Raw genomic sequence first — 132,854 nt, 5'->3', positions numbered from 1 at the left:
ACTCACTGGAAACCAAGCTGGCCTCGAACTCAACAGAGATCCGCCTGCCTCTTCCTCCCAAGAACTGGGAAGTGATTTTTTTTTTTTTTCCTGAGCTCTTACATTCCTTTATACTTATTCAGACTTACAGTGATCCAGAGTTCTTAGCGCAAAGTGTCAATTTGTCCTTTTATTGATTGAGTTCAAGTCGATCGATCACTCTGTTAAGGTGGAGCCTGCTTTCTCCACAGTGAATTGTTATTTTCCTTGGTAATTAGTATTGAGACTGCTGAGATTCTGTGTCATGCCTCAAAACTCAAACTCCCACCTCCACCTCTATCATTCATTTATTTATTTATTTATTTATTTATTTATTTATTTATTTTTGAGGTTGTAGCCATAGGCTGACCTCGAACTCTTATATAGCTGAGGCTGGTTTTAAATTAGTGACCTTCCTGCCTCATCCTCCAAGATGCAGGGCTCATAGGCACACATGCATCTTGTTTGTTTGCTTTTAGTATCTTTTTTTTACTCTTTGACTATTTCATGCATGCAAGTAATGCACCTCCTGACCATTTGCGCCCCTCCTCATGTGACTCACTCCTCCCGGGGATCAACAATATACCTCCCTCCCCTTTTACATTCTCTCCTTTTTGTTCATAACCCACTGAGTTCAGCTAATGCTGCCTGGTGGAAAGTTAATTGATCTGGTTGATCTTGGGCAGGTAATCTGCAGTGAGCTCATGGTTGCTGTCAGCATTTCACAGCATCCATCCATCTTTCTACCCCTCTTCTGCGATGCTCCCTGGCCTTGGTGGGTGGTGTTGATGCAGATGGCCCACACAGGGCTGGGCGTTCAACAGTCGCTTATGCGTTTGTGTGTAGGTGTGGGCAGAGGCCACAGGTGTAAGATCCAGACGCGTAAGAGCTGGAGTCACAGGAGATGTGGGTGCTAAGAACTGAACTCAGGTCTCCTGCAAGAGCAGCATATGCTCTTAGCTACCATCTCTCCAGCCCCACTGGGGACATCTTCTTGTTGTAGCATGAAAAATGACTACAGGGATACTGCTGATGTCTTTTCCACCCCAGAAGCCTAAGCAGCACCTTGTAGCACATGAAAGCTCTATGCCACTAGTGTGACTACCAGCTCAATGAAGAAATGGCGCGTGCCACCACCCAAAAGGTTTCTTGTGTCCTTTCTCAGTCAGCTTCAGTCTACCTCAGCCCATTTCCAGGACACTAGTGACCTGCTTTCTGTTGCTAGAGATGCTTTTTTTGTTGTTTTTGTTTGTTTGTTTTTCAAGCCCTATCAGTCCTGAAATTCACTCTGTAAACCAGGTTGGCCTCAAACTCACAGAGATCCACCTGCCCCTGCCTCCCAAGTTCTAGGATTAAAGGCACATGTTACCACCATCCGGCTAAACAACTCTTTAAAAAATAAAAATAGCACAGATGAATTGATTAAGAAAGCATCCCTAGAGCTGGAGAGATGGCTCAGGGGTTAAGATCATTGGCTGCTCTTCCAGAGATCCTGAGTTCAATTCCCAGCAACCACATTGTGGCTCACAACCATCTATAATGAGATCTCCCTCTTCTGACCTGCAGGCATACATGAAGACAGAATACTGTATGCATAATAAGTAAATTTTAAAAAAGCATCTCTAAGGAGGGCCGTAGTGGTGTATGCCTTTAATCCCAACACTCGGGAAGCAGAGCAGAACAGAGTGAGTTCCAGGAAAGCAGAGTTACATAGAGAAACCCTGCCTTAAAAAAAGAAAGAGTTGTTTATTTGGGCTGAAGGGATGGCTCAGAGGTTGGGAGCATTCATTGCTTTCTCAGATGACCCAGGATCAACCCACATCAGGTGGCTCACAACTGCCTGTAAATAGTTTCAGGAGATCCAATGCCCTTTGTCTCCACAGGCATTGCATGCACATGGTACACATACAGACAAGCACACACATGTAAATAAATGAAAAGAGTTTTTAAAGGTTCATTATTTTTTAAAATGTATTTGTCTGCATGTATGTGTCTGGTCCTCTGGAAGAGCAGTCAGTGCTCTTAACTATTGAGCCATCTCTCCACCTCTTATGTATACAGTGTTCTGCCCGCATGTGTGCCTGACGGCCAGAAGAGGGCACCAGATCTCATTATAGATGGTTGTGAGCCCCCATCCATGTATTGCTAGGAATTGAACTCAGGACCTCTGGAAGAGCAGCCAGTGCTCTTAACCTCTGAGCCATCTCTCCAGCCCCTAAATAAAAATTTTAAAAAGCATTAGTTACCCAGGCACTAGGGTGGTGCACAGATTTAATTCCAGCACTCAGGTGGATCTCTGTGAGTTTGAGGCCAGCCTGGTCTACAGAGTTCCAGGCTCCAAGGCTACACAGAGAAACTGTCTTGAAAACACAGGAGTGGGGGGGGGCATTATTTATTTATCTCTGTGTGTGTGTGTGTGTGTGTGTGTGTACATGCATTTTCACATGTGTATGAAAACAGCAGAAGAGGCCAGTGTCCTCTGTCACCCTCTGTCTATTCCTTTGATGCAGGGTCACTCACTCACCCGAGGTTTCCCTCAGCAATGGCTTCTGGTTGTCACTGCACAAGTCCTCACCTCTCTCTTGATCACTTTTTGCCACTGTGACAAAATATTCAGAAGACAACTTAAAAAGGCCAGAGATTGCTTTGGACTCAGGGTTTCAGCCGACGACTGCATTGCTTGGGGGCCTCTTCCTAGTGAGATAGGACATCAGCGTCCTGGCAGAGGATGTGTGGTGAAGATCACTTCATGGTGGGCAGGAGACAGAGGGACAGAAAGGAACAGTCAAGTCAGGACAAGACGCCGATCCCCATCACCAGCTTTTCTATCCTAGCCTGGTGCTCACCTCACCGTGAGATCCCGTCTACCCTGAGCTCATGGCGGTCTTGCTCCAGGCTCTGAGTGCTGGTCGAGCCAGTGTGCCCCACTCTGCTGACTTCTTGATTGATTTTTATGTGTTAGGCCATCCTTGAATTCCAGGAATAAACCCCACCTGTTTCTGGTGTATAATCCTTTTTTTTTTTTTTTTTTTTTTTTTTTTTTTTTTTGAGACAGGGTTTCTCTGTGCATCCCTGGCTGTCCTGGACTGGAACCCTCTCTGTAGATCAGACTCGAACTCACAGAGATCTGCCTGCCTCTGCCTCCTAAGTGCTGGGATTAAAGGTATGTGCCACCACTGCCTGGCTGATGTATAATCCTTTTGTTGTAGTGTTAAATTTGGTTAGTTGGTATTTTGTGGAGGATTTTTCATGTTGATTTTATTTATTTTTCTGTTTTGGGACAAGATCTCACTATATAGTCTTGGTTGGCCTGGAACTTGCTGTATAGACCAAGCTGGCCTTGAACTCATAAAGATCTGCCTACCTCTGCTTATTCAAGGCCCTGAATTTGATTCCCAGTATCACCAAAGTAATAACGAATATAATGGAATAATGATACAGTAGCTTTGTGTGTAGCTTCTTTCACTTACCATAATGTTTTCCAAGTTCAACTATGTTGAAGCGTATGTCACAGTTTTTATGACCGAATTGTATTGTAGTATGTGATGGGATCACAGTTTTCAGCCGTTAATCAGTTAATACACATTTGGATTATTTTCATATTTGGATTACTTTGTTGTGTTTTGTTTTCTTCTTCCCTGAGACAAGGTCTTTACTGTTATAACAAGCTATCTTCAAGCTCCCGATCCTGCTTCTCAGACCCCCTGTGCTGGCTGGGTAGGTGCCTGTCGCCATGCTTTGCTCACTGTAGACTGTCAGCAATAGCCCTGCTGTGGATATTTAACTTTTTTCTGAATAGTTGTTTTGGTTGTTGTGCATATATACCCAGGATTGAAGTTGCTGGGTCATCTGGTACTTCTATTTTTAACTTTTTGAAGAAACACCAGCTACATTTTTACATTCTACAGTCTGTAGTGGATCCAAGTTTTTGGTGCCCTTGTTAACACTTTTCCCTTTACAAAATAGTATGTGCTATTGAAAAAGTGTGAAGTGGTGTCTAATTGAGGCTTTGATTTGCATTTCTGTAATGACTAATGATGCTGGGTTTCTCCTCATGTGATTGCTGGCCTTCTGTACATTTTCTTTGTTTTGTTTTAAAGACAAGGTCGCACCATGTAGTCCAGGCTGCTCTTCAATTTGGCCTCAGGTCTTTGTTCCTGGTGCTGGGATCATAGCTATATATTTCTATGTCCACTGCATTTGTATGTATCTTTTGGGAGAAAAAGTGGTAGGCAAATTCAAGAGACAAAGTGTAGGTTAATGTTTCCTAGTGTCAGATGGCTCAGAGGTTAAGAGCCCTGGCTACTCTTCCAGAGGTCTTGAGTTCAATTCCCAGTGACCACATGATGGCTCACAACCATCTGTGATGAGATCTGGTGCCCTCTTCTGGCCTACACTATGCAGCACGAAATGATGAGTAACTCTGTAGGTAAAAGGTTAGCATAGACAGTAGGGTTCCTGTTTGCTTGCTGTTGCTGTGACAACTTGGAGGAGGAAAGGGTTTGTTTCGGCCCACAGGTGACAAGCCATGATTCAGGGAAATCGGGGTAGGTACTCAAGAGAGAAGTTGAAGGAGCAGGGCTGTTGCTGGCTGGCTTTCTTGTACAGCTCAGGACCACCCACAGTGCTCGGGGCCCTCATTCATCAGTTACTGCAGAGTCAGTTTCCCCACAGGCCAATCCGATCTCTAGGCAGTGTCAAGTTGACAACTGAAACCAAGTAGGTCAGTAGAGACAGTGGTTATCAGTTTGCTAATGTCACCAAATAGTAAAGGATACAACAGGCAAAAGGGCCTGAAGCTTGAGGCTGTCTTCTCACATCAAACAGTGCGGACTGCCTGGGAGCAACCGACACTATCAAGGGGCCAGAAAAGTTGGAGATTATTCTCACAGCCCAAACTTAGACAATGGCTGTGGATTACAGACGTCCAAATAAGGTAGCGTCATGTGTAGTCCCCCTCTTCCCCATGCTACCCACCCACCCAACATTGCTCATTTGACACAAACAATTCCTGTGACAGGGTCTTTCTAAGCTGGAGTAGGCCTCCCTGGTGCATTTTTAAATTATTACTATTATTATTTTGGTGTTTTTTGAGACAGGGTTTCTCTGTGTAGCTCTGGCTGTTCTGGAACTAGCTCTGTAGATCAGGCTCAAACTCAGAGATCCACCTGCCTCTGCTTCCTGGGTGCTGGGATTAAAGGCATGTGCCACCACTGTCTGGGCTTTTTTTTTTTTTTTATAGATTTTATTTATTTATTTATTTTTGAATTTCCAAGACAGGATTTTTCTGTGTAACAGTCTTGGCTGTCCTGGAACTCACTTTGTAGACCAGACTGGCCCCAAACTCAGAGATCCCTTTGCCTCTACCTCTCAAGTCCAGCTATTTATTAGTTTTTTTTTTTTGTTTGTTTTTTTTTTTTTTTTACTTTTCAGATATATGAACATTTGCCTGCAAGTATATGTGTGTACCACATGTGTGTCTGGTGCCCACAGGGATCAGAAGAAGGTGTTGAATCCCCTGCAAAAGTCAGGCTCTCTGCAAGTGCAGTATGTGCCTTTAGCCACTGAACCTTAGTGTTTGCTTAGCTTAGCCACTGACCCCAGGGCCAGTTTGCATTCATTAGGGACCTAAGGGCTCCTCTAAGATTACCTTCACAGTCCCTCCGTCTGTCGTGGATGGTGGCTCAAGACCATGTTTTCCTACCCTGTTCGCTTCTATAAAGAGATTTCATTATGTAGGTGACAATGTGAACATCTGTTTCACAGGTTTAGAAATGCTTCTAGAAGGCATTGGTGCACCTCAAGGAATGTGGAAAGAGGCAAGAACAGCTGTACAATTCTTGGGAGTACTGTGGTCTGTGAAAAGTGCATGGCACCCAACAATGTTGGTATCATAATTGAAAACATTTGACAAGTCTGTGTCTGTCAGTGTAAAGGAGCTACAGGTATTCTTGGAGATCCCTTGGATAGAGGACGTTTATACTCCACCTAGCCCAAGTTGCCCATCCTCCGCAGAACTTGTAAAGACTATCATATGGAATTGAGACAGAAAGGCTCAGGGCTTTTCTTTCTTGTAGATAAGGCAAAACAACAGGTGTCCTGTGGCCCCAATGTTCCCTTTATGTTAGAAGTTACCCAGATGGGCAGTGGTGGTGCACACCTTTAATCCCAGCACTCAGGAGGCAGGAGCAGGCGGAGCTCTGTGAGTTGGAGGCCAAACTGGTCTACAGAGTGAATTTCAGGACAGCCTACAAAAGATACACAGAAAAAACCCTGTCTGGAAAAACAAAACAAACAAACAAACAAAAATTATCTGAAGCTCAAAAGGCTATAGCTGGCAGCTGTAGCAGAAATAACCTGAGCAAAAGATTCCGGTAGGATTTTGTACTCAGGCATGGAGGGGCCAAACACTAGCAGTTTCTTCCTGTAAGTGAAGCATTACTAAGGTGAACCCCATCGTCTGCCCCACATTAGTAACTATGAAAACCAGCTTATGCACCACCCTCCCTGTGGAGTGGGGGTGGGGTGGGATGGGAGTGGGGCATAGGAGGGAGAGAGAGAAGAAGGGAGGGAGGGAGGAAGAGGGAACTGGGATCGATATGTAAAATAAGAAAATAAATAAATAAAAATATAAAAAAGAAAAAGCTTATGCAATTGAGGTTGGAACGAAGGGCTTTTGACAAAGACTCTTCATGATGCAGCATGGGATCTGCCCTTACAAAGGTGGCATCTGCCAGCCCACTCCCTAGAGCCATTTCAGGTGCCTCGTCACAGTCCTGTGTGGCAGGGTTAATATCAATATATTTACAGGTGAAGGTGAGCAAACAGGTTTAGAGGAATTGCTTAATTGGTTGTAGTCACACAATCAATCAATGATGTCAGCGCTCTCTCTCTCTGTGTGTATGTGATTTTTTTGAGACAAAGTATCTGTCTCAGAATATCTCTATATAGCCCTTTCTCTTCTGGAACTCACTGTATAGACCAGGCTGGCTTCAGACTCACAGAGATCCTCCTGCCTTTGCCTCCCGAGGCTTGGGATTAAAGGCATGTGTCACCATACCTTGCAGACATCATTTGTACTCAGACCTCCTTGAAGAGCATGAGATATATTTTGTGTCTTACTGTTCTATCAGTCCTGATAGCCTTCTCAAAAGCCTAAGGATCTTCAGCATTATTGCCAATAGAAGCTATTGCTAACTTGGTGTCTTAGTGAGGGCTCCTATTGCTGTGAAGAGACACCATGACCACAGCAACTCTTAACAGCAGAAAGCGTTTAATTGTGGGTGGCTTACAGTTCAGTGGTTTAGTCCATTATCATCACAGCGGGAAGCATGGCGGTGTACAGGCAGACATGGTGCTGGAGAAGGAGCTGAGAGCTCTACATCTGGACCCACAGGAAGCAGAGAAAGGACTGATCTGAGTTTCAGACCTCAAAGCCTGCCCCCACAGTGACACACTTCCTCCAGCCACACCAATCACAATAGTGCCATTCTCTAAGCCTCTGGTGACCACTGCTATTGAAACCACCACACATCTCACCACGCATTTCACCACGTGCTGTACCCAGCAATCCAAGTGCTGTGTTCTCAACTGATAGAAAATATCACATGCTCTGTCTGCTCAAAACATGAGGACCAGGCCTACAATTTCCATGTCTTATGGGACGGAATTTGTACTTCATCAGGACAGTAGAGGTTGGAGAGGTGGCTCAGCAGGCAGTGGCAGGCGGATCACAGTGAATTCAAAGCCAACCTAGGGTACAAAGCAAGTTCCAGGACTGTTCCACAGAGAAACCCTGTCTTGAAAAAACAAAACAAAGCAAACAAACAAACAAGGAAAACATGCATTGCCCCTGCAGAGGATCCAGCTTCAATTCTCAGCACTCACATGGTGGCTTACAACATCTAGAACTCCAGTTCCATCCAGAGGATCCAATGTCCTCTCCTGACCTTCAAGAGCACCAGGAACGAATATGGTGCATGTACATTTGTGCAGGCAAAACACCCATACAGATGAAATAAATAAGTAAAAAATTGATAGGAAAAATTTAAGAAATAAAAAAAAAAAAAAAAGGGAGGCAGAGAGATGGCTCAGTGGTTAAGAGAACCGGCTGGTCTTCCAGAGGACCTAGGCTTGATTCCCAGCACCCATGTATGGGCACACAACCTTCTGCAACTCAATTCCAGAGTATCTGATACCTTTTTCTGGCCTCTGAGGGGACCAGACATGAAAGTGATACACCCACATACATGCAGGCAAAACACCCATACACATAAAATAAATTTAGGAAAAGAAACAAGATTGCAAGGCATTGGCAAACCTATTACTAGAGAAACAAATACAAATTAAATTCTCTGAGATAATTGTTCAGTCACAAGTCTTGGTATGGTATAGGCATAAGACTTGGACCCAGTAAATAATAACACCCCCTCACACACACACACACACACACACACACACACATACACACACACGTGCACACACACACACACACACACACATACACACACACACACGCACACACACACACACATACACACACATACACACACACACACACACTCCTCATACTCACACGCTCACAATACTTCCAGAGAGTTGATGAAATCCATTTAATTTTCTATTTATTTGTGTGATTTTAGAGGATAATAGCTATGCATCATTTACCTTTGATGACATCTGCCCTCCAAACAAACATTGAATAAGTATTTCTTGGTTGAATTCCTAATGCCTATAGAAGAAGATAATTAAGAAACTTTCTCCTGTTGTAATAAAACACCGTGTCCAAGACAACTTATAGAAGGAAGAGTGTATTTTGACTTATGGTTCTGGAACAATAAGAATCTATCAAGGCAGGGAGGTGTAGCCCCTGGCAGTAGACCAGAGGACATCAGAGTTTACCAGTTGTGTGATGTGGGTGCTGGGAGCCAAACACAGGTCCTCTGCAAGAGTAAAAGTGCTCCTAACTACTGAGCCATCTCTCCAGCCCTTCTGCCTTACTTTTTAAGGACAGGCTAGCTGGGCTCTGTCTCAAATTTGGGACAATTTGGCTAGGCTGGATGAACAATGAGTTCCAGAGATCTGCCTGTGTCTGTCCTTCAGCACTGGTATTACAGATCAACATTGCAGATTTTGGCTTTTATGAGAATGCTAGGAATCTGAACTCAGGTCCTGGTGCTGGCCTGGCAGACACTTAATCAATTAAGCCATCTGCTTACCCCTTCCCTTGGGGTTTTTATTAGTATCGCATAAATTACACAAAGGAAAGAATATTTCCAAATATATATGTAAGTATACTTTGATCATCTCCTTTCTTTGTTTTTTGTGGCTTTTTTTTTCTTTTTTGGTTTTTTGAAACAGGGGTTCTCTGTATTGATTTGAAGGCTGTCCTGGAATTTGCTCTATAGACCAGACTGGCCTGGAACTCAGAGATCCACCTGCCTTTGCCTCGTGAGTGTTGGGAGTAAAGGCGTGTGCCAGCAAGGCCGGTCAATCATCTCATTCTTTCTTAACCAACTCCCACCACATTTCCCCCTTCATCCCTCCCTGCTAATCCCCCTCTTCCTTTCAGCTTCTCATTCTACATATGTCAGAAAACATGTGATACTTTGTGAAAATGGCTTACTTTACTTAACACGATGGTCTCTAGTCCCATCCACCTCCCTGCAAACAACATAAGAGCATTCAACAAAAATTCCATTGTACACATATACAGAATTTTTAAAATTTGTTTCTATATTTTTGTATGAGTGCTCTGCATGTATACTTGCGTGCCAGAGGAGGGCATCAGAGCCTATTATAGATGGTTGTGAGCCACCATGTGGGTGCTGGGAATTGAACTCAAGGCCTCCGGAAGAGCAGCCAGTGCTCTCAACCACTGAGCCATCTCTCCAGTCCCTTGTTTTTTGTGTGTTTTTATTCTTTTCTTTTAGACAGGGTTTCTCTGTATAGCCTTGGCTGTTTTGAAACTTTCCCTGTAGACCAGGTTGGCCTGGAACTCAGGTTTCCACCTGCCTCTACCAACTAGGATTAAAGGTGTGTGCCACCATGCCCACTTATATACAGAATTGTCTTTATCCGTTCATTTATTGGTAGACACTTAAGTTGATTCTATAATTTATTGTGCATGGTAAATATGTGAATCTGTGTATTTCTATAGTAAACTAATTTGATTTTTGCAGGTATATACCAGAACTGGTATGGCTGGATTATGTAGTAGTTCTAATTTTAATTTTGAGGAGAATCTTTATATAGACTTCCAAAGTGAATGGAATTCCCATCAGCAGAATTTCACTTGTCCGTAGTGTGACTACTATTTTAAATTGTATGTGTGGTCCACACATTTTCATTAGACAATATTGATCTAGAAGGTTCTAAAGGTTAGAAAAAATGGGAGCAGAGAGGGGTGTTGTTCTTGGTTGTTTTGATATAGGGGCTGATTATGTAGCCCAGGTTGGCCTTGAATTCAAGATCCTCCTGCCTTAGCCTTTCAAGTGCTGGAGGTTCAGCAGTGTGCCTCTTTGGCCCTGGAAAAGGCAGGGGAGACAGGGGCGCTGTAAATTAACTGCATTCAACAAAAAGTAACAGTCCAGGTGGTCTGTCACTTGCAAGGTGTCAAATATACTTAAAATCAAGTCTCTGGACCTAATCCAGTTATCTATCCTTGGTCTGTCACAGGGATGAAGGGCGAGTGGTGTAGGCCCTGGCCTTGACCACCCGGGGACATGGTCCCGAGGGTCTGGGAGCACTGTTAACCGGATTGCAAGCATTCCTAGCAAGTGGCCGCAAAGCCTCTGCACAGTCTCCCCTTCCAAGGCAGCCAGCTTTAGAAAAGGATTAAGAATCAAACTGGCGCTATTTCGTTAAAGCAATAGTTTCCTGGGAAATCTTCAAGCATATCGGAAACGGTTGGAAAAGCTTAAGGAGCAGCCAGACTGCGGGACTTTTCGGAGCTGCTCGAGGCGCGCTGAGGGCCCCTCGGCCTCCGACATCTTTTGAGCAATCTTAGATCTTTGATTGCTAGATTCACTACTTCGGCACTTTCCGGAATTGTTCGGCATAGAATCCAGAATGTCGCCCTCTGGAGGTCGGATTCGGACGGGGCGTGTGAGCTAGCTAGCGCGCGCAGACGCAGTTGAGCACCGGCGGCGGTTCGGACCGGAAGTGGTTGCACCTGAGATCACTTCCGGCGGGTGACGGTGCGGACGGGTCAGGAGCGTAGAGGCGGCGGCAAAATGGCGGCGCCTGAGGAGCAGGATCTAACTCAGGAGCAGACCGAGAAGCTGCTGCAGTTTCAGGTAGCAGCGAGTTCTCGGTGCAGCAGAGGCCGCCGCGGGATGGGGAGCGGGGCCCTAGAGGAGCGCAAAGCCATCCTCAGGTTGGGGTTGGGCCCATTTCCAGACCGGCAGGCGGCCCCCTCCCCCCCGACGCCAACTGCCCGCATTTCCCCGGCCCCCAAGCTCTGTCGGTACCCAGCCTCCCAGCCTCCGCTGCCAGCCAGGCTCGGCCACAGTGGGTCCGCTGCCTTGCTTTCCCTTAGCGGCGCGGGTCCGCATCCTTGCCAGCCCGGTTAACCCGCCAGACCCTCTCCGCCCACCGACTGTCGATGTGCTAGAGATCCTAAGTCCCCATCGCAGAGTTGGCGTCAGCTCGCGGGTCTGGACCGCCGACCACCACCCCGCGCTGTGCACAGACGTTGCTGAGGGTCTCTTAGTTACGAGGTCTTGTGTCGAGGGCTGTAGTAGGGAAGGAAGCACCTACACACAGACCTGGCACCTGCCCTAGAAATATGTGGGAGGGCGCCACATGCGGAAATAATGCAACATTAAGCATCACCGATGGCTTCTGACTGGATGTTGTTACCTTCGGCTTTCTCCTGAACTGCTGACTATGCTTGAGGAGGGTGGAAACGTGCAGGACTCGGCCTCCTATTAGTGGATGTTAACGTTAAAAAAAAAAAAAAAAAAAAAAAAAAGGCACTAAACACTTAACCAAGGTGGAGGGTCTGCTTGGAGGAGACCACCGTGGTGGTAACCGTGGCATTATTAGCCAATTACCTTAGTTCTTAAATGCATGAGTTCAAAGTGTCTATTCCCTTGAGGGTGTTTTGGAGGTAAACTGGAGTTTATGGATGTTGTAAGGTATTAAAAGGACTTTGTAAACAGTAATATGTGCCTAAACAGTTGCTGCCATCAATCAACATTTAACTTCAGATAGAACTAAGTTACTAGAACTCGTTTTCTAACAGGAAATGTGCTCAATATTCATTTTGAGCAGTTTTTTTTTTTTTTCCAAATGAACAGTCTTAGTGCCAGACGATGCCAGTTAGGATACCGCCCACTAAACATTTATGATGTTGTGAGACTGTCACTGACATTTAGCATGGTGCCTTGTTTAACACACAGCCCTATGGCATTCTGCTGTGACAGCCCCTGTCTCATACATTGGTATGGATTGTAAGAAGTGTCACCAGTGGGTGTGGCCCAAGACTAATCTCCTCCAGGGACAGGAGCATTCCTATTTTGTGGCCAGCCTTTTCCAAGCAAAAGGAAGCAATCATGCTTAGGTCACACAGCTAGTAAGTGTTGGTGTCACTTAAGCACAGCCTTCTCTGGTCCCTTTTGGGCTTTTGATGTTTCTGCTGCACAGTCTTTGTAAGAGTGTGTATGTAGTTAAGAGTGGGCTGTAATTGCCCTGGTGTGTGTGTGCACACTGTGTGTGTGTGTGTGTTGTTTAAGCAATGTATTGGGTGTGTGTAAATGGTAAAATACTATTATAGTCATAGCTGACATTTGTGTGCAGTTTATAATAGAGAAGTTGATGACACCAGATTAGAATTCCACTTTCAGGGTTTTATTTAACTTGGGTATAAGCCGTGTGTAAAAGTGAGGTGTGAGTTATAAATTGTGGCGCACTTAGAAGTGCATGAGTGTGAATATATGGCAATGTTTGTGAGGTAAAGAGCATAAGGAAATCATCAGAAAAGGGGTGGCTGGAAGGTTAATACTGTAATAAGATTAAGTTCATGTCAAGATTTATGAAGTTGAATTTGTTAAGAAAATGCATTTTGTATTGTTGTGTTCTATAAGAAAGCCTGGATTAGATTTATTATCAGAGTGCTGTTAAATATTGTTTGACATATAGAAACATCAAACATTATAACCTTAAGCTTCTTGAGAAGACTGTAGTGTTAACTGCCATCCTTTTATTACTGAAGAGAGGCCAGATAATTCGCACAAGTCGTGCTTTGCGTATATTTAGAAATCCACATTCACGAGTGTTGTGTTTATATCCTCATGTCGAAGCCGAGGTACATAACATGAATAGGAGCACCCAGAAAGTTCTCTGGGCTGTGTGTCTGTATGTCTCTGTGTCTTTGCTTTTGGAGGTTAGGGAAGAGTCAGCCTACTGATGTTGAAGGGGAAAGGCAGGAAGGATGGCTTAGACATCAGTATTTGTTGCCTCCTGTGCCTTAAGAAGATGATGTATCATGCTGAATCACACAGGTACCTCTTAGACTACAAAGGGTGTTATGCCTGCTATCACATCTAGTAAAGAAACAGATTTGTTGATTTAGTTGTTCAAGGAACTGTAGCTGTTAGTGGAAATCTAGTGGTCTGGCTCAGGACTGAAAAGCTGAACTTTTAGCATAATACTTGCAGTTTTGAAGGGGGTAGAATTTCAGTGGGCAGGAGAATGTTCAAAGCTTAGAAAACGGGCCTGTCAGTTGGAGATAGGAAAGTGTGGATATGTCTGCTGTATTAAGTAGACCAGGAGTAAAAAGGTAACTTATAGCCAGATTTTGGAGACTGACCAATACTGTGCTCAGTTCTGTAGGCAGAGACCCTCATGAGAGCTTTTCTTAACCGCCAGGTTTGGGGTTTGCTTCTCCAGCAATATGGGTCAAGTGCTTGGGATTCCATGGGTGTGAGAATAGAACAGGGTGGCACCTCTGACAGGTCGTTCTCAGTGTCCACATTTCACGTGTTACAGTTGAGCCAGGCATGTTGGTTCACACCTGTAATCCCAGTGCTAGCACTTGAGAGGTTAAGAGGGTTGCTGTAGACTGGGCAGTGGTGGTGCACACTTTTAGTCCTAGCACTGGGGAGGCAGAGGCAGGCGGATCTCTGAATCTGAGGCCAACCTGTTCTACAGAGTGAGTTCCAGGACAGCCAGAGTATACAAAGAAACCCTATCTCGAAAAACCAAAAAAAGGGGGGGGGGGGAGAGTTGCTATAAGGTCAGGCCTAGCCTGGGCTACATACTGAGTTTCAGGTTATCCTACAAGGTGAGGTCTCTAAAAGCCTAAATAAATGAATTAGTAAAAAGAAAACGTTTCAGGAAATGTTGGATCTTATGTTTCTTTTTGTGACATATGATTGGGTTAGAATTTTCTAAGGCATATTTACCATGTTTCTCAGTCCATTTGATATTTCTAAGTTTGTATTTGTTTTATGTGTGTATAATTTTCATGGTTCTGGTTTATTTTACAGCCAGCTGAGTAGAATAATGTAAACATTATATTTTGAGCTATTTTCTTTGCACTGGAAACTAATAGGTATATAAATTTAAAGAAGAGCTAATGTAGGTGTGTGGGAAGTTACTTTTATTGGGGTCAGTATCCCCAAGTTTCCAAACACAGACTTGTCCAGTGCTTTAGCTTTAGCCTCTGGGCTGGTGTTTCAGCACCAGGTGAGGGATGGCCAGAAAGAGAGGAGTAAATGTACCGACCCCACCCCTAGGAGGAAGTGACCCCTGCTGGTTGCACAGGGATATGGTATTTTGTTTGTTTAAAGAACTTGTTACATTTATTTAAATTGTGTGGGTGTGGGGTCACACGTGCCACAAAGCATGTGGAAATCAAAAGACAATTTGTGAGAGGCAGTTTGATCCTTCTGCCCTTGGGTTGCAGGGATGGACCTCAGGTCATCAGACTTGTCAGAAAGTGCCTTCACTCACTGAGCCATCCTGTCAGTTTGTGAAGAAAGGGTTTCACTGGGTAGCCTATGTTGCCCAGTCTCACTTTGGCTATCACTTGGGGATAGAGATGCAGGTGTGTACCACCATACCTGGCTGAAAAAAAATTGTAATTGGGTAGCTGGGCATGACTCATACTCTCTTTACGTTATTTAAAACAGAACTGGAGAGATGGCTCAGTGCTTAAGAGCACTGGCTGTTCTTCCAGAGGCCCCAGGTTCAAGTCCTAGCCCTCACATGGCAGCTCACACCTGTCTATAACTCCAGTTCCAGGGGATCTGATACCTTTATGTACATAAGATAAAGTTAATCTTTTTTTAAGTTACTTAAAGTAAAGCCTAGATTCTAGGCTGTAGAAGCAAATTTATAAGTAATTTTTGGGAATTTCCATTTGGAAATTGGAGTTGTGTTGAGTACATGATAATTTTCGTTCATCCATTAAAAAAAATCACAATGATGTATTTGAGTTTTGATTTCTCCCATCATCTGATCCTGGCCAAGGAAGCTACTAGTGAGTTTTATAGTCTTGGGTGAGTTATTACATTGAGTTTTTGTGATGGACAGTATCCGTTTTCTTTTTTCTAAAATATCCTGGCTGAGTGTGGTGGAGTACATCTTTAATCCCAGCACTCAGAGGCAGAGGCAGGTGGATCTCTGTGAACTCAAGGCCTGCCTGGTCTATAGAGTGAATTCCAGAACAATTCAGAGAAAACCCTGTCTCAAAAAACAAAATCTTTGATAGTTTCACACATGTATACAATGTATCTTTTTGTGTTGTTTTTGTTTTTGAGACAAGTTCTTTATGTAGCCCTGACTGTCCTGGTACTATGAAGACCAGGCTGGCCTCAAACTCAGAGATCCCAGTGCCTCTGCCTCCTGCTTGCTGGTATTAAAGGTGTGGGCCACCTTGCCTAGGCTATGTATCTTGATTATATTCATCCCCAGGTCTTTCTTCTCCTCAGTCAGACATCTCTCAACACATTCCCTTCCCACCTTGATGTTTTTTTTTTTTTTTTCTCGAGTAATCTACTAAATTTCATTATTGTTATCTGTTGTAATATTGACATAATCTGGGCTTGATTTTGTGCAGGTAATCTTAACTGTTGAGAGTACATTTAGAATAACAGTAGTAGGCTTCCTGCCCAAGATAACGCTCATTTATTTCTCTTTTTTAGACATTGTGTATGCTGTAATACATGTGGCAATCACAGGTTAACTTTCTCTCCCACTTTTACATGAGTTTCAGGGTTGAACATCAGGCTTATGTAGCAGGAACCTTAGCCACGGAACCAGCTCATGTCCTTGAGTATTTTTGCCCTCACCATTTATCTTGTATTCGGGCAGAGGTGATAGTGAGGACAGAACACAGACTGAGCCTCATGCAGTTCCCTTTCGCTAACTGTAGCCCCGTCTGGCCTTGCACTCACAGAGATCGCCTGCCTCTGCCTCTCTAGTGCTGGGATTAAAGGCGTGCGCCGCCGCCCGTCTTTGTCATTTACATTTAATTAATTATTATATGAACAAATAAAATTCCTACAAAAATTGTTTTGCTTATATGAACTTAAATGGTTTGGAAAGGCTCTATGGGGGAAATTGGTATTCAGCTAATTGTAGACAAGATAAATGGTTTGAGGAAAGTGACTGAGGTAAGGGATTGTACACTTGTTGTTTGGCAGGTGGTTAAGGTTGCATTCTCCTTAAAATAAATAAGTGTGCTTTGCTAGGAAAGCCCACGAATGCCAGTGCTCGGTGCTCTGTGCATCTGCAGGCTGCTGTCTGGGTGTGTTTGCTTGTTAAGGTGAAGTGCAGTGATGTCTGCTGCATTGATTCCTTCAGTGGGCGGGTGCTCAGCTAGCTGCTGCTTATAGTGCCTGTCCTCATTGGGTAAGAGGATGTCTCTCTTACAAGGACACGTATGTACTGTGAGAATCAGCAGTGTGTGAATGCTTGTTTGTGAAGGCTCAGGAATGAGGCTGCCTGGAATCAAATTCTGCCTTCTCCAGCTACTAACTTTCAGCTCTGGACAAGTTATTCAGTTTGTCTCTGTAGTATAGTTTCTTTGTGGACTAATAATACTATCTACCTCATAAGTTTGCTTTAATGTTTAAATGTTAATATAAGCTGAAGTATTGGCAAATATTAAGTACCCAAATGTTAAGCATTATTTTTAATTAATTGATCAATTTGAGACAAGGTCTCCTATGTTATAGAGTAACTGGCTGACCTGGAATTGCGTAAATCAGGCTGGCCTGAACTTATGGAGAGACACCTACCACTACCTCCCGGTGCTGTGTGTACCACCATGACATTTATGGGCAATCATGTTTTTCCTTCCTCCCCTTTTCTCCCTCCCTCCCCTCCCTCCACCTGTTTGTTTGTTTTTGTTACCACAGATAATGCTGCAGTGTATGTCCTTGTGCATAGGTAGTTGTGGGCAATGGATACAACAGCACATTCAGCACAGCCTGATGCAACTCCCATGCTGGTGGGACAGACAGTCCAGAGTCAGCAAGTGGACCATGACGAATATTAGGTGTTCAGCATTATGGAGAAATTTGGGGATTTAGAGGAAGGGCTTTCATTTAAGGGAATTTCTCACTTGGGTAAAAATGTCGAGATTGAAGGGCTTTGTGGTTATTGTGTGATGAGAACTGTGATTTAACCCTAGAAGTGAATAGCTGATCTCTCTCCAAAGGGCAATGGGGGAGTTATAATCAGGTGTCCATTAGTATCTGAGGTGGATTGGTTTCAAGAGTTCTCACCGATAACAAATTCTGAAGATGCTCAAGTTAAAATGATAAGACTGTTTGTAATCTAAACATCCTTCTATGTACTTTATAACAATAAATAGAGTGTATGTAATCTAAACATATCTTCCTATGTACTTTATAATATAATAAATGTTACAGGAATAGTTGTTTTGTTTAAGAAATAATGAGCCAAAAGTGTTTACATGTACATGTTTGGTATATTTTTTTCCTTTTTTGGGGGGGTGCAATGTTGGGGGTCATCCCAGTGCCTCACATCCCCAGCCCCTCATTGTAGTTGGAATTTTCTTTTGGCTGCCAGTCAGCTCCCAGATAAAGACACGGAGACTTATTATTAATTATGAATGCTGGGCTTTAGCTTCAGTAGCTCTTATAACTTAACCTGTTTCTGTTCATCTGTGTTTTACCCCAGGACTTTTTAACCTCTCTCATTCTACATGCCCTACTTTTCTGCTTCCTCCATGCCTGCTGGCCCTGCCGTCTTTCCTCCTATTTACTCTCTCTACCCAGAAGTCTCACCTATACCCTCCCTCGATATTGACCATTCTTCCTCATTAGACCATTCAGTGCCTCAGGCAGGCAAGGTAAAATAGCAACACATCTTTACATAATTAAACAAGTGCCACAGACCTTTACTTGGTTACAACAAATGCTCTGAAACATCTCACCCCTTGAAACAAGGTCTTGCTCTATAGTCCAGGCTGGCTTCTAGCTGGCAAACCTCCTGCTTCTGCTTCCCAGGCGCTAGATTGCTGGGATTACAGATAGGGGCCACTATACTTGGCTACTAAATGTTTTGATCTAATTGAACTTATGGATACAGAATACAGACTGTATTAGAACAGTTAGGCAAATAGTAAAATCCTATAACAGCAATAGCATTGGAGATAGTGATAGGGATCTGTGAGCTATAATTTTAGAGAATTACGGACAGTGATTTGGAGTAATTAATAATTTCTTTATGGAAGGGAATTGACTAATGTATTCTAATTACACCTTGAGATTTAAAAGTGTAATATGCTGCTTGAACATTATTGCATTAACTTTGACCAAGGTTCCAAGTAAACAAATGAGGTAAGTTCTGCTGTTGATCAGTTGACTAGGATCGATAGGTAACTTACCCAACTGTAACTGAGGTTTGACCTGGAAGTCTGGCTATGTGCCTGTACTCTCCAGTCGCTGGCACAACCTTTCTGGCTCCTGTTAATTTGCTTTAAACTGCAGACACAGAGAGCTGTTAGAAATAGCTATGTGACAGGTTTGGAATTTAGTCTTTGGGTGGTGTTTTTCCCTCTGATGATCAGTGTACTGGGGAGGCAAAGGCAGGCTGATATCTGAGTTCAAGACCAGCCTGGTCTACAGAGTGAGTTCCAGGACAGCCAGTGCTGTTACACAGAGAAGCCCTTGAAAAACCAAAGAAAACAAATCAAAGCATTTAAAAAATATTTTATTTCTAAGGCAAAGGTGGGCCAGTCTCTGAGTTTGAGGCCAGCCAGGTTTACAAAGGGAGAGCCAGCTCCTGGGCAGCCAAAGGCACCTGGTGAGAGACGACGCTGTGAGCTTGCAGCATTTTCTTTATAACTTTTAAACCTGTTTTTTGTGTATGAATGTTTGGGTGCACCATATGTGTGCCTTGTGCATATATGGTTTAGAAGAAGCCACTTAATTCCCTGGAACTGGAGTTTGGGTTGTAAGTCACCTTGTGGGTGCTGGGAACTGACCCTGGTCTTCTGCTAGACCACACCCCGCCCCCCAGGGTTTCTCTTTGTAGGCTCAGCTGTCCTGAAATTTGCTCTGTATACCAGGAGCTGTTCCTGAACTCAGGTGTCTTCCTTATCTCCACCCAGTGCTGGGATTAAAGGTATGCACCACCACTGCCCAGCAAGGACAAGTGTTCTCAACTGCTGAGCCAACTGTCCAGCCTCACATTTTCTAGTTTTAGTTGATTGCAAACCATTTGGTAATTAAGCAAAATTATATAAACATATTTGTTAATTCTGGGCAAAAAGAAAAAAAAGTGTGTATTTTCTTTTTCCTTTAACCCTGACTGCCCTGGAACTTGCCCTGTAGAACAGGCCGACCTTGATCTCAGAGATCCACCTGCCTCTGCCTGTGCTGAAATTAAAGGCTTGCACCACCATCCAGCAGCCAAATTATCATTTTTTTTTCCCGATAAACATTTAAATTGTCTGAATTAAGAATTGGGAGCTAGTCTATCAAATAATAGGAGGCATTGTTGCTTAAGAGAACCTGGATATTGAAAGTTGTTATAGCTTTCACTGTTGCCAAGTTTATTTTTGGTTTTTTGAGACAAGGTTTCTTTGTGTGCAGCCCTGGCTGTCTTAGAATTTTCTCTGTAGACCAACCAGGCTGGCCTTGAACTCACAGAGATCCACCTGTCTCTGCCTCCCAAGTGCTGGGATTAAAGGTACTCACCACCACTGCACAGCTTATTGTTATCAAGTATTATTGGGCAGACAATGTAATCTTTGCATACTTGGCTTTCTCATTGTTAAAAATGAGAAAGTGCTTATTACCTCGTGTAGGTGTTTAGAAAGTGGAAATTGTAGCTGTTTAATCTGGGAGATGAGAATTAAATGTAAACAACGAAGATCTCTAAGAGCTTTAGTTACAGCTCAAAGCCTAGTGGTCCTCACTTTCTGAATGGACTTTAAATTCCATTTTTCTCCTGAGTAAGCAAACCTGTCCTGTCTGGAGGGAAGGAGAAAACAAAGGTTACCTGTTTTGTTGTTGTGTGTTTGTTCTTTTCTGTTTGCCAAGTTTTACTCCGGGAATGACTTAAAATATAAGCCTGAGCAAGCCAATTAGAATATAGAGCACTTAGATGTGGAAAGTGAGACACTTAGGAAAGTCAGGTGAGTATACCCTGCTTTCGCAATGGTATGCAAATAGTTCATTAAGACACCTGGTTAAATTGTTACTCACCCATCTCTATAATGTATAACATGGGTTATACAGTGTAAATTACTGTATCTGAATGCAACTCCTAAATCATAGGGCGGTTGATTCATGGAAGGGGAGTGTGTCTGAGAAGTAGGGAGTAAAACATACTCAGATGGGTGGGCCTGCCTGAGGCTGTGTGTGTGTGTGTGTGTGTGTGTGTGTGTGTGTGTGTGTGTGTGTGTGTGTGGCAACAGTTGCTGACATTTGCCTTGAAGCAAGAGATCAGTGGGAGAGGGAGCCACAGTGATGAAGTTAGCCTTTGTTCCAGTTGCAACTCTTTCTTCAGTGTTGTCTCAAGTGACATCAAATGCCAGTGGATCTGAATGTAAGCCAAGGTTACTCTGAGGGGCAAACCAGTTAGGAGCTTGCAGATTTGCTTCTGTTGTTCACTGACTTCCTCTGTAGATCTTTTAAACTCATGGTGGCCATGGCATGATGATAATATTTTCCTCATAGAATTGTTCAACACAGTGAAGGTAGCCAAAATAGTTTGTCACAGTAGAAACGAAACTCGCAAGAGTGATGCTTAAGAGATGAGGGAGAACCCTGCCAGTGTTGACACATTGCACCCTGTTTCAAAAAACCAAAACCAGATAAATTATGTGGTGAAGTCGGGGTTTAAGTGAGTTCACCAGACCCAAGGTAAATGATAAGTAGGTGTTTCCTAGGGAAGCACTTACACAGATGAGAGGAAATAACCAACAAGGTCTCCTGCTCCAGAAGATGCAGTGTCTGCCCTTCCCATGCTCTCTGCAACCCAAGAGAGCACAGCCAGCCCCTCCTCTACCTTAATAGGTCACATCTGCACCCGAAACCACGCCCAAAGGGTGTGGCCACTGCTACAAGTTCATGGCAAGGCAAGATGTCACTATAGAGTGGCTCCTGAGAAAAATACCCAAGGTCATTCTCTGGCCCCCACAGCCATGCACACGAACATGCATATACGCACACACATGAGAATATGGCAATAAATAAATAAAAGCTGTCAGGGTAGAATCTTTAAATTTGTTTTCTTTTTTTTTTGATCTTTTTTTGTTTTGTTTTGTATTTTGAAACAGGGTTTCTCTTTGTAATTCTGGCTGTCCTTGAACTCACAGATATCCACCTGCTTCTAACTCTCCAGCGGGATTAAAGGCGTGCACCACCATTGCCTGGCTGTTTTTTGTTAATTGTTTTTGTTCTTTGAGACAGGGTTTCTCTATGTAGCCCTGGCTGTCCTGAAACTCATTCTGTAAACTACACTGGGCTTGACCTCAGAGGTCTACCTACCTACCTTTACCTTCTGAATATTAGGATTAAAGTCATGAGCTGCCATTGCCTCGAATGCACCAGCACCAGCATTGGACTATCATTCATCTTCTGTGTATGATAAGGCACTACACTGGTGAGCAGGGCTGGGGGGAGGGCCTGGTGACCCTGTGTGAGGCTCTGGGTTCAACCCCCCAACACACTAAGAAAAAAATGCTTTTAAAAAACAAAAATGATAGGCTGGTTTTGAGAAACGATTCGGGTGACTAAGGGCACTTCTCTTTAGAGAGCATGAGTTTGGTTCCTAGCTGTCATGTGGGGAAGCCCGAAGCCTTTGTAACCCCTTTCCAGGGCAATTTTCCGTATGTTACACAAATGGCCTATGTAGACACATACACATAAGCACAAATAAATCTTTTATTAAAGGAAGATTTATAACCTGTTGATTTTTAAGTTTATTTTGGAAGGAACTAGAAATCCCTAAGGTTATTAAGTCTAACATTACTTATTTGTTTTACTTTGGTGATGGTTTATCTTGACTGTCAACTTGATGGGATTTAGAATCACCATGGGCACTGATGTCTGGGTGTGTCTGAGCGTTTGTCTAGATTAGGTTAACTGAGGTGGGAAGACCGGAAGGAAAGGTGAGTGTGAGCCTTCATCCGCTCTGCTTCCTGGTGGTGCATGCCACGACAACTGCATCGTGAACTGTGAGCCACAGTATAGCTCTCCTTCCTTAGGTTGCACGATAGCTAAACACGTTGGTGGCCTCCAAGCCAGTGGGGTCTGTTCTAGGAAAACTCCTCCCCTCCCCTCTGGCATTGGGAAATATGTTGGCACTAAATGGAAATAAGGTAATTTTTGACTTGCCCTGGAAACCAGCTTTAGACAATGTAAACTGAAATAATCTTTATGAAGTCTTTATACTGGCTTGGGCAGTGTCTATCAAGGTTTTAAAATGTGCACATTCCTAAAGTGGGGGAAAAAAAGGAAAAGTCCGTTAAGGACTGTGATTCTCAACCTTCCTAATGCAGTTCTTCCTGTTGTGGTGACCCCATCCATACAATCATTTTTGTTGATACTTCATCATTGTAATTTTGCTACTGTTACAAATTGTAATTTGTTGTCTGATGGTCTTAGGTAACTCTGAAAGGATCATTGGGACCCCAAAGGGGGTCCTCAACCTGATGATCAAGGAGTTTGTCTCACAGTGTAGCTAATGTTGCCTGGAATTCACCCAGCAGTCTAGACTGGTCCTGAATTTGCAATCTAGCAGGGCTGTGCCCAGACAAAGTACTGGTTTTGGGTTTGGTTTGGATCCCCCACCTCCCCAAACAACAACAACAACAAAACCAGATTTCTCAGTGTGTAGCCTGTCCTGTCCTGGAACTTGATGTGTCCACCAGGCTGGCCTTGAACTAAGAGATTCCCCCTGCCTCCAGCTTTTCAGTGCTGGGATTAAAGGTGCTCGCCACCATGTCCAGCTGTGCCGCCTAGTTTTTATGTGGTTGCATACTAGGCAGCCACTCTACTAAAACTGAGCTGCATCCCAGAGTCACCTCAGATGGTGTGCATATGCACACCCAATCCTCATTTCCACAGCACTTAGGTTTCTTTGGGTTTGGGGGGAGGTTTGTTTTGTTTCTTCGAAACAGGGTTTTACTATGTCACCCTGGCTGTGCTGGAACTTGCTCTGTAGACCAGGCTGGCCTCAAACTCACAAAGATCCATCTGCCTGCCTCTGTTCCTGAGTGCAGGGATAAAGGCATGCTCCATATGCTCAGTTTAGCATTTAGAATTTAAAGCTTTGGAGTTAGTGATTCTCAGTAGTAGTTATGCAGTAGAAGCTACTACAAACTCCTTACCTATACAGAAAAACAAAAACCAGAGGATCTCTGTGAGTTTAAGACCATCTTGGTCTACATGGCAAGCTTCAGGTCAGACAGAACTACAAAGACTGTCTCCCCCAAAACAAACAAATAAATAGTCCTAGGACAGCTGGATCTGCACAGGGGAACCCTGTCTCAAAAAAAACATAAATAAGTAAATAAATAAATAAAGCCTTTTCCTGTGCCTCACTCAGAGAACCTGATTAAACTGCTTAGAGTGGGAAATCTAGGCACCTGTAGATTATTTTAAGTCTTGAGTGTTGGGAGTGTGGTTCAGTGGCACAGCTTTGTCTCTTGAGTTCAGTCCCCAGCATAACACAAAAAGTTCACAGACTGAGAAACTCTGCCCTTAGATGACCCTGCTCTGCCTGCTTCTGTTTGCAGGCTTGAAAGCTCATCCTAGGGTAATCCTAGGTTCTTGTGTGTGCTAAGCTAGTGTTCTTCCACTGACCTAAATTGCCAGCCCTTTTACTTTTAATAACTTTTCATTTTAGAATACATTTAGATTTATATAAAAATATACTGATAATACATAAAATTCTCATGTTCCCTTTGTTCAGTGTTAACTGTTTAACAGTCCTTTTTTTTGCAGGGGGGAGTTGAGACAGGGTTTTTCTGTTGTGGAACTAGCTCTGTAGACCAGGCTGACCTTGAACTCACAGAGATCCATCAGCCTCTGCCTCCCAAGTGCTGGGATTAAAGGAATGTGTCACTAACACCTGGCCTGTTTAACAGCTGTAATGTAGTATATTTATCACAGTTAACTATAGTGACAATTAAAAAATTTTTTTTATTTGAGCCTAGCATGGTGGTGCAGACCTTTAATGCCAACACTTGGACGGCAGAGGCAGGCGGATCTCTGTGAGTTCAATGTCTACAGAGTGAGTTCCAGGACAGGCTCCAAAGCAATACAGAGAAACCCTGTCTCAAAAGACCAAAAAAAGAAAGGAGGGAGGGAGGGAGAGAGGGAGAAGAAAAAAACATGTTTCACTTTGTAGACCAGGCTGGCCTTGAACTTAGAGAGATCCACTTGCCTTTGCCTCCAGAGTGCCGGTACTATAGGTGTGAACTACTATGCCTGGCATGTGTATATCCTCTGTAAAGATTATTTTTGTTTTTAGTTATGCGTAGATGCACATGAGTGTAGGTGGCCATGGAGGGCAGAGGCATTGGATCTCCCTGAAGCTGGGGTTACGAGTGATTGCCACCTTTGTGGTGCTGGGAACTGGACTAAGGTCTTCTGCAAGAGCAGTAATACTCCTTAACTATTGAGCCATTGCTTCTGCCCAAGGGAAAAATAAGTATATTTTAAGATTTATTTCATTTGTGTGGAGGGGAGGACTCTTGTTAGATAGCCCAGGGTGTCCTCAGATACAACCCCTAGGCCAGTGAAGCTAGCTGTTTGGAGAGTATCTCTGACGCTTGGTTATGGTGCCTGCTGCATAAGCATGAGGGCCATCAGACCCCAGAAGTTCCAGCAAGCTTCTGTAACTAGCACGCTAGTGGGGCCTTGAAGTCTGTGCTTCAGCTTCATTGAGACTTGTCTTAAAAAGTAAAGGTGACAAAAAAGTCTACAAAGGATATCTAGTTCAGATTAAACATTGTAATAAAGGAAACTAAATTCTAGAATTAACTGTCTTGTCCTTGGGTACAGAGTACATAATCAAGACAAGAAACTTTGTTTTGACTTACCAGTCTGATTGAGATAGATCACTTTGCCTCTGTGGTTGCCAGTGGTTAGGAATTTCTTGACAGTAAAGACTACTTTAACTCGTCTTTGTATAATGCCCTTAAGTAAGCATTTGTTGATTGAAAGGCCTGTACTGTGTTGAAGGGCCTAGCATGTGATGGGCACATGAGCTGTTAGGTTTGCTGTGTATTGGACACCTGAAGGAAAACAGTGAGAAAGGGCCCTAGAAAGCCACTTGAGCACACTGTGAAGAGGCACCCTCTGGTCCTCCGTGGTTCACGTTTGCTTAGGTTCTAGGGATTAACCTCACTCAGGTCCTACCTAGTATGTGCAAGGCAAGCACATTACTAAATGAGCCATCTCTGCATCGTCTCCATTGGCCAACAGTAACCCTTTTTCCTATACCTGGTTGCTAATGCATGCATGTGCTGCCATACCTGGTGTAGGCAGTGTGGGAGATGGAACCCAGGACTGTGTGTATGCTAAACTAGACACGTAACCCACCTCAGTCCCAGCCCCATAGTAACCTTGTGCTTCACCTTCCTTTCAGGATCTGACTGGCATAGAATCTATGGAGCAGTGTCGCCTTGCTTTGGAGCAGCATAACTGGAACATGGAGGTAGGGATACCCACAGTTCTGCTGATACAGCCGTTCTCCCCATAAGGGTCTGTTGTTGTTTATTTTGATATCAGAATTAAAGCTTTTTGTGTGTAAAACACGTGTAGAAGTATAGAAACTATGGAAATGAAGAATTCCATTCATGGACTGCCTCTCTCCTTCTTAGCAAAGCAACAAGTGTTCGCACCACCATGCCCATGGTGTTCATTACACTTGCAATGTTAGTTGCTTTGGGCTAGTTCTACTAGAATGTAACTAGAATGGAAATCCCATGAAAACAGAGTTTTCAGTTTAGTTTTGTTAATTGCTCTAAGCATAAAACTTAGACATTTGGATATTTTACATTTTTGTTTCGTTGTTGTTTTGTAGCCACCTTTGTATATAGAGTCTTGATGCTGGTTAGGTTGTGTTGGTGCACACCTTTTATCCCAGCACTTGGGAGGCAGAGCCAGGTGGATGTCTGAGTTTGAGGCCAGCCTGGTCTACAGAACAATGAACGCATGGTTTAAATGAGTCCACCAGACCCAAGGTAAATGATAAGTAGGTGTTTCCTGGGGAAGCACTTACACAGATGAGAGGAAATAACCGCCAAGGTCTCCTGCTCCAGAAGATACAGTGTCTGCCCTTCCCATGCTCTCTGCAACCCAAGAGAGCACAGCCAGCCCCTCCTCTACCTTAATGGTCACATCTGCACCCGAAACCACGCCTACTTGTGGCCACTGCTACAAGTTCATGGCAAGGCAAGATGCCACTACAAAATAAATTCCAGGATGGTCAGGACTACACAGAAACCCCCCTGTCTCCAAAAAAAAAAAAAAAGTAGATTCTTAATGCATATCTGCTGATCACTTCTAGCATAATAGCAGTTTATGTGTGCTGGCTAGAAGCGATCCTCTCAAACAGTGGAAGGCATGCATGGGATGACACACAGGTCATCTATCACCTGACCTCCAGCACACACACATACACTTAAAGTGTGACATAATTCACTTTGGCATAATTCACTTTATCCTTTTTACATTAGTCTTTGATTTACTTCATTTAGGTATCTGGGTCCGTTTATATAAATTAAAATATTTCAAAAAGAGGCTGGAGAGATGGTTCAGTAGTTAAGAGCACTGACTGCTCTTCCAGAGAACCCAGCTTCAATTCCCAGCAGCCACATGGCAGCTTATAACTGTCTGTACCTCGAGTTCTAGGAGATCCAACACCCTCACACAGACACACATGCAGGCAAAGCACCGATGGATATAAAATGAAAATAAATATTTCAAACAGAAAAACAAATGTGCTTGGGGGAGGGATAAACTAGGTGTGGTAACATAGCAGAACCCATATCTCTAAGAGAGGGAGGGAAGGGGGAGGAAGGTCAGGCATTGTGTGCCTCCCATTCAGCTCCTAACCCTGAAGTGTTCTTTAGTATGGTTTCAAATTTGTGCTCATCAGATGTGGATAACGTGGACAGTTTGCATGTGAGTTGCTTGCCTGTCCTCTCTTGCCCCCCCCCTCCTTCTGACAGGTATGTGTTTACCAATGGCTGAATATTTTGAGAGCTAGAGATTTATATCCTCTTTTTTATTCCTGCTTATTTGGTGAGATTACTTTGCATAGCTTAAATGTGTTTGGAAAGATTTATTTCCCAATGGTATTGTCTTTTTCTAATTACAGAAACAAAATATGCCTATAAAAGTTTAAGCAGAAGCCGGGCTGTGGTGGCTCACACCTTTAATCCCAGCATTTGGAAGGCAGAGAGAGGCAGGTGGATCTCTGTGAGGTTGAAGCCAGCCTGGTCTACAGAGTGAGTTCCAGGACAGCCAGGGCTGCATAGAAAAACCTTACCTTAAAAAAACAAAAACAAAGCAAAAGTAAGAAGGTTTAAACAGTGTTCTTTCACTCTTTGGAAGGAAGCACTGCTTCAGTGCGTGCCCTCCCAGACTTTCTTCCGTGTACGATACGACTGTTTCTCTTTCTACCGTGTTGGTCCTGGGCTCAGACTTGGAAGCAGCAAGCTTAGCTAGAGTTTCTACTGCTGTGATAAAAATACCATGAGCAAAGCAATTTGGAAGAAAAAGTTCATTTCAGCTTACAGTGCCATCCTTGTCCATCAGCAAGGGAAGTCAGACCAAGAACTCAGGCAGGGGCTGGCGCCGAGGCTGAGGAGTGCCGCTCGGCTTTCTCCTCATAACTTGCTCATTCTGCTTTCTTATATTATCCAGGACCATCTGCCCAGGGGTGGCATCATCCACAGTGAGTTAGGCCCACCCATATCAATCATTAATCAAGAAAAAGCACAAGCCAGTGTCATGGAGACATTTTCTCAACCAAGGTTCCCTCTTCCCAGATGACCAAGTTGACAAGAAGCTAATTAAGATACCCACCGAGCCAGTTTGCCAGACCTGATGAGTTCTTCTGTTCCCACTGAGTGTGATTTGACTGCCTGGAATAAGTCAGACTGTAAAGGTTAAGTCCAGTTATCAATTTTAGAAGACACACAGCCCCTGAAAAGACTACTCTTCTGACACCAACTGTGAATTCAGAAGAATTATAAAATGACCCTCTAGTTCACTAGAAGCACACTGAAAACTGTCCCATTCTCCTGATAATACTTTTTTTTGTTGGTTTGGTTTGGTTTGGTTTGGTTTTTTGAGGTAGGGTTTTGAGGTAGCTTTGGAGCCTGTCCTGGAACTCGCTCTGCAGACCAGGCTGGCCTTGAACTCACAGAGATCTGCCTGTCTCTGCCTTCTGAGTGCTGGAATTAAAGGTGTGCGCCACAACCACTCAGCCTGATAATAGTGTTTGATAAGCTACTAATGAGGTTAAACGCACTTAAGAGATGTTGTAGAGTAGGATTTGAGAACAGGCTTTGTTTTGTTCTGTTTTTGAGACAGAATCTCCAGCCAGGGCCAGACTCAGGCTCCCTATATAGACCAAGACAGCCATGAATTTTTGACCCTCCTTCCTCCACCTCCTGAGTTCTGGGATTAAAGCAATGGCTACTGCCTCACATGTAAGCAAACACTCATCAATTGAGCTATATCCCAAACCCTAAATATTCAGATTTTCAGATTAAGTTGACCCTCTCTTCAAATTCCTTCCTTTTTGAAGACGTTCTTTCTTTTTAAAAAAAACAAATCTGTTTTTTTAGGGGGGATTCATATTAATTCCAAGCATTAAGTTTTCTTCAATTTTGCACATGAAGACCCTAAGCCATATGTTTTTTGATACTCATGTAATGGAGACCGAAGGGGAGGGGATTCGGTTGGGGTAGGGAGACTAGGAGGCAGAGGATGGGTGGCAAGCTGTGGCTGGGATTTAAATAAACAGATGAATAAAAAAATGGAAAAAAAAAAAACCACAAGGGGAAAGGGACAAGATCTCCAGAGCACATGGCGAGTGGGGGGCAGTGAGTGGAGAGGGAGCTAGGAGAAAGAGAAGGGGAGGAGAGGAAAGCATGTGGGACCAGGAAGATTGAGTCAGGGGAGGAATAGATGAGAGAGAGAGAAGGAGAGAGAGAGAGAGAGAGAGAGAGAGAGAGAGAGAGACCCCACAAAAGAGGGAGCCATTATAGGCTTGAAGAGAAAACTGACTCTAGAGAAATGTCCAGAGACCTACAAACTGACCCCAATTAACAATTTGAGCAACAGTGGAAAGGCTACCATAAATTCCCTTCCCTGATAATGAGATTGATGACTAACTTATCCACCATCATGGAGCCCTCATGTAGTAGCCGATGGAAACAGAAGCAAACACCCACAGCTAAACACTGAGCTGAACTGGAATCCAGATGCAGAGAGGGAGGACAAGACCAGGCTGCAGAAACCCACAGAGACAGCTGACCTGAACAAGGAGGGGCTAACGGGCCCCCAGACTGATAGCTGGGAAACCAGCATGGGACTGACTCAGACCCCCCCTGAACATCTGTCTCAGTTAGAAGGCCTGGGCAGTCTAAGGGACCTCAAACAGTGGAACCAGGATGTATTTATTCCTGGTGCACAAACGGACTTTGGGGGCACATTCCCCATGGAGGGACACTCCCTTAACCTAGAGACAGGAGAGAAGTCCTAGTCCCTACTCCAAATGACTTGACAGATTTAGATGACCCCTCCTGGAGGGCATCACCCTACATGTGGAGTGAGGGGGGTCTGAGGGGGTGGGAAAGAGGGAAAGAGGGAAAGGGAACTGGGATCTATATGTAAAATAAAAAAAAAATGGAAAAAAAATCTAAGGCTTGTAAGTTAGTCTCTTTCTGGGCTGTGGAGCTGCATTCAGACTACATTCATTTTGCCAAAACTGTCTATTTGATACTAACAATCACTACTGCCCACTGCACAGCCCCAGAGGAGCTGTCCATACTGTATTCTAAAGTGTGCTGCTCTTCCTGGGATTGTATGGTAAAGCACATTATATTTTAGCTATTCTGCATAACATATACTAATAGTAATAATGTGCTTGCTATGTCAATGTAGCTTCAAGATAAGTTGGCTGTTCTACCATAGGAAAATGTCCACTGCCCCATAGCATAGCAGGATGAAGGTCCCTTGGCATGTACTCATCAAGTGACTGCCATGTAACGTTCACCTTGTTTTGAGACACCAAGCAGTAGTTTCCTCTTGGGCGGGTTTGAGCATCACTGAAGTTCTGCATTCTGTTTTCCTTCTCAGGCTGCAGTCCAGGACAGACTGAATGAGCAAGAGGGTGTACCGAGTGTTTTCAATCCACCTCCATCCCGACCCCTACAGGTTAATACAGCTGATCACAGGATCTACAGCTATGTTGTCTCAAGACCACAACCAAGGGCAAGTTTTGTAGCTAGAATATCCCCCTTTTTAATGATTTCATCCGTTTGGTTTTGGTATCTTTGCGAGAGAGCAACAGGAATGTTGACAGTATAAACTTGTTAGCTATGGTCCCTTGGAAGTTTTAATGGGTTTAACAGTTTCCCTAGATTTGTTAATGAATTGCTAGAGGAACTATTTTCTGTTCTTTACTGAGAACGTGTTTTCTGTACCTTGTTTCGAGCAGCTTGCTTTTGAAATGTCTGCTTTGGGCTGTATAGAGCTGCTTCTAAGCATGTCTGTGCCCACATGCCTGCAGGAGTGCACGGAAATTTGAAGAGGCAGCACTGCGTCCCTGGAAACTGGAGATGGGCTGTTGTGAGCCACCATGTGGGTGCTGGGAATCCAACCTGGGTGCTTTGTAAGAGCAGTAAGTGCTCTTGACCACTGAGCCATCTATCTATCTTTTCAGCCTGTGTATGCGGGCGCGTGCGTGCGTGCGTGCGTGTTGTTTTGCTTTATTTTATTCGGAGACATGATTTTACTCTGTAGCCCAGACTGGCTGTTAACTCAGTATAGCACAGACTGGACTGGAAATCATTATATAGCCTAGGCTGGACAGGAGCTCGCTAAATAACCCAAACTGTTTGGCAGCTCACTATAGCCCAAGCTGAGTTGGAACTCATCAAGTAGCTAGGCTCACTCAACCCTTGGACTTCCTTCCTACCTCAACCTTTTTGTTGTGGAATTGTTACATGAACAATCTACTACACCAGGCAACTTCCCACCATGAGATTAGAATCTTTGTCACTGGAACTTACTTGACACCAGCTGTTTTCTTTTTTTCTCTTATTTTTTACATTCCAATCCCAGTTCCCCCTCCCTCCTTCCCTCCAGCTCCCCGTACTTCCTCCCCACCTCCCATCTGCTCCTCGAAGAGACTTCAACTATTTTTAAGGCAGTTCTTAGAATCTGGGGATTCTCTGCCACTGTTTTGAAGTTGGTCCTGAAGGGCTGGTAGTAAAGAGGGGGCCACTTAAATTTTAGGCGTTTCAGCGTGCACTAGTTGACTGCGACTAGCGTGTGTGGAGGTTAAGAAAGCGCTCATCACTGTTCACGTGCTCCTCCCCTTCTATCCATTCCCACCTCCTCCCCTTCCCTCCCCTCCCCTCCCTCCCTTTCTCTGCTCCCCTTCCCTTCCTCTTATACAGGCTTTTCCACATTGATTTCTTTTGTATGTGTTTGCGTGTGGTCAGAGGACAGTTTGCAGAGTCAGTTCTCTCCTTCCATGTGAGTCACAGGGATGGAACTCCAGTCGTCAGGGTTGCAGTGGGCACCTCTGCCTCTTGACCTACGTCCTTTCCCTTTAAGGCAGGGTCTCACTGAAGTCCAGATTGTCGCCCATTTAGTCCTTGGTCTTAGCTTCCCTATTTACAATTTGATTTCTCATGTCTGTTTAAGGAAATTAGATATATAACTGATCATGAACTCCAAAGAACTTTCTGGAGCTTTTTTCTTTATCCTTGAGTGATGACATTCACTCCTTGAACATGCATGTAGAATTAAAAAAAAAAAAAAAAATTAAGCACTTCATTCAATCCTAGAGCAATAAAATTACTCCAGTATCATTCGTACTTTTTTTGTATGCGCGTATGGAGTACCCAATGTTTCAGAAGTGACTTTGGATGATGGTACATGCCTGTAATGCTAGCCCTTGGGAGGCTGAGGTGGGGGCATCTCTAGTTCGGGGCCTGCTTAGCTCTATTTATGAGACGTTGTCTCAGGGAGAAAAAAGACTGGGCTACAGAGGTGGCTCAGCAGTGAAGAGCACGTGGCTGCTCTTCCAGAGGACCCAGGTTGGATTCTATCACCCACATGGTGGCTCACAGCCCTCTGTAACTCCAGTCTCAGGTGATCCTGTGCTCTCTTCTAGTCCCCCCAGGCCCCAGGCACACACATAGTACACAGGCATCATGTCGGGGAGACGCCCATACACATAAAGTTAAAAAAGGCACCCAACATTTTCTAACATTGGGAACATGGCCACTACAAACCAAGATACTCCTCCTCTGCCTCCCTGTCCCATTGTGTCTTGAAAGTTGTTTGGGCCAAGCAACTACATTACTGTAAGTGGTGATCTTGTAGAAAGGTGTCCCTTTTCTAGCTTCACGATCAACAGACACACATTCATAGATACACACACGCACATGCACAGCATACATGTTTTTCAGTTTAGGTTTTATTTGCCTTTCTGAGGCTACGGATTCAGCTACTTAGGTTAACTGAATGATTTCCAGTTACATCACTGTCTGCTCGGTTTATTGGCTTATGTATTTATTAAATTGGTTCATTGGCAATAAAATAAAATAAAATAAAATGAAATGAAATGAAAAAAGCACCCAAACAGCAAAAGAGTGCTGAGGCAGGGAATGACAAGTTTTGAGGCCAGCCTGGGCAGATAAACGGAGCTTAATTACCTTTTTCCTGAGAGTTTACACTTGAAAGGTCTTCAGTAGGTACCTTACCCTAAACTCACAGGACCACGAAGCCTTTTTATTTAATGATTTTTCCATCTTCATCAAGCATTTGCTGTCACTTTTGCTGTTTAAGGTGCAGCAGCAAAGCTGACACAGATTTTTGCCACAGTATTGTGAATAAAAGATTGGTTGTAGATTCTAGCAACCTCACCACATGGTTTATTGGCTTAAGACTTAACGTTTCACTTAAATGGATCACTACGTGATTTCCCTTTACCATTATCACTTCCAACGTCATCGCTTTGGGGCCATTTTGTTGTTGTTGTTTTGAGAAGGGTCTCACTATTTGGCCCTACCTACTTTGACCTTGTTATGTACACTAGGCTGCCTCAAACTCAGAGAGATCCCTGCCTCTGCCTCTCCAGGCTTTTAAAGCATGCTCCACCCTGCCTAGCAGGGCCCATTTTTTAAGTAAAACAAGGCTTACTTGAATACAAACAATACCCTGACATCTGGGATGCGGATGAAGAGAATCTCCCTGAGTGAGATTGAACAGCAGGGCACACTATTCATCGCACTACTCGTTTTGCAGTTTAAAACGTATTAATGTTTTGTTTTGTTTTTGATTTTCCGCTTAATATTTCAGTTGTCTGAGGTAACTGAAACTACAGAAAACAAAGCCCTGGTAGAGGGAAGAAAGACTAAAGTAGACAAATACAGATCTTTCGAGTTTAAGGGTACCTGCTTGAAATGCTAGCATTCAGCTGCCCGAAACAGGCCAGCCTGGGCTACATAGAGACATCCTGTCTCAAAACAAAACGACAACAACAGCAAAAGCCCTCCCAATTCCTAGAGCAATACATACATAACTTAAGGACTAGTTCTCTGTATACCCGTGTTTCCTTAGCTTGACCTGGCCTTATTTGTGGTTGAGACCCTGATCCCCATTTAGCTTTAGAACTCACTCCAGCGGTTACACAGAACATGTTGATGCTGTCTGACAGTAAGCCCTGTTTGTATATAACAAAGATAAGGCTAGGTAGTGTTACTACAAAAGATAAGTACCTATAAGGATTTGTCTTTATGATAGTAGACTTATTGTTATATATAGGTGTCCAAAGTAATAATTATCTCTTGATACTTCTATGATGTTTAAATATCAAATGGTAAGAATGAATATTTGTTATGTGGGGAGAAACTTGAAGTTGACCATGAATATGAGTAGTTGCTGGAGAGTTATGGAGATTAAAGACAAGGTTTCTGTGGGAATAATAATAGTTTTAGATGAAATAATACCAAAAGCCAGGAAGAGGGTATTGTGTTATAGAGAGGGGTTGCCGTAGTGGGGTGGGGGCGTGGGAATGTGAACTAGACATTTTGTGAAGATTGGACAGTCAAGAGAATGGGGTCTCTAACTTTGTTTTTGGAATTTCAGGGGCTGCTTGGATGGGGTTATTACTTGATAATGCTTCCATTCCGGTTTACCTATTACACGATACTTGATATATTTAGGTATGTACCTTGGTGTTTATACACTACTAGCAACAGGGTAGGTAGGCTTTGAAGCTGAAACTAGACTGGAGTGAGCTTGACGCTCAGTCATTTTTGATTAGCCAGTTTGTTACCAGACTGAATATTCTTCTGCACTCTCTTTTTCTATAGTAAAAAAAAAAAAAGTGTTTTAAACTGATGCATAGCGGAAGGTGTTTTAAGTGACTTTAGTCCTGGCTGTTGTTTGTAAGAATCAAACCACTCTGCCTGTGTTTATTGACCTTTCCCTCTCCCACCATGTTTGCCACCGCTACATTCCCTAGTTAATCACCATGCCCTTTCCTTTCTAACCACCATTATCTGTCTCCTAACTCCATACTCCAGGGACTTTTACCTAAACCACTCCTCTACCTCACTGTTGATGGTCCCAGAAGATGCCCTTGCTCTGAGAGTACTCGCTTTGCCATGGATTGTTGGCATCTTTCTAGGCAGTGTTTTGTACATTTCCCTCTGCCCTGGTAATGTTTAGGTTGCCAACACTGGAACCCTTTCGTATGTACACCTACTTGTTTCATACCTTCACCATCAAGCCTTCTTCGTGTTCCACTCAAAGAACTCACTGTGTGTGTAGAGCCAGGAGATGACGAGTGTGACCTCTGACAGACTGTGGTCTGGAGCTATGCCCAGACTTTGTGCGAGACAGAGATCCTCATCAGAGGCTAGTTGTGGTAGCACACACCTATACTTCTATTGAGAAGGAGGCAAGGGGATTTTGAATTGAGTAAGGGTGGAGCGAGCATGAATGAATAAGCATGACATCCAGGCCAGTGGGTGGAGCTGGAAATACAATGTGTACAAAGTACCCCCTTCCAAATTCAGGGTAGCTTTTGCTCTGCTCTGAGTAGCAGAGGTTGGAAGTAAGGACCCAGCCACTGCAGAAGTTCAGTGATTGGGTAATAGTTTCCCTTTGGTCTCTTGTTTAGTGGCGTCTTTGCTGTAGCAAAGTTCTGTTTGTCTGTCTGTCTGTCTGTTTGTTTGTTTCCTCTGTGTAGCCCTAGCTATCCTGGAACTCTTATCTGTAGACCAGGCTGGCCTAGAACTCAGAGATCCACCTTCCTCTGCCTCCTTGGTGCTGGGATTAAAGGTGTGCATCACCACTGCATGGCCATCAAAAACCTCTTGGTGGCTACCTGCTTTGTAGATTTCCCATCTCTGTTTTACTCAGGAATTGGCATGTGGAACCATAAAATCTTTCAAAATCACAATGAAAACTGAGTTGACACATCTTTCTTAAATTACATGGGCTGAGGAAGTAAATATAGTGATAAACAGACTTAAAGCCTTTACCTCTTCCTAGAATTTGGACACTTAAAAAGAGATAACCCTAATAATCTTTTCAGAAAAATAGTCAAAAGTACCAGCCTTCTGAAGCATTCCTAACTACTTCCTTATCTATAGACATAATTACATTTTGTCTTTAATTTTCTTGGAATGTTTCTATTGATGAATTTGGTCTGATGACTCAGGAAAAATTGAGTATCATTGCATACATGTGGAGAATTTGTTAAAGTATTAAGAATAGGTTCAAGAATTGGTAAAGAAAGCATCAGAGTGTAGTCATCTTTTCCTATGCTAAAAATTCAAGTAAATGAATATTATTTGCATTCCTTGGAAAAATATGCATGGCATGTTTTACTAATTTTAATGCAGTGGTGTCATCCACACAACTTAATGTGAAATGTACGGCTTCATCCTCCAACCCACTCCTTTGTATGGGAACCCAAAGCATAAAGAAAGAGTAAGGTGCAGTGTGGTAGGATCGGCTCTTAGGAGTAGCTATATAGGTCCATTGGGCAGTGTGTCCTTGACTCTAAAGTAGCCACCAGTACTCCACATCTGAGAGGGACAGTTTTATGACTCTTTCCAAGGATGCCATTAGTGTAAACACATCAAGCAAATTTACCTGCCCCTGTGAAGAACAAGTAAATTGTGACTAAGTTCAGGTTTGAAGTTCCTATTGATGAGTAACTTGAGAGTGTGAGTTAAAACATCAAGATCCCAGAAGAACGTAAAGGAGAGGAAGCTGCAAGTGGGAAGATCCCGAAAGCGGTGTCTGCCCAGGGCAGTTTGTCCAGTGCTCTCCTTTTGATTAAGATACAGTCATCATCTCTGTTGTTCAGAATGGAAACCACTAACCACATATGTCTGTTGAGCACTTGAAACATGGCAGGTGTGACTGAGGCACTGAATGTTAACTGTATTAACAAGGTATTTAAATTTACAATAGCCATAAACAGTTAGTGGCTGCTGTGTTAGACGGTGCCTAGGATTGTGATCCTCCGTATTACCCAGTCCTCTAGCTGTTTTCTGCAGGAAGCACTCGGGATGGGTTAGGCCAGCATGCGAATGTTGTCCTATGGTGTGCATTCTTCTTGAGCAGATAGTGGAACATTTGGCAGCTTTGTGGCTTTTGCGCCAGGCTCTACCCTCAGGTTTGGTGGCCCACTCACTGACCATTCACTTCCCTTTGCTACCATGCCTCTGGCTCAGTTGTAAAAGTCTGTACAAACTGGCCCACTCCATATGCACTACAGGAAGCCAATTCATGTGATATTTATTCCTTCCTCCCCAGGTTTGCTCTTCGTTTTATACGGCCTGACCCACGCAGCCGGGTCACTGACCCTGTTGGGGACATTGTTTCATTTATGCACTCTTTTGAAGAGAAATATGGGAGGGCACACCCTGTCTTCTACCAGGGAACGTACAGCCAGGTCAGTGCCACAAACCAAATAGATGCCAACTTAACAATACGATTCTGTCCTCAAAGGACAGTGTAGTTTAGCTCTGGTCATGCTGCTCTTACACTCAGAAGGCGACTTGGATGCTCTTTGCTGGTTACAGGAGACATTCTTTTAAAGTCAGGACCAACCCTTTGGTGTAGGCCCTCTTTGCTCTAATCCCAATCTTCCTTTGATGTCTTTTTGCATAACTTGTTTCCTCACACCCTAGGTTCCAACCACACCCTTCCCTGAACACTTCCCTACCTCAGTGTCTTGCTAATGGCTGCTCCTTTCACCTGGAATGTCCTTCTAACACTGTGACTAATGGCATCTTGCCTGTCCTTCAGAGCAGCTCACGCCATCCTCCGCTTAGCACCCCGTTTGTTCCGTCTTCCCTGCACTTCTGAAGCACTGGCCTTTTGCTTTCCAACCCTCTATTTTAAATTACAGTATGTACACTACTCCTTATAGTGATTTGTGTTCACATCTTCGCTGTTATCAGACTGTACACACCTGAAGGCAAAACCAGAATGTGTTTTGATCCTTTATAGAATTGAGTAGAATTTAGACCATAGGCTCGAGGTGGCTCATTCCACTCAAACTAAGCCACAGCCCTTTCGGGAAGGGAACCTGGGTGATAGGCATATACAGTTTGTCAGAGAAAAATAAGAATCAACACCATGGACATAGTTAAAAGGCGATTCTGTTCAGGAGTGTCCGGGATTTCTGACTCGTAGCGGGAGAAGGCAGGGGTTCACCTTCTGCTTTGTTCCCTACATCTTCTCTTTCTCACTGTTGGTCTTCTTGGTGATTGCTGCTGTCCCACGCAGTGAAGTTACACACACCTGCTATGCGGAGTTTGTTTAGAGCGCTGTGAGGGCTGCAGATAACGGCGAGGGAGAGAAGCACTTCTTTGTATGGCCTTGAGACTAGACCGCCACTAGCCATTGAGAGCATGGGGTTAGAGTGGAGCTTACTCGGGAGTAGACCATGTGTGACACAAGGTTCCTGGACACTTGCTTTGTCTTAGAAGGTCCTCTAAACGCTGTGCTCTTTACAATGATTGCCTTTGGGTGCCCTGGTCCTTCATTCTTGCCTGCCTTCCTGCTGGATCCAACTGATTGTTTGCAGCTATTTTTTTTTTTTTTAAACTAACAAGAACTTTATGGCTGCAAAGTAGCTTTTACATAGTCCCAGTCTCCTGTTTTTATCTTTAAACACATGAAAACAGCTGACTTTCTCTGACTTGTTTGTGTTAGCCTGTCTACTCTCACGTGCCTGGTGCAGTGTAAAGTCTAACAACACTAAAACCTTTCTCATGAGAGCTTGTTGGCTTGGACTCTTTAGAGGGAGAAAAATGCTGGGGTGGGCGTAAAGGTAGACGCCCGAGAAGTACTTAATTTCTTGCTTTCCTTTCCCCCCTTGCTCCCCACTTTCTGGTTGCTATTGTTGATTAATATATAGTCATATGCATTTGGACCCTTGGCCTCAATAGAAGTCCAAGATCTTAATAGTGAGTGCTGATCTTCTATCTCTCCCAGGCACTTAACGACGCCAAGCGGGAACTGCGATTTCTTCTGGTTTATCTTCATGGAGATGACCACCAGGACTCCGATGAGTTCTGTCGGTGAGTACATGGAGCACTTTCTGTCTTTTCTGACTTTTTTTTTTTTTTTTTGGACAGTTTACGTTTGGTATATTGTTCTCATGGTGTTTTCATTCTGTCCCATAGCAACACTCTGTGTGCACCTGAGGTCACCTCACTGATAAACAGCAGGATGCTCTTTTGGGCTTGTTCAACAAACAAACCTGAGGGGTACAGGGGTGAGTGGTGTTTTTCCTGCCTCATCATGAGTACCAGAATAGCCTTGGGGGAGTCTGGAAAATACACCCTGCCATTTCTTGGGTGGTTGTTCTGTGGTTGACATAATGCTAGTTGTAGTTTTTATTTATATCATTTAATTTTGTCAGTAGTCTTGAGAGATAAAGGTTGTATTGTTTTCTTTGGTTTTACGAAGCAGCCTCAGAAACTAACATTAAGACAGATCCAAGAGCATACAATTAGCAATTGAAGCGTGATGGAGATTGATAGACTTTAAGGCCCATTCTTTACAACCTTTCCCAGCATGATGACAATGACTCATCAGATAGGCTTGTCCTATTCTAATCACTCACCTCAGTTCTGAATACAAGCATGTGACAGATCAGATGAAGAAGAAACAAGGTAGGGGCAGAAGAGCTGTGACTCAGTTGGGAAAGGCTCTTGCCACCAGGTTTGACAATATGAGTTTGTTTATCCTACATGGTGGAAGGAGAGAACCAGCTCCAGAAAGCTGTCCTCTGATCTCTGCACACACCTGTGTTTGTGTGTGGGGGTGGGGTGGGCAGTAGAGAGCTGGAGACATGGCTCAGCGGTTAAGAGCACTGGCTGCTCTTCCAGAGGACCTGAGTTTTATTCCCAGCACACATGGCAGCTCACAACCGTCTGTAACTCCAGTTCCAGGAGGTCTGATGTCCTCTTCCAGTCTTTGCAGGCATCACTCCTACATGTGACACACATATACACGGAGACAAAACAGATACACCTTAAAAAAGAAATAAATCTAAAAAAGAAATAAATCTTTGAGGTATTTTCAGCAATTATCCTTAAAAAAAGAAAAAAAAAGAAAGAAAGAAACCAGTAGAAAAAAATACAGACAGAGAAGAAATGGCATCTTCGTTTTTTTTTTTTTTTCCCAGCCACGATTAAAGCATTCTGTTGGTCAGTATGCCAAGGCTGGGGGTTGATGTTTCATTCTCAAGTCTTACCTGGGTCTCTTGGGTCTGTCAGTCTCGCAGGCTTTACGAGAGAATACCTATCCGTTCCTGGCTATGATTATGTTGAAGGATCGCCGCATGACTGTGGTGGGGCGGCTAGAGGGCCTCATCCAACCTGATGACCTCATCAACCAGCTGACATTCATTATGGATGCAAACCAGACTTACCTGGTGTCAGAGCGCTTAGAAAGGTACCAGTAGCTCCTTTCTAAAAAGAGATGTGTTGGAAAGGCTGGCCTGGGCTTCACAAACTTTTTCCCCTTCTCTTAGGCACTTTATGTTGAAAATTAGCTTAGAGTCTGAACATAAGAAAGAACTTAATGTGAAAGGGACAGACTGATTATAACTTCCCCATTATATGAATTATGTACAGTAATTATAGAAAATTTGAAATGGGAAAGTCTAAGAAACTTGAAAGCAGTCATAAATCTAGGGTAGTTTTAGTTTCGTAGACACTTGTGTATGCCTCTGTCTGCTTACTTTGAAGATAGTAATAGAAAACAAACATCACTTCTGTTACCAGATGTGTAACTGGTTTCACCCACACTCCAAACAAGCCATTAGTTCTACAGCAGTGGACGAGCTAGGTGTCTGCTTAATCATTTGACTTCTGACCCTGTAGTTGAGAGCTGAATTCCCATGGCTGTCACCTTTTGCCTTCTTCCCATTAGATCAATGCCAGTTGTAACCCTGCATTGTTTTGAATGTATTTTGAGAATCGTCTGTCAGGGCTCAGAGCTTGCGCTTTGATTAACTTACTCAAGCAGTTCAGCAAATCGGGAAGCAGTCGCTTCACTTGCTTCAGTACTCAGGGAGTTTTTAAAATTGTGTCCTTCCAGGACCCAGTGCAGACATCATTGTATGAGCATGCTGAAAGCGTAAACAGCCATCAGAAGGCACTGAGGAAATGTCTGTCTACAGTGCTTTCTTTCCAAGTGCTAGGATGTAAGTTCAGAGTGCCAGCACTCACAGGAAAAGCTAGGTACAGCTGCAGTCCAGATGCATAAAGGAGGGAGTGGAGCAGAAGTGGGGCCCTTGAGGTTTACGGTCTAACCATCGAGCAAGCTTCAGGTCCCTTTGAGAGACCTTGTCTTGAGAAGTCAGGTAGAGTTGGGAGTCAGCCTGGTCTACAGAGCAAGTGCCAGGACTGCACAACAAACCCTGTCGGAGAGATGGCTCAGAGGACCTCAGTCCAATTCTAGCACTGAAGTTGGGCAGCTCTAGAAATTCAACTCCTTGAAGGAGACCCAGTGTATACATTCTCTCTCACCTTTTTTTTTTTTTTTTTTTTTTTTTTTTTGGAGACAGAGTTTCTTTGTGGAGTCCTGGCTATCCTGTCCTAGAACTGGCTCTGTAGACCAGGCTGGCCTGGAACTCAGAGAGATCCACCTGCCTCTGCCTCCCAAGTATTGAAATTAAAGGCTTGTGCCACCATCACCCAGGTCAATACACATAATTTTAAAAATGAGAATAAATCTTTTTTAAAAAGATTGAGGGGGAGGGAGGGAGAGGGAACTGGGATCGACATGTAAAATAAAATAAATAATTAACTAATTTAAAAAAAAAAAAAAAAAGGATTGAGGGCCAGCAAGGTGGTCCTTGTTTTTAAGCCTGAATCCTCAGGACCCACATGGTGACAAGAAAGCTCTGACTCCCGAATCATGCTGTGGCGTGTGTTCTGTCCCCACTACCATATACAAGTATATAGTGGGGAAGACATGCAGAAGCCTGTTACTGGCCACAGTGTGCAGAACCGGTGATGGTGAAGTGATTGGCTCTGAGTGTGACCTTTGCACTGGTGCCCTTCAAGGCTCGGATATCAGAGAAGTAGGAGCAGAAGGAAGTAAACGCCAGAGGATGGAGGGACATCACCTGGACACAGCACGGCCACTGCTGCTGGGCCACCGTCAGCAGCAGCTGCGCGAGATCAGGCTGACCCGCATGTCACACACACACACACACACACACACACACACACACACACACATAGACCCGCATGTCACACACACACATACATACACACAGACCCGCATGTCACACACACACACACACACACACACACACACATAGACCCGCATGTCACACACACACATACATACACACAGACCCGCATGTCACACACACACACACACACACACACACACACATAGACCCGCATGTCACACACACACATACATACACACAGACCCGCATGTCACACACACACACACACACACACACACACACACACACAGACCCGCATGTCACACACACACATACATACACACAGACCCGCATGTCACACACACACACACACACACACCCAGGGCTGATGGCAGTTAGTGCTTGCCCATGCTTGGTAAATAACATCCCAGCTGCCCTCTGGCGAGAAACAGAACTCAGTGGCCGCACATGAAAGACAGAGTCAGAGGACTTGTGGAGAAGGTTCCAGTAGAAATGGAGGGAGGGGAATGGGAGTTGAAAATTAATAAAGTTCATTATATAAATCCATGAAATTGTCAAACAGGCAGTAGAGAGCCAGTGAGGTAGCTCACAGGTAAAAGCACTTGCTACAAAGTCTTTGACACCGGGATCCCGACCTAATCCCCCATAAAGCTGTCAGCGAGAAAAATGAGCTCATTTCAGATCCTGCTCTGTGCTGCTTTTGAAATGCCTTTGTGGATCAACTTTTATTTTTTTTAATTCTAAAATTTATTTATTTATTATGTATACAGTGTTCTGTCTGCATGTCTGCCTACAGGCCAGCAGAGGGCGCCAGATCCCATTACAGATGGTTGTGAGCTACCATGTGGTTGCTGGGAATTGAACTCAGGACCTCTGGAAGAGCAGCCAGTGCTCTTAACCTCTGAGCCATTTCTCTAGCTCCCTGGATCAACATTTTTTTTTTTTTTTTTTAGCATGCCTCTTCAGTGTAAGAGAACATAGACTGGGAATGAGCTGAGTTGGCAGAGTGTTTCCCTGGCATGCCAACCCCAAGTTTGAGCTTGCTTGGAATCTAACACTGGGGAAAGGGATCAAAAGTTCAAGGTCATCCTTGAATACATAGTGGGTTTTGAGACCACCCTGAGGTATATAAGGCCCTGTGTCTTAGCCAGGGTTTCTATTGCTGTGATGAAACACCATGACTAACAGCAAGTTGGGGAGTAAAGGGTTCATTTTGCTGATAGTTCTACATCACAGTTCATCATCCGATGAAGTCAGAGTAGGAACTCAAACAGGACATGAACCTGGAGGCAGGAGCTAATGCAGAGGCCATGGATGAGTGCTGCCCTCCTGCTTGCTCAGCATGCTTTCTTACAGAACCCAGAACTGCTAACCCAGGGCTAACCCCGACCATAATGAACTGGGCCCTCTATCTCAATCACTAATTATGAAATGCACCCCCCCCAAATGCTGGGTGTTCATGGCGCACGCCTTTAATCCCAGCACTTCGGAGGCAGAAGCAGGCAGATCTCTGTGAGTTCTAGGCCAGCGTGGTCTATAGACTGAGTTCAGGACAGGCTCTGAAGCTACACAGAGAAACCCTACCTTGAAAAACGAAGGAAGGAAGGAAGGAGATAAGGAAAAGCCCCACAGGCTTGCCTATAAGCCAGACATTCTTTCAGTTGTGTTTTTCCATTCTCAGATAACTCTAGCTTGAGTCAGGTTGACAAATAGCAGCAGCTAAGACACTGTCTGAGCTGGGCATGGTAGGTATGCCTCTGATCTCAGTACTTGAAAGGCAATAGCAGGAGGACCTCAAGCTAGGGGACAAACTTCAAGTCAAGGGGAATGGGGGAAACACCGTCAAGAAATGTCCTTGCCCAGCGCTTGGACGGCCCTGGGTGCCTTGCTAGGTTGATAAAAGTGAGAGGGAGGAGGAAGAGACACCTTTGTGTATTAGGGTTTTGTTTGGTGTGTTTGATCTGTCTTCAGGGAGGAAAGGAACCAGACCCAAGTGCTGAGACAGCAACAGGACGAAGCCTACCTGGCCTCTCTCAGGGCAGACCAGGAGAAAGAGAGGAAGAAGAAAGAGGAGCGTGAGAGGAAACGCCGAAAGGAGGAGGAGGTGCAGCAGCGGAAGCTGGCAGAGGAGAGGAGGCGGCAGGTGAGCGTGTCTGGCCGAGCGTGTGTGAAGACAGTTGTGTTGGGAGTGTGGGTAACTTGTCTTCACCTCACTTGTTCTTGGTGTTGGTATTAGCATGCAGTGTTGTTTGCTTGCTGACAGCCCCGATCCTTTCCCTGCAAACACTCAGGTGATTCAGCAGAGTTGGCCCTCCATTCCTGCCAAGTGCGCTTTAGGGGTTGGTTGTTTTTATCACTCTACCCAGCCAGGTGTGGTGGCACACGCCTTCAGTTCTGTCACTTATAAAGCAGAGGCAGATGGAGTTCTGTCAGTTGGAGGCCAGCCTGATCAAATATCCCGTCCTAGGCCAGCCAGGGCTACATGAGACCCTACTCAGTGCAACAGTCAATGAGATTATGTCTGTTGCGTGTGTATGTGATATGTGGGGGCAGGCACACCATGTCACAGTGCTTCTGTGGAGGTCAAATGATGGCTTCAGGGTCATCGTCCCCTCCACCCGGTGTCTTGTTTCCCTATTTGAGATATATCCTAACCTTTCTTTGTTTTGTGTCTCTCTAGAATTTACAGGAGGAAAAGGAAAGAAAATTGGAGGGCCTGCCTCCTGAACCATCCCCAGATGACCCTGAAAGCGTCAAGATCATTTTCAAGTTACCCAATGATTCCAGAGTAGAGAGACGATTCCATTTTTCACAGTCTCTAACAGTAAGGACCTAAGCCAGATGGCATGTGCAGATTAAGACTGCAGATGTGTGTATGTGAGCGGGAGTCCAGTCGCCTTTCTCTTAGGGGTCCTCAGGGTGGACCTTCTGCTTTGGCAGAAAGGGCCTTTCCTTGCCGAGCTCTTTGCTGCTCCTCCCCACCCCTTTGACTTTAAACTAAAAACGCGCCATGTTCTGAACTAGAAACAAATGGAATGGTCAGTACAGAAGACCCGAAGGACTAGTGGGGAGTGGAAATGAGCTGGAGGTGTGGGAGAGGAGCCCAAGCACAGCCCTGCCCACGTGCTCATTTGCATTGAGAACTGAGTGCAAATGCCTCTGAATTTTTGGGTTTTATTTTTTCAGTGCTAAGGGGTAGAATTAAGGGTCTCTCAGATGCTAGAAAAGTAATCCAATGTTGAGCTACATCTCCAGGCCTGGATTTTTGGTGTTTTTTGTTTTAAAGAGTTATTTATTATGTATACAACATTCTGCCTGCAGAATTATTAGGTGGTTGTGAGCCACCATGTGGTTGCTGGGAATTGAACTCAGGACCTCTGGTGGAAGAGTAGTCAGTGCTCTTAACTTTTGAGCCATCTCTCCAGCCCCGGATTTTTGTTTTTAATAAGATTTATGTACATAAGCCAGGCATTGGTGGCACATGCCTTTAATCCCAGCACTTGGGAGACAGAGGCGGGCGGAGAAACCCTGTCTTAAAAAACCAAAGGGAAAAAAAAAGATTTATGTACTTAATGTGTATGTATATTTGTTTGTTTTGGGTTTTTTTGTTTGTTTGTTTGTTTTGTTTTTTGAGACAAGGTCTCTCTTTGTAGCCTTGGCTGTCGTGGAACTCACTCGGTAGACCACGCCGGCCTTGAACTCAGATATCGGAGACCCTGTCTTAAGGAAAAATGGGCTAATTAAAGCACAGGGGAAATCATCCCTAGGTTACATGGTTATTATAAGTTATTATATATAAGCATTGGCCACTCATCCAGAGGACCTGAGTTTGGTTCTCAGCACCCTCTTGAGGTGTTGATAACGTCTAGCCTGGGCTACACAGAACTCAAAAATAAAAAGGTCCAGTGTGGTAGCTTAGTCCCTGAAGGTTCTTGACACTAAGCCTAATGACCTTAGTTCAGTCCCAGGAACCCACACGATAGAAAGGTAGAATAAACTCCTGAGAGTTCTCCGATGTCCGCATAAGTATTACAGCAAGTGTATGCCACATCACCCCCCCCAACAATCAAATATAAACAAAATAATAAGTATAAGCAATAACAATTTAAAATAAGCTGGGGGTGGGGGCTCACACCTTTGATCCCAGCATTCAGGAGACAGAGCAGGCAGATCTCTGAGTTCAAGACCAGCCTGGTCTATAGAGTATGTTCCAGGACAGCCAGAGCTACACAGAGAAATCCACAGGAAAATTTTATTTTCTTAAATATACTGTCTTGGAAATGGCTGCTTCTGGGGCTGGATCAGAAGAAAGAAAACATTAGCCTAGAAAACCAGAACAACTGTGCAGAAAGCACAGCATTGTTCAGAGATGGGTGCAGACATGTGAACAAGACACAGAAGCCAGTCATTCAAACTTGACTCTGTCTAGGGTATTTTGAACATTAACTGTTGACATAGCATATTGTCTTTTGGCTAAAATAGGAAGTGAGAGATCTGTATTAATATAAACAAATTTAAAAGACTGAGAAAGCACATGTCTTCATAGTCTCAGAGTACTTCCCTAAGAAACACCACCAGTTAGAGAATACCTACAATAATGGGGTACACTGAATGGGTGCCCCTTTTACCTTCATGAGATCTCTGCCAGAGACGCATGGCCTAACTGAACCCCACAGAGTGACTGAGGGTGGCTTCCAGGCTAAGGGAGACTCAAAAGGACAAGACTAAAATATGTGATACAATTCTATACTACTATCAGTTTATAAAGAAAAAGAAAGCCAGTTTGAGTGGGGCCCAAATAGAAATATAAGACAGTTTCCCATTATGTTTTATGGATACAGCCATCTATAGATTAAAATTATTGGGTGAATTTTGAGACAGGGTTTCTCTCTTTGTAGTCCTGACTGTCCTGGAACTCACTCTGTAGACCAGGCTGGCCTTAAACTCACAGAGATCCACCTGCCTCTGCCTCCTGAGCACTGGAATTAAAGGCGTGCATCAGTACTGCCTGGATCTTTGTGAATTCTTAGAAAGAGAAAGCACAGTACTTTCTAGGGAGCTAAACACCCTTGCAGTAGGATTGCATCATAGGACTGCTGTACACCTGGGTCACCCTGGGGAAGGGTGGGGACATCCGCTTCCGTTTGTCTCCTCACTGCATTGTTTTCTGTGTGGCATCTGCAGGTCATCCATGACTTCTTATTCTCCTTGAAGGAAAGCCCTGAGAAGTTTCAGATTGAAGCCAATTTTCCAAGACGGGTCCTGCCCTGTGTCCCTTCAGAGGAGTGGCCCACTCCCCCAACACTGCAGGAGGCGGGACTCAGCCACACAGAGGTTCTCTTTGTTCAGGACCTGACAGACGAGTGACACTTTTCTGCCTCTTCCCTCCCACCCCAGTCCCTAAAAGAAATGGAAAAACGAAAAGAGAACAAGAGATAAATTCATATTATTATTATAATACAATATTTTTTTTAAGAAAACCTGCTGCATCCTAAGGAAGGATCAGAAACCGCTGCCTGCAAGAGTCACAGCCACACTGTGCGCGTGCAAGGCCAGCAGTGAACAAGCGTGCTCGGCAGACTCGCCTTTCCCAGCCTCTACACACACCTTCCGGGAAGAGACGTCACCTCCGACCCATGTGTCCCTAGTGGGAAAGGAGACATTCCCTCTGTCTCGCATTCATTCTTGCTTTTATAGAAAATACAGATGAAACCCTCCATCATCCAGCTACAGCAGCATCTCCTGAGGAAGAGGGGAAGCCAGGATGGAACAGACTGCTCTCAGTTTACGAATAACTTTGTTTCTGTTTGTTTTGTAATGATAACGACCAAAGGAACAAGGCTGACTTAGGTGTATTTTTTTCCTTAACTTTATTTGATAAAGAGCCAATGCCCTGGGCTCCTTAGCCCTAGGTAGTGTAATAAAGGTGCCCTGGGCTAGTGTGCGCTTATCTCTGCCATTGCTCCTCTCATTCCCAGAGAGGCCTTTTGTTTTGGTACAATTCTGCCACTTGTGTACCCCATTTGGAACAGTGAGAGGGATGTGGGTCTGTGACCCACAGTCAGTGTGTACAGTTTACACCTGTGTGGGTGTGTGCTCACCTTCTCGCGTAACTGCAGCTTTTCCTTGGCGTCTGCACCGGGGTGAAGGGGTGTGGCTGCCCTCTGCCCACGCTGCTCTACCCAGCTTTCCTAACTTGCCAAGCTCAGTGCCTTCCCAAAGGACTAGTGGGACCCGTCCTGTTCAGTGCAAGTGTGAGAACGACGCTTTAAGGATAGAGCCCTCGCAGGTGTGTACACCTCCAAGCCCAGTCCTGGGAGGCAGAGGCAGGCGGACGGACCTCCTGAGTTTCCAGGCCAGCCAGAGCTACATAGTGAGACCCTGTCTCAGAGAGAGGGCAAATGGGATTCCCAGCCCGTGTAAGTTGTTGGAAGGCACGTTTCACTTTCTGAGGAGGCCACTTATCAGGGGCAGCTTTTAGCCTTCCTCTTTCACCATGGTGAAGCAACAGGGCCTTTTTTTCTTTCAAATGTCTCATCTGTGGTTGTTTGTGGTAGTGGGTACATTAACACACACCAGTGTGCACTGACAAGTATTCCAAAGTGAGGGCTAGCTAGACTGGTACAGGCTTGACACACTGCAGCCCTCTGAAGTTGCTGTAACCATTAGCATTCAGTCAAAAGGAAGCATAGTTTGTGTTGGTCACCTCCAGGAGCCCCGCATGACTAAGGCACTAACCCCTTTGACAGTAATGTGCTATTGCTCTGTTAGAGGTAAGTGTGAGCCTGGTTCATGGAGTCCTTTGGAAAACCTGGAAATGTCCTGTGGCCTTAGCACAGGGCTCTAAATTCTACCTTAGGCAATGCTAGCTATGCTGGCTGTCTGCCAGGACGGGCAGAAGCCACATCTAATGTCAAAACTAGTGATGGGACTAGATGGTCTCAGATGATGTCTTGCCTCAGCGACAGCTATGTGGGGGGCTTTCCCACTTGGAGCCCCCCTCCCAGTTTGTAGCCCCGTCTGTCTGCATGGCACCCGGGCAGGTATACTGTGGAAGGCTCTTGCTCACACCTGCTCGAGGAAGTTCCGATTTTCCCCCTCAATCTCATTCTGTAATGTGTACATTTTATGCTTCCTGCCTTTTGATAACTACAAAAAGATACTAGATGCCAGAGTAATAAAAAGGGCCTTCTGAGGACAACCTGTTCGTGTACTGGAGGCTTCGTCTGAAGTACCTGCCCGGCTCTTGTCATCCCCCCTTCCCCTGAGTTTCTCTGAGCTTTGGTGGCCCAGGCTGGCCTCAATCAAACTGTCATACCCAAGGCTGGCCTTGAACTCTTACCCTTCCGCTTCCCACTCATGTGGTGGGATCGTGGATGTGCACCACCCCAGGCTCTCTGGGAGCTGTGAATCACTTCCATTTTCTTGCTGCCCCTAGTTCTGTTGTCTGGACGCCATTTCCCCCTTCCTAGGTGAAATAGGAATGTGACATGTCGTTCATGCCACTACAGTCTGTGACTCCCTAAGACCTGTGAGCGTGAAGAGACCTGTGAGCCTTTGCTTATGTTTAAATTGCTTCTGGGCAAGTCATGGATGATAGAAGCCCTTGCTCCCCACGGATGCACCTCAGCTGAATGACCAAGCAACGATGCCTGAGCGAGGTGAAGTCTGACAGCCTCCATGGGTCCCGTCCCGTCTTCCTCGGCAGAGTTGTCTGCAGCAAATAGGTTTGTTGGTGTTTTCTCCCCCCTTGCTTCCACCGTGAGAAGACAGAAGAGATGGCAGGGGAACCCTGTCTTTTTCAAAACTGAAAATCTCCCAGTGACCAGCTCTTAGGAAAGTTGCTAATGGTGCCAAGGCCAGCAAAAGAGTTTGAGAAACAGGAGCAGCAGCCCCAGAACACAAATCAGAGGGTGTCACCTGGTGCTGAATAGGGACCTCCACTTTATAGCTGGTTGGTTTTCTGTTTGTCTGGGGGGAGGTTTTGACTTGAAAAAAAGGAAGCAACAGAAAATCCATCCACAAAAGATACAGTGCCCCAGCCTGTACTGCACCTGAGTAGTTAATTTCCTGAAGAAATCTAGTGTATTTCAAATTTTTTTTTCATAAAGGTTTACATTGTATTGTAGGTTAACATTAAACATTTTATAACGAAAAAAATTATACAACCAGCTCTGGGTCTTTCTGTCTAGAAACTTCCCCATGTGAAGGGAAGGGCTGAAGGCAATGTGGAAAAGAATCCAGGGAGAACCCTGGATTTCAAATAGACCTCGCACAGACACACTGTACCCCTGCGAGAACAGCTGACTAGCTAGCTTTGTGTAGGAAGTGGGGACTGATGGGGTCAGGTTTGAGCTGTCAGTTATCAACTCTGTCACTTCAGGCAGCTTCGTTTCCCCAAGTGTAAATGAAGCAGGAACTGCCTTGCCTTGGAGTAAATGAAAACAAATGTATATATAATCAGCCAGGCAGTGGTGGTGCATGCCTTTAATGCCAGCGCCCGTGAGGCAGAGGCAGGCAGATCTCTGTGAGTTCAACCTGGTCTACAGAGTGAGTTCCAGGGCAGCCAGAGCTATGCAGAGAAACACTGCCTTAAACCCCGCCCCCCAAAAAATCGAGGCTTTCTTTCCCTGTAACATAAAGCCTGTAAGTAGAACCCTGGGCATGGCCATCTCTCCAGTACCAGCATTTTCAAGGCTGAGGCAGGGAGGTTAAGTTAAGCCCACCTTGGGCTACATAGACTCAAGAAACAAAGAAACTTGGTTTCTTCCTGTATTTGTTACCAGGAAGCCGTTCTGTCACTGATGGGTGACCCTGAAGTACAATGCTAAGGCACATGCCATTCACTTGAACAATTTTGTCCCCATGTGACTGCTACCAGCCATTCTCCAAATACTGACAACCCATGATTCCTACTATTACAACGAGGATTCCCTAAAATTTTGCTCTTGCTCTAAGATTTGGGTTTTTTTTTTTTTTTTTTTTTTTTGTTTTTTGTTTTTTGTTTTTCGAGACAGGGTTTCTCTGTGTTACAGCCCTGGCTGTCCTGGAACTCACTCTGTAGACCAGGCTGGTCTCCAACTCACAGAGATCCACCTGTCTCTGCCTCCCGAGGGCTGGGACTAAAGGCGTGTGCCACCGCCACCACTACCACCCTGCTAAATACCCAGATTTTTAAGTCAAAAGTTGATTCATACATCAAAAATAGAGGTTGGTTTTAAAACCCAACTCATTATGCTGCCCAGCCTGGCCACACACCCACTGTGTTCCTCCCTGGCTGCCTTTCCAATGGGTGACTGCAAGAGTGGACCACAATGCAGCTTTCCTCAGCTTACGTCAAAATAGCTTTAGGGTCATAGGGATTGCAAACTACTTCAAAAGCATCCAACGTGTACCAAGTTCCTCTTTGATGGAACCTGGTAGGCTGAGAGGCTAGGGATGCTGGGAGAGCATCAAAATGTAAGAAGCCTTAGGTTTGAGTCCGAGCACTAAAAACCAAAACCAAACCACCCAGAAAATACATTGGTACTGTAAGACCCTCAGAATGAGGAGTCTCCCAGTTTTGGTAGGTACCCCCAAGAACTCAGTGTCCAGTCCAGTTACTGCAACACGAAAGAGGCTTTAATGAACAGGAAACGTTTGCGCAAACGGGCTCCCTCAGCACGAAGGCTAGGGAGAAGCCGCATCCCCCAGGCACAGGTGTTTTTAAAGGCAAAACCCACAAGCTTAGGGAGGGGGTGGGACCCTCCGTCCATTGAGTACGTGACCTTTTGAGGCCGGATGGTCTCGCTGTTAAGGTCAGCAGACCTTAGGGCCTCAGGTTGTGCCTAATTAATCTTGTCTGGGCAAACTGAAGGTGCAACTATCTCTTTGCTTCTTAAGGACCCTATTCACCACCTGCTGACTCACGGAAAGGAGGGGCAGTGTGAATTCTTGGTATCCTGCTATCTCAGGGCCGGTGGATAGCAAATTCCGCCCAGCATTCCAATTATTTGGGCTTCATTTCATTTCTTTGCTAGTTTAAGTCTAAGTCTTACAGTACCATGTAAAACTTTCAAAGGTTTTTTTTTTTTTTTTTAAAGTTTCAAGACAGAGTTTCTCTGTGTAGCCCTGGCAGTCTTGGAATTCACTCTGTAGGCCAGCCTGGCCTTGAACTCGCAGAGACGAACCCCTGTGCACAGGACACATGCTTGTGTGATTCTGTGACTTTGTCGCATGTAGATGCACGCAATGAGATACAGAACCACTCTGCCACCACAAAGGACTTCTTGCTGCTGTTTCCTATCCCTAACCCCACAGTTGTACTAATTTGTTTGCAGTTTCTCCAATGCTATCATTTTGGTAGTGTTAGATAAATCGAATCAAGTGTAACCCTTGCAATTGACTTCGATAGTCAGTGGAGGCTAGTCTCCTGTCTCCACCCAGGTTCGTTTTGCTCTCTCCAAGAACGAAGCTGGCAGACAACAAAGTACAAGCAGGGTAGCTTACTAACTTGGCTGGGGTTACTGACCTTAAAAAGGATAAACAACTGTAGACAGGAAAAGCTGGTCCACTCGAGGGATTGACAACCGAAATGGAACAGATCTGAACTCTGGGTAAAAAGGGGAGGGGGTGTTAGCTCAACTGCTAGAGAGTTACAGGGTTCAAGTTTCCAGAGTGGCCTGTTGGTAGCTGAAGCGTTGTCTCGGGGGCTGAGGTAAAAATAAGTTTCCTTGCTGCAGCAAGACAGGGCTTCTCTGTGTAGCCCTGGCTGCCCTGGAACTCACTCTGTAGACCAGGCTGGTCTCGAACTCACAGAGCTCCGCCTGCCTCTGCCTCCCAAGTGCTGGTGTTAAAGGCGTGTGCCGCCACCTCTTCCTGGAAAACTTTTGCTTTTATAATGAGGAACAAGCCTTTTGTCAGCTATGATTTGCAGGGTTTTTGTTTTTCATTTTGATGGTATCCAATTACTGTCTTACATTATGAACTGATTTTGATGTAACAACCAAAACTACTTTGTGCAGCCCCAGATCTGGCAGTTTCTACAATTTTTTTCTAGTTTTCACTTTTTATCTTTACCTTTAAATCTATGATCCACCCTGTATTAACTGTTGTATAAACTGTGGAATGTAGTTGTTAGTAAAGCCAATTGTGATTTAGTATAGACTTACGTCTGGGTGGATTTTTTTTGTTGTTGTTTTTAAATAAAATTTACTTAAAACAATCTTTTTACATACCTATCCCAGTTCCCTCTCCCTCCTGTCCTCCATGCCTCCCACCAACCTGTGTTTTGTTTTTTGAATTTTAAGCTGATCATGGTGGCTCACACCTTTAATTCCAGCACTCCAGAGGCAGAGAGAAAGCAGACCTCTGAATTTGAGGTCAGTCTTGTCTAAATAGTAACAGGACGTTTAGGGTGACAGCGAGACTGTCTAAAACAAGAAAAAACTTTTGGCTTTAACTATGGGTCTGCATGTTCGAATCTGGCACCTGCAGAGGCCAGAAGAGGGCATTATACCCCTGGACTGGAGTGAGACACCATGTGGGTGCTGGCAATCAAATCTGGGTCCTTTGTAAAAGCAGCCTATACTCCAAGACAGATAATGTATCATGTTGCCTTTTTACGTGTGTGTGTGTGTGTGTGTGTGTGTGAGAGAGAGAGAGAGAGAGAGAGAGAGAGAGACGGTATGCACCATGGCACAGTGTAGAGGTCAGAGGACACAGTTCTGTTTCCACTGTGTGAGCCCTGAGGATCAAGCATTGTAGATGGAAGTTTCTGTCCCCCCTGGTCCCGACACCCTTCAGCCCCAAATAAACACACTGAGGCTTATGTTAATTATAAACTGGACAATAGCTCAGGCTTCTTACTGGATAGCTCTCTCTTAACCCATAACTATCTTTGTATTTCTACACGGCCTGATCTTACCAGAGAACAACCGGCGCATCCTATCTCCCCCACGCTACATGGCATCTCCTCCTCCCCAGAATTCTCCTGGTAGCCCCGCCTGTGCTTCCTGCCCGGCTACTGGCCAATCAGTGTTTATTCATCAACCAGTAAGAGAAACATACATGCAGAAGGGCATTCCCCCATCAAAGCACAGTCCTATCTTGTCCCTTGCAGGACCTATCTTGTTGGACCAATTCCAGTACTGGCAGAGGGAGCCAGGTATGGAGTGTTACTTTTGGGCAGACTTTTCCCACTTTCTACTTGTTTTGCAAAGTTGTTACAGCTGTTCTCTAGGTCCTTTATTTTCTTATCTATTTCAGAAAAGGCCAAAAATTTTCCTGAACTTTTGGTTGTTAAACAGATGGATTTGAGAACAGCAGCATTTTATGGAGCTAATTATTCGATTCCAAGAACTTAACCTTTATTTGGGTTTGGTGTGTGTGTGTGCGCATGCACACACTATACTTGTCTATACATCAGTTCTTACAGTTTCCAGCATGTGAGTCTTAAATTTTCCTTTAAGATTAGAATTGTATGATGTCTGTGTGACCGTCTGCAGGGCGTCCTTTGAAGCTAGAGTTAGTTTTGAACCACTTGACTTTGAACTGTTGAGTCCTTCAGAAGAGGGCTACTCTCAATTGCTGAGCCATCTCTACAGCCCCAAAATTTTGACTGGTTATCAATAATAGTTTTTAAATTATATTTCCATGTGTCCAAGTTGGGTGTTGGCTCAGTTGAGTACCCAGCATGATGGGAGTACTGCACAGACCGCGCATGGTGGCGCATGCCTACAGTCTTCGCTTAGGAGGAAGAAGGACCAAAGAGCAAAACTCTATCTAGCAACTTGGAGGCTGGCCTAGGATATATGCAATGCCTTCTTTTCTCAAGTATTTATTGCTAGCTTCTAGAAAGACAATTTTTTCTTCTCTTCTCTTCCTTCCTCATTTTTGGTTATGTACCCTAATTTCACCCAGTCTGCCCCTAATTGCTGGGCTCAAAGGAACCATTGTCTCATTCTCCAGAGTGGCTGGAGCTATGGGCACAAACCACCACTCAGCTTACACAGTTACGCTGCCCTTACCCTGTGGCCTGCTGAATTCCTGCCAGGAAGTTTTCAGATGGGTTTTCTTCACTGGTTTCATTAGCTGGGCTACGAAATCCAGGATGTTCCCTTCTTGTCCACTTCCCTGGGACTTCCTGCTGCTTGAAGCATCCATGCTTTGTTAACTGGGATTTAGCTGTTGAGCTTTTTGCTGACATTTCTTACCAAGCTGAAGAAGTTTCTCTTTCAAAAAGAGAAGTTATCCTCTCTTGTTTTTGTGAGAGGTGAATCGTTCTGATAACTTGTGATTTTTCTTTGGGTTTTCTTAAGTCCTGAAGAGCTTAGGAACTTCTACTTCCAATATTCATGGCTCTAGGGCCATGGGCATGCAGCTGCTGTCCATACATAATCTACCATATCCCTGTGTGCTGCAGGGTGTGCAGTCAGAGCCAAAGCAAATACAGGACACGTAACCCTAAGAATCAACCCTAAGAATCAACAGCACAGGGCCCAGATAAGCCATGCTATCCAGATTCCTGTCACCTTCAATGGGAACTGACTAAACTTAAGTACCAGAGCCCTTACCCTGTGTACACTGTAATGCTTCCAATGGACTTCTGAAGACTGAAGGAACCTCAGCTGATCCTGTCTACCAATTTGGAAATGATCCAGAGAAGAACCTGCGTAGAAGCCCCTCACAAGGCCCCTGGGGGGGGGGGCAACCAACTGTCCCCGTCGTCCTGCAGAGCACGTTGTCTGCAGGCTCACTTCCTGCATCTAGTGACACCAGGGAGAGAAAGGAAGCCTCTTTGGGGGCAGAGGACAAAGGCCAGGAGTACAGAAGCTTCTCTGGGGCTGTGGCCTGGCCAATCAGGCTGTTGAAGAGCTGACAGACGGAAGAACTGAATTGCTCAGGTTTGACCTACAAACCAGCACTGTCCCATGACTAAAAGGAGTCCCTGAGCAAGAACAGTTTTCCTCTGGAGAAATGCCAGAATTGGAAGGCAGGACCAAATCCCAACCCTGTCCTAACAACTTACCTCAGGCTTTTGTATGAGGCCCAGGGCTGGGCACACACTAGGGTAGCCGACATACTCTACCACTAAGCCACATGCCCAGAACCTCAGAATTCCAACGTCAGGACCTGTGTGATGACATTCACCTATACTCTCAGCACCTGGGAAGGCTGAGGAAGAACTGTCACAAATCTGAGCGCACCCTGGGTCAGACAGCAAGACTGTCTCAAGAATGCCCAGCACTTGGGAAATGGAAGGAGGATTCGGAGTTCATTCAGCCAACCTGAGGCCAGCATGGGCTACATGAACTCATTTCAGAAGGCCACAAAGAAGTTACAAATCAGGACCACTAAAGGATGTCTCTCCTCATACTAATTAGATGGACTCTTGTAACTTGCCAATAGAATCCAACTTCACAGGAGGCAGTAGTTTCTCAGTGCTGACAAATTTCATGGCTGCAGGGCAGGATACGTCCTGTGACCCACCCCAGCAGCACACCCCCAGGCACTCCCCACGGAAGAACACGCGAGCACCAGAAGCAGCTTGGGCAGCACTTGTATACATCATACATTTATTAGTGAATATCCCTCTGAAATCAGCAACAATATTAAAAAAAATAATGATTGCACTACTTGGTCAAGCAGAACTAGCAACTTTCATTTTAAAAAAAGTACAAATCTGTTAAAAATTTCAATCCGTATACACATATATAATACAACATACTAGTTATGTTAAATGCTACAAACCAATGTGAGTCCAACGGGATGGAAAAAACCACACATTTAAGCTTTAAGAACCATTTTCTCTATATATTAGCATTTTCTCAAATACATACATGGGAAAAATGAGGTAACTGTAAGATGTGCAAGGAACAGGGCCCCCAAATCACATGTGTTTATATATATGTGTGTGTGTGTAATTATATATATATATGTGTGTATATATATATAAAAACCATTCTAACAACACAGGCGCTGGGCCCAGCAGTGCTGGGGGAAGGTGCCCACTGTCATGCCTAGGCCAGAAGTTGGTAAATAAAGAGTAAACAATGCCAAGCCCCCACCACAGGAAATCATTGGTAACATGGCATCTACAGCAAGGTCGGCAAATCACAAACACCCTAAGTAATTGTTTGATAAATCTTTCTTAAATGATTAAAAAAAAAAAAAAAAAGTGTATCCCCCCATAGCTGCTCGTTGGAATCATCACTGCAGCCGACACAATCCATGAGCCAATTTCAATTTCGTTGCCCCAGGAACCACAAGGGCTTGAAAACCTTTTGTTGGGGTGAGGAAGGGACCAGGTTGGATAAGGTGGTTCTCTGTGTAAAACACGTGGATTTTCAACACTGCTATAAATATAGAAACATCACCTGGAGTTATATACAGTAAGACTTTGGGTTCTTGTGGGGTGGGGCCAGGCTGATGGGCCCCCTGGCAGGCTGGGGTGGGAGCCAGGGAGCCAGGGCTGCTGCACAGGAACGAGGGTGGTTGGAGCATCCCTGAGGCAGCAGGCGCCAATGGCTGCCTGCTAGGATGTGCCGGCCCCACACGCGGTTCGTTCACTTGGGGCAGCAACCCCAGATGGGAAAGGAGAGGAAAGGACCTGAAAGGAGGGCGGGAACTCAGCCTCCTCCAGACCTTGGAGGGCAGGGATCAGGCTGGGAGGCCCCCAGGTGGAGGTTCACAACCTCCCTGATCTCTGTCCTCAGGGGATTCCTAGGAGGAGACTCAACCAGGCAGGTGGGAGACAGGCCCTGGCTGGAGGAATGCCCTGAAAAGCAAACGGTCCCGGTAGGCTCTAGGGACATGTGCAGTACAGTGCATGGCAGTTATCAGCTGAGCACAGACCCCCACTCTGCCCCGTGACTCCCAGCCGCCCAGTGCAGTCCCAGCCGCACACTCAAATGGAGGCCCGGTGCGGCACAACCTGACCCTTCTCTGCCCCCTGGGCATTTGGTCCTGGTTGGTCCCTGTGCCCTCACCCCACTCCTATTAAACCAAAAAAGAAGGGGGGAACAAAACAAACCCCCCACAACAAAACAAAACACAGAAAAAAAAACAAAACCAAAAAAACAAACAAACAAACCAAAAAACCCCGCCAAACACCTAAATATCCACACCCCCTACACGCAATTTTGGGCCAAATGAATAAACAAAAACTGCTGTTCCTCACATTCATGCAAATCGACAGAGGGGGAGATCGAGCTCGGGTCTGACGTTGTCACTGGTGGAGGGGCAGCCACCAGGGGCACAAAGGCATGCCCAGATCGAGGCTTGGCTCCTACAGAACGTGTGTCCGGCTTGGAGCCCCCATCCCATTTGCTCAAAGAGCCCGGCTGGGATACCCTCCAGCCTGGGGGTGAGGGTCCTGGGGAGTCAGACCCACACCGCACAGCAGTGGAGGCAGAGCGACTGCCTAAGTCTGTCTGGAGCCAGAGGCCTCAGGGCTGGGACTTAGGCTCTCTGCCCACAGACCTGGCAGTGCCACCTATGCAGGGGACACTTCCCTCAGTACAGGGGACCAGCCGACCCAGGGTGGCTACTCCTTTGCCCACTCTTGGGGGTGGGGAATCACACCAGCCACCACACTTGGGGAATGGACTCCCGCCTCCCAGAGCCAGCAGGAAGAAGGACCCATGGACAAGAGACAGACTGAGTTGGGGACACTCAGGCAGCTCCATGGCGGGCGGGCGGGCGGGCGGGCAGGCAGTTTGGGGAAGGAGTCTTTGGAGCTTGGCAAACGCAGGGGCTTATTGCAGGGGCTTCTCCAGGGCTGACCCTGGCACCAGCTCTGGAGTTGCAGGTGGGAATGTTGAGACAGGCCTGGGCCCCTCCATTACAGTTCTCCCTGGGCCACTCCCTGCCTCCCCCCACCCGTTTCCGGAGCTTCGGGCAGGGCTCTTGTGGGTGGCTGCAGAGTCTCACTCAGCCTCCCTGGGCACCTCGGAGGCATCGGCCCGGCAAATGGGACAGGTCCGGTTGGCCTGGGAGGGACAGCCACACATCAGACCTCACTCTTACCTGACCCCCACACCCCCTGCACGCCTGCCCACTGGGGCTTCCTAGGAGGTGGCTGAGGCCACTCAGGCCACCTTACCTTCAACCACTTGTCAACACACTTGGCATGGAACTCGTGGTTGCAGGGGAGGACTCGGAGCAGCTGCCGCACCTCGAAGTCACTGAAGCAGACCACACACCTGAGGAGGGACACAGTGTCACCCCCACAGCGAAGGCTCAGTCCCCTCCCAGGGGTCTTGGTGCAACACTCACAGAGTCTGCTCAGACTGATGGCTGTCAGGGTTAAAGCGGTACGACGGCAGCTGCTCTATGTCTGCTTTGCTGAGGCCTCGGGGCTTGGCATCTCCCAGCCGCTCAGCCAGGTTCAGGAGGGCCTAGAGCCAGGCAAGGGAGGTCAGCAGCACCTAGAGACGGAGGCCTCCCGACTCCACCTCCCATCACAGGCATCACAGACCTCATAGTTCTCCATCTCCACGTCATCCACATCCAGACCCAGGCTGATGGTGGGGCCCATGGTGGTGGGAGACATTGGCAGCATTGAACTGGAGGGGAGCCCCAGAGTGCAGGTCAGCAGAGGGAGACCGGACCAAGCGCCCCACCACCCTACTGCCCGCATGCAGACAAAGCACGGGGCTCTGCAGTTTCAAGCCAGGCCCTTGGTGCTTGTTCAAGCACGCCAGGAGGCAGGCAGGGGCAACTGCTGTGTGGTGTGGGCTACCAGAGCCGGGGAGGCCCCTAGAAAACAAGGCCTGATGGCTATGAGGACATTATGCTAGCACTTACAGGAAGTAGGGTAGGAAGCTTGGGTAATAAGATGGCGGCGGCGGGGGTGGAGGTGGGGGTGGCGGGGGTGGCAGCGGCTGTTGTAGACGGTATCTCTGTGTGCTCAGTCTTCGTGGCATCATGTGGGAATATGGCTGCAAACACAAACAGGCGCAGGTCACTGGCTGGCCTGTCTGCTCACCGCCTGAAGCCTGGCGGGCCTGTGTGTGTGTGTGTGTGTGTGTGTGTGTGTGTGTGTGTGTGTGTGTGTGTGTGTGTGGCACTTACCACGCCGAAGGACAGCTCCTGGTGCAGCGGGTCATGGGGTAGGTAGTGAAGGGGGATCGAGGGTGACAAGGCCGGGCCAGTAGCAGAGGTGGAGTAGGTGAAGCTGCCTAAGGGGTGCTGGTCCCCTCGAAGGTCCATGTCATTATCCAGCCGCTGCAGGGGCTGCAAGGGGGGAGGGGTCAGCAGCTGCTCACCAGAGTCCTGGCCTTTCCCACTCTGCGCTCCCCCTCAGCTCCCCAACCTCACCATGCGTGGGTGCTGGGTCTGCAGTGACACGAACTGCCCGAGCGGCGCCATGTGGGTAGGTTGGGGTGGTGGGGCTGGCGGCGGAGGGTGAAGGATGTAGTGGTCACTGGAGATGAGGTGGGGGTAGGTGTGATAGGGCACAGGGAGCTGCTGCATGGTACACGCCTGGATCAGCTGCAGAGAGAGGGCAAAGAAGCTGGGCCCATGTTCAATGAAGACCAGGGAACAGCGCCCAGCTAAAGGTTCTCACACACAAACCCGGGAGCTGCAGCAGCTCTGCATGCCCACCCTTGCCCCGGGCTGCCAAGGCAGGGTGCCACACCAGCCTCCACTGCAGTGCCTGTCACACAGCAGTCCCTGACCTCTGAACTGCATCATACCTCTGCGGGAGCACGCGCACAAGTGCACGCTGCTGAGAAGGGTCATGGCCAGAAGGCCGAGTTAGCTCAGCTGCTAAGGTGCTCACGCCTGCTGGGACGGGCAGGGTGGCCATGTCCGTCATGCAGGGGCAGGGGCGGGGGAAGGAAACACCCACTCACTGGAGGTGGGAGGCAGCAGAGGGGGTAGTGCTGCCCACTGAACATCACGGAGCATGCTGGGAGCTGCTGGGCACTGCAGCCAGGGATGTGTTGGCTTGTAGGCAAGGGGAAGCCTTGGGTGGTCACTGTGGTGACTGTGTAGGACAGAGGGACAGGTCCCTGGTGCACCTGTGGAGAGAGCACCAGGGAATTGTAGAAGGAAGCCTGGTCATCAGGGCAGCCTTCCAAGAAAGAGTCCTGTGGGAGGCTGGGAAATATGGTGCATGCCTTTAATTACAGCACACAGGATGCAGATCTACCTCTGGGACATGAGGCCAGCCTGGTCTACATAGGGAGTTTCAGGCTAGCCAGGGTTAAATAGTAAGACCCTCTCTCAAAACACAAAAAAGTCCTATTGGTAGCCAAGTGGTGGTGGCGCACGCCTTTAATCCCAGCACTTGGGAGGCAGAGGCAAGAGGATCTTTGTGAGTTCAAAGCCAGCCAGATCTACAGAGCAAGTTCCAGAACAGGCTCCAAAGCTACAGAGAAGCTATGTCTCAACCAAAACCAAGTGCCCTGTTGGGCAGAACTCGTGTCCTAGCGAATCCTTTGCAGTAGGCACCCAGAAGAGCCTCCCTTTTCTGGGACCTGGTTTCTCCATCTGTATCACAGGACTAACACGCAAGAGAGTTAGCTTTGCTTTTCAGACCGTTTGATAGAAGCTGGGGCGGGGGTGGACTAAGAGTTGTCCTACCTACCTGTTCGTGGAGATCAACCATGAACGGGCTCTGTTGGGCGGCTGGGTGCAGCATTCGTGGGCTCCTGCCGGCAGGAGCTGAGGCTCGGTGCTCCTCTACAGAGAGGTATGAGGGTCCGGTGAGCAGCTGCTGGGAGGGCAGTGCTCATCCTGGGCAGTGGGCTGGCCAGCAGCCCCTGGTGGCCAAGGCTGTACCACACAGAGGAGCCCCAATACTCATTTATAATGCAGGGAGGGAATCCAGGGCCATGACCCACACTAGGAAGCCAAGATAGCTCAGGGCCCTGGGGCCCACCCCTTTGCCCCCAACCCAAGCCAAGATGGCTACCCTTGAACTAGGGATGGAGACTTCTTCCTACCTTCCCCAGAGCTGGCCTGGACTGCTGCTAGGTCTTATAGAGAATCGCCAGTGATTCACAGGGGCAGAGGGTGGCCACTTAATCACTGCCAGAGCCCATGGTCTCATCAGCAGGGCAGGGCAGGGAGGTAGAGGGGCTAGGCCGGGACTCACAACCCTAGGAGGCAAGCAGAGGAAGACATAGAGGATTAGGAAGAGCCAGCTGCTTGTACAGTTAGGGATGGTGAGACTGATAAACCCTGGACAGGTTCTCCTCCGGAGCCTGGGGTCCAGTGTTGACAGGCTAGACTTAGCTGAAGCTCTGCAAAGTGGGATCAGTCTTAGAACACGGTAAATTCAGAAACGCACCAGTGTGATCCGGGGCCAGCTGGCTGCAATGATACCCAGGCTGGAGGAAGCGCCTGCCTCAAGCCTGGGGTTCCATTTTGGCCTCCAGGCAGATAGATGAGGCTCTTGGGAGCTCCAGGCTCTTTTTCTGTGGCTGGCTGAAGAGGAACTCCACAGAGGCCTCAAACCCACTCTCAAGCGCTGGATAAGATGCTCTAACCCATTCCCACCCCGTGGAAACTTTGGTCTAAGGTCAGACACCACCCTCCCTCCTCTCCCTAGTCCTTCGCCCTGGTGCACACTCAGCTATCATGCCACCCATTAATTAAGGAAAGCTCTTAGCAGGCTCAGCAGAAGAGGCTCCCACATACGTGTTGAAGCTAGGAAACGGGGCAACTTTGAGCCTGTCCCTATCCCCTGCTGCCAAAGCAAAGGCCACCTCAAGGCTTCACTGGGCCTGGCAGCAGCCATGTTCTTACTTTGGGCCCCACTGTAGGAAGCAGAGCCTTTTGAAAGGGAAGACTCTGAGGGAAGAAAAGAGCAGGAATGGGCCAGAGCAGGGTCTCCAACCCCAGGCTTTCAGCTACAAACTTGGAGTCAGGAGGAAGCCTTGTCAAGAGACACTCTGAACCCCATCAGGCCCGAGACACTACTGCACTAGGGCAGCCCTCTGCCATCACTGCCACAAGGTGGCCTTTCCACTCTTCCTCAACAACAGACCTACGCATGCCTAAAGTCCAGCTCCAAACGTTGCCACCTGCTGACAGAGCAAGGCAGGAAGGCCAGTTACGCTCCTCAGGCACTCCAGCTAACATCAGAAGGACCATTTCCTTTACCCAGGACTCTCAAAGTCTGCACAGGAAAGAGCCTTCTCCACAGCACCCAAGGGGGTACACCTGGCCAAGGCCACAGGCCTGGAATGTCACCAGTTGGGATTCACTTCTGTAATGAAGAGTTCAGGCACTCAGTAGGGATGGGATGCACTGAAGAGAGCCCATCACAGAGGCGTGTAAAAGCAGTCTGGCAATGACAGGGTGTTGCCAGCGAGTCAAGGTTGGGAGATTATAAATTACTCCCCACAAACCCTAGACTCTAACTGAGGCTCTTAGCCTCAGTAAGGGAGTGGGCACTTGTCCACCTCAGTCAGAAAACTGGTCTTCTTTGTGCACCTGGCTATGGTTGACAAATGGCTTTGTGACCTCTGGCTGGGGCCAACTACAGATGCCTAGACAAACAGCTCCTCACTTCCTGACTCCATGCCAGTCCCACACAAGGGCTGGGAGTAATCCACCCCTCAAATACCTGCAACGAGCCTGGCCCACCCCAAGCCAAGAGACAGAAGGGCACTCAGTGGGGGATGGTGCAGACGGCAACGGCATCACCCCAACCAACACCACCTCCAACTTCTTGCCAGGGTGGGTCTTAGGCCCATGTCTTCTGGTCCTCAAAACCACACATTCCTTTGCTGTAAAAAACGGGAACACCCTAGGTATGATCTCCCAGGGAACCAGCACGGGCCCGAGGGCCACTCCAAAGTTATCAGCAGTGAGAACAATCATGCACTCCAACCCTGGCAGACACAAGACACCGCAGGCACTAAAGGGCCAGACGCATGCTGCTGGCCGTGTACCCCGGCAGGGAAAGGTGATTCTGTAACTCCTACCAGGGACAAAAATGGTCAAGAGGGGACACACCCATTTCAGTTACTGAAGCCCCAAGAGGAGCTGCTCTAGACCACGGGTAACAGAATTGGTCCCGGCTGGTGCCCTAGACCCACACTCCCCAAGTCCTAGTCCTCTCATGATGACAGTGGTCAGGAAAAACCAGACTCCTAGAGCCACACAGGACATGCTGAGTGTCTTTTACTACCAAGGAGTAGCTGTCCTGAACCCGAGCTAGAGACTGAGCTGGACCTAGTCACACAATCAAGGTCAGCCAGCAACACTACTTTCCAATCCTCTTCACTGCACTCTCTAAGACGTTTGTGTAGACTCCCCCAAGTCCGATCCTGCCCCCCATGAGTCAACAACCCTGTCAGCCAGGTAGTGTCCCAAGCAAATCTGACCCTGGCATGATCTGTTTGTAAAAAGAGATGTTTGCTCCCTTCTAGCAGACCAGCAAAGTTAGACTCCAAGACGGAGAGCAAGCTTAGGCGGGAAGTCAACCACCCCCTCCCTACTTGCTCGCCCAACCTCCCACTCTAAACCCGAGCTTCTCAAATCGAAGTTAAGAAAGCAGAGGCAGTTGGGAGCGGGACCACCGCACCTTGGCCAGCTTAAACTCCCTGGATGAGTGACCTTGGTTAAAGAACTCCTTTAGTTTTCGCTAAACCTCAGTTGCAACAAATTAAAATCGGGATCGAAATCTCCCCAGGGCGCCCCTAAAAAGCCAGATACAGAAACCTCCCCCCATTAGTGGGGGGAGGAAAATAAAGTCCCCGAGGGTCAGGCCCCCTCTTAAAGCGGGCCAGACGCAGGCAGTTGGGTTCCAGCAATCTTCCAAAGCCACCCCTCCCTGGGTGGCTCGCACACCTGTCCCAGGAGGGACTCCGTTCACCCCTTTACTCCTTAGTGCCGCAAATGGAGGAACGAACACTGAGGGCCGAGGCCAGGCAGCAGCGCAAGGGCTAGAGCGCTGTGACTTTAAGAATCGAGGATCCCGGACCATGTGCTCGGCGTGAGACAAAAGCAACAACAAAGGAAGTGGCGGCTGCAGGGGGAGGGGGTGGCTGCTTCCCCTCCAGCGCAGCGCTCAGCTCCGCAGATGGGTTGCCTGGCCGAGTCTAGGTAGCCGCAGGCAGCCCCCGGCCCGGGGGCCTCACCGCCGTCGCCCCCACCCCGCCAACCCAGGATCGACGCCCACGAAGCCGGCAAACCACAGCGAGCCCCCGAGGGATCCGCAGTTCCGGGGTGCGGGTCCCAAGTTAGGGGCCTGGCCCGACTCACCGGCAGCCGTCCGACAACACGCGGGCTCCTTTGTTCGCGGTGCGGGGTGCGGACGCTGGAGCGCCGGCTCCTTCCCGAGCCTGCTCTGCAGTCTTCCGCCTCCCCGGCCCGGACCCGAGAGGAGGGCGGCGCAGGACGCAGCTGTGCGATCCGGCGGGCTGGCCCTTTAAGAACTGTCCGCGGCGGCCGGATGGAACCAGCCCCACGTTTGATTCACAACATTCGGAGCGGCGGGGACGCGCGGCGCGGGGGGCAGCTCGCGGGGGCGCGCCAGGACGCTCAAGCAAACAGCCGCCGTAGGGGCCGGCCCCGCCCCGCCGCAGGCCCCGCCCCTCGGCGCCACGCCGGCCAATCGCGTCCTGCGGGCGGCACGTGACTAGCGGGTCGCCATCTTGGAAGCCAGGTTAAAAAAGGCTCCTGGCCCCCACCTCTCACTCCCAAGGCCCCGTGGCCGGGTCGCAGGCCAAGGGCGGCGCGGCGCCGAGTGCGGGGCCCCGGCGCGCACTAAGGTGCCACGGTTACCTTCTTAGGGTTACCCGTGAGGGGCGCGCCGCGAGGTGAGAGGACCGCCCTCCGCCCCGGCAGGCACGCTTCCCGGAGGTGACGTCACCGCCCCCAAACCCCGCAGGCCGGCGATGACCTCATAGCCCTCATAGCCCACCGCGCCTCTCGTCTCTGTCGCTTTCCGTTCCGTTACACGGCGCCTTTAAAAAGCTGCAACAGCCCAGAGGGCCCAACAGACCAATGACTGACGACCCATGCAAACGACTTAACGTCTCCCGGGCCGGGGGATTGGTCCTGCGCGTGCTGACGTCACAGAAACTTCGCCGCCCCGCCCCCAGCGCGGCCCCCGGGGTGGGGGTGACGGGGAGAGCGGGCTGCACCCGGCCCAGGAAGTTTCTGCACTTCAGCTTCCTACGCCTGCCTTCCAGCGCCAGCGAGTCTAAAGTGTGGCAGGCACAGGGCCACACACCCAGGACTGGCGGGTCTCTGTCCTTGGAGGACAGCCGAGGCTAGCTACTAAGACCGCACACCCAATTAACAGCTGAAGCGCGCGCGCGAGAGAACAGAGATGCGAACCCAAGCTAAAGCTGAGCCTCCAGCTCCTTAGGATGTGGGCCGCGGTGTCCGCATCAATCGTATAAGCAGAGTATCAGGATTACCTAAAGCATTCACGTCTACTAGTCCGGTCTGGAGTAACTGGACTCCTCCAATGCCCACCAACCCAGAACAAGATGTCCGTACAAAACGGCAACATTTGTTAAAGCTCTGTAGCAGGATACAGGATCAAGTACACTCTGTACTTAGTGGATATATCCCATATGGGATTTATCCCATAATCTCAAAATATTGTAAAAATGAAACCAATTTGCTGAGCAAGGTGTAACAGTATTACCAATTTCAGTTGCATATCGTATCTGCATATGGTATTTCTGAAAGGGTAAGGGGATTATCAGGGTGTACCTGTTCAGGAGGGCACATTTTAGTTTTCTTTGTATTATTAGTTCGTTTTTAGACAGTCTTTTATATCTCAGCCTATCCTCAAACTCCTGACCTCTCGGTTCCCAAGTGCTGGGATTACAGGCATACACCACTAATCCTGGTTTAGATTTTCAAGTTTTCTAGACAGAGCCAGATCAGAGGTGGTGCACACCTTTAATCCCAGCACTTGGGAGGCAGAGGCAGTTAGAGGTCATCCTGGTCTGTGGATTGAGTTCCGGGATAGCCAGGGGTACAGAGAAATCCTGTCTCAAAATAGATTCTAGACAGTACAACCTACTGAAAAATTTTGCTGAAAACCATAAAGGAATATATCTTAGGTCCTATTGGGGGAGGGGTTCGAGATAGCTGTCCTGATCTCACTCTGTGTACCAGGCTGGCTTTGAACTCACAGAGATCTGCCTGCCTCCTGAGTACTGGGATTAAAGGCATGCACCATCACTACTTGGCCTTTTTTCAGGTAGTAGATTCTTAGGTCTATTTTTAAAAGACTGTATCATGTGTATGTATGAGTGTGTGCCTGAGTGTATGTACACCCTGTGCAAGCAATGCCTGTAAAGTCCAGAAAAGGTCGTTGGACCCTTGGAACTGAGTTACAGGTTGCTGTCAATCAACTGATGTGGGTGCTGGGAATTGAACCCTGGTCCTCTGGAACAGCAGCCAGTGCTCTTAACTGCTGGGTTACCTCTCTAGGGTCCTTTATAAGCCCAATTTTAAAAGCACTAAAATTTCCATTTTCTTAGGAAAAGTAGCCAATAGGAAGAATCCAGAAGGAAACTGGGGTGACAGTCTCTGGCTCAGAATGTCCTTTAGACCAACTAATTGCCCTGTATATACACAGCTAGCAACAAGATGACAAGGTGGTACCTTGAGGCAATCTGCAGATCTCTGAGCAACAGGAGTCAGTGATGCAGTGGCAGATGTAACTTGAAATCTACTCTCTCCAAACGTGTGGGAACTAGATGTGGACATGTACAATGATGTTCTTTGTTTGCTCCTCATCAATCCTCCCTTGTCTTCATCAACCACAAGCAACTAGAAAATCCTGCCCGTGTTCCATGATACCTACATTGGCACCCCGGCCTGCCTCCTCTAAGGAGCTGCCTGTAGTAGCTTCTTACACTGGCCCTATCAATCCTTTGGGCTAATCTCTTTTAACCCCTTCCTGAACCACAACAGTGTTCCTTCTGGCCAGCTGTGCCTGGCCCCCTTCTAGAAATCAATTCCTCCTCCCTGTTTTTAAAGGCCCCACTCCCACCTCCTCTTACAGAGGGCTGAGCTGACTTTGTGCCACTTAATCACACAAAACCCTGTCACAGCCACTGTCTCACTTAGTAATCTGCTTCTGGCTGAAGGGCTTCATTTCAAGTGCACTGACACCCAGCCTTCACTAGGGATGTGGCGGCACAGGGCTAACCCTGCCTCAGTGAATGCTGAGCTCTAAGGGCCACAGGTGAAGTGACTTGCCCAAGCAGAAAACAGGCCTTCAGAGACTTACAGAGATAGTTGTCACTAAAGTGCCTGCCAACCAAGTTTGAGGACCTGGGTTCAATTCCCACAACTCATATAAAAAGAACATGAAGACAGCCAGCCAAGAGTAGTTGGTTAACTCCAAACCCTGTCTTTCAATCTTTCAAAAGGGTGGACAGTGACTAAGGAATGACATCCTGGGCTGAACTCATGCCTTCACACATGAGCACACATGTACACTCATGAAATAGTGTGCACACACATGAACACACAAGCCTACCTTCTATTCACAATCCAGTTAAGGGCTTTTAAACCCAAGTCTGGCCCATGTATCATTTTCTCTGCCTGATGTGTCTTCAACATCACCTACTCATGTCAGGCAGATCCTCTGGCAAGCTCTAGACACAGCCAGACAGCTCCCCTGTGCCCTTTCTAGCCTGTTAGCTTTGTTCTGGCTTCCCAGACCCAACAGACCCATGCTCAAGCTGTGGGTGGGGCTATTTCCATGTGGCCATCCTGCAGTTCCTGTAGGGTCCAGACTCATCTGGGACCTGGCTACCACTGCGCCACAAATGCCCAAAATACTATGGGTTGTCCCTACTTGGCCAGGCAACCCCTTTCCCACCTTTCCAGATATAGAACCCACTCACTGATCTCAGTCTGGGTCTGGTCCTGGAAGCCCACAGTCAACCTCTCCCCAGGAACAGTTGCCCAAACCACCTCCAAACCTGAAGATCTTTCCTGGCCACAAGCAGAATTGTATAGGTGGAAGGGAGATGAATTTTTACCAAGTTTCCTAAATTTTCAACAGAAGCCAGCAATCCGGACTGTTCTTCAAAATCCTATGCTTTGGGATCCCAGTATGCTCTGTGCGCCTCTCCCTCATCACAGCTCATCCTCTGTGGGGTGTGGCCTCATACCTATTGTGTGCCTTTTATGACAGCCTACTCCCAGTAGTCAGGTACTGTTTACTCTCAGAGACAGGAAGTAACTGCCCTCACCACAGAGTCCAGAAGGGTGGCCCAGTGGGTTGCAGTAAGCTGCCTCAGCTCCAGCACGCACTAAGGGGCTCTGTCTGTACACAGTCCTCGGGTGGCTCACCCTGATCATCTCACAGTGAGCTAAGAGCAGATGACAGTGTTGATCCCATTTCACAGAAGAGGTAACTGAGGTGAAAGATGGTCCTTCCACATCCCTGAGACTTTGCACTGATCAAAAGCACAAATGTTCCTGGGGCAAAAGAAGATGACAGAGGCTCAGAGCCTAGCAGGTGGCTCGAGGTAGCAGATAAGACCGCACAGCAGGGTTCAAGGGCAAAGCCCACGAAGCTGGCCAGCTAAAGCAGGAAAAAGGTGCCAGGGCTCTCCTAACCTGGGCCTTGCCCAGTCAGTTCCCACCTACTGTTAGAGCCTCAAGACTGGCTGCCTCCCTTCTCTTGAGTGAGCAAGTACTCCATCTCTTTCTTCCTTGGCCCCTCAAACCTTCCCAAAACTAAAGAAACATGCTATTGGGACCCTGACACACACAGCACACCTCAGCCAGCTTGGGACTCAGACCTCTCAAAATACCACCAAGCGTCAGAGTAGAGCCCACAGCCTAGTAACCAGGGAGAGCTGACAGGCCCTATTCTACATCCTCTCTGCTTTGGATAAGGCTGAACCCCAAGCCTTGCCTCTCCAATAACTGATCATTTGTGCAGATGGGCAGGGAGAAGAGAGTGTGGGTCCTGGCAGGTGTGTTCTCGGTTTTGTGCTCATGAGAGCACCACTCTGGTCCAGCTCAGAGACACTGGGTGAGCTGTCTTCATCTTAGGCTGTCATCTGTAAAACGGGGTCAACGACAGCAGTAATAACTGAGCCGCTGTTCCCCTATGTAACCAAGTCTGGACTACACTAATGGCTGAATGCAGGCTGCTCTGGTTCTCAGGGGCTCTGTGACCTTGAGGGCTTCCCTGACCTCCCTGAGGCTGTTTGTCTAGAGGTTAACCCTGGGAGAGAGAAGCTGTCCTTACCTCCCTAGACGGGTCTCAATGGATATGCAACTGGAAGTGTGTGTGTGTGTGTGTGTGTGTGTGTGTGTGTGTGTGTCTGCAGTGGCACGTGTGAACTTTGGGTGTATCCCGGGGGGGTGGGCTTTTTCCTCACTCACCCCTCCCTACACTGCAGCCCCTCATCACTGGAATCGCTCGGTCTGCAGTGTGATAGGAGAGCATTACAAGACAGGAAAACTCGGGGCTACAGGAGCGCAGTGCCTGAAAGGACGAATACCCCACTTCCTTAATTTTAAGCCCCCCCTCCCGGCCCCATCCTTCCCTCTCTGGCCCCCAGCTTCACTCAAGCCCAGCTGGGGCGCAGACAGGAAACGCTTTGCGACTGGGCAAAATGCAAACCGACTCTCGACCCCTGGGGGTTTGGACATCACAAATGCAGTTGATGGCCCCGGGTTAGTGCTGTTTCCTGGCCCTCCAGCCACTCTGGCTGCCAAAGGGTGAAATGTTAGGGACCCACACGGGGACACAGGATCCTCGCTGGAGCCCCACCAGCCGAGCGCACAGCTCGCAGAAACTCGTCCAACCGGGCGCCCTAGCACTTGGACCGAGCGGACCGGCCGCAGCGACGATTGTGGCCGGCGCGGCCTCACCGAAGCGCCCGCACCTCCCGCCGCGTCCACAGCGGCCCGCGCCCGGGCGTTACCTGGGGCCACGGCTGGGCTCCACCCCCACTAGGCGGCGGCGCGTTGCTCCCGGAGAAGCCCGGTCCCGCTCAGGCTGCGGCTCGGAAGCCGCCGGCCGCGGCCCTCCCCCTGCGCCCGCAGTGGACCCTGCTGGTCGCCTCCCCCTCCCTAGAGCTCGCGATGGGCTCGTCGGGCCGCACCATGGCGGACAGGGGGGTGGGGGCGGAGCGCCTGGGAACGCTCCTTTCCAGGGCTCGCAGGTGCCGCGCACCGGGGCCGAATGTCATGCCCCGCCTCACTGCATGCGATGGGCCCGTCGGGCCATACCATCGCGGTTATGGGGAGGACCTGGGCGGGGCGTCCGGACACACCCCCTCGATGAACTCCCTGCTTGGTGTGCGCAATGGGCTGGTCGGGCCTCACCAACGCGGAGCGGGGGAGGACGGGACCGGGGAATCTGGACACGCCCCCTCAGCGCAGGGAAAAGCCCAAGCTGAACGCCGGCTCTCCCTGCGGCGCACAATGGGCTCATCGGGCCGTACCATCGCGGACGTGCGGGGGGAGACGGGAGAAGCGCCTCGCGCTCTGTGCCTTTGTGACCCGGCATGGGAGCGGCCTCTATTTCCTCTCGTATAAAACAAATTAAATACGACGCTATGGTCTTTCAAGGACACTCCAGAGGACACTGACGCCAGATACGACTGGACGGAGTAGATCCTGCTAGGGCCATTTTTCGAAGCTGGTCGGTGAGGACTACAACTTCCAGCGGGCCATTCGGCAGAGCATGCCGGAAGTTGTAGTTCCCGCAGACCCTGCCTTGGGGTTTGCCCGGACAGACTTGGTTGGCTTCTTTGTGCAGTCCGTTGTCCCCGGGGTTAACTGGGCCTTTAAAGCCTCCTTTGTTGGCTTTCTCCTGACAAGAGCTCTTTAAAGGGAATGTGTTCCCTGAAGGGGCCCGGGGTCTGAGGCCAGGAGCGGGTTGAAAAGTTGATTCTGGGGGTGACTTGTTCCTGGGCTGGCACACTCCACTATGCTGGCATCGAAGGAACTTTGTACCTGCAAAGTGCAACGGTCTAGGAGGATGGGGCATGGAGGCGTGAACACATTCTACCAAGGAGCCTCTATCACCGTGCCTCTATGGGTCACCCCTGAGGCAGTTCCTAGAGGAAGAATGGCTGTAGTTAGTGTCATTCGGCTGGTCAGGAACAAGCTGCCCCTACATTTCAACCTTGACCAGTTTCTGGGCACAGAGGATGCAACAGAATAGAACAGAGACCAGAGAAACTTTTCTGATTTTTGTTTTGAGACAGGGTCTCTATATAGCCTTCTCTGTCCTGGAACTCGCAGTGTAGACGAGGTTGGCCTCGAACTCACTGATACCTTTGCCTCCTTAGTGCTGGGATTAAAGGCGTGCTCGGTGATGTCCAATGATTTTGTATTTCAAAGGGAACGCTAACACAGTGGCTACGAATGACCTTGGTGTATACTTGTTACCCATATGAAGAACACCGTTCTGTGTTTTGCTGTGTTTGGTGCTCTCAAACATGAGATTCCTCCCTACAATATTTCCATGAGCTGGAGCCCATCTTTATGAGGGAGGATCTGAGACCCTAAAGTGGTAAGTTTCAGGAAGGGTTAGAACCTGGTCATCGTTGGATCTTGGCCCCATCTTTTACTTCCCAGCCCCTGAAACTGACATTGAACATGGATCTGTTCTTCAGGTCTGGATCATCCCAGCCCAGAGCCCAGTGAAATAAACCCTCAGGCTGCCTTGGTGGCAGATGGCGAAGGATGCCATTGGTTTATCAGGTTTATGCAGATGTTATGCAAAAGTCTAGCCTTTGTCCACCTTCTGGCAGCCAGAGTAGTGACTCAGAGCTGCTGACCCTGCCATAGAGCAAAGGAGTTCTGGGTCCACCCTGTTGGGTTGGGCACAGAGGCCAGTCTTGTGTACTTGGACCCAAGGTCTAAGGCACAGCTGGAGTGTCTGGTGAGGTCACTTGCCTTTCTTCCCACCACCCAAGACACCAGCCCAAGGTTAGTCCCTTTGATTCCTAGAGCAGAATTCACCAGCTGTGGTCAAAGAATCAGGCAGAAAGAGTTGCCCAGATAGTGTCACTAAGCACGTGTGATCTTTGACTGATAGTCTGGCCTTGGGTTTCATTTTTTTTTTTTCCATCTGTGATAAAAGAATGAGTTATCCTACAGCTGTAGAGAAGTGATACACTTGTAACAATAACAAAATAACCAGCTGCTCACCACAACAAAAGCCAGCGTTCACGGAGACCTTGACACCATGTCCTGTGCTCCAGACTTTGAATGTGTGACTTTCCTGTCATCCCTGCCACCTGCCTAGGCAGGGGTCATACATCACCACAGTTCAGGCCAGGTTATTTAGCTTCCCCACCCAATGGACCCTAATGGGGCCTGATGTCCTGATGTCTAGACTGTCACATGGAGTGACCCTGCCAAGGGTGTGCAGCCCTTCACAGCGTCCTCAAGAAGACCTCAGACAGAAAACTCCTCCTGGGTGCTGAACCTTGCAGTCGCAGCGTAGCTCCAGAGCTGGTCCAGGTTTTCATTGTGTAGATCAGACTGCAGTCAGGGACAAACTTGAACTCTAGATCCTCTGTCTCTGTCTCCTGAATTCTAGGATTGCATCACTACTGGCTTAGACTCTTTTTTTTTTTTTTTTTTTTTTTTTTTTTTTTGGTCGTTTGGGATGGTCTCCCTATGTAGCCTTGGTTGGCTTGGAACTCTGTGTGCAGATCAGGCTGACCTGCTTCTGCTCACCTCCCCTAATGCCAGGATGAAAAGTGTGCACCATCACACCTGGCCTTAGATCTGTTTTTAAATAAATGAGTCCTGTTTTTCTTTTTGTTTGCCCACCAAGACTCTCAGAAACCTCTTTCATGGACGACTTCACTTACACAGAACCTCAAGATATATCTTGTAGACAAGACTCAATTGCAGATTCCCCTTCCCTGATCCAGATATATAGCACACATATCTTTTTGTTTGTTTCTCAAGACAAGGTTTTCTCTGTGTCATCTTGGCTGTCCTGGAACTCACTATGTAGACCAGGCTAGTCTTGAACACAGATCTGCCTGCTTCTTCCTCCCAAGTTCTGAGATTAAAGGTTGTGTGCCAGCACAACCAATTACATATATCTTTATAATTTGTTTTACATTTGGGAGGCTTTGGGGACTCAAACTATCCTGTCAAAACTGTCCACCTACACTGAGCACGTGACGCACACACCCATTGAATGTGAACCAGACATGGCCCTGCCTATGAGCAGCAGGCAACGGAACGGTAGTAACAAGGGATGGCTCTGGCTCAGTCTGGGGAGCCCAAGTGAGTGTCAGCAATGGGGAGTCAGCCGGGCAGCGCTCCAGCAGTACTGTCTGAGCATCTGTGGGGGGCATGCCTGTGCCACAGCTCGTATGCGTATGCGACAGGACTGGGCTCTCCCGTGTGATTGTAGGGATGGGATTCAGGTTGTCAGGCTTAGAGGCCCATTACCTGCTGAGCAACCTCCCTGGTTCTCTTTGTGCAGTGCTATCTCCTACGGCACCCAGGAACGCCTTAAAGTACCTGGCAGTGGTGGCGCATGCCTTTAATCCCAGCACCGGGAAGGCAGAGGCAGGCAGATCTCTGTGAGTTCGAGGCCAGCCTGGTCTACAGAGCAAGTTCCAGGGCAGCTAGGGCCACACAGAGAAAGCCTGTGTCAAGAAACAAAACAAACAAGGAAAGTATCCTATGATGATGGACGATGAAGGCAGTGTGGTTGGTTTTGTTCCCAGCTTCATGTAGGCTGGGCTAAGGGCCTCAGGAGGAGTAGCTAGCTCTCCCCGAGGGCTAGCAGTTGGGAGATGGCCATGCCACAGTCAAGCTCTGGCCTCTTACCCCTCCCCTTGCATCTGGTGGAGTGTTGGAAGGACAGGGGACTTCTAACATCTAAGGGGAATGTAGTCAGAGCAGAAACGAAATTTAAAAGGTCAAAGGCAATGTATTGGCTTAGATGAAGAGCCCTTTAGTGGGTGGCGCCTGACATGACTGTACCCAGGAGCTAACACAAAGTCACAAAAATATATTGTTCCTATTTCTTTTTCATTTGTTTGTTCCCAGGAAAGGCTCTGCCCCCGAGCAGTGGGATTCAAGGCTGTGCCGCCACCACTGTGTTTTGTTTCCTAGCTCTGCTGGCCTTAGTCTTGGCTTATCTTGGTTACTTGCTCTGGTGGCAAATACCTGTGTGGCGTCATAGCCACTTTTTACAGCTTAGGCGCCAAACATGGAGGGAGAAGTCTGTCCTTTCAACCATTCCAAATAAAGCCTTTTATTTGAGACCAATCATTAGGTTTGTCTTTCTTTCTTTCTTTTAAAAAGACACTATGTAGCTCAGGCTGACCTTGAATTCATCATCCCATCCCTCATCTGTGCTGGGATTATAAGAGCAGTGCCGGGCTTCTCATTGATTCTTACAAACAAACCTGTCCATTTGCTGTGGCCCTAAGTGTGGCTGCCTAGGCCTCAGCCATGTGCCCACCAGCATGGAGTGGAGGAGCTGAGTGTGTGGGTTTCCCTAAAGGAAACTAGAAGATCACCACCTGGGCAAAGGCTCTTGTGCTGCTTGGACATTGGTGCCCATGACTGCAGGGTGGGGGGGTAGTGGTGAGGAATGCTTTGTGGGCAGGAAGAAGCGTAGAGGACACCCAAGGGGGGTAATGAGGCGGCACGCGGCAGCACTTTCTGTCCTGTGAGTCAGGTGGGCTCCCCTCGGCTGCAGCAGCCAAGGGAGGCAGCAGGCAGGGCTGCAGGCTCCCTTCTGGGGATGGACACCACAAACACGGTTCTTAATTTCTGTGGCACCCAGCTTCTGTGAGACACAATGTAAAGTACACAGCAGGTGCTCAATAAGTGCAGATTCTAGCTAGCTCCTTGAAGAGACAAGAGGACAAACGAGACAGCCTTCACCAGGACTCTGAAGAACCATGAGCCTGTTGTGGATCCGGTGCTCTCTGAGGATTTGCACTCAAAGACGGGAACCTCAAAGGGTATCTGAGGAAGCGGCAGCTCCCCCTGGCCACCGGCTAGGAGGAGGCACAGAGGAGTCTGGTCTCAGCCCTTCCCAGGTGAGGTAGGATGAGATGAACTGGGAGACCTGTCCCCTGGGAGGCCACCACGGTGAGTGAGAGGAACCCTTGGAAAAGCGTCCACACCCTTTGATTTTCTTTTCTTTGTTTTTGTTTCTTTGAGATAGCATCGTAACCATACCTGGCCTGGGACTCGCAGGAACCCACCTGCTTCTGTCTGTCTTCTGAGAGCGGGTTAAGAGCAGAAACCACCACATCCAGTGCTGGTGCTGCCCTCTGAAGGCCTGCTCTGTGGGGACAGATATCAGGCTTCCAGGCCTTGTTCGAGCCACGGGGTACCCCCTTCATGCCAGCCTCAGGAGTGGGTCTGGAGGCCGGGTGCTTGGTAGTTGTATTGTGACAAGTTCCCTCATCCCACCTGATCTCCCTACCCACCTTCTCCACAGGTGCCCGGCACTGAAGAACAGCCAGGAGAGGACAGGAGGTCCTGGGATGCCCTCTGACTATCATCATCTCCAGCTTGCAGCAGGACCCTGAGCTGGGCATCTCTGGTGGTGGGCTGGCCTGTCCCACCAGGACTGTAGCCCTGGGGCCTTGCCTGCTCCAGCTGCAGCCAGTGCCTTCTGAGGAGGTGTGGTCTCTGCAGGGTTAATGATTGCTCAGAGGAGGTGGAGATGGTGCCAAAGTCTGCTGTGTGGCTGCTGTCCCCAGACCGTGCCCACCTGTGTGTGACTGGCGCACATCCCTGTCTCTGGGCCCCTTCCAGGGCACCGGTGGGGGCCATCCAGCTCAGCTGCCTCGGGGGCTCTTTGCCGGGGGTAAGCTGGGGTCCTTGGGATTGAGGCAAGCTTTGTGTCCTTCAGACTCATTTGCTGGCATCTGAGGTGAGGGGGGGCACCAGGGGCAGAGTCAGCTGTGGCACTAGCCACTTTACTGGGTTGGGCAGAGCTGGGCTTGAACTGGTGAGGCCACCTGTGAAGCCTGTTTCTTCTAGAATGTAGGGCTAAGACCTCCTCTCCAGGCCGTGGCAGCCCCTGTTCTGCCTTCTCAAGTTCCTGGGGTATTTGGAGCAGCCAAAGGGATCCTTCAAGATTGATGGGGGAGGTCTCCCTAGGAAGTGAATTAACCACCTCATCTGCTATCCAGAAGGAGATGAGGAAGATGGCTGAGTCTGGCTCTAGGTCTGAGGGGGAAAGGATGGCTTCAGCCCGTTGGGCTCAGGTCTTCATTCAGTTCCATTCATACTGTGAGTGGGCTGCTGACTGCTTTGGGGCCTCAGTTTCTGCATCTGTAGAGTGGGTGTGGTACTACCCTGGAGGGTCCATGAAGCAGGCAGGGCAGGGGTATGGAGGCTGTCCCTCACAGACTCAGAGATCGAGTGCTGGGTCACCTCAGGAAGCACTAACCATGCTGGCCCCAACCCTAGCTCAGTCCTTGTCCTGGTCACAGGGTGGAGACTCAGCCAGCCTTGTTCAGACAGGACTTCTTTGCTGGTTGGCTTGAGGCGGCATTTCAGAGAACACTGATGTTCTCCTGGTCAGCATAGGCCTTAGCCTGACCACCGACTCGTTTCTCAGAAGGGGAACAGAAGCTGAGGGAGAGGGATGCTTGCCTGGTGCTGGACAACCAGTGTGTGAAATGCTGGGACCTGATCCCTTTCTGTCTCCAGAACAAGCAGGGTGGGGGTCTTGCCTCTGGCTACAGGAAAGCTGGTATCCCTGGGGGATGGAAGCTAAAATATCTCTGGTTCCCTACCTTGGCAGCAGGACCTCTTGGCAGGGCTGGTGGGATCCGGAGAGAGCCTGTGGGGTCAGCAGAGGGGCAGCTGGATCCAGCCTTGCCTGGGGCTGGTATTTAACCCTCTTTGTTCCCGGCTGGCCCTTGTCAGGATGAGGCTTCCAGGGGAGCAGCTGTGGGAAGGATTGAGAGGAAGCGGAAGTGAAAGAAAGGGGGATGATGGGGGGGGGGGTGAGGAGAGTGGGGTGGCTGTGGCTGGGGGAGCCCATGGCTGGGCTTTAGCAGAGCAGGGAACCCCTTGCCCTGTGGCCCCTCGCAGAAGTCCTGGGTAGGTCTGGGGTTCTCACCCACTGTGGATCCAATTCTAGAGGCGTTTGGTTTCCTGGAGTTTTAGGTGTGGCCGAAGCATGCTCAGAGCTGAGAGGAAGGAGTCCTTGCTGGTGAAGCCCAGCAGAGGACGCCTGGCTCTGGGGGTCATAGAACGACCAGGAGTCTGGGATGCCGCTGATTTTTCCTAGACACTTTATAGCATGAATAGAAGTCAACTTTTATTTTCAACTGACACAAAGTAATTGGACGTATTGATGAAGCCCAGCACAGCATTTTCACACCCGTTTTAATTACTGATTAGATCAGGGTGTTTGACCCATCGCTCACCTCAGACAAGTATCACATCTTTGTGTTGGGACGGAGCAAACTCCTTCTCACCAGCTAATTTGAAATATTCAGGAACTTGTCCCTCACAACTACCCTGCAGTGGTAGAGAGCCTCCTGCTCAGCCCCAAATGAGTGAACGATACCGGAGCTTGGGAGCAAGGACTGGGATTTCTGGGGTGTAGATTTGTCCTCTTTCTTCTTCTCCGTATCTCTATCATCCCCATCTTCTTCCTCCCTCCCAGATTCTCTCTCTTTTACAAGCTCAGGCCTCCTGCATCCTGAAGGGATGCTGTCACTGCTCCATCCAGCTTCCCATTGAGATGCACAGTGACATCCATGGGGTCTCACTTCACACAAGTTTGACTTGCGGTTCTCCTGAGGAGAAAACGGGGGTGGGGTTTCCCTAGCCCCAGTCCGTGGGCATCCTCCCTCACAAATGTCCCCTGGCTCCATTTATGACCTTAGCCTTGAAGGGTAGACAGAATTTGCACAACGTCGAAGGCCTTTGGGGCAGAGAAGACACATGCAAATATAGGGCGAGAAGGCAGGGTGTGGACTGCAGACAGGATGCTCACAAGGGGGAGGAGAGTCACCAAGGGTGGGAAGTGTGTCCCACAGTCAGTGCGATCAGTATGAGCCTCGGACAGGCATGGCCTTGGGAGTGGCTGTGTCCATCGAGACGGCGCAGGTCACCTGGTATGTTCTGAACTCCCAACACATGCTCTTAAGTGATGGAATCCAGGAGCCGATGGTTCGAACTACAGAACTTCGGCCTCATTGTGGTCAGTGACTATGTTTGTGAAAAGTTGACACAAAGTTGACAAAGAGGACAAGACCTGAGACCTGGGGGTCAACACACAGAGTACCAAAAGGAGCCCTGGGACTATCGTGGATGCTGGGCAGGAGATCCAGTTCCCCAGAGGCTTAAAGAGGAGTGTCTGAGCCATCCCCCCTCCCAAGAGCTAGTGAGGAGGCAGGGGAGATGGCCGCCAGTGTGAAGATGTGGGTCACTGTCACCCAGTCACACTGGGAGCACAGGAGGGGACTGGGAGGGACTTGGTTGCCGCGAGCAGGAAGGGGGCTGTGAGTGGAGGCCTCGGTTTGGTTTCTTTTTCCTCAGCCTCACCTCTCTGTGGTACTATGGAGCCTGGGGGAGAACGTGGCATACCAGAGAGAGAGAGAGAGAGAGAGAGAGAGAGAGAGAGAGAGAGAGAGAGAGAGAGAGGGAGGGAGGCAGGGGAGGAGAAGGAAGAGAGAAGCAAAGCCCTGGAAAGAGAGAACCAGATGTGTCTCTGCTGAACATGGAACCCAGGGCCCTGTGCATGCCAGCCTGGTGTTCTCCGACTCACACGTATCTCCAACCTTTTCAACTTTAGTTTTTTCTAATTTTTAAGTTTGTTTTTAATTTTTTTGGCTTTTTGAGACAGGCTTTCTCTGTGTAGCTTTGGAGCCTGTTCTAGAACTTGTTCTGTAGATCAGGCTGAACTCAAACTCACAGAGATCCTCCTGCCTCTGCTTCCAGAGTGCTTGGATTAAAGCCGTGCACCACCACCGCCTGATCTTAAATTTTATTTTAAGGTGCAGTCTTCCCATGTTTCTAGGCTAGCTTTGGACTCTGAGCCCTCCTGGCTCACCCTCCTACTATCTGGGCTATTGGCATACCACCTTACCCCACTGGGTTAGGGTCCTGTTAGTGACTATGGGGGGTTCCTTCTAAGCTTCTTTGCTGAGGACATGATAGCATGTTCAAAGGGTCAGCCCGGCACCGCCCTTCATCGCCAACTCCCTTTCATATGGTGAGCTGGGTGGAGAAACTTCCTTCTCGGGAGACTGGCTGAGATGAACTTTGTTACAGGGATGAATTGCGTGCGCAGTGACGGATGAGCCTGTAGTTGTTTCTTTACTCCCAATAGAAGGAAAAGGAGCGAAGGAAAGAGGAAGGAGTTGCTTGAAGGTTATGCCCTCATGGAGATGTCAGGTGCCCTGCCAGCAAGAGAACCCCACTACCATCCATACACCCCCATAATCACACCATCACTTCCCCAGCTCCAGCTCTGTGACACGAAAAAATAAAAGACCCAGAGACTGGTAACGGGGTTCAAGCTGAATGTCAGAAAAGCAAAGCAGCTGGCTGCCAGCTTCTTACCTCTGCCTCAGGCTGAATGGGCTGACCCTGTCTCCAGCAGCTCTCTCTGTCACCAAAGCTTCAGACTGCAACCGCTCCTCAGCGTGGCTGCAGAATGAATGTCCCAAGGAGACCTTGCTTCTGTCTTACTTACTTCCCCAATGTTGGTATTAAAGACGTGAGCTATAATTCTCTTGTAGACTGGTTCACTCTTGTGTAGATCTGGGTGGTCTTGGCCTCACAGAGATCCATCTGTCTCTTAATCCTGAGTCCTAGGATTAAAGGTGTGTACCATGGCCTCCTAGCTTCTGGCTGCTGGGATTAAAGATGTGTGTGACCACTGCCTGATCTCTATCGTTTGAGACTGACTTTGCTTTTTGAATCCTCAGGCGAGCTTTAATAAATCACAAACAATATATCACCACATACTAGCCCCTAGTCTCACCCACCTGTCACCATCACCACCCCCATGATTACACCATGACCTCTGTTAGTTCCACCTAGACCCCTCTCATTCAGTCATATCCACCCTGACCATTGCCCCAAATGCAGACCTTGTCTTCGATTGTAACGAGCCTCGCCCCTGCCCTGGTCACTATGCTCTGGACTTCCATGGTGACTTCAGTGAGAGGGCAAAGACAAGGTGAAGGTGTAAGCTCTGCTCAAAAGGAAGGGGTCGGGTCTGCGGGGTACCAGCCTCGAGCAGAGCAGAGCAGAGCAGAGCAGAGCAGAGCAGAGCAGAGCAGAGCAGAGCAGAGCAGAGCACTGGCTCGCTGAAGAGCAGTCATCCACTACGACTGACTTCCACTCCCGCCGTCTCTGGTCTTGTTTGCTTGGTTTTCTGCTTAACATAGCAAGTCAGTCCTGACACTCTGCCAGAGATGCTAACCTCCCACAGGGAGTGGGAGCCCTTAGTCTTCAGGGTCCACCGATGACCAAAAGCCTCTACATACTAAATGCCAGTAGCCAGCCCCAAATGTTGAGTCATTTCTGATCTCGGATGTTGGCCTTCATGGAACCTCTTGCATTGCTGGGAGTGCCCAATGTTATAATGTTCCTGGGTCTCTTGTGTTTTCTGTCTTCAGAGTCGGTCTTTCCACACTCCCGTTGGCTTGAGTTTGCCATTCTGTGTGAGGCTGTGGAGTCTGGGGGTGGGGGGAAGCGCTGTTTTATTGTGCTGTGACTGTGGCTGAATCTAGATAACTCTGGTTGGAGGCCTTGGGTTCTGGGTGACATAGAGATCCACCTGCCTCTACTTCCCAAGTTCTGGAATTGAAGGTGTGTGTGTGTGCATGTGAGTGTGCGTGTGCGTGTGCATGTGTGTGCAATGGGAGTCTTACCATGCTTCCCAGGCTGGGACTCAAAGTCCTGGGCTTGAGTGATGATGCTCCAGCCTCAGTCTCCCAAGTGCTGGGAGTACATGGCAAGCATCATAACATGCGTCCTTGCTATGTTCTTTGCCAGTAATCTCTGTGGTGATAAGTTTTACAGACAATGATGACCAGAACCGAAGGGGGAATTCCCCAAGCAGCTGAAGTCTTCTTCCCAGGGTGCACTCCGCTCCTGCCCCTACTCTGTTTCAAGTGACACCATGCCAACCCCTCCCTAGCTTCCAGGGTCCCTGCTGCCATTCCAGTGCGGTTCCCAGAGGGCGGCAGCAGAGTGGCACCAAAGCGCGGCTGTCGCACAAGGCAGAGGGCTCTTCACACAGGCTTCACCTGACCCCTCAAGTCTCTGCCGACTCTGAATTGTTCGGTTTGACAGGAAGGCATGTCTGAAGGCTTGTTTGCTGTCTCTGGAATTAGCTCCAGCCCCCTCCAGCCAGGCCACACCCCAAACACGGCAGAACATCATAAACTATAGAAAACAAAAAGCCATAATTAGTACGCCTGGTCCAGCCTGGTGCTCAGGAGGCAGAGGCAGGAGGATTGCTATAAGTTCACAGGCAGCCTGCTCTACAGATCAAGTTTCAGGCCAGCCAGGGTGATAGGGAAAGAATTATAGTTTTCATTCCTTGCAGAGAGAAGTGTCTGTCATACCACCTATGTTCTTGACAATTTCCCCTGCCCCCTATACTCTCTTCCTTCATGGTGGGCAATCAGCAAACATTCGGCAGCCGTCAGCTGAGCAAGGCCAGCCCCTGCCTGTCTGCCCACTGTGTATTGCCAGGGCTGGAAATAGGTCTGACATATGGTAGATGTAGATGGCGGCCAGTACCTGCTGAGGGAGTGTATAGGGACACTCATCGTGTAACAGGCACGCAGAACATGTCAGCAGATACTTAAAATGGCCGGTACCCCCAGCCCCAATACTTCTCTACCCTGAAGTGTGAAGACACACACCTCAGCGTTTTCTATCAGCTTGGGGGGAAACTGCATGTCTTAGTCAGTGTTCTATTGCTGTGAAGAGATGCCATGACCCCAGCAAATCTTATAAAAGAAAGCCTTTAATTAGGGCTCGCTTACAGTTTCAGAGGGTCAGTCCATTATCATCATGGTGGGGAGTATGGTGGCACTCAGACAGACATGATGCTGGAGAATTCTACATCTAGATCTGAACCAGCAGAGAAAGAGAGACACTGGGCCTGGCTTGGGCTTCTGTGACCCTGAAGCTCACTCCCGATGACACATTCCGTCCATCAAGGACACACCTACTTTTAATCTTTATAATTCTTTTAAATAGTTCCACTCTCTGGTGAGTAAGCATTGAAATATCTGAGCCTTTGGGGCAATTGTTATTATTATTATTTTATTGCTTTGTTATTTGAGACAGGGTTCCTCTGGCTGTCTTGGAACTCACTCTGTAGACCAGGCTGGCCTTGAACTCACAGAGATCTGCCTGCCTCTACCTCCTAAATGCTGGGATTAAAGGCATGCGCCACCACCGCCTGGCAATGGGGGCTATCCTTATTCAGACCACCAGACTGAGGCAAGATGGATTTGTGTCAAAACAGAAGGTTTTTTTTCTGGGGCTTCAGAGCAGGTGAATAACAAAGAGGTGGAAAGCAGACTTGACCGTTGAGGGGGCACTGAGTGCCAGGGAGTCAGCAATGGCAGAGTTTGGGGAAGAAAGGGACCAGGAGTGGGTACTAGTCACGAAGGGGCAAGAGATGAGTCTGTTTTGTGATATTAACCGTTAACATTTATTCTATGCTTACTTGGAGCCGGCACTGCAGTGTAGAAGCCAGTGTATCTCTTCTCCAAGGAAGCCAGGGCCAGGGGGGTTGTACACAGGCTCTGGGGTGCACTGACTACCCTGATGAGTCTCTAGTGTTCCATGTTGGCCTGAGGGATTCTTGGACTCAGTCACTCATTTCAGTAAGGGTGGCAGGAGGGGTCAGTTCCTTCAGGAAGGCACTGGGTGTGTGGACAGAAAGTGGCCTTGGAGGGTCCGCAGGCAAGTGGCTGGGGAAGCAGGAGCTTCCTGTGCAGAGGGATAGGGACGTTTCTGGAAAGGAATGGTAGGGCAGAATGACACGTGGGGATATGAGCCATGAGGCTGGGGAGGCTGCGGGGAGTCTTGAAAGCTCTGTTATGGAGTTTGTACCCTGCAGCCATCATAGGGCTTTAAGCACAGGACAGTAGTCATGGCGAGGCTGAGAGCAGGGAGTGGGGTTTGAGTCGGAGGGAACCCTTGAGCAGGCTGACGACCCTGAGCACGGGAGGGGACGGCGGCCGATGGGACAGGCAGTGGAGTGGAATGGAGGAGGATGTAGCAGTTCTGAAGTAGAGATATGAAGGGGTGTTTCCCTGAGTGCGTGATAGAGGTCACCAGCTTCGTGATTCATGGCAGACCTTTCTCTCCCCTGCCTGCCTCCCTCCCTAGCCACCTGGCCCTCTGAACCTTTGATTCTGAACGGTACCATTGTGTGTGAGACAGGGGATACGCTATACACTGGTGGTTGAGGGTATGCATTTCAGAGTCAAAAAGACCTGTGTTCAAAGCAAGTCTTGTTACTCTTTGCTGTGTGGCCTTAGGCATGCCACTGACTCAGCCCAGTGCTTGACAGTTGCCCTGTGCTTGCAAAAACAAGGCTACCACACACTTAAGGCACCCAGAACAGTGCCCAGCACTCAGTGGGTGATGAATTCTGGTGATAAGTGTAGGCTTAAGCACGCTTGCTATCCCTGACTTCCCTGTGGAAGATGAACAGAGGGTGATAGAAGCTTTAGAGTGAAGGCCATTGATAGCTCAGGCTCAGACCTAGGCAAGTGGGCTTTGCCACTAGTGAGGGCTGTGCCCAGATGCCTTTCCTTGACACGTTTCTTCCTAGGTCCCTCCACGATGGCCTGGCTGTGGCTGCTCTGTGCACTACTTCCTGCCTTCATGCCGTCTGGTGAGTGCTTCCCTCCCCTACAAGAGGGGTGTTAAACTGGGGACCCCCAGCAGAACCTTGAGGGGCCAGCCCTCATTAGTAAACACCCAGCTTGAAGGGCCCACCCTAGGCAGGCCCTGGGAGGGTTACAGAGGAGTCTCGGTCTAGGTGGGTGGACTGAGCTGAAGGTTGGCTGTAAGGGTAAGGGTGGGCATCCAAGGGGCCAGTGGGTGGTGGGGTGCAGGGTGTACAGCTGTCCCTTGTTGTGTGTCTCTACAGCAACAGCCAACTCGCCACCAGTGTTTGCAAGCAATATGACATTAGTGACTCTGCCAGAGGACTTACCAGTGGGTGAGTAATGGTCCCCGTACTGGGACAAAGCAGAGCGTTTATCCCAAGGTGGTCACATAGGCTCAGGCTCCCCACCCATGTCCGAGGAACAGCCTGAATGATCACATGTGTAGTCTCTCACATTACAGGTTCAGCCTCCTTGGGCTAAAATACTCGGGGGAAAAGGTTATAGCAACTTTTATTCCTGCCCTTACTTTCTAAACCAACCTCTTGCACCGTATCTGGTGTTAGAGTTGTCTCGAGGGGATTGAAGGTCCGGGAGACAAGCTTGGGTTCTACACAAATGCACCATCACTTTACATGAGGGACCTGAGTACCCTCCGATCTGGGCGTCTGAGGAGGGTCCTAGCCCATTGTGATTGGTTGACTCCATGGTTGTGGACAGAGGACCTCAGTCACAACTCCTCACCAGCTTGAGGACAGAGCTCGCTGTTTCTGGCTTGCCAGCTGTGTGTTTCCTCAGGCACCAGAACCATGTCTTTCTGAATCTTAACATCTCCTAATCAGAAAGTGTCTCTTTTATCATGGAGATGGTCATTTAACACAGTCCTTTTTTTTTTTTCCCTTAGAAAGAAAATTAAAAAGCAGCCATCAAATCAAATAGGCAGCGTGTCTCACAACCAAGAGTGTTCCTTCCACAGAGCACTGCATAGTTCTAGTTTCCCTGGAGTCTAGTGCCCAGAGGCAGGAAGGGAAGCTGGATGGTGTTTTTTTTTTTTGGGGGGGGTGTCAGAATCCCAAATTTCAAGTTTCATCTGCATCTCTGCCCTCTGGGAAGCTGGACCAGACCACTCTAACAGAGGTGGCCATGGACCTGGGGCACTCTTGTTCATCTGCAGGTTCCGTGGCCTTCTGGTTGGTGGCTACAGACAAAGATAATGACAAGCTGACCTACGAGATTAGCGGCCCGAATGCCTATTTCTTCTCTGTCAACCCAGCCACTGGGGAAGTGAAGCTGGTCAGCCCTTTGGACTTCGAGGTAAAGAGTGGTGGGGTAGGGAAAGCCCGGAGAGAGGGAGTGGGCAGGGTGGCCCTTGGAGCCAGAGTCCTGGCTGGGCTCTCACACTGACAGGGACCTCTTCTCCCTACTGCTTCAGACACTCTATTCCTTTGCGATCACCATCTCCGTAAATGACAATCACAACAGCCCGGTGAGTTGAAGGGAGCGAGGGGAGGGGCACGGAAGTACATCTAGGAGAAAGGTAGCCGAGTGCTGGCATCTTAAACCACATTCTCTGACCTCACCTGGGCTTTCTTACCTGCAGGTGTGGAAGGAACTGCGGGTGGTAGTGGAGGACAGAAACGACAACCCACCTGTTTTCCAGAATTCTGGGTTCTCTACTAGCATCAGTGAGGTATCCCCAGTGTTTGTGGGACGGGGCTCGGGGGGTGTCCACACCACTCAGTGGAGCATCTGTCTGGGGAGGCCATGAATGACAGGGCCACAGTTTACAAGCAAGCACCTGGGATTAGGATTCTTTCCGTAGGAAAGGGGTGTGGAAGGAGCCACTTTTCTCGTGCTTATGAAAAGCAGGAGGAACGCGGCCTTAGGTGTAGCTGGAGCCAACTAACTAGATTGGCATGTGCTGCCTCTGTCCTGAGGCGTGGAGCTGGCAGCTCTGGCTCCAAGCTATCATGGCACCACCTCTGAGGCTTCCGCAGAAGGACTGGTTGTTTCCCCGTTTCCAGCATGCACAGGCCTGGCTTTCAAGCACTCACTTTGGATTCATTCTAGAGAAAATTCAGAGGTCTAGAATGGATGGTCTGTGCTGTAGCCCTGTCTTCAGCCAGAGGTACCGTGTTTTAACTGTTTTCCCTGAGGTCCCTCAGTGCAGTGCTTGACAAAGTGTTGTCTCCGAATCCCCAAGACCGTGGGGTTGTGAAGACCTCTGAAGTGGGGTCCAGCATAAGATCCACCTGACAGGTCCCACCCAGCACCCACGTTCTAGGCACTGACCGGGGTCCTCACAGCACCTGTGAGCAAGACTCCCCTGGTGTGATGCTCCAGGCCTCAGCTTCTACGGCACAGGTGACACAGAAAAACAAGCTGCAAGGGATGTTTCAGAGATGCAGAACTCTGAAAAGATGAGAAGTCAGGAGAATGTAAGAAAGTCCTTTCAGAAGGGGCTGCTTCTGGCTCCTCTGGGCAGGTGACTGTAAGGGGGGCGGTTTCCGTCCCAGCAGCCACTTCCTAAGGAACCAACACAGAGATTTAATAGTAATTGTAAATGCTGGGCTAATAGCTCAGGCTTGTTACTCGCTAACTCTTACACTTAAGTTAACAATGTTTCTTATCTATGCTTTGCCACATGGCTCGGTTCACTTTCTCAGTCTGGCGTGCCCTGGGTCTCTCTCCACGCCTCACTCTGCCCTCCTCCCTCCCAGCTCTCTAGGTTCGGCTCTCTCGCCTAGCCTTTTCCTGTCCAGCTATTGGCCAGTCAGCGTCTTTACTAAGCCAGTCAGAGTAATGTTCACAGTGTACAGAAGGAGTTTTCCACTGCAGGTGACTTCCAAACAGAGACCTGGATGGCAAGGAGTCTGCCAGGCGATCTCCAGGGAAGGGTTGCTCCCGGTTGGGGAACAGCATGTACAAAGGTCCTCGGGCAGTGATGAGGCCGGCCTCAGAGGCTGAGGGTAGAGGCTGGGGAGCAGCAGAGACAGGCTGCTGAAACTGTTTGCACCACAATCTGGGAAGACCAAGAGTGTGGAAGCCTGACTCAGGCTGTGCGCTCTAGGGAGCCCTTGGGATACTGAGCAGTGGAGTGTGGCTCAGTTAGGCTGGGTTCTAGCATGTTCTTTCACTTGTGGTCTTGGGAGACTGTATAAGTCAGCTCTTGGGGTATGAGGCTGTGTAGGGAAGAGTTTCCATACCAGGGTTACTTGGGGGAAATGATCCTGTTGCCTGCCCTATCTTCTGTTTTTGTTTGTTTTGTTTTTCGAGACAGGGTTTCTCTGTGTAGCCCTGGCTGTCTTGGAACTCACTCTAGACCAGGCTGGCCTCGAACTCAGAGATTTGCCTGCCTCTGCCTCCTGAGTGCTGGGATTAAAGGCGCCACCACCGCCTGGCTGCCTGACCTATCTTAACTGTCTGACACCTTCCCTGAAGGCCCAGCCCAGGGGTGGCGTGGAGTGGATACACTGGTAAAAAAAAATCCTTTTTACAGACCCTGCCGGTCGGCTCCGTGGTGTTCACTGTGCGGGCTGAGGACAAGGACACTGGGTTAGCAGGTTTAGTGAATTATTCCATAAAAAAGGTGAGTGTTGAGTGTCCCTGGGGCATCTTCACTGTGCCTTGTGTCCACTAGGGGGCAGCACCCTCACAGGCAATCATAGCTGAGGATTCCCGCCCCCCCTTTTCTGACCACCCTCTGCTTTCTTCCCCATCCCCTCCCACCACAGTAAAATCTCACTCTGCCCATTGCTCAAGTGGGGTCCAATGCTTGCTGCCACCCCAGCCTCTTACAGGCTAAAACACCCACAGGTCCCGGAGAGATCAAGGCTCAGAGAGGCCTGGGGCTTGCCCAAGCTCACCCAGACGATCAAAGCACATGTGTTCTGTGACAGCTGGTTTGCTAGTGATCCCTCCACTTCTTGAACACCAACTAAAAACGTACTTTCAATCCACCAAAGCAATTACGCCAGTTAAAGGGGGGCAACCAGGGTTCAGAGAGATTACATGGCTTGGAAACATTGGCATTTCTGGCCGATGGTAGAGCCAATATTTGACCCTTTGTCTCTCAGAGTAGGGTTCATGAACAGGCCTCACCCAAGTAGCCTTTGTTGTAGGTGATCCCCAGCACCGACGACAGCAAGAATCTTTTCCGTATTCTGCAAAATGGCTCCATTGTGTTGGGTGAAAGCCTCAGCTACAACAACAAGAGTGCCTTCTACCAGCTGCAGCTGGAGGCCTGTGTGAGTGGGGTGTAGACAGAGCTGAGTGGGGTGTAGACAGAGCTGGGGGGCTCGGGGCTATGGCACTGGCTTACAGGAGGCCTCGCCCACAGGATTCAGGTGGCTTGTGGAATAACAGCCAAGTCGTCCTATGCTCCCAGCCGGTCTTCCTGTCCATTTCGGTGGTTGATGAGCCAGACCTGGACCCCCAGTTTGTCAGGGAGTTTTACTCAGCCTCTGTGGCTGAGGATGTGGCCTTGGTATGTGCTGGGGGTTGTGAGGGTGTGGGGTAGTGGTGGGTGCCTAAGCAAAGGGTCAAATGCACTCATCCAGCCTCCTCCCAGGGAACCTCGGTTCTGAAGGTGGAGGCGGTGGATGGAGACAAAGGCATCAACGACAACGTGACCTACAGCATCACCAGTGAGAAGCAGGGTGTCCCCCAGAGAGGGCTGGGGTGGGGGTGGGGTGGTCAGAGCCCCTGGAATAGTTGTTGCAAGTACCTCCCTACCAGACTCCACGAGACCTGGGTGGTTCAGCATCGGGAAAGAGGGCGTCATCAGGGTCAGCGGCCCCCTGGACAGAGAGCAGCTGCTGACAGACAACGAAGAAGTGCAGATACAGGTGACGGTAAGTGACACTCTTCTTCTCGACCCCTTGGCCTTGGATCTCACTGTCTGAGCACAGGTCTCTGCCCTCTGGCTTCTGTTTTGTTCCTCAGGCCACTGAGGAGCATCATAACATCTACGGGCAAGAGGCCAAGGCGAGCATGTGGATCACGATTAGGGTGACTGATGTCAACGACCACAAGCCAGAATTTTACAACTGCAGCCTCCCAAGCTGCTCCTTTAGCCCCCAAGAGGCCCAAGACAACTTCACAGGCTACGTGGACGAGCATACCTCTGCCCGAATCCCCATCGACAACCTGACCATGGTGGCCTATGATCCAGATCAGGCAGGCGCACAGGAGAGGGGAGGGGTCCCAGATGGGAGAAGGAAGTAGTGAAGGGGGAGGGCAAGCAGGGGAAGAGAGTGGGTGATGAGTGGAGTTGAGATGGGCAATGGATTGCCCAGCACATGGCGGGTTGACGAGCGGGGCCCACGGGGAGCAAAGGCAGAAACTATGGTAACGATGGTGGCACCAGCCTGTGAGTTGTGCAAAGTGAAGGTTGCTGGTACTGTTTGTCAGTGTTCAGGGGCATGCTGGGTGGTGCTGAGCAGTGTGGAACGGAGGTTGCTATTAGGTGCTAGGCAGCGGCAAGTGTCCGCCACAGTGGTGCTGTTGGCTCTGGGTAGCCTGTGGTTTGGGGAAGTGGGAGCATCAGGAAAGGTGTCTGGTATGTTTAACATGATCTAACTGATCAACTGGGAAGGAGCCACCACAGAGGTGATGGGCAAGGCCATGGTCTGGCGGGATTGGGTGACGAGTTGAGTGGAGGGTGCTAAGTGGTGACACCAGGTTGGTGGCTGTGCTAAGCCGGTAGCTAGTGTTGAAGGGCAGCTTGGAGGGAACAGGCTGGGATGGGTGTGGGTGGTGAGTGAGGGCTGGTAAGGAAGGCCGATGGGAATATTATGGGAGGCAGGTGAGTGTGACTCATCTCTCCAGTCCTGGAGACCCACAGTGCTGTGGAGAGTCCCCAACTGCCAAGGCTGCGTTGACAGAGCTGGATGCCCAGCCCAGCTTCCTGCGCCTGGACTATTGTCTAGGTCTTTTCTGACTCCCTCTGTGGGTCTCACTGAGAGGGCTTTTGCAGAAGGCCTGAGCTTGGAGCCTGGGGGAAAGACACAGGTAGGGGGGGTCAATCCCCACCATACCACCCTCCTTTACAGGGCGACAATGGTACCTTCCTGCTGTCCTTGAAAGGTGAAGATGCTGAAGCCTTCAACGTGTCCCCAGAGCGAGCGGCGGGGTCTGTGAGTGTGCAGGTGGTGGTAAGAAACTCAGAGATGGTGGACTATGAGAAGAAGACGGTGATGACGGTGGAGGTACGGTTTGCTAAGATGCTGAGGGATACAGGGGCCCCAGGACACCGGGTCCATGCTGAGGGATACAGGGGCCCCAGGACACCGGGTCCATGCTGAGGGATACAGAGGCCGCTGTGGGATACAGGGGCCCCAGGACACCGGGTCCATGCTGAGGGATACAGGGGCCCCAGGACACCGGGTCCATGCTGAGGGACACAGAGGCCGCTGAGGGACACAGAGGCCGCAGGACACCGGCCCCTACACTGCTGCTTGTTCCTCTGTCCTCAGGTTGTGGCCACTGACTCAGTCAGCAAGAATTACTCTGTTGCCACGGTGACCATCCATCTTAGAGACATTAATGACCACAGGCCCACGTTCTCTCAGAGCCTGTATGAACTCACAGTGCCGGAGAACAGCCCCACAGGTTTTGTGGTCACCAGCATGATCAGTGTGAGTGATACCGGATGGACCATGCGGGGGGGGGGGGGAGGTGCTGAAAGGGGCAAGTCCCAGACTTTGTTTCACTCAGTGCGTGTGTGGACGTATCTGGGTGTGTGCAGTGTGCATATGTGTGAATGCAGACGTGCGGGGAGCCTTTGGAGTCAGAAAGCACAGCAGCCTCGTCCAGGGAGCGGTGTGATGCCACAGATGGCCCTTTCTCCAGTATCTTGCCATCTTTGCCTCACAGGCTACAGACCAGGATAAGGGCGAATGGGGTCGGATCACCTACAGTCTGCTTCCGGGAAATGGGTAAGCTCATTAGGGTGTGCAGGGGAGCTCTTCTCCACCTCCCTGTGGGGATAGGGCTGGTAGAGAAGACCAGCCGGCAGAAGTACAAGGTGCCCGGGTGTGTGTCCACTCCAGAAAACGTTTTAAAAATGATGAGTTCTCTGTGACTATGTAATAGAACACTCGAGGCTGGGTATTTTATAAACAGAGAGGTTTATTTAGTTCTGGGGTGGGGTGCCGTCCGCTCTTCCTTGTGAGGACTTCATAGTATACTGAGTCACATGGCAGGGCCCTGTGTGAGATGGAGAGATCGTATGACAAGATTGGAAACCAGAGGAAGGGAAGGGGCCAGGGACAACTCCCCAAAAGGCCCCACCTCTCAGACACTTGAGGGCGCTCACAGAGTGACCAATCCACAGTCACAAGGGTGTTGGAAATACCGCACAAGATTCCTTCACATCTGTGTTGTCGTGTGTCTGAAATTCAAGTGTAAGTACATGTCCTGTCACTTTATTGGCTAATTCTGGTCACTCCGAGCAGAGAAGATGTGTTTGAGGTGGACCCCATCTCAGGGACTGTGACCGTGAAAAATGGCACGCTGCTGGACCGGGAGAGGCAGGCAGTATACTACCTAACCCTGCAGGCCACCGACGGCGGGAACCAGTCTAGTACTACCACACTACAGATCACCCTGCTGGACGTTAATGACAACGCACCTGTGGTCAGAGGCTCCTACAACATCTTTGTGCCAGAGGAGGGTGGTAATGTCTCCGTGACCATCCAGGTGAGAGAACCACCTTGGACCTGGCGGGGAGGTGAGGGAGGGGACCACGCTGGTCCTGTATGATGTTTGAGCTCTTCTGTGTGACTCTAAGGACGTCACTCAGTCTCTCTGGGCATCTGTTTCCTCTTGGAAAATGAAGAATCACGATCCTTATTCAGAGTCAGCAGGACATGAGATAATGGGTCTGAGGTATTCTGCAGAGGCCTGCTGTGGCTAAACAGGCCTCACAAACACATTGTTCTTTAATATATGCATCCCCAACTCATTCCAAAGAGAGTTACACAAAAAGGAAGATCCAAGCAAGGCGTGGTGGTGTGTTCCCCAGCACTTGAGAGGCAGAGGCAGGGGCAGGGGCAGGGGCAGGGGCAGAGGGATCTCTGAGTTTGAGGCCAGTCTGGTCTACAGAGCAAGTACTAAGACAGGGCTGTGCAGGCAATGTTTGGATAAAAGCAAAACAAGCATAAAACCCAAGATCCAAACAGAGAACAAGTAACAAAACTTGGTGACATCATTAAAGGATCCAAAGATAGCATTAAAATCCAGAAACCAAAGACCACAGTTGGAACACAGCCCCTGGCAGTGGGCTGCCTAACAACTGGGGCTGAAATGGATAGCTCAGTGGCCAGGTTCCCAGGGTCATCTGGTAAAAACCCACTCGAGACTCCAAAGATGCCAGGAGCCCTCCATCCTTCATGGTGCGAGACTGAGACTCTCCTTTAGGATGACCCACTTGGACACCTTTTGAGAAGGGGCCTCAGAAGGTCACCTCAGTCCCTGCATCGCTCAGGGGGCTGAGGCTTCCTGCAGATGCTCCAAGGTCAGCCTTTCTGTGATCACACTGTCATCAACGTCAGAATTGGGGCTGTGGTCCAGATCTCTGTGGACTTTTCCTCCTGTTCCTGTTCTTTAAGAGCCTTGTGGCAGAAACGCTTCCGATTTGTCAGAACTGTGGTACCCTTACGGATGCAGAGGAGTGCCTGGCGAATTAACCAGCCAAGCGCTGAGGCCCTTTGTGGGGGCGGATGGGTCGTGCCTTTGGAAGAGCCGTCTCTGGCTGCTTATGAAGAGGGCATTTACTGAGCAAGACCCCACAGAACCGAAGTGAAGGCAGTGATGTAGGGTGAGCAGGGTGAAAAGGACCAGACCACATTCCAGCACGTCTTCTGCTGACTCCAGTGCAGAGGATCCTTACTAGTTAAGGTCCACAGATCTTTACTGATGGTGTTATCTGTGCCGTCAAAGGTAGCAGGGCTGTAGGAGCTGCAGAGGTGACAGCATGGTTTGGAGTCAGGTGGAAGGCCCCAGGTCACGGTCGGGAGCACACATTCCTTGCACAGGCTCATGCCAGTGTAATCCAGATGTTTGGGGCCCTGACACATGCACATGCACATACCGTTTGTATGAAGCATGTGCCGTTTAAGAAGGACAGCACTGCAGCCAGACGTGATGATGCCCACCTTTGATGTCACCTTTGAAAGGCAGAGGCAGGCAGATCTCTGAAGTCCAGGCCAGCCAGGGCTCCATAATGAGACCCCCGTTTCAAAGAAAAGTTGGGTGGGGAGCTGGAGGGATGGCTCGACAGTTAAGAGCACTGTCTGTTCTTGGAGAGGGCCCCGGTTTGATTTCCAGCACCCACATGGTGGCTCATGGCTATCTGTAACTCCAGTTACGGGGGTCTGATGCCCTCTATCGGCTTCTGTGGGCGTGGCACACAAACCCTACACTTATATACACGCAGGCAAAACACTCAAACAGATAAAATAAAATTTCTTTTCAACTTATGAAAAAAAAAAAGAAAAAATATAGTACTAGGCTATGGTTGTAATTCACTTGGTATGGGGGGGGGGCTTGACTTACACCTGCAAAAAGCACTGGGTTCTATTCCCAACACCACACAAACAGGGCGTCTCAGTGCGCACCTGCAATCCTGGGCCTCTGGTGATAGAGGCAGGAGGATCAGAAGTTTGAAGTCATCCCTGGCTACATAGTGAGTGTGAGGCCAGCTTGGGCTACATAAGACCGTGTGTCAAAGTAAATAAAAATAGACCCCCCCCTCTGTGTGTGTGTGTGTGTGTGTGTGTGTGTGTGTGTATGAATAGAAAGGCAGACAGACAGACAGAGAGGCAGAAAAGGAGCATGCTATAGCAATCGTGGACATTAAAAAAATGTCCAGTCTCCGCGTATGCTCTCCCACCCCCTGGGCAGCCTCAGCTTCATGGGAACCCCACTTCAGGTTTGTCCGCAGGATCTAGCTCAGGCCCCGCAGCAGTTATCCGGGAGATTGGCAAGCTCGAGGCACAGAGGGAGAGCACCTCCTGGCTGTGCCCCACATCTCAGCAGGGAGCTATGGCCTGTCTCCCATTGGCTCCAGCCAATGCCACATCAGCCAGTGCAGGAGGGAGGGGCTGGGCCTGAGGCCTCTGTACCTGACCCTCGGCCAACTGTGTTCACAGGCCTATGACGATGATGAGCCAGACACGAACAACAGCCGCCTGCACTTCAGCCTGCTGCCTGGGCCTTACAGCCACAACTTCTCCATAGACCCCAACACAGGGCTCCTGAGGAACCTGGAGCCGCTGGACCGGGAGGCCATTGACCCTGCCCTGGAGGGCCACATCGTACTAACTGTGATCGTGGCTGACTGCGGCGAGCCTCCCCTCAGCACTGAAGCCAGTGTCAGCATCACTGTGGAGGTAATGGCAGGGGGCTCTCACGCAGCCTAGCTCCTCGGCTCTAGCACAAGTTATACTTCGTGCATTGTACAGCGTGGTAGATGGTAGGTTGAGAACTCGGTATGGCGGACCTTGGCAGCGCTAGCCCTGAAGTCAGGAACAGTAGGGGTGAAATCAGCGTGAGTGAATGCAGAGGCTCGGAAGACGCGCTGCCCAGGGAGGGTGTCTCGGCTGACTGCCACGCACAGTTGTGCATGGCGCCCTACTGACTGACACCAAGCAAAGGGCGGGCGAGGCTGGCTGCACCTGCGTCTCCTGTGCACGAATTAGGGAGGGTGACAACCACTTCACTAGGAAAGCAGAGGCCCCTGGGCGGTGGAGGCACACATCTTTAATCTCGGTCCTTGGGAGGCAGAGGCAGGTGGATCTCTGTGAGTTCCAGGCCAGCCTGGTGTACAGGCTGCAAAGCAACAGAGAAACCCTGTCTCGAAAATCAAAAAAAAAAAAAAAAAAAAAAAAAAAAGAAGAAGAAAGGGGGGCGGGTGGGCAAGCATGTGGTGCACAGCTGTAATCTCAATACCTGAGAGACTAAGGCAGGGTGACTGACGGTTTTTAGTCCATCCTGGCCTACATAGCAGACCTTGTGACGCCAGAGATAATGGAGACATTGAAGTAGATTTCGTATTTGCTGGCACCCTGGGAACAAGGTAGCATACTAAAGGGGAAAATGAATTGCACTTACTGAAGTAGAGGGACCCCTTTGCCCCCATGAGTACATACTCTTGAAGAAAGTGTCAGAGGCTGCCCTATTTCCAAATGAGGACAATGAAGGCCGAAGACACCCAAGCCACGGCAGAGTCAGAGCAGGAATGGACGCAGCCGACTCTTAGCCCCTCCTGTGTGAGTCAGGGTGACCACGAGAATTCAGCAGCCTTGTGCAAGAAGCCAGTGGTACTGGTCTGAGGAGTCCCCACTCAACCATGCGCTTCGGCGAGCAGAGGCCCCTTCTGCACTTCGAGAAGGATTTTATAAGCTCAGGAGATGGTCACGTGACGAGACCTCTTATCTCAGAAAAAGACAAAGTAGAAGGAAGGAGAGAGGAGATAGGGAGAGGAAGATAGGAAGGGAAGGGTGGGGGGGGGAAGAGTAGGGAAGGCCCACCTTACTGAAGGGTTAGAGTTCTGCTCCCAGTTCTCCACCCCATGGCTGTTCAGAGAAAGCTGGCCATCAAAGGCTGCATGTATGCCAGCAGATTGGCAAGGGCTGCGAGCATCCAAGGCATCTCCCAGGTACATGACCACACTGGGGATAGCATGAGAGACAACGCTCCAGCTGTGTGTGGTGGGCGAGGACAGATGTCCAGGGTATCAGATCCCAGTTCAGACTGAGCACAGAGCTGATGTCATGGGTCTGAGAAGTGAGACCTCAGGCTAAGCCAGGAGGAACACAGACAGGAACCTGTGGAACTAGAGTAGTTCTGGGCTGAGGTCAAACAGAAGGACCACCTCCTGGCCTCTCTGGAAGGCTGTCCACACATCTGGAAACTGGGCAGTGTTATCTGAGGGGCACAGAATCAGTGGCTCTATCTGAGCAGAGACACTACTGGCTTCTCAGATGGTTCTGGGGAGGGTAAACCTGAGACAAATGGTCCTTAGGACTCAGACCTGCCTTCTCCTTTAGGACATCAATGACAACCTGCCTGTATTCAACCAATCCTCCTACGAATTCTTTGTGAAGGAGAGGGATCCAGGTATGTGCCCTTATGGCTAGCTGTGCAGATAACTGGTATATGTATCCTAGCACCTTGGGTATATGCAGGATACTCCTGCTGGTGTTATCCCTTGGCTCACCAGCACTTGGGGAGGATACACTGGGGCAGAGCCTGTTCATACCCCATCTCTGACACCCATTAGTGAGGCACAAGCTAACAGCTCCATTATAGGACCAGCCTGGAATGTGTGAGGCCAACATGGCTAGCCCTGCAACCCCTGTCCTTTGTACATAGGAGAGTTTGTGGGCACAGTGAAAGCCTGGGATGCTGACCAGACGGAAACCAACAACCGCATCAGCTTCAGCTTGTCCGGGACTGGCGTCAACAACTTTGCTGTCCGGGGCAAGGTGCTGGGACAGGGATGGGCCGAGGGGTATATCTGGCTGCTCCCCGATGTGAGCCTGGATTACGAAGCACAGAAATTCTTCAATCTGACAGTGAGCGCTGAGAACCCAGGCCCCCAGGGCCTCGAGTCCACAGTCAGTCTCACGGTAGCTGTGTTGGACGTAAACGATGAGCCACCTACCCTGGATGCAGTCTCGCTCCAGGCTGTCTCTGTAGCTGAGAATGGCTCCCAGCACGGCCAGGTGGCTCAGGTGAAGGCCCAGGACGTGGACACTGATTCCTTGCTGAGAATAGAACTAGTGGACATCATCTGCACCAAGGATAACGTTGATGTGGGCAGCGTGTGCCATGGCTGGTTCTCCATGACTGCCAACGGCTCGGTGTACATCAATCAGAGTGAGGCCATCGACTACGAGGCTTGCCATCTGGTCACACTGGTTGTGCGGGCACATGACCTCACCACAGATCCCCGCTTTGACGCCTACAGCAGCGATGGTGAGAGGCCTTGCAGGGTTGCAGCTTAGGGTCCAGGGACCCACATCAGCCCTTGTCCCCTATGTCACTGGCCACGTCCTCTCAGCGCTTCCGTTCTCCGCCTATCCGGTGGGGATTGGCCAAGGGCTGGGTTGTGGAGTGTAAGAGCATGCACGCAGTGTTTAGTGGGGTGTCTGGAAGCACCCACTGAAGGCTGCCATGTGTGAAACGACAGCACTCCAGAGCTAGCCAAGTCCTCATCCACCTCCATGCAGGCACAAGCAAGGGCCCTGCTAACCGTGAGCATAGCTCAGACACACAGGCACCTTAAAACATTTACCCGCTTTATTCCTGCACAACTCATGAGCTAGTGATGCCGAACCAACTTCAGCTTCGAGATGGAGAAGCCAAGGCACAGAGACAGAGTAGGTAGGATTTTTTTTTTTTTTTTTGGTTGAGACAGGGTCTCACTCTAACACAGGTTAGTCTCAAATGTATAATCCTCCTGCCTCAGCCTCCCAAGTGCTTAGATTTATAGTTGTGTGTCACTACTCCTGGCTCAGAGTGAGTGTTGAAATGACCAACTGACTAAAAAGTACACATCATACTTATACATTAATGTAGACAAACACAGTAACATTACACACACACACACACACACCCTTAGGTGGTTGAGAATGCAGCCCCGGGTCTTGCTCGTGCCGGCCAAGTGTGCTGCTACTGAGTGATACCCATCCATGTATAAAATGGCCTGGTCAGCTGGGGCAGATCCAGGCCCACTTCTGGATGGCCGCTCTCGTGTGGCCCTGACCAACTGTTCATCCTCTGTGAGGTGGGAACAACTTCACCAGACTGGAAATCTAGAGGAGGCTGTGGGGACACCTGGGTGAGGAGCAGGAGTGAGCACAGGACAGGAAGAGCAGGGGTGGAGAGAGCCTGATGGGGCCCAGGCTCTTTGGGTGAGGACTTGGCTCACAGCTTTGACCCACATGATCTCATCTCCTCAGGAAACCTCCCCATCATCATCGAGGACAGGAATGACAATGCTCCCTACTTCCTGCCTGTCAACCAGACCTTTGGTAAATGAATGAAGCCACCCATCGTCACCGTGTCGTAGCCACACACGCTTCCTAACACCAGCTTACCTTTAGACACCCTTCCCTCTCCCATCTCACCCCTGTATACCCTCCTTAGGCCACAGAGGGGTCCAGCCCACCTTTGTTCCCAGCTTGTAGCTGGAAAGGACATCTGAGTTTTCATTCCAGCTCTGGGTCAGTGTTGGCTAGCTCTAAGGCAGGCCTTTCCTCTTCCAGCCTGGGTTTCCCCACATGGTCAGTGAGGATGGATACCTTGCCAACCACAGCCTCGGGGACCGCTGCAGTAGAGTCGCTTTTGCAGAGGGCCTGGGGATGGGCTCGTGGTGTGGACTCAGCCTATGGGCAGTGCTGGGCCAGGAGCACTGTCCAGCTGTGCTGACCTCTTCCTGTTCCCATTTGTAGTGATCATCCCAGAGCTCGTGTTGCCCAACCAGCAGGTGGCTTCTGTACAGGTGAGTCCTCAGCTCCAGCCCTTATCGGTCACAGCAACTCCAGGGGACAGAGCTAAGCACTTCTGGCCTCTCAACTGCCCCTAAGCCATTTCAAGCCTGGGTATGCTGGGCTCACAACCGGCCCACACAAAGCCTGAGCTGTAGCAGTACTGGCCCAGGCAATGCTCTCCCATTCTGCTAATTGTTCAATTTAGAATTCATAAAAATTTCATGGCCAGAAACACCACTTGTAGGCTAGATTTCCTGATGATGCCAGAATTCTTGAGTGTGATCGAGAACCCATAGCCAATTGTAAATTAAAAGGGCTTCTACTTAAATAGCTTCCTGAGCACAATTACAGTGATACTTTCAATTTGTTATGGTGATGGATGTGTGTGTGTGTGTGACTAGAGGGTGGCCAGGCCATGTGGGGTGAGGCCCTGGGACTTCAGCTTTCTGGCTTCTCGGGGATTGAGTTTCCTCTGTGTGAGTGCGCGTGCATGTGCATGCATGCATGTGTGTGTGTGTGTGTGTGTGTGTGTGTGTGTGTGTGTGTGTGTGTGTGTGTGTTGAGACAGAGTCTAATTTTGTAGCCCTGGCTATTCTGGAACTCACTATGTAGGCCAGGCTTGCCTCAAATCCTGCTTCTGTGGTGTTGAACGAGTCACCAAGCCCAGCTCAGTTTCCCCCCTTGACAAGAGGCTGGTGGTCCTGGCTAATACTACATGAGCAGTGTGCTCCAGGCTTGGAGAGGTCTGACTTTCCCTTGCAGAGTTGAGGGTGTCCTCAGCATAGCTCTTCTCCTGGGGACAGCAACTTTTCCTTTGTAGGTTCTTTATTTTTTTGGTTTTTCCGGACAGGGTTTCGCTGTATAACAGTTGTAGCTGTCCTGGAACTCTGTAGACCAGGCTGGCCTTGAACTCTCAGAGCTCCACCTGCCTCTGCCTCCTGAGTGCTGGGATTAAAAGCATGTGCCCCCACCCAGGTTTTTGTATATTCTTTTGAGACTTAAGACAGTTAATTTCCAGTTTTCAGCCAACTGCATGCCAATGCCCCCATTTAGTCATGATTTTGAATTGTTTTCTTTTGTATGTGTGTGCATATGTGCAGATATACATGTGTGGGTAGGTGCATATGTTCCTGTGTGTGTTATTAAAAAAAAAAAATAACTCCTTTTACAACCGGAAGCCCCGCTGTTCACCCTGATCTTGAAGCTCTGTGAACCGATTGCATTCTTTTTTTTTTTTTTTTTCCAAGACAGGATTAGGTCAGGCTGGCCTTGAACTCTCAGAGATCCACCTGCCTCTGCATCCCGAGTGCTGGGGATTAAAGGTGTGAGCCAGCACCCCAGTTGTCTGTCACATCCTTTTTAAAGGCCTTAGAATGTTTGTCCTTCCTCCTTGCTCATTTTTGATCCACTAGGGAATGTGGGTTCACATTAATCAGCCCTAAAACAAGGGCTTTAAAGGGAAGATGCGCACTAACTGAGGGAGGATGCTCACTCTAGGTGCTCTTAAGCTGAGCATGGCTGTGTTTGTGAGTGGGCGTGTATGTGCTTGGCGACTGGGGAGAGGAGAGGGAGGCAGGTTTCAGTATCGGAGTATTTTGGGTGGTGGCCTGCTATATTGGGGTGCAAAAGAAGGTACCTGGGCAAGTGTGGATGCACAGTGAACTTCGCCTTTAAAAAGCTTAACCAGGTGTGGTGTAGACTTCTGTAGTTCCAGCATTTCTGAAGCAGAAGCAGGAGGTTCACTGAAAGTTCAAGGTTAGTCTGGCTTAAATAGTGAGTTCCAGGACAGCCAGGACTCCACAGTGAGGCCCTACTTGATAAAATTAAAAATAAAAAGCATGTGCATGTTTTGAGTGGCGGTTGCGGCTTCTGGTCATGGTAGGAATGGGGAGCCTTCTCTAGACTCACTCCAGACATCCACTCTTGCTCCCAGGCCAGAGATGAGGACTCACAGCACAATAGGGTCATCAACTTCTCCATCTTGAAAGCAGATTTTGTCTCCAAGGATGGGGCCACCAACCCTGTCCAGGTCTTCCAGATTATCCGCTCTGTGGAAGCTGACCTGTATACTGGCAACATTGTGTAATGTGGTGATGGATGGCTGGATGGGTTGGTTGGGGTGGGGTGGGGAGCTCAGCCTCACACAGGGTCTCCATTCTGGAAGCTGTACAGGTAGGTTTCCAGAGGGCTAGAAGGGCCCAGAATAAAGCTGTGTCTTGCCATCTCTCACAGGCTGGTGACCAATCTTGATTCCACTCTCCAAGGCATATACCAGGTGACAGTTCAGGCTCAGGACCAGCCTGTTTCAGACCCTGCACTGGAAACCCAGATCACTCTGAATGTAAGTGCCATCCCCTGTCTCCAGCCTCTGGTGTTCTTGGCTAGCCCTGGGTTTTTCTTTTCTCTTTTGTTTTTATATTTTGTTATTTTAAGGCAGGACTTACGATGTAGCTCTGGCTGGACTAGAGCCCCTATATCCACAAGGCTGACCTTGAACTCACAGACATCTACCTGCCTCTGTCTCTCAAGTTCTGAGATTAAAGGAATGTTTTTACTGAATTTCTATCCAGAATACCTGTCATTGTGAGGCAGACCTGTAATCCCATCACGTGGGGGACAAAAAAGCAGGAGGAGCTTGAATTTGAGGTCACCCTGGGCTACATAGCAAGACCTGGTCTCAAAACAAATCATAACACATACATCCACATGTGCATGAGTGGGCACACGTACAAGTGCACACACACACACACACACACACACACACACTTCTAAGCAGTGGGGACTTTATTCTCATCCACGCGGCAGAGTCAAGAACAACTGGCATGCAGACAGGAAGTAAATTCCCAGTACGTATTAGTTATGTGAAAGACAGAATGATCCTCCTAACAGCCAGTGATGCTGCTCCTAGACCCAGACTCTCCTTATCCTTGTTGGGAAATCAAGTCGGTCAAGGAAGGGTATTTGCCAAGCTCTACATATGTTTACAAGACACACAGTGTTTAGGCCAGCAGTCTCCTTCCAGGGATGTTCGTGCAGACACAGAATGGTACATCAGGGTACATGAGAGCACCTGGTGGTGAGGACAGCAGTGTTGAGGGAATCACGTGAGGCGTCTGCATGGGCCTCTGCACAGTCACTGGGACCCATGGAGTGATGAGGGGAGATGCCCAAGGTAGCCTGAGCGAGCAAAGGCATGTCAGGACAGGCACAGCGTGGCCGCCAGGGTTCTGTGAGTGTGGCCAGGGAGAGACATGTTCATGTCCCTGGGGTTATTTATAGGCAGGAAATTCCAAGATAAAATCTCATGAAACTTTCATTGTGATGGCCTCTTTGAAGTAAGAGCTGGGCTGTTGTTTTTCTCTTGTGTGCTCTCTGTGGTGTCTGAATTTGGGTTGCAGGTGAACACAGCACGTGTGCTGTAACCGTGGATGTGCGTTCCGAGAAACGTGCTATCAGTGATCTTGTAGTTGCCCTGGGTTTGTTTCTGATGTCTCCTCTCTACATCCTCTTCTACCCTAGCTCTTCACTGTGGACCAGAGTTACCGTGTGAGGCTACAGTTCTCCTCCAACAAGGAGGAAGTGGGTGCCAACGTGGAGGAGATTAAGGCGTAGGTCTGGGAAGGGCTGTGGGAAGAACGGGCCTATGGGGTTAGTCCTGGACGAAACACTGCTGTACCCTGGTCCTGGCCTGTCCTTGAACTTGTCCCTATCTTTGATCCGGTGCCTGTACCCCGAAGCCCATGCCCAGTCAAGGGTGGAATGGGGCATGAACAAGCCTGCCACATGCAGTTGTGAAAGCCATGCCCCGGAGAAGAACAAAGGTCCTGGAAGAGAAGGTTTCCATTTCTAGTTTGTGCAGTGTCAGCTCTTTAGTGAACACGCCCTTCCCTCTGAATGACTCCACTGGCACAGCCCTGGGCTCTGGCTCCACTCCATGTGTCTGTAATACCTGTGTCTTTGCAGGGCTCTTGTCCAGGCGACCAGGACCTCTGTCTACGTTGTGACGATCCAGAACATAGACTCTACGGCTCGGTGAGTGTCCCCAGGCACCGTTGAGGCAAGCAACAATAGTTGCAGAGACTTGTGATGTCCCTGGGCTGTCTGTCTGTCTGTTCCAGGGCCCAAGTCCAGTCCTACCTCGATGCCTACTTTGTCTTCTCCAATGGGTCAGCCCTGACACTTAACGAGCTGAATGTGTGAGTGGGGCTCTCAGGGAGGGTGGGCAGGGGAAAACAGAATAAAAGTCCCCAGGGGCGGTCAGTGGCCCCGGGTCTAAGCAAGGCTCTGTGGCAGGATGATCCGGAGGGACCAGGACACACTGAAGCAGCTACTGCACCTGGGCCTGGTGGTGGTGGTGAGTGTGGTGGGTCAGAGGTCACGGGGGGGAGGGGTGTGTGTCCTGCAGCCTCCTCACCCTCCTTTTCTCCAGAGCTCCCAGGAGAGCCAGGAGTCTGATCAGCCGAAACTGCTCACCAGTGTCATCATAGGACTGGCAGTGGCCTTGTTGCTGGTCCTCGTGATTTTGATCACTGCCCTTTTGTGTGTGCGGAAGAGGTATGGTTTGCATGTCTCCCCTTTTGTCTCCAGCTCTCTTCTGGCCCAGATGCCCAATGTATGTGGAGTGGGTAGAAAGAACTTAGGGTCAGGGACATGGGTAAGACTGCCTGTCCCCTTGCCCGCAGAATGGGACTGGCGCTACGTTCCTCTGTGAATTTGGGGTAGAAATGTTGAGCACTTCAAACCACTGCCATTTCCCCTTCCCAGAACACAGTTGGTAGCTTCCCTTGAGTTCTGCTCTAGGCAACACCGTTGGCCGCCTGTGTGGTCCTTTGACAACACATCCCCTTTGCTGGTGGTTCCACCGCCTATAAACACCAGCTAAAGCTATCACCAGCCTGGATCCTTCTAAGTCACAGTCAAAGGCCCCCGGTAGGCACTAAGTGAGTATGTTGCAAATGTGACTTCCTCCTGGTTCAACAGTTACCGCCGGAAGCTTCTAGCTATGAAGGCTGGCAAGGAGGCCCGGAAGACACCAATAGAAGCAACAACTTCAACAGCTGCTATTCCTGGGACCAACATGTATAACACTGATCGGTGAGTACGAGTCAAAAGGGAGCAAGAGGCTCTGTAAGATCGCTGGAGGCCACGGTTGCTTGACCCAACTTTCTCCCCAGAGCCAACCCCATGCTGGACCTCCCTACCAAGGATCTGGGACTGGAGTGCCTCTCTTCCGGTGACTTGGACAATGTCAGGTGATCGGCCTCTCTCACTACCAGACTAGTTGTTGGTAGCAGGAAACAAGTGGTGATGGGGATAACAGTCATGGTGACGGTGATGCTGGTGATAGTGGCAGCGATGGCGGTGGAATACTTATAATGTTGGTGGTGATAGTAATGTTGGTAATGCTCGTGATGGTAATGTCGGTGATGATGGTAACGATGGTGGCAAGGTCACAGATTGGGAAGGCTGGGTCAGTTTGCTAACCATCTAAGTTCTACCTCCTCTCCCATAGCCTCAATTCCCTCGACAAAAATGCTGTGGACTTGGACACAGACAGTAAGAAAATGAAGGTAGGATGGGGGATGAGTTGGTACCCGGGGCTTCTGACTTGAGACTTCTCTGAAGGGGTGGAATTCAGGATGAATGAGGCCCAATTCCTCTTCCTCCCTAATGTGCTCTATGGTGAACTACTTCTTGCTTTTGGCTCTCTGTTCTTTTCATCTGTAAATGGTAATCAAAACATCAACTCTGCAAGGCTGGCGTGGGGATTAAGTCAGAGCAAGTGTGTAGTATAAAGGTAGGGCACTTGCTGAGGCTCTGAGTTCAGTCTCCAAAATAAAAACAAACAAAACCACAAAACCCCAAACCAATGAAAAGGAGAAGGAAAAAGCCTACTTTTGAGCTCTCTACAAATGCTAGTAGGCGAGGAAGAAATCTGAACACGAACAAAGGCAGAGAAGGGAAGCTCAATAAATGACTAAATGGCAACACCACTCCTTGCTAACTCGGTTAGCTGGTTAGATGTTTAGTTGGTTAGTGGATGAGATCAAGCACTCACAGCTTGGAATCACCTGGGGAATTCTAAAACAACTGATGCTCAGGTCACATTCAGCTCCTGATCCCGATGGCCCAGGGTGGGACGGGGTCAGGCAGGGTGGGACAGGGTGGCACAGGGCAAGGATATGCCTCCAAAGCTCCCCACAGGCTCTTACTGTGTAGCCCAGACCAACCTCAAACTTTCCATCCTCCTGCTCCACGCGCTTGAGTGGTGGGATTACAGGTACATGTTGCCTTGACTGACTCTTCAGGCAATTCCCACGTCTAGGTAGAGTGGAACATCACTGGAACTGGACAGTGACGTCAGGGGGGCTCTCTAGAGGGGCTCCCCTCCTCTCACTGGAGTGGAAGGTCTTTGGGGCTCATTAGCTGCAACAGGTCATTTCTTGGAAGAAGTGGTGTTTGCATTATCACACCGCCCTTCCCCCACAGGCCCCAGCCTACCCGTGCTGCAGACCTTATCCTCCCTGGGGACTCCCCTCTCCTCCCCTCCCCCATCTCTTTTCTCCTCCCCCCTCCTTTCTTTTCGAGACAGGGTCTCTTTATGTAACCTTGGCTGTCCTGGAACTCAGTCTGTATGTAGACCAGGCTGGCCTCTGCCTCTGCCTCCTGAGTGCTGGGACTAAAGGTGTGCACCACCACCACTGGTGGAGGACTAATTTCTTGGATAGAGAGGTTCACCCAAAGCTTCTCTTGGGCTTGCGCAGGGCTCCAAATGTATGATGATGAGAAGTCTGGCATAAAGACTTCTAGATGGGTTCCCAAGAATGGGGATCTTGGGTAGCAAGGCAGTCAGCCCCTGTGTGTGGCCCATGTCCGTGTGAAGGTGGTTCGAGGCAAAAACTCTGGGGAACTTCTCTGATAGAACTGGGGTAAAAAAGTTCAAGGCCCTGAGGATGGCACTGTGGACTCTGCAGACCCCTTCAAGAGCGGAGCTAGGGTTCCTGACTGCCCCGGGGCTGGGAAAGACGAGCCAGGAGAGAGGGTGTGACTGGCTGAAGGACAGGCAGGGTTTTTGTGTTATTCTGCAATTCCTGAGTACTAGGACCTACAAGGGCCCTGTAAACACTATGTGCAAGGTGTGAGTAGCATAGCCCGGAGACCTCCCGATCCCCTTGTCAATCATATCAGGGACACAGAAGCTCAGGGAGTGCTGTCTGGCCTGGCAGCCTGCAGGGTAAATCAGCTCAGAAGTCAAGACTCCCGACTTAGGTGCCCGGTTACATTACCTAGTGCTACGCTGGTCAGTCGCTTTTGGCTCGGGGTCCGTAAGCGCAGACTGACTAACCCTCCCAAGGTCTTGCTTGCTCCAGTGTTTACCAGGGATGGTAACATCCCAGGCTGGAAACACCCTTGTAGTATCCAGGGAAAGGCAGGGGATGACTTGGGGCTCTGGCCTTGCGGAGGAAGAGGAATGGCTGCAGCAGAGTAGGTAGCTCAGGGGCTGCCCCCCCCACAGGAAGGCATATGTGTGACAAGTGTGGGCTGTGTGACATCACATGGGGAGGGCAAGAGGAAGGACAGCAGAGATGTGTGAGTGTCATGACAAGTATAGTGTAATCCTGGGTGACATTTATAAAAAAGATAGGAGATGGCAAATTCAAGCAGATTCTAGTATTTTACCATGGATATCCACAAGAATGGTTGACCAGTTCCTGCTCTGCCCCTTAGCTCTACCTCCCTTAACAGGGTGTGTATGGCTCTGTCAGGGAATTTACCCACCTTGCCCAACACAGCTTGCTCTGGGGTACGGGAGGCAGGAATGTGACCAAATTGCTCTTTGGCCTAAGACTGGGCAGAATGCTAGAACACTGCTCTCTTGGGGTTAGGCAAAGGCCAAAGGCCCACCCCACCTGGCCATAGCTGTTCCCGAGATATAACAACCAGACAGTGACCCCAATAGGAGTGAGGGCAAGAAACTCCAGCCTAGAAGCCATCTGGTAATGAGTGTGAAGGCCCAGGTTGTCCCAGGGGCTGGGGAGAGAACCCCATCTTCACCCTTCCCTCCTTGTCTCTCCAGAAGCCACTTCCACACGACTCTCCCGAACCGGACCCAGAGCCCCTGAGTGCAGTGCTCTCGGGAAGACATGTGGGCACAAATGGACCGCAGCAGAGGAACGTGTCATTTACCAACCCTGGCCTGGACACCACGGATCTGTGATGGAGCCCTGCATTCTCCAAGTGCAATATGTACTGCCTACCTTCCCCTAAATATAATATATAGCCTTTCAATCATAGACAAGAGTTGGGGAGAGGTTTTATTACCAATGTATACTGTGACAGTTAGTAGCCAAAAACTGAGGCTCGAGGGAAAGGGACCAGGGCGCTGAGTGGGTACAAGGAACTTGTCTGGGCTCACAGCATCGTTTGTGTGTGTAGGGAAGATGGGGATAAGAGGGGAACCTTTAAAAGACAACTGTGGGTGTCAAATGAGCTCTCCACCCTGTTCCCAGTACCCAAGACCGGCTGCCACCCAGGTGGCCAATGGCCTGACAGCTTCTGTGACTCTCCCTTCTCAGCTGAGCCCCAGGGAACTCCTAGCCTTTGGCTTCTATGGGAAATGTGCATAGTGACTGGGTAGGAGAGGAAATAGGACTAGGGCACTGGGCTAGGTGGGGAGAGACAGGAGAGGAGTAAGATTACCAACAGCATGCAAGAGACACCCTGGCCCTGAGGCCAGCACCATGTGGAGAGCCCTCATCGCTCAGAGACTCACTGCCCCCCGCCCCCCCCCCCAGCCTCCCATTCAGAGTCTGCCTTCCTGGTGGCCTCACACCGACCCTGGCACACCACACGGGAAGAACACCTAGAAATCTGCATGCAGTCTTTCCCAGTTCTGGGGACCTGGGCCCACCGGAGGCCCCGGAGCATCAGCCTGGCCATCTCAGGAGCCTGCCTCAGCCTTAGGGTGGAGGGATGCGAGCAGGCAGCTGTGCTCTCCCAGTCCTACCTAAGGGAGTGGAGCGAAAGGCTGTGAGGGCACCAGAGTGGGGTTGCCAGGGCTGGGTGTGTGGGCTCATGCCCACGGAGGGGCTGGGTAAGGGGTTTTCGTCGGTTGGGAAAGGAGGGACTGGAAAGGAGCCCCTAAAGGCGGCCCACTCCTCGGAGACCTGACGCACGCGGGGCTGGGGGTGGGGAGTAGCTCGATAACAAGAAGGGAGCCTGAGAAGGTTGGAAACCCGGGCCTACAAAAATGGGGACAGACCGATCACTCGGCTGTGGGACCCGCCCGCGAGCAGCATCGCGGCCGGCGCACACTCTGCAGCAGCGCGCGGAAGAGGCCGGGCGGACGCTTGGCGGCGCCGTCGGCAGGCGCGGTGCGCACGGATCCTGCACGGCCTGGGCCCGCGCGGGCGGCGGGCGGCGGCGCCGGCGCCCCTTGGCGGCCGTGCTCCTCTATCTGGCGCTCCAAATGCTTCTGGATGGCCATGCCCAGCACCTCCACTTCCATGGAGGCGCCGTACACCTCCCACGTCATGCCCTTCTCGTCCCAGCTCACTTCGCGCACCGGCTCGGCCGCCTCCTGGGGTGCCATGGCGGCCGCCAACACCGAGCCGGGCCGTACCCGCACCTCGGGGAAGACGGGGGGCGCGGCGGGCGGTGCCGCGGCCTGCGGAGTCATGGGCCCGGTGGCCACCGATCGCGTCTCGGCGGCTCCCAGCGACACCTGCAGGCCCGCGTCCCGGCGCGATGGCGGCGCGGGCGCGGGGCTGGGAGCGCGCGGGGCCGCCTGGAAGCTGAAGGCCGGGCCGGCCGCGCCGTCCTGCGGTGACATGGGGCTCACCGCCACCGAGACGCAGGCCTGGGCGCCGGCCTGAGTGCCCGCGTCCTCGCGGGGTGGCGGCGCTCCCGCGTCCCACGACGGCGCCTTGGTGAAGTTGTCGCGAGTCCGGGGCCCTGGCGGGGGCGCTGTACCCTCCGCGCGGGGGCTCTTCGGAGCCGCAGCTGCCGCGAGGTCTTTCTGGCTGGTGCTGGCACAGGGCTCTGGCTCTGCCCGGGCCCCGCTGCTCCTGGCGTCTCCCAGAGGCTGGGCTGAGCTGCAGGGTGTAGCATCTGATTGCCTGAAAGAGGACTCGGCCTTCCCCACCTTCTCCAGAGACGGAGGGGCAGTCTCTGCCCACGCTTGAGACTCTGCTTTTCTAGGAGACGGAGATGCCGAGTCAGCCTTCCCCGGCGACACAGGCTCCACAGACGCAGTGGGGTCGACTTTTCCTGAGGGATCCACCTTCCCAGACACCTGTGGCTGCTCCTTTTGCAAAGACGGCGCCTCCACCTTTCCCGGTGATGAGGCGCCTGGAAGCGGGGTTACCGGGGTTACCGCCTTAACCCCAGACTTGGGTTCAGCACTCTCTGAGGCACTGGTGGAATTCACAGGGTTCCTCTTTTCTGGTGCTTTGGCCTCTGGAATGCCTTCTGCTCTCTCGGAGGCCATGAGATCCACCTTCCCTGGGGACACCAAAGCTCGTTTTCCTAAAGTTGTGGAGCCCACTTCTTCAAAGGGAACAGTTTCTGCCTTTCCCTGGCTTGCAGAGCCTTCCCTGCTGAAAGGGAGGGGATCAGCCTTCTCTGAGGCTGTGGGTCTTGCCTTCTCCAAGGACTGTGGGTCTCCTTTCCCCTCCGTCACTGCTTCAGCTTTTGAGGCAGACATGGAACCCCGTGTCCCCAGAGACTTGGCATCTCCTGAACTGGAAGACACGGGGTCTGCCTTTCCTAAAGACTCGGGATTCCCTTTTTGAGATGTTTTTATGTTTCCCGTGACAGTTGTGTGATCCACCCTTCTAGAAGATCGTGGGTCCTCTCTTCCTGAGGATAGGGTTTCTGTCTTTACCAGCGACACACGTTCTGCCTGCCCAGAAGACAAGAGTTCTGGTTTCACTGGGGACACGAGCTCCACATTTCTTAAGGAGTCTGGGTCCACGCTGCTGGAAGGTCCTGTACTGCTCACAGACGTGGAATCTGTCTTTGCTGGTAACACACCTTCCGGCTGTCCTGCCATTCTCACAGACACAGGCCCTCCTTCTCCTGAGGAAGGACAGCCCTCTTTTGCTGAGGACAAAGTTTCTGTTTTTCCCACAGCTGCAGGATCCACCATCCCCAAGTGTACAGGATTCACCTTTTTGGTCCCAGGAGCCACTGTTTCTGAGGATACAAGTTCTGCCTTGCTTGATGACCCCGGCATTAGCTTTCCTGGGAATCCAGGATCTGTCTCTTTTGTGGATGCAGGGTCTGTCTTTTCTGGGGGTTCCATATCTTTTTCCCGCAAAGACACACGGTCTCCCTTTCCTGTAGATCCAGGGTTCTCTCTTCCAGAATACATGGGGGCCTCCTTTCTTGGATCCACTTTGCCTGAGGATACAGGCCCCCCCTTTCCTAAAGACCCAGGATTTCCCCCTTCTGTAGTTGCTGAATCCACCTTGCTGGAGCACATTGGATCTCCTCTTTCCAAAGACCCAGAATCCTCCTTCCCTGGAGCTGTACAATCCATCCTTCCAAGAGCCCCAGGCTCTCCACTTGCACAGGCTGCAGACCCTGCCTTTCCCATCAATAAGGACTCTTCCTTCCTCAAGGGCCCAGCCTCTTCCTTTCCCGTGGAAGTAAAATCTGCCTGCTTCAAGGAGTTGGACTCCATCTTTTCCAACAACACAGGATTTCTGTTGTCCGGGGCTGTAGGAGGAGCTTCTGCTGAGGACACAGACTCTGGCTTCCCTAACAAAGTCTTTTCAGAGGCTCCTGTGATCAAGGCTCCATGTCCTCCCAATGTCTCTGGGAGAGGGTTGCAGGTAGGAGAGGGGCAGGCTAAGCTCCCAGCAGGGCTCTCAGAGCAGGAGGCCCCTTCCCCACCACTGGGACTGTGGTGTCTGGAGTCCATGCCTGGGCTGTGGTCAAGGGTATGCCTTGGGGGTGCAGGGATGGCCTTTGGAGATGAGCAGCAGTCCCTCATGACCGGGCCCCCAGTGCCCAGGCTCCCATCCTGTGGGGAGCAGAGGGGTCTTGAGGGGCTGGAGGCCTTCTGAAGCTGCTGGAGCCAGGCTGGGTCTTCAGTACTGTGCATCTATCTTCACAGCCATGTTTGCCCTCAAGACAGCTGTCTGCATCTGAAACAAAGAGCACAGACACAGGCTTAGGAGGCAACAGCTCAGCCATGTCCGGGCTCCTCACCGGATTCTCTGTCTCTGTCTGGTCTCTCGTCAAGAAGACCTCAGCTAAAAACATAACCCGACCCTATCACCACGCCCAATAGTTATCTAAGAAGCCAGCACTCCCAGCACTTGGGATACTAAGGCAGGAGAATTTCTAGTTTGAGGCCAAGCTGGGCTACACAGAAAGAGCAAACCTCAACAACACAGACAGACTGACAGACAGACTGACCGTCCCTTCACAGCTTGCTTCCTTCTTTCCTTCCTTTCTTTTTTAACCCCCTCACCCTCCCAATTTGACCTTTGAACTTGACTCCTAGTTCCTCACCCCTTTGTCAGCCTCACGGCTTGCAACAGGCTTCCAAAACTGATGGATTTGTCTTCAAGGCCAGAGACTGAAAACTTCTGATGTCACTGGTCTAGATGGGCCATTGAAGGGAAGGGGGCGGGTTGCATACAAACACAGGGGCTAAGTGCAACTATGGCAAATTGTAGAGTGCATGGCTCTTCAAAGAGGAGCCACATGCTGTCCTGGAGAAATGAAACCTGGGGACTCTAGCTCTCCTAGTGTCTGAGGAAAATGACAAATCCAGACTTTGATGTAAAATATGCTAACTAATTCAAGACTTAAATAAAAACCCAAACACTATGTGGGCCAAAGAAAACATGTCTGTAGGCCACCAGTCTATGTCTGCGTAGGCCTGGGGAACTGTGAGCGGGCTTTCAAGGAAAGGGCATAGTCACGTGCTCTGAGGTGGTAGCAGTTGGGCTGAAAGGAAGCCGGAGCCCTTCACTCATCCTCATAGCCCCTCTATGCAGAGCACCCTGGGCAGCTACAGAGAGGTCTTGAGGGGCTGGAGGCCTTCTGTGGCTGTCTCTGTGGGAGACAGCACCCTGAAGGTCCTTCAGGCAGAAATGAGATCTGAAGAACCGGCGAAGCCAATTGGCCGTCATGAGTGGTGTGGGAGTGGTCTGCAGAGTACAGGGCAGGGTGGGGATTGCTGGGCAATGGCACTGGGCTGGAGATCTGAGGAGACAGGGAACTGTTTGGGATGAGACAAGTTTGGGATGCCTGGGGAGCATTTGGGAAGGGGTCTGGCAGGCAGATGGCCCTCAGAGGGACTGTCATTACTCATGCAGCTCCCAGAATGAGCAGAGGTGGCGAGTGTTTCTTACCTGCCCCCAGACCATCTCACCCATGAGCAGGCAGAATCTCTAGAGCAGCAGTTCTCAACCGGTGGGGGGCGATATCCTGTGTATCAGATATTTACATTACAATATCCTGTGTATCAGATATTTTCATTACGATTCATAACAGTAGCAAATTACAGTTGTGAAGTAGCAACAAAAATAACCGTATGTTGGGGGTCACTACAACATGAGAGACTGTATTAAAGGGTTGAGAACTCTTTAATGAAAGGGTTGAGAACCACTGCTCTAGAATCTCTCTTTGCTGTTGTATGCCATGAACCACCTATAGGCAAAATAGAATGAATCCGCCTTCCAAACATATCCAGAATCTGGCTTCCACCCTGGGCCTCATGCTTCACCACTCTGCACTAGATTGCACTTGCTTTTCCGTCCCCTATCCAGTTTATTCTTAAAAGCTGCCAGAGGAAGCTTAAACCCAAGCGGATCACATCTTTCTGCTAAGAGCCACTCAGCATCTCTCCAGCTGATGCGAACAAGCAGCAAATGCAGTGATTCGTGAGACCCTGCATGGCTGGTTCAGGTGTCTCCTCTTAGCCTCCCCACTCTGGGTGTGATTTTAACTTCAGTGGGCTACCTCATGGTTCCTCAAATACCCACCCAGTGCCCTCAGGGCCTTTGCACTGGCCATTTTCCTGCAGGTACCTGCTTCGTCTATTGTCTGAGGTCTTTCCTGGACCATCCTGTATAAAACAGCCATCTCCAATGCTGGCTGTCTATATACACACTTTATCTATATACACAGACAGTCTCATGGTGTAGACAGTGTGTGGCTGGCTTGGCTCTCTATGTAGGCCTCTAATTCTCAGAGACCTGCCTATCTTTCCTTTCTCAGTGCTGGGATTAAAGGCACCACACCCAGCTTTGTTTTACTGAAAATGTAAAATCTAGACTACTTGTTACTGTCCGATGTATTATAGATATGTGTTCATTGAATGCTAGCTCCATGGTGTGACATTTGTAATCCTGATGTTTGGTGACAAAAGCAGGAGCTTGAATTTGAGGTCACCCTGGGCTACATAGCAAGACCTGGTCTCAAAACAAATCATAACACATACACACGTGTGCATGAGTGTGGGCACACATGCGCGCGCGCGCGCACACACACACACACACACACACACACACACACACACACACACACACACACTTCTAAGCAGTGGGGACTTTATTCTCATCCACGCGGCAGAGTCAAGAACAACTGGCATGCAGACAGGAAGTAAATTCCCAGTACATATTAGTTATGTGAAAGACAGAATGATCCTCCTAACAGCCAGTGATGCTGCTCCTAGACCCAGACTCTCCTTATCCTTGTTGGGAAATCAAGTCGGTCAGGAAGGGTATTTGCCAAGCTCTACATATGTTTACAAGACACACAGTGTTTAGGCCAGCAGTCTCCTTCCAGGGATGTTCGTGCAGACACAGAATGGTACATCAGGGTACATGAGAGCACCTGGTGGTGAGGACAGCAGTGTTGAGGGAATCACGTGAGGCGTCTGCATGGGCCTCTGCACAGTCACTGGGACCCATAGAGTGATGAGGGGAGATGCCCAAGGTAGCCTGAGCGAGCAAAGGCATGTCAGGACAGGCACAGCATGGCCGCCAGGGTTCTGTGAGTGTGGCCAGGGAGAGACATGTTCATGTCCCTGGGGTTATTTATAGGCAGGAAATTCCAAGATAAAATCTCATGAAACTTTCATTGTGATGGCCTCTTTGAAGTAAGAGCTGGGCTGTTGTTTTTCCTCTTGTGTGCTCTCTGTGGTGTCTGAATTTGGGTTGCAGGTGAACACAGCACGTGTGCTGTAACCGTGGATGTGCGTTCCGAGAAACGTGTACTGTAGTAACCTTGTGGTTGCTTGAATATCATGACACGTGCTTAGTACAATCCTAAACAGTATGGGTCAGCAACTCCTGTGGCTTCTGCAAACTTGAAATGCTACTGGTGATACAGCATACTGTCTATAATTAATTAAAAATACTTATTTTAGGCTGGAGAGATGGCTCTGTGGTTAAGAGCACTGGCTGCTCTTCCAAAGGATCCATGTTCAATTTGCAGCTAACATGACAGCTAACAACTGTCTATAACTCCAAAACCTTGACATCCTCACACAGACATACCTGCCGGCAAAGCACCCCAATGCAAATAAAATAAAAATTAATAAAACATAATTATTTTAAAATACATGCAGGTTGTTTGTCTGCATATGTACATATGTGCAGAAGCCAGAGGCTGGAATTACAGGTGATGCTGGGAACTGAGTAGAGATCCTTTGCAAGAGCAGTAAGTGTTCCAAAGCAATGACTCATTTCTCCAGCCTTATATCAACTTAAAAAAATAAACAAGAAGGAGTTCACTCTAAATAACAATAAAGAGCTGTGAATGTGGCTCAGTGGTAGAGTGATTGCCTTCCGTGTTGCAGGACCCTGGATTCCATCCCCCCCACTACAAGAAAACAACAAAACAACAGCTTCATACTGTAGATCCCCTAAACCAGTGACCCAGCCATTTATTATCACTGTCAGGTGTCATTGCAGTGTATCACACACTTTCTGTGTCTCTAGGACTGGCAACACCGCAGGTTGCTTAATACTAGCACACCACAAACAGCTGAGGGGAACCTTGTGCTGAACTTTAGGAGGTGGCGGGAGCTCTCACTCTATTTTGCATGGCTGTTCCTTATTGAAAAACAGGAACTCTTAGGAAACCTTTACTGAGAGGCAGGCAGATCTCTGTGAGTTCGAGACCAGCCTGGTCTAAAAGAGCTAGTTCCAGGACAGCCTCCAAAGCCACAGAGAAACCCTGTCTCAAAAAACCAACCAACCAACCAACCAACCAACAAACCAACAAACAAACAAACAAAAAAACAAAAACAAAAACAAAAAAACCCAAAAAACTTTACTGGTTCTGTGGATGGGTGGGCATCTCCTTACTGCACATCTAAGCCCTATATACTCACTGCCTTTCCTTGTTGGTTTTTATCTTTCATTACTTACTCTCACACCCAAGCACATGCACACATATACACGCACACTGCTTACTGCTTTGTGCACAGCCATGGCTTGGCGTTCCCTCCCCTCTCAGCCTCCACACACCCTCTGCTGTAGGAATCTTCCCATTCTAGACAGACTGTGTCTTATTTAAAGTTTTAGTTTTCAGCTTAAATGTTTCCTCCTCCAGGAAGCCTTCTTTGCCTACCAGCCTCCGTTGGACTTTCTGATCTGATGGGTCTCAGCTGGATTCCCTAAATCTCAAGTCCAAGGCTTGGGGTGACAGAGGTCATCACAAGGATGGACACACAGGAGGTCAGTCTTGCTGGGGACTATAGGGCCCTTGGTGTTGGACAGCTGGACTGGGTGCCTTTTGGATTTATGGGGCGTGTGCAAGAGTCAAGTGGGACAGGGGTCTGGCTGAATTCTTGGATCTAGCTTTCATCAGCATGCAAATGAGGGTGTGGATGGACTCCAGTGTGCAGGAATGGGCCTGCCTTCATTTACTTTGCCCACTGATGGTGATATTGGAATAGAGCAAGGGAGATGACTGAAGTCCCCAAAACCCTCAAGTGAGGGAGACTGGAAGGAGTCATGGTGGGGACTGTGACAAAAATAGAGACTACTGGGCCTTAGAAAGAGGTAGCAGCACCCATTTCCAGTCACTGTGGCAAATGAGAATGCACCTACTAATGCAACCCTTACCAGACACCTGTGCAAATTCCATGTGTTGGGCATAAGCAATGTAGAACATGTGGTCCCTGGCCTCCAGATGTGGGTACGATTGAGACGAGGGTAATAAGCTAGTAGTAAATACATGATGTCATTTCTGATACGAGATGCTGTGAGGACAAAGGCTTGGGCAGCTGGTCTGGACACGTGGTCCAGAAAGGCCCCTCTGAGGAGGTTAGCATCTGAGCCAGTCATGAAAAGGCCAGTAAGCCTACAGTAGAGCTGGAATCAGAGAGGGAGGGCATGAGAGGGAGAGGCGGTGGCGGCCAACCATGAGCCTTGCGCCAGTGGTGAGGACTTGTCCTAAGGGTACTGAGCAAACACTGGTGTGTTTCAAACAGGAAGTGTGTGTGTGACTGTCCTGGGGCCAGGCCCTTAATTCACTGAGCAAAGTCACACATCTGGATTTTTTTTTTTATATTTTAAATATTGGCTGTTTTTTTGTTTGTTTGTTTTGCATACCACGAAGGCCAAACAAAACAATTGTACAGGTTGATTTTGTGACCTATGTTGTCCTTGGGGCTGTGGAAAGGGATGTTATAACTCTTAGTGTCTGGGCAGATGGGCAGTGATAACCACAATCTGTTTGCTACGCTTCCCTGTTTCCTCCTGTGAAACATAGGAATTTGACAATCACCCAGCAATTACACATGGAGGGAAGTACAGCCCGCAAAGGTCAGAAAAGGCTAAGGAGGGGTGCCCTAGCTCCCACTACCCTTTATTCCACACTGGCTCCTGGGCAGAAGGAGCAGACAGCTCACCACTCAGCAGCTCCCTTCTCACTAACTCCGCCCCAAAGCAACTCATTGCAGCCCTCCCCACCAAGCCTGTTGCGAGAATTAGAGAAGATGAGGGGTGTGCATGGTTCTGCTCACATTAGGGCCAGGCTGTGTACATGGAAAGCCTGTTTTTATCTACTCAGCCTGTCAGAGCCCAGCTGTGCTCCAGGAGGGGGTGGGGGGTGGGAGGTGGGGGGCTGAGTCTGAAATGGTTGCAACAGAAACAAAATTCAGCAAAATCTGGCTTTAAGAGATTCATTCTCATTTGGCTCAGAATGCTAACAAATTATTTTTTTAAATGTGTGTGTGTGTGTGTTTGTGTGGTTGTGTGTTTGTGTGTGTGGTAGTGTGTGTGTGGTTGTGTATGTATGTGTGGTTGTGTATGTGTGTGTGGTTGTGTGTGTGCGTGTGTATGTGGTTGTGTGTATGTATCAAAGGTCAACCTTGGCTTGTGTTCATCAGAAGCTGTCCACTTTGATTTTGGGGATGTGATCTCTCACTGGAATTTGGGGCTCACCCATTAGGCTAGGCTGGCTGGCCAGTGAGGCCCAGGGACATCCCTGCCTCTGGCTCTCCAGGGCTTTTTTTTTTTTTTTTTTTTTTTTTGTGGGTAGAGGAATCATGCCTCTCTAGCCCCTTAAGTCAATTTTAAATAAAGGAGCAAAGTGGCCAACATCGAAACATTGAAAGAGTTCATGCGGCGATCAGATGTCCAGGTTATTCTGGTAAACTAAAATTTGGCAAGCTGAGTGTGTTTCCTGCAGAGCAGCAGCCAGCTGGAGCTGGCCTGAGGGAGGCAAGCAGCCACAACCCCAACCCTCCCTATGATGTCCTGGACACTAAGGCTAACTGTACACTGCCATTCATCACTGAGTTTGGATTTTTTTTCTTATCATCAGATCCTCATGTATTCTACCTTCCTGCCTGTAGCGTCTAAGTTTTGACACTTTACTCACATGCCAGTAAAAGCAGGGAGTGAGCTTACAGAGTTCATACACCTGTCAGGCAGGTGACATCCTCCTGTTTTCCAAGAAGGAAGTGGAAAGTCCAACAGGCAGGCAAGGCTGGATGTCTCCATGCCCTTCTGCAAAGCCTTTCAGGAAGAGGCTGGCATCCCAGCTCCCAGACCCAGCTTCTCAGCATCTGAGATGGGATTGGGCCCAGTACAGGGGACAGACAGCTTGGCTGCATGTGGGTCGAACCCCAATGCAGTCACTAACCCGTTCTGTGACTTTGTGTGGGGTTTCCCACTCTGGGGGCCTTAGTCTCCCAGTCCAATGTCCCAGAGACAAATTTCAAAAGGTCTGCTGCTCACAGATCTGGGAGATCCTTCCTGGCTTGAGAGGAAGTCTCAGTAGCTTCCAGCCACTCCTCTAAGGCAGCCTAGGCATCCTCTCCCTCCGCCTTACCACTAGTAAACACCTCCATTACTATCGCACTGCAGCTCAGCTCTGGACCCAGCACCCTCAGGCTCATTCTGTCATTAGACTCCACAACAATTCCACAATGGGGCCCTTATCATTTCTCACCATTGATGAGAACAGTGAAGTCTGAAGGGAGGAAGACTGGGGTTCAAATTTGATGCGTCTGAGTTCAAAGCCTGAATTCTTCCCAGTCAACATCCAGACACTAATGCCAGGCTCTTTTCTTTCTCTTTGTGTGTATGTGTGAATGTGGGCATTCTCATGCAGATGTGGAAGTCAGAGGATGACCTCCAGTGCCAGTCCAATGTCTTCTTGTTGTACACCTTCAGTTCCTAGGGATTCTCCTTTCTCCCATCTCACAGTTGGAGCCCTGGGATTACAGGGACACATACTACTGGGAGTACCTTTAGATGGGTTTTAGAGATCTGAACTCAAGCGCAAACACTGGCTCTCAAAGGCCCTTTCTTTTTGGCCCAGGCCAAAGATCCTTCAAATCCTATGGGCCTCACAGGCAATAGTACCAGTGAGCATGCATAGAGGAAGCCAGTGTCCCTGTATCTACACAGTGCCTTCTGGAACATGCACACCTTATGGGCACATGGCTGCATAAGGAGGTGTGTGTGGTTCAGTAGAGATAGTGGGCTGAAATGACCATGCAAGTGAATGGGCCACATCTGGTATGCAAATGGGTAAGTGACTGTTTAGGGTGGACTGCGCCAGCTCAGGCCAGCGGGGCCCAGGACCTGGCTCCTGTGTCCCAGTTAAGAGAGCTTGGTGTGCATTTATGCCTTGTGGGGGCCGCTGGGACCCTGTGCATGTGTGCATCTGTCATTACATGGCTTTACCGTTTCACCTTGGGAGAGCTAGCCTGAGTGTGTGCACAGGCCCTTGTGTTTGGCTCACTGGCAAGACAATCCTGTGAATGCAGATACATGGCTAGCTTGGCTTTTCTCTTCCCTCTAGGATTTCTTCCCAGTTTGGAGTCATCTCTACACCCCCAGTCAGGGCCAGAGCTGCCAGGCACCTGCAAGCATCTCCTGCTATGGTAACAAGACTGACAAAGGCTTGTGTATGCCTGGGAGTGCCACTGAAAATCCCAGCCTTCTGCCACTTGTTCTAGTACCCTCACAGCAACAAGCCCCTCCCCTCCCCGCTGCCTGCCACCACAGGTAAAGGACTCTATGATAACAAAATACCTTCTTTGAGAAACATTCCCCAAACCATCTGTCCATTTTTTCCATCCACCAATCCATAAAAGGGCAAGAATGGACGTTCAAGGGTGTGCAGACTTGTGCTAGTGTGGGTTGAAGAAGAGCGGCAAGCTAAGAGACAAAGCAGGTATGTGCAAAAGGGTCATAGCCTACTCCAGGGTGTAGGGTACACTAGGGGCATAAGCACAAGCTGGCCAGGGCAGGGCGGCTGGGTGTGCTAAGAGTAATGCTCACTAGATTCAGGATGGATGCTGTGAGTGAGCAGCCCCCCCTGGGTGCCCTGGGTGGGTGTACAGGTGGCCGGATGTGAGTGACTGACGGAGTGACCAAGGGCCGTGTGTGTGTGTGTGTGTGTGTGTGTGTGTGTGTGTGCCTGTGGCCTCGTCCAAAATGAGGCTCCCAGGCATGATCGCGGTGTGTGACCACGTCCAGGAGTGTGTGCCACACTGGGTGTGTGACGAGTGTGATGAATCAATGAGATCAGCCCCTCCCCCCGGTGGCGGGACTCGTCCCCTCCTGCATCGCGGTGCGGAACAAAGCGGCGGGCAGCGGGACTGGACGCGGGGCGGCTTGCCCACACCACAGGCCGGGGCCGTGCACCGGGGCCCCGCCCCACCGCGTCCCGCCCCGCCGCCCCCGCCCCTCAGCCCGAGCCCGAGCCCGGCGCGGTCCAGGACCCTGGACAGCGACCCCAGCCCGCGCGCCCAGCGGCCCCACGCGCGCCCGCCGCTTACCTGCGCCCGCTCCTCGTAGCTCCGGTTCGCGCCGCGCAGACCACCCCGGTGCTCCCGGCCGCGCTGGCGGGCGGACCCGACTCCGCGCTGTCCCCTGTCGGCTGGGCGCCCCGCCCCGGGCATGCGCGCTGGGCGCACTGGAGAGCCGGGAGGGGGCGCCGCGGGGGCGCGCGAGGGCCGGCAGACGCCGCCCGGGCCCGGGGGCCCCGCGCCCTCCCGCTGCTCAGCTGGGAGCACCGCGGGCTCACGGGCGGCGGAGACACCAGAACCCGGGTCGTCCCGATCTGCCAGCTGTCTAGGCTTCCTCTTTGGCCACACTTCCGGCCTCTGCTCCCCCCATCCGCCCCTCCCCCGGCCCTTTGTCTAGCTGCTGCCCACGCTCTGGCGAGTGGCCGCCCTGGGCTGGGAGGCTCCCCGCATCCTCCCGGCAGCATCCTCCCCGACAGGGAGTCCGCCCACCTTCTGGTCAGGGTAAGCCCGGTCCTCCTCTGGATACCCTCCAACAATTCATCTCACCTCTTTGAGCATCAGTTTCTAGGTCTGTAGAATGGGACTCGCATTGAATCTGCTCAGAGAAGTCGTAGAAAAGAGTCTGGTGTTGATGTCCAGGGCTGCCACTTGAGTCAACTGCGGAAGGTGTGAGGATTCACTGCCCAGTTCCCTCTACATTTGAGGGGAGGAGTGGGACCTTGCACCTCTCAGATGAGAATTCTGTCTTGGAAGTGATAAGAGATCCTTGTGCCTCAACTGTGAAAGTCACCTGCTAAAATAATAAATGAAGGCAAATGAAACTCTTAGTCAGGGATTTGATTTATAGATGTTTCATGGGCAGTCACTCAGGAGCGAGGGAATATTCTATCCACATTTTCCAAACACTGTTCCTTAGTAGTCGAATTGGGATTGCAAACTTATACAGGTCACGTCTTGCAGATCCACACTTAGGCTTATGTCTTAGGAACCACTACTCATCTAATCACCTTAACTTAAAATAATAAGAAAATCTAGATGGCAAGGGAGGATTTAAAACCCACAGGAAAACCTAGGGGTCAGGATACTCCCAGGTATATCTGGTCACTAACCCTGACTTCTGAGCCAGCCTTGGCTACAAAGTGAATGCTAGATAAGCCAAGGCAAGATTTATCTAGTAAAGCAGCGAGACTCTTATTTCCAAAAATCTCAAAACAGTGAAATTCATGGTACAGACCTCTTCGTTTGGAATACGAGCTCAGGATAGTTTTCAGGACCACGGACAGCGCCCAGAGTCGCTCTCTCCTATCACTGGTGCTGAAAATGGTTTTGCGACTGCCCAAGAGGGTACTTAATCAGCTTCAGAATTTACAAACCCTCTTCCAACTCATCGTTTCATCCCTCACAGGCCATTACTTCAAGGTGAGAATTATTCGCTCTGTGACACAGAGGAAGCAACCGAGGCTTCGGAGGTCCACGAGACACCAAAAGTGGCAAGAACCAGCTTTGATTGACAACATTCTCTCCATAGACAGAGTAATGCTGGAGCAGAACCAAGTGATGGTGGCAGTGTTTCAGGCGAGGACTAGTGATAAATGGATCTGGAAGTCCTTGCTGGGATGGGTAGGCGACTTCTACTTACTTGCGGGGAATGGACTGGCCTTAGCCACGAGGTGAATGCTGAGAGAGGCCCCTGCTGGTCCTCTGAGGGAGGACCTTGCAGATGGAGGACACATACTGTGTGAGTGTTGGGGGAAGGAGGTGCTTGTGGGATGACCACCCTAAGACCACCCTAAGTCCAGAGTTGAGCTCTAAAGCTACCACAGCTGGAGGTCATGGGAGTGGGGATGGAGTCAGCATATGACGGAACATGCAAACACGAGAACCCTAGCACCTCCCAAGGAACACCAGGCTGATGCAAAAATCAGTGAGCAAGGAGACATCTTTCGCAGGAAGTCTGGACCCTGAGAGAGAGAAGAGGCGGCACGCATCTGTAATGCCAGTACTCGGGTTGGAAGAGGGGACCGGGAGTTCATGGCCAGCTTGGGCTCCATAAGATCCTGTCATTAGAAGAAAAAAAAAAAAAGGAAAAAAGAACGGACGAAAATGAACGTGGCAGCTTCCACAAGAGGAGATGTTGAGACAGGAGGGGCCCAGAGCAGGAGGAAAGGGAAAGAGGCCAGCAAGGGGGCAGGAGTCTGGAGGGGGGAGTGAGATGCAGATCCTGGGTGTCTCTGAGAGCCTGAGGTGCCTATGAAAGGCACGTGGCTCATTTGTGAGGTGCCAGGACACCAGCAGGGAAGTGGGAAGGTGACCCAGGAAGGGGAAGCAGTCAATAGGAGATTACTAAGGCAGCAGCCACAGTGGACGAGTGGCACTTAGATCTGCAGTGAGGTCCGAGAGAGTGGAGCAAGTGTATACTGCAGAATTCCTCTGGCCAAGGGCGAGGGACCTGGGGTGTGCATATGACAACATTTGGCAGATGTTGCTGAGGGGCTGTGCTGTGGTTTCTTCTCAGGCATCCTATGCAAAATGTTTCCAGCAGTCTGAGTATTTCCCTTTGATAAAGACTCGGGTAGTGGATTGCTGAGAGTCCTCTTGGTGGGCACATCCGAAGGCTAAGGTCAGAACTCTGGCTGTGTCTGCTATGAGGTCATGGTCAAGGCCTCTTTCCCTTGCTGTGCCTTATGACTGCTTTTGTTCCAAAGGAACTTGTTCATAAAACTGTATTTTATTCCTCACTGTTTTGAGGGGAGAAAACTGTGTTTTAAAGTTTTTGGGCAATGAAACACTTGCTAGAGCAGACGAGGAACAGAAGACAGGCAAGAAAGCAGCGCCAGTGTGCTCCGTGTTGGCACTGCCAGTTGCTAGCTTTGAGGTCTCTCCATATGAGTGCCACCATAGGTGACACTAGGGTTCTGGAGGTCTGCAAGTGCGCAGCAGAGCACGGCTTTTGTGGAGAGCACCACTGTCAAGCCTCACACAGAAGTCCTTTCTCGTCGTGGTGCCCCCATTTTCCCTAGGGGATTATTCTGGACCCACCTATGGAGTAGGTAGGGACCCAGATCTGGCCAACCACTATCCAGTAATTGATTCTGGGGATAAGGTGATGTAGGGGACCAAATCCAGGGCAAGTGACTCTCTTACTTTTCTGTAATTTTAGGTGTTGCTATACTGATGACGTGCCTACTTGGAGCTTTCTGGAGAGTTATATGTGTCCCTTTATGGAGACTCTGCCAAGGCCTAGAACTTGGGCTTACCTTATAGTAAGCATACATGGTCACCCACACCCATGTGGTATGTGCGTCTGTGCATGCACACATGTGCTTGTGCCTCAGGTTGGACTACCGCTGGGGAGTCATACACGTTTGTATGCACCAGAAGATAAACAAGAGCCTGCAGCTCCTTGGCGGATGCCCAGGCTGGGGGTGGAATAAACAATCCCAGTGACTTTTTGAAAAGAGAGCGTGTGTAGCAACAGCACCATGGAGACAAGCAGACTGTATCAGAGCAGAGACAGCAGCCAGCCCCCAATGCCACTCTGGGTGCCTGCATGCACATGCTCACAAGCGACATAACGTGTGTCTCATGTTTCCCTCCCTCTCTGTCATGTCCATATCATGTTCATGTCTATTTCAAACACGACCGTGTTTCACACCCAGGACTGTCCACTTCTGGGTTCTAGCCAGATAACCTGATTCCAGTTTTGCTTGACGATAAAGGCTTTGGAAAAGCTTTGAGATGATCAATTACTAACATCCATAGCTCCTGCCCTTTGCCTGTACACTGGTTCTGATCTAGGTTGAATTTTGGCTTTTAGCAAATCAAAACCTCCAGGGATTTCGTGCATGTGTGCATGCGTGCGTGCGTGCATGTGTGTGTGTGAGTGTGTGTGTGTGGTATGTGTATGTGTGTGGTGTGTATCTGTGGTATGTGGTGTGTGTGTGTGGTATATGTATGTGTGTGGTGTATATGTGTGAGGTGTGTGTGTGTATGTGTTCATGTGCTTCAGGGAGACATGTGCAGCTCATGTTCACATGCTCATCAAGAAGCACCCAGACTGCACACTCCTTCGGGCTCCATGCCTCTCCTGCACACTGAGCCCCACCCCAGGTGATGATGGTAATGCCCCTAAATTTTCTACAGTTGTCACCTCATCTTATTTAATTCTTAGGGGAAGCCAGCTGAGGTAGGTAATTATTAGTTCACTAGGGCCACACAGAATAGTAAAAGCCAGGGCTTGTAGTGTGGTCATACGACATGCAGCACCCCATGTATGTGCACTCCCCCCAGTTAGCCCAGATAACTAACACCTGACAAGGCCTTCCCACATATACTGCCCTCACCATGCCGCCCCAAGACTCACAAGAGTGGGTGCAGCTAACAGGGGATGGCGGTACAGGCACGCCATCCCAGCTATTCAGGAGCCATGAGGATTGAGAGCACGAGGGTAGCCTGGATTATAATGAGTTCTAGACTAGCCTGGGCAATTGAGCAAGAACCTGGCTGTCCAGAAGTGGACATAAACACTGACTGTGGGTGCAGCGCTGCAGTAGGATACTTGCCTTGCATACTGGGTAAAAGAGAGCTCACAATCTGATGCCCACACAGACCCCTTCCCTACCCTCCTGTAATGCCCCACCCCTAGCAGCTGAAGGCTGGGGTGGCCCAGGATTTGGATGGGTGACTCAGGCTGAATCATGGCCCAGCTGCTTCTTGACAGCCCCTCCTCCTTCTGCCCAGAGAGCCTATTTGGAGGGCAGGGGTGGGCCTTGGTGTTTTGGGGAAGAATAGGGAGGTGGGGGGACAGGAGGGGACAGTATTTAAGGGGAAGACACAATACAAAAGGGCTTCCTTATTCCACCAGGAATGAGGACCTTTTTGCTTGGAAATGGGCCAGGAGCTCCCTGTCTAATCCCTGAGCTCATTTTGGCTCCTTTTTCCTCTACCTCATAGCCCTAATAAAATAACACTGACAACATCCACTATTCTAATTGATTACTCCAGTTAACTGGTCTCACTCTGCATTTCATAAAGTACCTTTTCATCTGGGGGTGGAAATGAACACCCTCACTTTGGAGTTGAGTAAACCAAAGTTCTGGGAGCTTCTATGAGCTGGCCAATATCACACAGTTGGTGAGATGATACACGCAGGGCAAAAGCTCAGGCCTGCTTGGTCCAGCTTGCGGAGGTGAACACTGAGCAGCGGAACAGAGGACCTGGTGGGTGGGGCATTAAGGTGATGCTAGCCAAAGGTGTGTGTGGGCATGACGGGCATCAAAAGGGCATTGTGGTGTAGCATCGTTGGGCCAGGGCTAGGGTAGTGAGAAACATGGCTCGTAGAGAATGGTACATGGAAGATTACTAGGACTTTTTACTTCCCTGTAATTAATAGATTATGGAATTGTCTGTGCCTTCAAATCTTTCATTGTCATAGATCAATATTCATAGACTGACAAATCACTGAAGAATGCTTTGGTTTGGAGACTTTACTCCTGGAAACCCCAGTTTTCTTATATGAAAAAAAAAAAAAAAAAAAAAAAAAACGAGCCCCTGTCTCTGTGAAGGTAAACTATTAAGAGACTCAAGGGAAACAACCCTCTTCCCTTTCAAAGCTGTCAAGGGCTCCACAGAAGCCTGCTACTGCTTTTCACACTTTGTTTTGCCATTTAGCAAACATCTATGGGTGCTGGACAGAGGGCAGAATGGGCTTTCGGAAGCCTGGGGGCAGTGCTGAACAGGAGGTGGGTAACATCTCTGCCTTCCCCCTGCCTGGGCTCTGTCTGGCCTTCCCCCACCCTCAGCCCAGGAGCCTGTTTCTAGGCAACCAGATGGATGCAGAGATGGTTAGGAGGGGAGAGAGCTATAAATAGGGAAGAGAGAAAACAAAAATAAAGTTCCAGAGAAATCCCTGAAGCCACATTACTGGAGCTGGGGGTGGGGAGGCAGACAAATGGCAGAGAAGGACATGGGGACAGCCCCTAACCCTGCATTAGGGGAACAAGGCAGTTTCCCAGCTAGCTGCTCAGCGGGAGTCTCCAGTGTGCCCACATGGACGAGGGTGGTGAGGCATGGAGAGGAAATGGCTTCAGAGCTATAGGAAATCTCAGAAGAGAACGCGCTTCATCTCCACAAAGTGGAGTTGAGAGCAGATGCTTAGGAGCAAAGGATGCAGGCACAGGAAGAGAAAGCCAAGATCAGCCCGGGTGAGGGCAGCCACTCCAGGGGATCTCGGTAGGCCTGGCAGGCCTTAGCCTTCCTGACTGCACACACAGGTGGACCTATCTGTAACATTCACGCTCTCCAGACAGCCTCCCAGCATCCTCTCCGTTCAGGTATCAGCCCCATCTCACCTCAGAGGAGCTTGACCTGGCCAACTTATTTTTAAATTTTATGACTTTTTTTTTAACATGTATTCATTTTAGGGGTTGGGAAGCTCATTCATGGAGGCCAGAGAACAGTTTTCTGTTTCTACCATGTGAGTTCCAGGGATCAGACTCAGCTCATTAATCGTGGCAGTAAGCACCTTCACCTGCTGAGCCAGCTCACTGCTCGAGGGCTGCCTTTTAATGTTGCTCATTGCCCATTCCCTTCAGACTCCCTATCACATCCTTTTGCTTCTCTCAAAGCTTGAGAAGGTTGGGATCTTGCTATGTAGCACAGGCTAGCCCCAACCTTATGATCCTCCTGATTCAATTCCACATTTGGCCTTGTTGGTCACTGTGATTCCTGAGCTTTGAGCCATTAGAAAATCAGGGTTTACCAAAAGCCCTTGAGTGTAAGACCATTTGAGCTGTCAGAACATCAGGGTTTCCTGAAAGCCCTCACAGGTAAGACCGGACCATGGTGCACACAACACATATAGACAACACCACAAACATACATGAGCACAGATGCAAGCACAGCATATATGTACATCCACATCACTGGCCCAATCATCACACACATAGCAGCATGTATGTAGTGCCATTATCCTCTCCATGACACGGCACAAATGTCTGTCCACATTTGCCTGTTATCCATATTTCTTCATTGTCTCTCTTCAAAGCCAGAGAATACAGGTTTTTAAAATTCCAAAGATCTTGGCCTTGGGAGTCAGTAATAGGGCTCAGTCTGGCTTTTGACATTTTTCAGCAACCAGCCCTGGGCAGGTAGCATTGCCTGACTAGCTCCTATTCCCTCCTTTGTAGGCTGAGGTTGTAGCAATGAAGTGCCTGAGAGGGATGTTAAGTGAAATTAGTGAAGGTAAGTATCACATGCTTGGGATACACTGGGAGCTTGGGAAATGGCTCAGACCCCATGAGCTGGACACATGCACACCCGCACACACACACTCATCAGACATGTGTTGGCACCTTCTGCTTCTGGATTTGTGCCTGGAATGCATTTAAGGTGACCCTGGCAGGTGAGAATGTTGATATCTGAGCAGAATCATTCTCAGTGGGGCCAGGTGTAGGATTTGGCACTTGGGAAGGAGGAAATAAATCTCTTCACAGGCCAGATGGTAAACCTGGTTTTGACATCTAAAAATGGGGATCCAGGGCTGAAGATAACAGATAGAGCCAATAAATAAATAAAGGGTTCAGGTGCTGGTTTACAGATAACAGAACACACACACACACACACACACACACACACCGCCTGCAGACTGGGTGTAATAAAATCAGGACAGACAGGGCTGGAAAAAGTGTACATAAATCAAAGATATTCAAACTTAGAAAAATATAGCGGCGTGCTGGTAAATTAACCTTATCTAGAGGCCAAAATTCAGCCAGAGGGCCATGCATTTGTAGTGTTTAGAACAATGGTTCTCAACTTGTAGGTCGCGACCTATTTGACAAACTTCTATCTCCAAAAGTAGTTACATTACGACTCATGACAGTTGCAAAATTACAGTTAAGAGGTAGCAACGAAGATAATTTTATGGTGGGGGGGGTCACCACAACACGGGGAACTGTGTTAAAGAGTCGCAGCACTTCCAAGGTTGAGAACCACTGTTCTAGAAGACAGCAGGTTGTAAGTAGTGTACAGGAGCGAAAGGGTTTCCAGCTCCTAACACTCTCACTCATCCAAGCCCAGCGGTTTGTTTTACACGGTCATCTGTTAGCAGCTTTCTGCTTCGAGACGCGAAGGCCCAGGTGACCAGACAACACTGGTCTCCCACAGGGCTAATTGCCTTCTCAGGCTTGCCATCTCCTCTCCCTCCAATGACTCTCGGGAAAGTGGAAAGGGGCTGACTGAATAGAGCAAGCTGCTGCCAGCTACGTAGCTGGAGGTCAAGACGAGGTTCAGGGGGCTTCTCTGCGGTAAATCAGGTGTTTGCCTGCCATAAGCAGACAGGACCAGGGTTCTTCTGCAAATGGGAACACCGCACAGATGGGGGGCGGAGCCAGCCAGGCGCTCTGTGCCAATAAAGGCGGCGTGGCTGCAAAGGCGGAGCCTCCTCGCAATGTGGGTCTTTTCGAGGTTCCCTTTCTACTTTGAGTCGACGGGGGCCCCCTAGTGCTGATCCTGGTTTGTTCCAGGTGTCTGGCTGGCTTCCCAGTTTCCTGCAGATCCTCCCCTACACCCGCTGAAATCTCAAACTTTCAGTGGGGCTTCTGGGAGGGGAGAATACCGCCTGCCGGGCGCTGTGCCCTCTCCTGGGCCAATGACACCAACGGTTTTGTTTGTGTTGGGCAGGTGTGTGTAGATGTGTGTGTACAGGACGGGAGTGGGAGGGGCCTGCTAAGTTAGCGTCTTTTTGCGGCGCAGCTGCAGCCGCGACAGAGAGCGCAGGTGTGCACGTGCGCTCTGGCCCTGGTGCTGACGCTCGGGCTTGCGCGTAGAGACTGGCGTGCGTGCACGCTCGTGTATGCGTATTCACGATACCGGTGCGGTCCTTTGGCTTCTCTTGGCACTGAACCCCTTCTCCTGCCAGGAGGTGGCGCCCAATGCTAACTTCGTGCCTCCCAGTCAACTTCGGTCCCAGTGGGAGCCATCACCCTCTGGGTCGTGAGCTGACTTGGAGTAGGAGATGGATAAGCTGAGGTCCCAGGTAGCCAGCGATGTACTGAGTGTTCCAGAGCCCAAAGAGCGGAAGGGTAGTTCGGGGCCCGGAAACCCAGCCCTGCCCAGGTGGCGCCAGCTACAGACAGATTGGCTTTATTCATGGACACGCTGGGGGGCGGCTGGGCCGGCCCACCCGGGACACGCTCACACAGTGGGTGGGGGGCTCTCCATGCCACAATCACAACACACGACGCCCGCGCTCGGATCGAGCGGGCTGAGGGAGGGGGCATGGCACAACCTGGCTCCTAGTTTGGGTTAAAAAAAAAAAAAACATTATAGGGGTCAAAGTGGGGCTGCCCGGGGGGCCCCCTCGGAGAACCTCTGTTGGGATGGGGAAGGAGCCATAGCTTTCCCATCTCGGTTTAAAAATACATAGAACATGCTACATCCGCGCAGACACTGGACCAGATGGAGGGTGAGGGGTAACATTGGTGGGGCTGGGCTCCCAGCGGGGCCTCTGCCCGACTCCAGTCCACGCCTCAGGGATGAACGCGGGCAGGTAAGACAGACAGAAGGGCAGGGCAGACACTAACACGGGCCCGGAGGAGGTGCCTTGAGGCCCAAGGAAGATCTCTTGTTTGTGGGAAAAGGTAGAAGGACAGCCCTGGCTCTGGGGGTTAGAGATGGGGCAGGGAAGGGAAGAATTGTGCTGCTGGTGCGGGGGGCCCTCCTGGACCCTTAGGCCTCTGGCTCGTATTCCTGATACTCCTCCTGCATCAAAGGGAGGGGGGTGGGATAGAGAAGGGCATAAAGGGAGTGTTGGAGACTTGAGTGGTCAAGTGCAGACCCCTCCCCATCAAGGAGGAACAATGTTTGTCCCTCCAGGAGAAACCTGTAGTTGGGTTCAGCTGAGATAGTTGTTGTACCTGAGGACTGGTGTTAGGCACCATCTGCCCTCTCCTGCCCACCCAGCCCAACTTTATTATGCTGGGGACTTCCCACCCAGCTAGGGATGACTCCAGTCTTCAGGGACGCCCCGGCCCCGCCCGCTGCCCCGCCCGCTGCCCCCTCACCTGGGGTGTTTCCTCATAACTCTCCCCTTCAGGTTCCATCAGGGGTTCAATCAGTGGCTCCTCAGCAGCTTCTTGGGCTACCTCTTCTGGCTGTGGACAGACAAGAGCAGGCCTGTGTGGGGAGCTGGGCACTCCTTAAACCCCGTGCCAGGGTGCTATGGGTGCTTGGAAGAGTGACGGTGACTCAGGAGTGCAAGCGGTATTTAGGTAGGGCGTTCGTTTGGAGGTCTGAAAAGTGAGAGGTGAATGGCGAACCCCCCAATCCTGGGGGTGGGCGAGTTAGGAGTGTGGAGAGAGCGATGAGCACCCCTCTCAGCCCAGAACCTGGCAGCCTCGACCTCTATCACGGAGACTGAATAAACAGGGAGACAGCCAAGGGGCCTCCTGTTTAGGCACAGGTAAACTGCGGGACTAACTATAGGACCCAGGAGAGAGCTCCCTAAGCTCCCTCCCAGCAGAGGGAGCTGCGGGCTCAGGTTTGGGGCTGGAGAGGGGCTCTGTGCCACCGCTGCTTTTCCACCCATCCCTCCCTCCCCCAGGGCAGAGCTTGGCCTGATTTCTTCACTGCAGCTATTTTAAGATAAGCTGGAAGCAACAGCTCATGGTGTTGCTTGGATGTGTGAGCTAAGACTCTTCCCTCCCCCTGCATCTGCTGCCCAGATGGGCACAGACCAATGAGTATGCATGTAGAGGTCTGCTAGGCACATGGCTGGCCACCTGCGATTGAGCACATATGTGTAAACACATGATGACTTGGGGTGTACGCATGGCTGTAGGAGGCCACGTGTGGGCCGGCACATGCCTGGGACCCTGGAGCTGTGGTACTGGGAGGTTGGTGCTCCCAGTTTCCACTGGTAGCTTCAGCTCCTTGGAGCATTGTCTATTTGTACACCTTTGGGTCCAGGCTTTGCATCTCCTGTGAGCGAGGATGGTGGCTCATTCCCCTCTTTGTGGAGATGACCAAAGAGATGAGAAATATTAGTTTGTCCCAAGTTACCCAGCTATGACCAGAACCCAGGAAAGACACAGTTGAAGGCCTCAGCTTGAGGCCTTCAGGGTATAGCTTCATGCTAGAACATGTGTGTCACGTGCTAAAGGCCCTGGCCTAATCTGTAGTACCCCATCCCAAGTAGATCCGAGCTTGAGCCTTTTGTTTGGAAGTGGATACAATAGGGTAAGTAGGCTCTGGGCATGTGGCCTGACCACAGTGGAACATGGGCCATGGGGAATGGAGAATGGTCGCACAAATGATAACAGGCTTAGAAGTCGCACTGTGGATTAGGAAAGGCAGAATACATAAAAGCATGTACTCTTCGCGATGATGTGTGCATGAGGTTAGAAAGCACCTGACCAGTTTGCAGTGATGGAAGTCAGGAGGCAGGTGCCCTTGGAGGGGGTAGGCAGGGCCTAGACTGAAGGGCGCTAAGTGAGCACATGGGATGGAGACATTGGGAGGTACTTTCCCCATGAACCAGGCATGTTCCACTGCCTCATGCGGGCCTGGCTAAGGTAAGGGGTTTTAAAGGCAATGTAGTACAGGGATTCTAGAGGCTGCCGGTGTTTTGGGTCTTGAACTGGCTGCTGCCTTCGTTGGGGAGATCCCTTTCCAAAATGCCTTTCTTTTTGGTGTGTGTGTGTGTGTGTGTGTGTGTGTGTGTGTGTGTGTGAGTGAGTGGTGGGGGCATTTAAAGCAGCTTTTAAAAAGATTTATTTTTACACGTATGAGTGTTTGTCTGCACGTATGTCTGTGTGCTACATGTGGGCCTGGTGCCTAAAGAGGCCAGATGAGGACACTGGATCC

General features: G+C 49.5%; 5 protein-coding genes across 6 annotated transcripts in view; 2 read left to right on the top strand and 3 right to left on the bottom strand.

Moving 5' to 3' along the window:
• Nucleotides 1-11,167: 11,167 nt before the first annotated feature.
• Nucleotides 11,168-48,393, top strand: Faf2 (Fas associated factor family member 2). 2 transcript variants are annotated; one of them, XM_051194252.1, is made up of 11 exons: nt 11,168-11,315; nt 26,104-26,172; nt 30,834-30,911; nt 34,860-34,936; nt 37,548-37,686; nt 39,237-39,322; nt 39,428-39,519; nt 40,526-40,703; nt 44,428-44,599; nt 45,137-45,280; nt 47,641-48,393. In XM_051194252.1, exons 1-11 carry the CDS (start codon nt 11,253-11,255, stop codon nt 47,821-47,823), a joined length of 1,281 nt encoding a protein of 426 aa, XP_051050209.1. In that variant the 5' UTR covers nt 11,168-11,252; the 3' UTR covers nt 47,824-48,393. The 2 variants fall into 2 exon arrangements, with proteins under 2 accessions (XP_051050209.1, XP_051050208.1); XM_051194251.1 differs by having other exon boundaries at nt 30,834-30,968.
• Nucleotides 48,394-56,983: 8,590 nt separating this feature from the next.
• Nucleotides 56,984-71,505, bottom strand: Rnf44 (ring finger protein 44). The gene is given in 12 exon segments (XM_051194249.1): nt 56,984-59,426; nt 59,540-59,639; nt 59,713-59,834; nt 59,915-60,002; nt 60,244-60,377; nt 60,511-60,672; nt 60,757-60,930; nt 61,296-61,463; nt 62,033-62,174; nt 62,176-62,220; nt 62,391-62,546; nt 71,325-71,505. Coding segments are annotated over 11 exon segments (1,305 nt in total). The 5' UTR covers nt 62,498-62,546; nt 71,325-71,505; the 3' UTR covers nt 56,984-59,363.
• Nucleotides 71,506-85,197: 13,692 nt separating this feature from the next.
• Cdhr2 (cadherin related family member 2) lies at nt 85,198-108,287 on the top strand. Its single transcript, XM_051194248.1, has 31 exons — nt 85,198-85,255; nt 85,514-85,585; nt 86,425-86,564; nt 86,683-86,736; nt 86,851-86,940; nt 88,750-88,839; nt 89,372-89,497; nt 89,590-89,736; nt 89,821-89,896; nt 89,988-90,103; nt 90,195-90,428; nt 91,304-91,459; nt 91,727-91,888; nt 92,127-92,188; nt 92,708-92,951; nt 95,405-95,644; nt 97,304-97,373; nt 97,629-98,234; nt 99,221-99,292; nt 99,713-99,762; nt 101,685-101,833; nt 101,984-102,092; nt 103,271-103,359; nt 103,715-103,783; nt 103,870-103,947; nt 104,045-104,105; nt 104,181-104,305; nt 104,732-104,845; nt 104,926-105,003; nt 105,264-105,321; nt 107,829-108,287. Exons 1-31 carry the CDS (start codon nt 85,204-85,206, stop codon nt 107,967-107,969), a joined length of 3,930 nt encoding a protein of 1,309 aa, XP_051050205.1. The 5' UTR covers nt 85,198-85,203; the 3' UTR covers nt 107,970-108,287.
• A 668-nt stretch (nt 108,288-108,955) lies between these two features.
• Gprin1 (G protein regulated inducer of neurite outgrowth 1) lies at nt 108,956-121,198 on the bottom strand. Its single transcript, XM_051194247.1, has 2 exons — nt 121,023-121,198; nt 108,956-111,903 (listed from the first exon to the last, which is right to left on the bottom strand). Exon 2 carries the CDS (start codon nt 111,858-111,860, stop codon nt 109,017-109,019), a length of 2,844 nt encoding a protein of 947 aa, XP_051050204.1. The 5' UTR covers nt 111,861-111,903; nt 121,023-121,198; the 3' UTR covers nt 108,956-109,016.
• Nucleotides 121,199-130,708: 9,510 nt separating this feature from the next.
• The window catches only part of Sncb (synuclein beta), a 6,766-nt gene continuing 4,620 nt past the window's right edge, over nt 130,709-132,854 (bottom strand). The window contains exons 5-6 of the mRNA XM_051194246.1: nt 131,054-131,143; nt 130,709-130,751 (exon numbers count right to left, since the gene is read on the bottom strand). Of these exons, the coding sequence (XP_051050203.1) occupies nt 130,719-130,751; nt 131,054-131,143 (123 nt within the window). The 3' untranslated portion in view covers nt 130,709-130,718. The remainder of the gene's footprint in view (nt 130,752-131,053; nt 131,144-132,854) is intronic.

Source organism: Phodopus roborovskii, unplaced genomic scaffold, assembly GCF_943737965.1.
Source record: "Phodopus roborovskii unplaced genomic scaffold, PHOROB, whole genome shotgun sequence".
NCBI lineage: Eukaryota > Metazoa > Chordata > Mammalia > Rodentia > Cricetidae > Phodopus > Phodopus roborovskii.
Note: the sequence above shows the minus strand (reverse complement) of the source record. Positions and strands in the feature narration are given on the sequence as shown.

Coding starts and splice junctions, on each gene's coding strand:
- Faf2 (XM_051194251.1), top strand. CDS start 11,253: ATGGCGGCGCCTGAGGAGCAGGATCTAACTCAGGAGCAGACCGAGAAG. Junction 11,316..26,103: donor AGAAGCTGCTGCAGTTTCAG/GTAGCAGCGAGT, acceptor CCTTCCTTTCAG/GATCTGACTGGCATAGAATC. Junction 39,323..39,427: donor GACTCCGATGAGTTCTGTCG/GTGAGTACATGG, acceptor TCTGTCCCATAG/CAACACTCTGTGTGCACCTG.
- Cdhr2 (XM_051194248.1), top strand. CDS start 85,204: ATGGCCTGGCTGTGGCTGCTCTGTGCACTACTTCCTGCCTTCATGCCG. Junction 99,293..99,712: donor GCCTGTCAACCAGACCTTTG/GTAAATGAATGA, acceptor TCCCATTTGTAG/TGATCATCCCAGAGCTCGTG. Junction 104,846..104,925: donor AACATGTATAACACTGATCG/GTGAGTACGAGT, acceptor CTTTCTCCCCAG/AGCCAACCCCATGCTGGACC.
- Gprin1 (XM_051194247.1), bottom strand. CDS start 111,860: ATGCACAGTACTGAAGACCCAGCCTGGCTCCAGCAGCTTCAGAAGGCC.